Consider the following 125,441-nt stretch of genomic DNA (forward strand, 5'->3'; position numbering starts at 1 on the left):
TAGTACTATATCATAAACCCAACAGAATGTTTCTAGTACAATATCCTAAACCCAACAGAATGTTTCTAGTACAATATCCTAAACCCAACAGAATGTTTCTAGTACTATATCCTAAACCCTACCCAACAGAATGTTTTTAGTACAATATCCTAAACCCAACATTGTTTCTAGAGCTATATCCTAAACCCAACAGAATGTTTCTAGTACTATATCCTAAACCCAACAGAATGTTTCTAGTACTATATCCTAAACCCAACAGAATGTTTCCAGTACTATATCCTAAACCCAACAGAATGTTTCTAGTACTATATCCTAAACCCAACAGAATGTTTCTAGTACTATATCCTAAACCCAACAGAATGTTTCTAGGACTATATCCTAAACCCAACAGAATGTTTCTAGTACTATATCCTAAACCCAACATAATTGTTTCTAGTACTATATCCTAAACCCTACCCAATGTTTCTAGTACTATATCCTAAACCCAACAGAATGTTTCTAGTACTATATCCTAAACCCAACAGAATGTTTCTAGTACTATATCCTAAACCCAACAGAATGTTTCTAGTACTATATCCTAAACCCAACAGAATGTTTCTAGTACTATATCCTAAACCCAACAGAATGTTTCTAGTACTATATCCTAAACCCAACAGAATGTTTCTAGTACTATATCCTAAACCCAACAGAATGTTTCTAGTACTATATCCTAAACCCAACAGAATGTTTCTAGTACTATATCCTAAACCCTACCCAACAGAATGTTTCTAGTACAATATCCTAAACCCAACAGAATGTTTCTAGTACTATATCCTAAACCCAACAGAATGTTTCTAGTACTATATCCTAAACCCAACAGAATGTTTCTAGTACTATATCCTAAACCCAACAGAATGTTTCTAGTACTATATCCTAAACCCTACCCAACAGAATGTTTCTAGTACAATATCCTAAACCCAACAGAATGTTTCTAGTACTATATGCTAAACCCAACAGAATGTTTCTAGTACTATATCCTAAACCCAACAGAATGTTTCTAGTACTATATCCTAAACCCAACAGAATGTTTCTAGTACTATATCCTAAACCCAACAGAATGTTTCTAGTACTATATCCTAAACCCAACAGAATGTTTCTAGTACTATATCCTAAACCCAACAGAATGTTTTTAGTGCTATATCCTAAACCCAACATTGTTTCGAGAGCTATATCCTAAACCCAACAGAATGTTTCTAGTACTATATCCTAAACCCAACAGAATGTTTCTAGTACTATATCTTAAACCCAACAGAATGTTTCTAGTACTATATCCTAAACCCTACCCAACAGAATGTTTCTAGTACTATATCCTAAACCCAACAGAATGTTTCTAGTACTATATCCTAAACCCAAAAGAATGTTTCTAGTACTATATCCTAAACCCAACAGAATGTTTCTAGTACTATATCCTAAACCCAACAGAATGTTTCTAGTACTATATCCTAAACCCTACCCAACAGAATGTTTCTAGTACAATATCCTAAACCCAACAGAATGTTTCTAGTACTATATCCTAAACCCAACAGAATGTTTCTAGTACTATATCCTAAACCCAACAGAATGTTTCTAGTACTATATCCTAAACCCAACAGAATGTTTCTAGTACTATATCCTAAACCCAACAGAATGTTTCTAGTACTATATCCTAAACCCAACAGAATGTTTCTAGTACTATATCCTAAACCCAACAGAATGTTTTTAGTGCTATATCCTAAACCCAACATTGTTTCGAGAGCTATATCCTAAACCCAACAGAATGTTTCTAGTACTATATCCTAAACCCAACAGAATGTTTCTAGTACTATATCTTAAACCCAACAGAATGTTTCTAGTACTATATCCTAAACCCTACCCAACAGAATGTTTCTAGTACTATATCCTAAACCCAACAGAATGTTTCCAGTACTATATCCTAAACCCAAAAGAATGTTTCTAGTACTATATCCTAAACCCAACAGAATGTTTCTAGTACTATATCCTAAACCCAACAGAATGTTTCTAGTACAATATCCTAAACCCAACTGAATGTTTCTAGTACTATATCCTAAACCCTACCCAACAGAATGTTTCTAGTACAATATCCTAAACCCAACAGAATGTTTCTAGTACTATATCCTAAACTCAACAGAATGTTTTTAGAACTATATCCTAAACCCAACAGAATGTTTTTAGTGCTATATCCTAAACCCAACATTGTTTCTAGAGCTATATCCTAAACCCAACAGAATGTTTCTAGTACTATATCCTAAACCCAACAGAATGTTTCTAGTACTATATCCTAAACCCAACAGAATGTTTCTAGTACTATATCCTAAACCCAACAGAATGTTTCTAGTACTATATCCTAAACCCAACAGAATTTTTCTAGTACTATATCCTAAACCCAACAGAATGTTTCTAGTACTATATCCTAAACCCAACAGAATGTTTCTAGTACAATATCCTAAACCCAACAGAATGTTTCTAGTACTATATCCTAAACCCAACAGAATGTTTCTAGTACTATATCCTAAACCCTACCCAACAGAATGTTTCTAGTACAATATCCTAAACCCAACAGAATGTTTCTAGTACTATATCCTAAACCCAACAGAATGTTTCTAGTACTATATCCTAAACCCAACAGAATGTTTCTAGTACTATATCCTAAACCCAACAGAATGTTTCTAGTACTATATCCTAAACCCAACAGAATGTTTCTAGTACTATATCCTAAACCCAACAGAATGTTTCTAGTACTATATCCTACACCCAACATAATGTTTCTACTACTATATCCTAAACCCAACAGAATGTTTCTAGTACTATATCCTAAACCCAACAGAATGTTTCTAGTACTATATCCTAAACCCATCAGAATGTTTCTAGTACTATATCCTAAACCCAACAGAATGTTTCTAGTACTATATCCTAAACCCAACAGAATGTTTCTAGTACTATATCCTAAACCCAACAGAATGTTTCTAGTACTATATCCTAAACCCAACAGAATTTTTCTAGTACTATGTCATAAACCCAACAGAATGTTTCTAGTACAATATCCTAAACCCAACAGAATGTTTCTAGTACAATATCCTAAACCCAACAGAATGTTTCTAGTACTATATCCTAAACCCAACAGAATGTTTCTAGTACTTTATCCTAAACCCCTATCGAATAGAATGTTTCTACTACTATATCCTAGACCCAACAGAATGTGTCTAGTACTATATCCTAAACCCAACATAATGTTTCCAGTACTATATCCTAAACCCAACAGAATGTTTCTAGTACTATATCCTAAACCCAACAGAATGTTTCTAGTACTATATCCTAAACCCCTACTCAACAGAATATTTCTAGTACTATATCCTAAACCCCTACTCAACAGAATGTTTCTAGTACTATATCCTAAACCCCTACTCAACAGAATATTTCTAGTACTATATCCTAAACCCCTACTCAACAGAATATTTCTAGTACTATATCCTAAACCCCTACTCAACAGAATATTTCTAGTACTATATCCTAAACCCCTACTCAACAGAATGTTTCTAGTACTATATCCTAAACCCAACAGAATGTTTCTATACTATATCCTAAACCCAACAGAATGTTTCTAGTACTATATCCTAAACCCTTATCCAACAGAATGTTTCTATACTATATCCTAAACCTAACACAATGGTATTTCTACTAAGCTAACACAATGGTACATCTACTAAGCTAACACAATGGTACATCTACTAAGCTAACACAATGGTACATCTACTAAGCTAACACAATGGTACATCTACTTAGCTAACACAATGGTACACCTACTTAGCTAACACAATGGTACATCTACTTAGCTAACACAATGGTACACCAACTTAGCTAACACAATGGTACATCTACTTAGCTAACACAATGGTACATCTACAAAGCTTAACACGATGGTAAATCTACCTAACACAATGGTACATCTACAAAGCTTAACACAATGGTACATCTACTAAGCTAACACAATGGTACATCTACTAAGCTAACACAATGGTAAATCTACCTAACACAATGGTAAATCTACAGAGCATAACACAATGGTAGTATAGGTCCAGGGTGGAAATAGTTTAGCTATTTTCACAGCCGGAGTTATGAGCGCAAGAGCTGGCGGTGGCGCGAAAGGGCTGGGTTTTGATGAATAAGTTGTAGCTGTGTCGAGGCATGACCCCCTCACTGGCCAATCAGAACATGCTCCATTGCTAAATATATGGTTGCTTCAAGTTGGGTATTTACAGTCTTTTATATATTGCGTTGTCATCAACTTCAATTCCGATGTTAGACTTTCTCTTTTTCAGGAGTTGTGGAAAGTGACAGCAGTGCCTGTCTAACCCTCTGAGGAGCTGATCTGCTCCTAGGCCTGCTCCTAGGCCTGCTCCTAGACCTGCTCCTAGACCTGCTCCTAGACCTGCTCCTTGACCTGCACCTTGACCTGAGACATGGAGTTTTCTGATCTTAGACCTAGTGTTTTCTGAACCTCTTGTGGTCAGTGTTGAGAAGGTATTGATAAAATATATAGATTATTTATTGAACTAATAGCAGTCATTTCAATCAGGGCAGCTGGACAGCAGTGAACAAATGCACTAGGAAGTATCTCTGTAAATGAACACACTTGTTAAATAAGATGTTTTTAAGCTCAGACCAGGGGTTGTGATATAGATATTCAGTATATTCTCATTTACTTGCTGTTAGATTGAAGTGAACCGATCAAATGGGACAGCCCCATAGCCTCTGAATGTTTTGTTCCTATGTAAATGATGAGTGATCAGGTAAACACTAACCTAGGATGCATCTGAAATGGTATCCTATCCTCAATATAGTGCACTACTTTAAACCAGAGCCCTATGGACCCTGGACCAGAGCCCTATGGACCCTGGACCAGAGCCCTATGGACCCTGGACTAGAGCTCTATGGACCCTGGTCTAGAGTAGAAGTCGACCGATTAATCAGAATGGCCGATTAATTAGGGCCGATTTCAGGTTTTCATAACAATCGTTAATCTGTATTTTTGGACCTTTATTTAACTGGGCAAGTCAGTTAAGAACACATTCTTATTTTCAATGATGGCCTAGGAACGGTGGGTTAACTGCCTTGTTCAGGGGCAGAACGACAGATTTTTACCTTGTCAGCTCGGGGATTCGTTTTTGTAACCTTCCAGTTACTAGTCCAACGCTCTAACCACCTGCCTTACATTGCACTCCACGAGGAGCCTGCGTGGCAGGCTGACTACCTGTTACACGAGGGCAGCAAGAAGCCGAGGTAAGTTGCTAGCTAGCATTATACTTATCTTATAAAAAACAATCAATCTTAACATAATCACTAGTTAACTACACATGGTTGATGATATTACTAGTTTATCTAGCGTGTCCTGCGTTGCATATAATCGATGCGGTGCCTGTTAATTTCTCATTGAATCACAGCCTACTTCGACAAATGGGTGATGATTTAACAAGCGCATTTGCGAAAAAAGCACTGTCGTTGCACCAATGTACCTAACCATAAACATCAATGCCTTTCTTTAAAATCAATACACAAGTATATATTTTTAAACCTGCATATTTAGTTAATATTGCCTGCTAACATGAATTTCTTTTAACTAGGGAAATTGTGTCACTTATCTTGCGTTCCGTGCAAGCAGTCAGGGTATATGCAGCAGTTTGGGCCGCCTGGCTCATTGCGAACTGTGTGAAGTCCATTTATTCCTAACAAAGGCCGTAATTAATTTGCCAGAATTGTATATAATTATGACATAACATTGAAGGTTGTACAATGTAACATCAATATTTAGACTTAGGGATGCCATCCGTTAGATAAAATACGGAACGGTTCCGTATTTCACTGAAAGAATAAACGTTTTGTTTTCGAAATGATAATTTCCGGATTCGACCATTTTAATGACCAAAGGCTCGTATTTCTGTGTGTTATGTTATAATTAAGTCTATGATTTGATAGAGCAGTCTGACTGAGCGATGGTAGGCACCAGCAGGCTTGTAAGCATTCATTCAAACAGTACTTTTGTGCGTTTGCCAGCAGCTCTTCGCAATGCTTCAAGCTGTTTATGACTTCAAGCCTATCAACTCCCGAGATTAGGCTCGTGTAACCGATGTGAAATGTCTAGCTAGTTAGCGGGGTGCACGCTAATAGCGTTTCAAACGTCACTCGCTCTGAGACTTGGAGTAGTTGTTCCCCTTGCTCTACATGGGTAACGCTGCTTCGAGGGTGGCTGTTGTCGATGTGTTCCTGGTTCGAGCCCAGGTAGGAGCGAGGAGAGGGATGGAAGCTATACTGTTACACTGGCAAAACTAAAGAACATCCAATATTCAAAGGTATATGAAATACAAATGGTATAGAGAGAAATAGTCCTATAATAACTACAACCTAAAACTTCTTACCTGGGAATATTGAAGACTCATGTCAAAAGGAACCACCAGCTTTCATATGTTTTCATGTTCTGAGCCAGGAACTTAAACGTTAGCTTTTTTACATGGCACATATTGCACTTTTACTTTCTTCTCCAACACTTTGTTTTTGCATTATTTAAACCAAATTGAACATGTTTCATTATTTATTTGAGGCTAAATTGATTTTATTGATGTATTATATTAACTTAAAATAAGTGTTAATTCAGTATTGTTGTAATTGTCATTATTACAAATAAATGTAAAAAATCGGCCGATTAATCGGTACAGGCCTTTTTTTTGGCCCTCCAATAATCGGTACCGGTATCGGCGTTGAAAAATAATAATCGGCCGACCTCTAGTCTAGAGCCGTAGGGACCCTGGACTAGAGCCTTATGGACCCTGGTCTAGAGCCCTATGGAACCTGGACAAGAGCCCTATGGACCCTGGTCTAGAGCCCTATGGACCCTGGTCTAGAGCCCTATGGACCCTGGGCTAGAGCCCTATGGACCCTGGGCTAGAGCCCTATGGACCCTGGACCAGAGCCCTATGGACCCTGGACCAGAGCCCTATGGACCCTGGGCTAGGCCCTACGGACCCTGGACCAGAGTCCTACGGACCCTGGACCAGAGTCCTATGGGACACTACCTTAATGTCTGTTTATAACTTATAAGACATTATTAAATAGCTTGTTAACAATTTAGTATATAAACTGTTTATCAATCAGTATTTATAAGTTCATATATTTATTAAAATAACGCCATAATGTTTATAAGAGCTTTATAAGCAGACATATAGTGTTAATAATGTGTGTATATTGATACAAAACCATGGCACTGTTTCTTTCACAATTATACAGTCATCTTTTGATTAAAATTACTAAATATAATACTGATTATTGATTATTTCAACAAAAATGTCTTTATTAGAACTTGTGAACTTTGATTCATACGGTCTTAATCGCTGGGCTAGGCGGGACGAATTCGTCCCACCTACGTAACAGCCAGTTGAATCCTGTGGCGCGATTTTTAAAACCTTTGAAATGCTATTACTTCAATTTCTCAAACATATGACTATTTTACAGCTATTTAAAGACAAGACTCTCGTTAATCTAACCACACTGTCCGATTTCAAAAAGGCTTTACAACGAAAGCAAAACATTAGATTATGTCAGCAGAGTACCAAGCCAGAAATAATCAGACACCCATTTTTCAAGCTAGCATATAATGTCACAAAAACCCAGAAGACAGCTAAATGCAGCACTAACCTTTGATGATCTTCATCAGATGACAACCCTAGGACATTATGTTATACAATACATGCATGTTTTGTTCAATCAAGTTCATATTTATATCAAAAACCAGCTTTTTACATTAGCATGTGACTAGCATGTGACTAGCATTCCCACCGAACACTGCCGGTGAATTTACTAAATTACTCACGATAAACGTTCACAAAAAGCATAACAATTATTTTAAGAATTATAGATACAGAACTCCTCTATGCACTCGATATGTCCGATTTTAAAATAGCTTTTTGGTGAAAGCACATTTTGCAATATTCTAAGTACATAGCCCAGGCATCACGGGCTAGCTATTTAGACACCCGGCAAGTTTAGCACTCACCAATATCAGATTTACTATTATAAAAGATTGATTACCTTTTGTTGTCTTCATCAGAATGCACTCCCAGGACTGCTACTTCAATAACAAATGTTGGTTTGGTCCAAAATAATCCATCGTTATATCCGAATAGCGGCGTTTTGTTCGTGCGTCCCAGACACTATCTGAAATGGTAAATCAGGGTCGTGCGCATGGCGCAATTTGTGACAAAAAAAATCTAAATATTCCATTACCGTACTTCGAAGCATGTCAACCGCTGTTTAAAATCCATTTTTATGCCATTTTTCTCGTAAAAAAGCGATAATATTCCGACCGGGAATCTCCTTTTAGCTAAACAGAGGAAAGTAAACAAAGCTTTCGGTCGACGCGGGCACGAGCCTGAGTCTCACAGTACTGTAACCAGCCACTACCCAAACGCGCTACTTTTTTTCAGCCAGAGCCTGCAAAGCCACGATTCAGCTTTTTGCCGCCTTCTGAGACCCTATGGCAGCCGTAGGAAGTGTCACGGGACAGCTAAGATCCTCACTCTTCAATAAACAGAGACAAGAAGAACGACACCTTGTCAGACAGGCCACTTCCTGCATGAAACCTTGTCAGGTTTTTGCCTGCCAAATGAGTTCTGTTATACTCACAGACACCATTCAAACAGTTTTAGAAACTTTAGGGTGTTTTCTATCCATATGTAATAAGTATATGCATATTCTAGTTACTGGGTAGGAGTGGTAACCAGATTAAATCGGGTACGTTTTTTATCCAGCCGTGAAAATACTGCCCCCTAGCCATAACAGGTTAAAGGGGCAATCTGCGATTGAAACAACAACCGAGCTGTCACCCGGCCACTTTTTTATGTAAACAGCTGAGGAATGGAGCTGGAGAAATGGAACCATCTCAAATTCATAGACGGAGCTACGACTGACCATCTATGAGATCAAAATGATAGTTTTAACCATGTTTTGAGGCTATACGGTGTTTGTTTACAATTACATTCTTTACATACAGTGGAGTATAACAAGCTTATATTTTGGGTTCTGATCCCATAAGACGGTTTAATTAAGGTCATGAGTCATAAGTTTTATCCATCAATACATACAGTATGCTCCAAAAGTATTGGGACAGTGACACATTTTTTGTTGTTTTGGCTCTGTACTCCAGCACTTTGGATTTGAAATTGTACAATGACTATGGGAAAGTACAGACTGTCAGCTTTATTTTGAGGATATTTTCATCCATGTCAGGTGAACCATTTAGAAATTACAGCACTTGTTGTAAATAGTACCCCCATTTTAAGGGACCAAAAGAAAATGGGACAAATTCCCTGGTGTATTAAAAAGTGAAGTATTTGGGTCCATATTCATAGCACGCAATGACTACATCGGGCTTGTAAATCCCTAAATACGAATAGAATGTTTCTAAACACTTCTACATAAATGTGGATGTTACCATGGTTACAGATCATCCTGAATGAACCATGAATAATGAGTGAGAAAGTTGGAGACATAAAAAAGGAATGATAACTTCCCCTGTTACCATGCGTGTCCTGTACATATGACTAATCAAACTTGAAACTGAAACAAGTTGCAGGGTTTTAATTGAGCCACTAGATAGGAGGGAGTTCCAATAATATAACCCTGGTAAGACAAATACATTGGACTAGTTTTTCAGCATCCTGTTGTGAAATGAAGTGTTTGATTCTGGAAATGAACCAATGCCATTCCCCAGAGTGACCAGCAGAGGGAGCTCTGTGTTCTGTACAGAGATGAAACAGTGCCATTCCCCAGAGTGACCAGCAGAGGGAGCTATGTGTTCTGTACAGAGATGAAACAGTGCCATTCCCCAGAGTGACCAGCAGAGGGAGCTATGTGTTCTGTACAGAGATGAAACAGTGCCATTCCCCAGAGTGACCAGCAGAGGGAGCTCTGTGTTCTGTACAGAGATGAAACAGTGCCATTCCCCAGAGTGACCAGCAGAGGGAGCTCTGTGTTCTGTACAGAGATGAAACAGTGCCATTCCCCAGAGTGACCAGCAGAGGGAGCTCTGTGTTCTGTACAGAGATGAAACAGTGCCATTCCCCAGAGTGACCAGCAGAGGGAGCTCTGTGTTCTGTACAGAGATGAAACAGTGCCATTCCCCAGAGTGACCAGCAGAGGGAGCTCTGTGTTCTGTACAGAGATGAAACAGTGCCATTCCCCAGAGTGACCAGCAGAGGGAGCTATGTGTTCTGTACAGAGATGAAACAGTGCCATTCCCCAGAGTGACCAGCAAACATTACAATACATTCATTACAGAATTCACAACACACTAAGAGTGTGCCCTCAGAACCATACTCCACTACCACATATCTGCAACCCAAATGCCATGTGTACGTGTGTGTATAGTGTTACTATGTGTGTGTATGCATGTGTCTGTGCCTATGTTAGTGTTACTTCACAGTCCCCGCTGTTCCATAAGGTGTATTGCTACAGTTATTTTTCACTGTCTTTCTACTGTTGTTTTTATTTCTTTACCTATTGTTCACCTAATACCTTTTTTGCACTATTGGTTAGAGCCTGTAAGTAAGCATTTCACTGTAAGGTCTACACCTGTTGTATTTGGCGCACGTGACGAATAAACTTTGATTTGATTTGACCTACTTTTTAAATCTGATTCTACTGCGTGCATCAGTTACTTGATGAGGAATAGAGTTCCATGTAGTCATGGCTCATGGTGGCATGTCTTGTGGGGTATGCATGGCTGTCCGAGCTGTGTGCTAGGAGTTTAAACAGACAGCTCCGTACCTTCAGCTTGTCAACACCTCTTACAAAAAACAAGTAATGTGGAAGTCAATCTCTCTTCCACTTTGAGCCATGAGAGATTGACATGCATGTCATTAATGTTAGGCTGTCACTCTGTGTACCCTCCTGTGTTGCTTTCTTTCATTGTGACCGTTGGCTTTGATGAGGGTGAGTTGATGTGTTAGAGACAGTGGGTTTGTGTTATGCAGTAGGGTTATAGAGAACAGTGGGGTTGTGTTATGCAGTAGGGCTGTAGAGAACAGTGGGTTTGTGTTATGCAGTAGGGCTGTAGAGAACAGTGGGTTTGTGTTATGCAGTAGGGCTGTAGAGAACAGTGGGTTTGTGTTATGCAGTAGAGCTATAGAGAACAGTGGGTTTGTGTTATGCAGTAGAGCTATAGAGAACAGTGGGTTTGTGTTATGCAGTAGGGCTGTAGAGAACAGTGGGTTTGTGTTATGCTGTAGGTCTATAGAGAACTGTGGGTTTGTGTTATGCAGTAGGGTTATAGAGAACAGTGGGGTTGTGTTATGCAGTAGGGCTGTAGAGAACAGTGGGTTTGTGTTATGCAGTAGGGCTGTAGAGAACAGTGGGTTTGTGTTATGCAGTAGGGCTGTAGAGAACAGTGGGTTTGTGTTATACAGTAGGGCTGTAGAGAACAGTGGGGTTGTGTTATACAGTAGGGCTGTAGAGAACAGTGGGTTTGTGTTATACAGTAGGGTTATAGAGAACAGTGGGTTTGTGTTATGCAGTAGAGCTGTAGAGAACAGTGGGTTTGTGTTATGCAGTAGGGCTATAGAGAACAGTGGGTTTGTGTTATGCAGTAGGGCTGTAGAGAACAGTGGGGTTGTGTTATGCAGTAGGGCTATAGAGAACAGTGGGTTTGTGTTATACAGTAGGGCTATAGAGAACAGTGGGTTTGTGTTATACAGTAGGGCTGTAGAGAACAGTGGGTTTGTGTTATGCAGTAGGGCTGTAGAGAACAGTGGGGTTGTGTTATGCAGTAGGGCTATAGAGAACAGTGGGTTTGTGTTATGCAGTAGGGCTGTAGAGAACAGTGGGTTTGTGTTATACAGTAGGGCTATAGAGAACAGTGGGTTTGTGTTATGCAGTAGGGCTGTAGAGAACAGTGGGTTTGTTATGCAGTAGGGTTATAGAGAACAGTGGGTTTGTGTTATGCAGTAGGGTTATAGAGAACAGTGGGTTTGTGTTATGCAGTAGGGTTATAGAGAATAGTGGGTTTGTGTTATGCAGTAGGGCTGTAGAGAACAGTGGGTTTGTGTTATGCAGTAGGGCTGTGGAGAACAGTGGGTTTGTGTTATGCAGTAGGGCTGCTGTCACGTCCTGACCAGCAGATGGAGCTAGTGTTTTAGTTTTGGTCAGGACGTGGCAGGTTTGTGTTTGTTAAATGTTGGGTTGATGATTGGGACTTCCAATTGAAGGCAAGTGTGTATAGTTGCCTTTGATTGGAAGTCCTATATAGGTGTGTGTGTTTGTCTTTGGGGTTGTGGGGAATTGTTCTGTGTTGAGCCTATGCTTTGCCAGACTGTTTGTTGGTTGTTCGGTCATTCTCATGGTTTGTTATTTTGGCATTCATTTTGATAGTTAATAAAAGTCAAGATGAGCCTGCACATACCTGCTGCGTTTTGGTCCTCTTCTCTCCAGTACGACATTTTTAAGGATGAGTACAACTATTTTTATGACAGCTGCAGAGAACAGTGGGGTTGTGTTATGCAGTAGGGCTGTAGAGAACAGTGGGGTTGTGTTATGCAGTAGGGCTGTAGAGAACAGTGGAGTTGTGTTATGCATTAGGGCTGTAGAGAACAGTGGGTTTGTGTTATGCAGTAGGGCTGTAGAGAACAGTGGGTTTGTGTTGTGCAGTAGAGCTATAGAGAACAGTGGGGTTGTGTTATGCAGTATAGCTATAGAGAAGAGCGGGTTTGTGTACTGCAGTAGGGCTATAGAGAACAGTGGGTTTGTGTTATGCAGTAGGGCTGTAGAGAACAGTGGGTTTGTTATGCAGTAGGGTTATAGAGAACAGTGGGTTTGTTATGCAGTAGGGCTATAGAGAACAGTGGGGTTGTGTTATGCAGTAGGGCTGTAGAGAACAGTGGGTTTGTGTTATGCAGTAGGGCTGTAGAGAACAGTGGGGTTGTGTTATGCAGTAGGGCTATAGAGAACAGTGGGTTTGTGTTATACAGTAGGGCTATAGAGAACACTGGGTTTGTGTTATACAGTAGGGCTGTAGAGAACAGTGGGTTTGTGTTATGCAGTAGGGCTGTAGAGATCAGTGGGTTTGTGTTATACAATAGGGCTGTAGAGAACAGTGGGGTTGTGTTATGCAGTAGGGCTATAGAGAACAGTGGGTTTGTGTTATGCAGTAGGGCTATAGAGAACAGTGGGGTTGTGTTATGCCGTAGGGCTATAGAGAACAGTGGGGTTGTGTTATACAGTAGGGCTATAGAGAACAGTGGGTTTGTGTTATGCAGTAGGGCTGTAGAGAACAGTGGGTATGTGTTATGCATTGGGCTGTAGAGAACAGTGGGTGTGTTATACAGTAGGGCTGTAGAGAACAGTGGGGTTGTGTTATGCAGTAGGGCTGTAGAGAACAGTGGGGTTGTGTTATGCAGTAGGGCTATAGAGAATAGTGGGTTTGTGTTATGCAGTAGGGCTGTAGAGAACAGTGGGTTTGTGTTATGCAGTAGGGCTGTAGAGAACAGTGGGTTTGTGTTATGCAATAGAGCTATAGAGAACAGTGGGTTTGTGTTATGCAGTAGAGCTATAGAGAACAGTGGGTTTGTGTTATGCAGTAGGGCTGTAGAGAACAGTGGGTTTGTGTTATGCTGTAGGTCTATAGAGAACTGTGGGTTTGTGTTATGCAGTAGGGTTATAGAGAACAGTGGGGTTGTGTTATGCAGTAGGGCTGTAGAGAACAGTGGGTTTGTGTTATGCAGTAGGGCTGTAGAGAACAGTGGGTTTGTGTTATGCAGTAGGGCTGTAGAGAACAGTGGGTTTGTGTTATACAGTAGGGCTGTAGAGAACAGTGGGGTTGTGTTATACAGTAGGGCTGTAGAGAACAGTGGGTTTGTGTTATACAGTAGGGTTATAGAGAACAGTGGGTTTGTGTTATGCAGTAGAGCTGTAGAGAACAGTGGGTTTGTGTTATGCAGTAGGGCTATAGAGAACAGTGGGTTTGTGTTATGCAGTAGGGCTGTAGAGAACAGTGGGGTTGTGTTATGCAGTAGGGCTATAGAGAACAGTGGGTTTGTGTTATACAGTAGGGCTATAGAGAACAGTGGGTTTGTGTTATACAGTAGGGCTGTAGAGAACAGTGGGTTTGTGTTATGCAGTAGGGCTGTAGAGAACAGTGGGGTTGTGTTATGCAGTAGGGCTATAGAGAACAGTGGGTTTGTGTTATGCAGTAGGGCTGTAGAGAACAGTGGGTTTGTGTTATACAGTAGGGCTATAGAGAACAGTAGGTTTGTGTTATGCAGTAGGGCTGTAGAGAACAGTGGGTTTGTTATGCAGTAGGGTTATAGAGAACAGTGGGTTTGTGTTATGCAGTAGGGTTATAGAGAACAGTGGGTTTGTGTTATGCAGTAGGGTTATAGAGAATAGTGGGTTTGTGTTATGCAGTAGGGCTGTAGAGAACAGTGGGTTTGTGTTATGCAGTAGGGCTGTGGAGAACAGTGGGTTTGTGTTATGCAGTAGGGCTGCTGTCACGTCCTGACCAGCAGATGGAGCTAGTGTTTTAGTTTTGGTCAGGACGTGGCAGGTTTGTGTTTGTTAAATGTTGGGTTGATGATTGGGACTTCCAATTGAAGGCAAGTGTGTATAGTTGCCTTTGATTGGAAGTCCTATATAGGTGTGTGTGTTTGTCTTTGGGGTTGTGGGGAATTGTTCTGTGTTGAGCCTATGCTTTGCCAGACTGTTTGTTGGTTGTTCGGTCATTCTCATGGTTTGTTATTTTGGCATTCATTTTGATAGTGAATAAAAGTCAAGATGAGCCTGCACATACCTGCTGCGTTTTGGTCCTCTTCTCTCCAGTACGACATTTTTAAGGATGAGTACAACTATTTTTATGACAGCTGCAGAGAACAGTGGGGTTGTGTTATGCAGTAGGGCTGTAGAGAACAGTGGGGTTGTGTTATGCAGTAGGGCTGTAGAGAACAGTGGAGTTGTGTTATGCAGTAGGGCTGTAGAGAACAGTGGGTTTGTGTTATGCAGTAGGGCTGTAGAGAACAGTGGGTTTGTGTTGTGCAGTAGAGCTATAGAGAACAGTGGGGTTGTGTTATGCAGTATAGCTATAGAGAAGAGCGGGTTTGTGTACTGCAGTAGGGCTATAGAGAACAGTGGGTTTGTGTTATGCAGTAGGGCTGTAGAGAACAGTGGGTTTGTGTTATGCAGTAGGGTTATAGAGAACAGTGGGTTTGTTATGCAGTAGGGCTATAGAGAACAGTGGGGTTGTGTTATGCAGTAGGGCTGTAGAGAACAGTGGGTTTGTGTTATGCAGTAGGGCTGTAGAGAACAGTGGGGTTGTGTTATGCAGTAGGGCTATAGAGAACAGTGGGTTTGTGTTATACAGTAGGGCTATAGAGAACACTGGGTTTGTGTTATACAGTAGGGCTGTAGAGAACAGTGGGTTTGTGTTATGCAGTAGGGCTGTAGAGATCAGTGGGTTTGTGTTATACAATAGGGCTGTAGAGAACAGTGGGGTTGTGTTATGCAGTAGGGCTATAGAGAACAGTGGGTTTGTGTTATGCAGTAGGGCTATAGAGAACAGTGGGGTTGTGTTATGCCGTAGGGCTATAGAGAACAGTGGGGTTGTGTTATACAGTAGGGCTATAGAGAACAGTGGGTTTGTGTTATTCAGTAGGGCTGTAGAGAACAGTGGGTATGTGTTATGCAGTGGGCTGTAGAGAACAGTGGGTGTGTTATACAGTAGGGCTGTAGAGAACAGTGGGGTTGTGTTATGCAGTAGGGCTGTAGAGAACAGTGGGGTTGTGTTATGCAGTAGGGCTATAGAGAATAGTGGGGTTGTGTTATGCAGTAGGGTTATAGAGAACAGTGGGGTTGTGTTATACAGTAGGGATATAGAGAACAGTGGGTTTGTGTTATGCAGTAGGGCTGTAGAGAACAGTGGGTATGTGTTATGCAGTAGGGCTGTAGAGAACATTGGGTTTGTGTTATACAGTAGGGCTGTAGAGAACAGTGGGTTTGTGTTATGCAGTAGGGCTGTAGAGAACAGTGGGTTTGTGTTGTGCAGTAGAGCTATAGTGAACAGTGGGGTTGTTTTATGCAGTAGAGCTATAGAGAAGAGTGGGTTTGTGTTATGCAGTAGGGCTATAGAGAACAGTGGGGTTGTGTTATGCAGTAGGGTTGTAGAGAACAGTGGGTTTATGTTATGCAGTAGGGCTGTAGAGAACAGTGGGTTTGTGTTATGCAGTAGGGTTTTAGAGAACAGTGGGTTTGTGTTATGCAGTAGGGCTGTAGAGAACAGTGGGTTTGTGTTATGCAGTAGGGTTATAGAGAACAGTGGGTTTGTGTTATGCAGTAGGGCTGTAGAGAACAGTGGGTTTGTGTTATGCAGTAGGGTTATAGAGAACAGTGGGTTTGTGTTATGCAGGAGGGTTATAGAGAACAGTGGGTTTGTGTTATGCAGTAGGGCTATAGAGAAAAGATGGGTTGTGTTATACAGTAGGGCTATAGAGAACAGTGGGTTTGTGTTATACAGTAGGGCTGTAGAGAACAGTGGGTTTGTGTTATGCAGTAGGGCTGTAGAGAACAGTGGGTTTGTGTTATACAGTAGGGCTGTAGAGAACAGTGGGGTTGTGTTATGCAGTAGGGCTATAGAGAACAGTGGGTTTGTGTTATGCTGTAGGGCTATAGAGAACAGTGGGTTTGTGTTATGCAGTAGGGCTATAGAGAACAGTGGGGTTTTGTTATGCAGTAGGGCTGTAGAGAACAGTGGGTTTGTGTTATACAGTAGGGCTGTAGAGAACAGTGGGTTTGTGTTATGCAGTAGGGCTGTAGAGAACAGTGGGTTTGTGTTATGCAGTAGGGCTGTAGAGAACAGTGGGTTTGTGTTATGCAGTAGGGCTGTAGAGAACAGTGGGTTTGTGTTATACAGTAGGGCTGTAGAGAACAGTGGGGTTGTGTTATGCAGTAGGGCTATAGAGAACAGTGGGGTTGTGTTATGCAGTAGGGCTGTAGAGAACAGTGGGGTTGTGTTATGCAGTAGGGCTGTAGAGAACAGTGGGGTTGTGTTATGCAGTAGGGCTGTAGAGAACAGTGGGTTTGTTATGCAGTAGGGCTGTAGAGAACAGTGGGTTTGTGTTATACAGTAGGGCTGTAGAGAACAGTGGGTTTGTGTTATGCAGTAGGGCTGTAGAGAACAGTGGGTTTGTGTTATGCAGTAGGGCTGTAGAGAACAGTGGGTTGTGTTATACAGTCGGGCTGTAGAGAACAGTGGGGTTGTGTTATACAGTCGGGCTGTAGAGAACAGTGGGGTTGTGTTATGCAGTAGGGCTATAGAGAACAGTGGGGTTGTGTTATGCAGTAGGGCTGTAGAGAACAGTGGGTTTGTTATGCAGTAGGGCTGTAGAGAACAGTGCGTTTGTGTTATGCAGTAGGGCTGTAGAGAACAGTGGGTTTGTGTTATGCAGTAGGGCTGTAGAGAACAGTGGGTTTGTGTTATGCTGTAGGGTTATAGAGAACCGTGGGTTTGTGTTATGCAGTGGAGCTGTAGAGAACAGTGGGTTTGTGTTATGCAGTAGGGCTGTAGAGAACAGTGGGTTTGTGTTATGCAGTAGGGCTGTAGAGAACAGTGGGTTTGTGTTGTGCAGTAGAGCTATAGAGAACAGTGGGGTTGTGTTATGCAGTATAGCTATAGAGAAGAGCGGGTTTGTGTTATGCAGTAGGGCTATAGAGAACAGTGGGTTTGTTATGCAGTAGGGTTATAGAGAACAGTGGGTTTGTGTTATGCAGTAGGGCTGTAGAGAACAGTGGGTGTGTGTTATACAGTATGGCTGTAGAGAACAGTGGGTTTGTGTTATGCAGTAGGGTTATGGAGAACAGTGGGTTTGTGTTATGCAGTGGGGTTATAGAGAACAGTGGGTTTGTGTTATGCAGTAGGGTTATAGAGAACAGTGGGTTTGTGTTATGCAGTAGGGTTATAGAGAACGGTGGGTTTGTGTTATGCAGTGGAGCTGTAGAGAACAGTGGGTTTGTGTTATGCAGTAGGGCTATAGAGAACAGTGGGGTTGTGTTATAAAGTAGGCCTGTAGAGAGCAGTGGGTTTGTGTTATACAGTAGGGCTGTAGAGAACAGTGGGGTTGTGTTATGCAGTAGAGCTATAGAGAAGAGTGGGTTTGTGTTATGCAGTAGGGCTATAGAGAACAGTGGGGTTGTGTTATGCAGTAGGGTTGTAGAGAACAGTGGGTTTATGTTATGCAGTAGGGCTGTAGAGAACAGTGGGTTTGTGTTATGCAGTAGGGTTTTAGAGAACAGTGGGTTTGTGTTATGCAGTAGGGCTGTAGAGAACAGTGGGTTTGTGTTATGCAGTAGGGTTATAGAGAACAGTGGGTTTGTGTTATGCAGTAGGGCTGTAGAGAACAGTGGGTTTGTGTTATGCAGTAGGGTTATAGAGAACAGTGGGTTTGTGTTATGCAGTAGGGTTATAGAGAACAGTGGGTTTGTGTTATGCAGTAGGGCTATAGAGAAAAGATGGGTTGTGTTATACAGTAGGGCTAGAGAGAACAGTGGGTTTGTGTTATACAGTAGGGCTGTAGAGAACAGTGGGTTTGTGTTATGCAGTAGGGCTGTAGAGAACAGTGGGTTTGTGTTATACAGTAGGGCTGTAGAGAACAGTGGGGTTGTGTTATGCAGTAGGTCTATAGAGAACAGTGGGTTTGTGTTATGCTGTAGGGCTATAGAGAACAGTGGGTTTGTGTTATGCAGTAGGGCTATAGAGAACAGTGGGGTTTTGTTATGCAGTAGGGCTGTAGAGAACAGTGGGTTTGTGTTATACAGTAGGGCTGTAGAGAACAGTGGGTTTGTGTTATGCAGTAGGGCTGTAGTGAACAGTGGGTGTGTGTTATACAGTAGGGCTGTAGAGAACAGTGGGTTTGTGTTATGCAGTAGGGTTATGGAGAACAGTGGGTTTGTGTTATGCAGTGGGGTTATAGAGAACAGTGGGTTTGTGTTATGCAGTAGGGTTATAGAGAACAGTGGGTTTGTGTTATGCAGTAGGGTTATAGAGAATGGTGGGTTTGTGTTATGCAGTGGAGCTGTAGAGAACAGTGGGTTTGTGTTATGCAGTAGGGCTATAGAGAACAGTGGGGTTGTGTTATAAAGTAGGCCTGTAGAGAACAGTGGGTTTGTGTTATACAGTAGGGCTGTAGAGAACAGTTGGGTTGTGTTATGCAGTAGAGCTATAGAGAAGAGTGGGTTTGTGTTATGCAGTAGGGCTATAGAGAACAGTGGGGTTGTGTTATGCAGTAGGGTTGTAGAGAACAGTGGGTTTATGTTATGCAGTAGGGCTGTAGAGAACAGTGGGTTTGTGTTATGCAGTAGGGTTTTAGAGAACAGTGGGTTTGTGTTATGCAGTAGGGCTGTAGAGAGCAGTGGGTTTGTGTTATGCAGTAGGGTTATAGAGAACAGTGGGTTTGTGTTATGCAGTAGGGCTGTAGAGAACAGTGGGTTTGTGTTATGCAGTAGGGTTATAGAGAACAGTGGGTTTGTGTTATGCAGTAGGGTTATAGAGAACAGTGGGTTTGTGTTATGCAGTAGGGCTATAGAGAAAAGATGGGTTGTGTTATACAGTAGGGCTATAGAGAACAGTGTGTTTGTGTTATACAGTAGGGCTGTAGAGAACAGTGGGTTTGTGTTATGCAGTAGGGCTGTAGAGAACAGTGGGGTGTGTTATGCAGTAGGGCTATAGAGAACAGTGGGTTTGTGTTATGCTGTAGGGCTATAGAGAACAGTGGGTTTGTGTTATGCAGTAGGGCTATAGAGAACAGTGGGGTTTTGTTATGCAGTAGGGCTGTAGAGAACAGTGGGTTTGTGTTATACAGTAGGGCTGTAGAGAACAGTGGGTTTGTGTTATGCAGTAGGGCTGTAGAGAACAGTGGGTTTGTGTTATGCAGTAGGGCTGTAGAGAACAGTGGGTTTGTGTTATGCAGTAGGGCTGTAGAGAACAGTGGGTTTGTGTTATACAGTAGGGCTGTAGAGAACAGTGGGGTTGTGTTATGCAGTAGGGCTATAGAGAACAGTGGGGTTGTGTTATGCAGTAGGGCTGTAGAGAACAGTGGGGTTGTGTTATGCAGTAGGGCTGTAGAGAACAGTGGGGTTGTGTTATGCAGTAGGGCTGTAGAGAACAGTGGGTTTGTTATGCAGTAGGGCTGTAGAGAACAGTGGGTTTGTGTTATACAGTAGGGCTGTAGAGAACAGTGGGTTTGTGTTATGCAGTAGGGCTGTAGAGAACAGTGGGTTTGTGTTATGCAGTAGGGCTGTAGAGAACAGTGGGTTGTGTTATACAGTCGGGCTGTAGAGAACAGTGGGGTTGTGTTATACAGTCGGGCTGTAGAGAACAGTGGGGTTGTGTTATGCAGTAGGGCTATAGAGAACAGTGGGGTTGTGTTATGCAGTAGGGCTGTAGAGAACAGTGGGTTTGTTATGCAGTAGGGCTGTAGAGAACAGTGGGTTTGTGTTATGCAGTAGGGCTGTAGAGAACAGTGGGTTTGTGTTATGCAGTAGGGCTGTAGAGAACAGTGGGTTTGTGTTATGCTGTAGGGTTATAGAGAACCGTGGGTTTGTGTTATGCAGTGGAGCTGTAGAGAACAGTGGGTTTGTGTTATGCAGTAGGGCTGTAGAGAACAGTGGGTTTGTGTTATGCAGTAGGGCTGTAGAGAACAGTGGGTTTGTGTTGTGCAGTAGAGCTATAGAGAACAGTGGGGTTGTGTTATGCAGTATAGCTATAGAGAAGAGCGGGTTTGTGTTATGCAGTAGGGCTATAGAGAACAGTGGGTTTGTGTTATGCAGTAGGGCTGTAGAGAACAGTGGGTTTGTTATGCAGTAGGGTTATAGAGAACAGTGGGTTTGTGTTATGCAATAGGGCTGTAGAGAACAGTGGGTGTGTGTTATACAGTATGGCTGTAGAGAACAGTGGGTTTGTGTTATGCAGTAGGGTTATGGAGAACAGTGGGTTTGTGTTATGCAGTGGGGTTATAGAGAACAGTGGGTTTGTGTTATGCAGTAGGGTTATAGAGAACAGTGGGTTTGTGTTATGCAGTAGGGTTATAGAGAACGGTGGGTTTGTGTTATGCAGTGGAGCTGTAGAGAACAGTGGGTTCGTGTTATGCAGTAGGGCTATAGAGAACAGTGGGGTTGTGTTATAAAGTAGGCCTGTAGAGAACAGTGGGTTTGTGTTATACAGTAGGGCTGTAGAGAACAGTGGGGTTGTGTTATGCAGTAGAGCTATAGAGAAGAGTGGGTTTGTGTTATGCAGTAGGGCTATAGAGAACAGTGGGGTTGTGTTATGCAGTAGGGTTGTAGAGAACAGTGGGTTTATGTTATGCAGTAGGGCTGTAGAGAACAGTGGGTTTGTGTTATGCAGTAGGGTTTTAGAGAACAGTGGGTTTGTGTTATGCAGTAGGGCTGTAGAGAACAGTGGGTTTGTGTTATGCAGTAGGGTTATAGAGAACAGTGGGTTTGTGTTATGCAGTAGGGCTGTAGAGAACAGTGGGTTTGTGTTATGCAGTAGGGTTATAGAGAACAGTGGGTTTGTGTTATGCAGTAGGGTTATAGAGAACAGTGGGTTTGTGTTATGCAGTAGGGCTATAGAGAAAAGATGGGTTGTGTTATACAGTAGGGCTATAGAGAACAGTGGGTTTGTGTTATACAGTAGGGCTGTAGAGAACAGTGGGTTTGTGTTATGCAGTAGGGCTGTATAGAACAGTGGGTTTGTGTTATACAGTAGGGCTGTAGAGAACAGTGGGGTTGTGTTATGCAGTAGGGCTATAGAGAACAGTGGGTTTGTGTTATGCTGTAGGGCTATAGAGAACAGTGGGTTTGTGTTATGCAGTAGGCTATAGAGAACAGTGGGGTTTTGTTATGTAGTAGGGCTGTAGAGAACAGTGGGTTTGTGTTATACAGTAGGGCTGTAGAGAACAGTGGGTTTGTGTTATGCAGTAGGGCTGTAGAGAACAGTGGGTTTGTGTTATGCAGTAGGGCTGTAGAGAACAGTGGGTTTGTGTTATGCAGTAGGGCTGTAGAGAACAGTGGGTTTGTGTTATACAGTAGGGCTGTAGAGAACAGTGGGGTTGTGTTATGCAGTAGGGCTATAGAGAACAGTGGGGTTGTGTTATGCAGTAGGGCTGTAGAGAACAGTGGGGTTGTGTTATGCAGTAGGGCTGTAGAGAACAGTGGGGTTGTGTTATGCAGTAGGGCTGTAGAGAACAGTGGGTTTGTTATGCAGTAGGGCTGTAGAGAACAGTGGGTTTGTGTTATACAGTAGGGCTGTAGAGAACAGTGGGTTTGTGTTATGCAGTAGGGCTGTAGAGAACAGTGGGTTTGTGTTATGCAGTAGGGCTGTAGAGAACAGTGGGTTGTGTTATACAGTCGGGCTGTAGAGAACAGTGGGGTTGTGTTATACAGTCGGGCTGTAGAGAACAGTGGGGTTGTGTTATGCAGTAGGGCTATAGAGAACAGTGGGGTTGTGTTATGCAGTAGGGCTGTAGAGAACAGTGGGTTTGTTATGCAGTAGGGCTGTAGAGAACAGTGGGTTTGTGTTACGCAGTAGGGCTGTAGAGAACAGTGGGTTTGTGTTATGCAGTAGGGCTGTAGAGAACAGTGGGTTTGTGTTATGCTGTAGGGTTATAGAGAACCGTGGGTTTGTGTTATGCAGTGGAGCTGTAGAGAACAGTGGGTTTGTGTTATGCAGTAGGGTTGTAGAGAACAGTGGGTTTGTGTTATGCAGTAGGGCTGTAGAGAACAGTGGGTTTGTGTTATGCAGTAGGGTTGTAGAGAACAATGGGTTTGTGTTATGCAGTAGGGCTTTAGAGAACAGTGGGTTTGTGTTGTGCAGTAGAGCTATAGAGAACAGTGGGGTTGTGTTATGCAGTATAGCTATAGAGAAGAGCGGGTTTGTGTACTGCAGTAGGGCTATAGAGAACAGTGGGTTTGTGTTATGCAGTAGGGCTGTAGAGAACAGTGGGTTTGTGTTATGCAGTAGGGTTATAGAGAACAGTGGGTTTGTTATGCAGTAGGGCTATAGAGAACAGTGGGGTTGTGTTATGCAGTAGGGCTGTAGAGAACAGTGGGTTTGTGTTATGCAGTAGGGCTGTAGAGAACAGTGGGGTTGTGTTATGCAGTAGGGCTATAGAGAACAGTGGGTTTGTGTTATACAGTAGGGCTATAGAGAACACTGGGTTTGTGTTATACAGTAGGGCTGTAGAGAACAGTGGGTTTGTGTTATGCAGTAGGGCTGTAGAGATCAGTGGGTTTGTGTTATACAATAGGGCTGTAGAGAACAGTGGGGTTGTGTTATGCAGTAGGGCTATAGAGAACAGTGGGTTTGTGTTATGCAGTAGGGCTATAGAGAACAGTGGGGTTGTGTTATGCCGTAGGGCTATAGAGAACAGTGGGGTTGTGTTATACAGTAGGGCTATAGAGAACAGTGGGTTTGTGTTATTCAGTAGGGCTGTAGAGAACAGTGGGTATGTGTTATGCAGTGGGCTGTAGAGAACAGTGGGTGTGTTATACAGTAGGGCTGTAGAGAACAGTGGGGTTGTGTTATGCAGTAGGGCTGTAGAGAACAGTGGGGTTGTGTTATGCAGTAGGGCTATAGAGAATAGTGGGGTTGTGTTATGCAGTAGGGTTATAGAGAACAGTGGGGTTGTGTTATACAGTAGGGATATAGAGAACAGTGGGTTTGTGTTATGCAGTAGGGCTGTAGAGAACAGTGGGTATGTGTTATGCAGTAGGGCTGTAGAGAACATTGGGTTTGTGTTATACAGTAGGGCTGTAGAGAACAGTGGGTTTGTGTTATGCAGTAGGGCTGTAGAGAACAGTGGGTTTGTGTTGTGCAGTAGAGCTATAGTGAACAGTGGGGTTGTTTTATGCAGTAGAGCTATAGAGAAGAGTGGGTTTGTGTTATGCAGTAGGGCTATAGAGAACAGTGGGGTTGTGTTATGCAGTAGGGTTGTAGAGAACAGTGGGTTTATGTTATGCAGTAGGGCTGTAGAGAACAGTGGGTTTGTGTTATGCAGTAGGGTTTTAGAGAACAGTGGGTTTGTGTTATGCAGTAGGGCTGTAGAGAACAGTGGGTTTGTGTTATGCAGTAGGGTTATAGAGAACAGTGGGTTTGTGTTATGCAGTAGGGCTGTAGAGAACAGTGGGTTTGTGTTATGCAGTAGGGTTATAGAGAACAGTGGGTTTGTGTTATGCAGGAGGGTTATAGAGAACAGTGGGTTTGTGTTATGCAGTAGGGCTATAGAGAAAAGATGGGTTGTGTTATACAGTAGGGCTATAGAGAACAGTGGGTTTGTGTTATACAGTAGGGCTGTAGAGAACAGTGGGTTTGTGTTATGCAGTAGGGCTGTAGAGAACAGTGGGTTTGTGTTATACAGTAGGGCTGTAGAGAACAGTGGGGTTGTGTTATGCAGTAGGGCTATAGAGAACAGTGGGTTTGTGTTATGCTGTAGGGCTATAGAGAACAGTGGGTTTGTGTTATGCAGTAGGGCTATAGAGAACAGTGGGGTTTTGTTATGCAGTAGGGCTGTAGAGAACAGTGGGTTTGTGTTATACAGTAGGGCTGTAGAGAACAGTGGGTTTGTGTTATGCAGTAGGGCTGTAGAGAACAGTGGGTTTGTGTTATGCAGTAGGGTTATAGAGAACAGTGGGTTTGTTATGCAGTAGGGCTGTAGAGAACAGTGGGTTTGTGTTATACAGTAGGGCTGTAGAGAACAGTGGGGTTGTGTTATGCAGTAGGGCTATAGAGAACAGTGGGGTTGTGTTATGCAGTAGGGCTGTAGAGAACAGTGGGTTTGTGTTATGCAGTAGGGCTGTAGAGAACAGTGGGGTTGTGTTATGCAGTAGGGCTGTAGAGAACAGTGGGTTTGTGTTATGCAGTAGGGCTGTAGAGAACAGTGGGTTTGTGTTATACAGTAGGGCTGTAGAGAACAGTGGGTTTGTGTTATGCAGTAGGGCTGTAGAGAACAGTGGGTTTGTGTTATGCAGTAGGGCTGTAGAGAACAGTGGGTTGTGTTATACAGTCGGGCTGTAGAGAACAGTGGGGTTGTGTTATACAGTCGGGCTGTAGAGAACAGTGGGGTTGTGTTATGCAGTAGGGCTATAGAGAACAGTGGGGTTGTGTTATGCAGTAGGGCTGTAGAGAACAGTGGGTTTGTTATGCAGTAGGGCTGTAGAGAACAGTGCGTTTGTGTTATGCAGTAGGGCTGTAGAGAACAGTGGGTTTGTGTTATGCAGTGGGCTGTAGAGAACAGTGGGTGTGTTATACAGTAGGGCTGTAGAGAACAGTGGGGTTGTGTTATGCAGTAGGGCTGTAGAGAACAGTGGGGTTGTGTTATGCAGTAGGGCTATAGAGAATAGTGGGGTTGTGTTATGCAGTGGGGTTATAGAGAACAGTGGGTTTGTGTTATGCAGTAGGGTTATAGAGAACAGTGGGTTTGTGTTATGCAGTAGGGTTATAGAGAACGGTGGGTTTGTGTTATGCAGTGGAGCTGTAGAGAACAGTGGGTTTGTGTTATGCAGTAGGGCTATAGAGAACAGTGGGGTTGTGTTATAAAGTAGGCCTGTAGAGAACAGTGGGTTTGTGTTATACAGTAGGGCTGTAGAGAACAGTGGGGTTGTGTTATGCAGTAGAGCTATAGAGAAGAGTGGGTTTGTGTTATGCAGTAGGGCTATAGAGAACAGTGGGGTTGTGTTATGCAGTAGGGTTGTAGAGAACAGTGGGTTTATGTTATGCAGTAGGGCTGTAGAGAACAGTGGGTTTGTGTTATGCAGTAGGGTTTTAGAGAACAGTGGGTTTGTGTTATGCAGTAGGGCTGTAGAGAACAGTGGGTTTGTGTTATGCAGTAGGGTTATAGAGAACAGTGGGTTTGTGTTATGCAGTAGGGCTGTAGAGAACAGTGGGTTTGTGTTATGCAGTAGGGTTATAGAGAACAGTGGGTTTGTGTTATGCAGTAGGGTTATAGAGAACAGTGGGTTTGTGTTATGCAGTAGGGCTATAGAGAAAAGATGGGTTGTGTTATACAGTAGGGCTATAGAGAACAGTGGGTTTGTGTTATACAGTAGGGCTGTAGAGAACAGTGGGTTTGTGTTATGCAGTAGGGCTGTAGAGAACAGTGGGTTTGTGTTATACAGTAGGGCTGTAGAGAACAGTGGGGTTGTGTTATGCAGTAGGGCTATAGAGAACAGTGGGTTTGTGTTATGCTGTAGGGCTATAGAGAACAGTGGGTTTGTGTTATGCAGTAGGGCTATAGAGAACAGTGGGGTTTTGTTATGCAGTAGGGCTGTAGAGAACAGTGGGTTTGTGTTATACAGTAGGGCTGTAGAGAACAGTGGGTTTGTGTTATGCAGTAGGGCTGTAGAGAACAGTGGGTTTGTGTTATACAGTAGGGCTGTAGAGAACAGTGGGTTTGTGTTATGCAGTAGGGCTGTAGAGAACAGTGGGTTTGTGTTATACAGTAGGGCTGTAGAGAACAGTGGGGTTGTGTTATGCAGTAGAGCTATAGAGAAGAGTGGGTTTGTGTTATGCAGTAGGGCTATAGAGAACAGTGGGGTTGTGTTATGCAGTAGGGTTGTAGAGAACAGTGGGTTTATGTTATGCAGTAGGGCTGTAGAGAACAGTGGGTTTGTGTTATGCAGTAGGGTTTTAGAGAACAGTGGGTTTGTGTTATGCAGTAGGGCTGTAGAGAACAGTGGGTTTGTGTTATGCAGTAGGGTTATAGAGAACAGTGGGTTTGTGTTATGCAGTAGGGCTGTAGAGAACAGTGGGTTTGTGTTATGCAGTAGGGTTATAGAGAACAGTGGGTTTGTGTTATGCAGTAGGGTTATAGAGAACAGTGGGTTTGTGTTATGCAGTAGGGCTATAGAGAAAAGATGGGTTGTGTTATACAGTAGGGCTATAGAGAACAGTGTGTTTGTGTTATACAGTAGGGCTGTAGAGAACAGTGGGTTTGTGTTATGCAGTAGGGCTGTAGAGAACAGTGGGTTTGTGTTATACAGTAGGGCTGTAGAGAACAGTGGGGTTGTGTTATGCAGTAGGGCTATAGAGAACAGTGGGTTTGTGTTATGCTGTAGGGCTATAGAGAACAGTGGGTTTGTGTTATGCAGTAGGGCTATAGAGAACAGTGGGGTTTTGTTATGCAGTAGGGCTGTAGAGAACAGTGGGTTTGTGTTATACAGTAGGGCTGTAGAGAACAGTGGGTTTGTGTTATGCAGTAGGGCTGTAGAGAACAGTGGGTTTGTGTTATGCAGTAGGGCTGTAGAGAACAGTGGGTTTGTGTTATGCAGTAGGGCTGTAGAGAACAGTGGGTTTGTGTTATACAGTAGGGCTGTAGAGAACAGTGGGGTTGTGTTATGCAGTAGGGCTATAGAGAACAGTGGGGTTGTGTTATGCAGTAGGGCTGTAGAGAACAGTGGGGTTGTGTTATGCAGTAGGGCTGTAGAGAACAGTGGGGTTGTGTTATGCAGTAGGGCTGTAGAGAACAGTGGGTTTGTTATGCAGTAGGGCTGTAGAGAACAGTGGGTTTGTGTTATACAGTAGGGCTGTAGAGAACAGTGGGTTTGTGTTATGCAGTAGGGCTGTAGAGAACAGTGGGTTTGTGTTATGCAGTAGGGCTGTAGAGAACAGTGGGTTGTGTTATACAGTCGGGCTGTAGAGAACAGTGGGGTTGTGTTATACAGTCGGGCTGTAGAGAACAGTGGGGTTGTGTTATGCAGTAGGGCTATAGAGAACAGTGGGGTTGTGTTATGCAGTAGGGCTGTAGAGAACAGTGGGTTTGTTATGCAGTAGGGCTGTAGAGAACAGTGGGTTTGTGTTATGCAGTAGGGCTGTAGAGAACAGTGGGTTTGTGTTATGCAGTAGGGCTGTAGAGAACAGTGGGTTTGTGTTATGCTGTAGGGTTATAGAGAACCGTGGGTTTGTGTTATGCAGTGGAGCTGTAGAGAACAGTGGGTTTGTGTTATGCAGTAGGGCTGTAGAGAACAGTGGGTTTGTGTTATGCAGTAGGGCTGTAGAGAACAGTGGGTTTGTGTTGTGCAGTAGAGCTATAGAGAACAGTGGGGTTGTGTTATGCAGTATAGCTATAGAGAAGAGCGGGTTTGTGTTATGCAGTAGGGCTATAGAGAACAGTGGGTTTGTGTTATGCAGTAGGGCTGTAGAGAACAGTGGGTTTGTTATGCAGTAGGGTTATAGAGAACAGTGGGTTTGTGTTATGCAGTAGGGCTGTAGAGAACAGTGGGTGTGTGTTATGCAGTATGGCTGTAGAGAACAGTGGGTTTGTGTTATGCAGTAGGGCTGTAGAGAACAGTGGGTTTGTGTTATGCAGTAGGGTTTTAGAGAACAGTGGGTTTGTGTTATGCAGTAGGGCTGTAGAGAACAGTGGGTTTGTGTTATGCAGTAGGGTTATAGAGAACAGTGGGTTTGTGTTATGCAGTAGGGCTGTAGAGAACAGTGGGGTTGTGTTATGCAGTAGAGCTATAGAGAAGAGTGGGTTTGTGTTATGCAGTAGGGTTATAGAGAACAGTGGGTTTGTGTTATGCAGTAGGGTTGTAGAGAACAGTGGGTTTGTGTTATGCAGTAGGGCTATAGAGAAAAGATGGGTTGTGTTATACAGTAGGGCTATAGAGAACAGTGGGTTTGTGTTATACAGTAGGGCTGTAGAGAACAGTGGGTTTGTGTTATGCAGTAGGGCTGTAGAGAACAGTGGGTTTGTGTTATACAGTAGGGCTGTAGAGAACAGTGGGGTTGTGTTATGCAGTAGGGCTATAGAGAACAGTGGGTTTGTGTTATGCTGTAGGGCTATAGAGAACAGTGGGTTTGTGTTATGCAGTAGGGCTATAGAGAACAGTGGGGTTTTGTTATGCAGTAGGGCTGTAGAGAACAGTGGGTTTGTGTTATACAGTAGGGCTGTAGAGAACAGTGGGTTTGTGTTATGCAGTAGGGCTGTAGTGAACAGTGGGTGTGTGTTATACAGTAGGGCTGTAGAGAACAGTGGGTTTGTGTTATGCAGTAGGGTTATGGAGAACAGTGGGTTTGTGTTATGCAGTGGGGTTATAGAGAACAGTGGGTTTGTGTTATGCAGTAGGGTTATAGAGAACAGTGGGTTTGTGTTATGCAGTAGGGTTATAGAGAATGGTGGGTTTGTGTTATGCAGTGGAGCTGTAGAGAACAGTGGGTTTGTGTTATGCAGTAGGGCTATAGAGAACAGTGGGGTTGTGTTATAAAGTAGGCCTGTAGAGAACAGTGGGTTTGTGTTATACAGTAGGGCTGTAGAGAACAGTTGGGTTGTGTTATGCAGTAGAGCTATAGAGAAGAGTGGGTTTGTGTTATGCAGTAGGGCTATAGAGAACAGTGGGGTTGTGTTATGCAGTAGGGTTGTAGAGAACAGTGGGTTTATGTTATGCAGTAGGGCTGTAGAGAACAGTGGGTTTGTGTTATGCAGTAGGGTTTTAGAGAACAGTGGGTTTGTGTTATGCAGTAGGGCTGTAGAGAGCAGTGGGTTTGTGTTATGCAGTAGGGTTATAGAGAACAGTGGGTTTGTGTTATGCAGTAGGGCTGTAGAGAACAGTGGGTTTGTGTTATGCAGTAGGGTTATAGAGAACAGTGGGTTTGTGTTATGCAGTAGGGTTATAGAGAACAGTGGGTTTGTGTTATGCAGTAGGGCTATAGAGAAAAGATGGGTTGTGTTATACAGTAGGGCTATAGAGAACAGTGTGTTTGTGTTATACAGTAGGGCTGTAGAGAACAGTGGGTTTGTGTTATGCAGTAGGGCTGTAGAGAACAGTGGGTTTGTGTTATACAGTAGGGCTGTAGAGAACAGTGGGGTGTGTTATGCAGTAGGGCTATAGAGAACAGTGGGTTTGTGTTATGCTGTAGGGCTATAGAGAACAGTGGGTTTGTGTTATGCAGTAGGGCTATAGAGAACAGTGGGGTTTTGTTATGCAGTAGGGCTGTAGAGAACAGTGGGTTTGTGTTATACAGTAGGGCTGTAGAGAACAGTGGGTTTGTGTTATGCAGTAGGGCTGTAGAGAACAGTGGGTTTGTGTTATGCAGTAGGGCTGTAGAGAACAGTGGGTTTGTGTTATGCAGTAGGGCTGTAGAGAACAGTGGGTTTGTGTTATACAGTAGGGCTGTAGAGAACAGTGGGGTTGTGTTATGCAGTAGGGCTATAGAGAACAGTGGGGTTGTGTTATGCAGTAGGGCTGTAGAGAACAGTGGGGTTGTGTTATGCAGTAGGGCTGTAGAGAACAGTGGGGTTGTGTTATGCAGTAGGGCTGTAGAGAACAGTGGGTTTGTTATGCAGTAGGGCTGTAGAGAACAGTGGGTTTGTGTTATACAGTAGGGCTGTAGAGAACAGTGGGTTTGTGTTATGCAGTAGGGCTGTAGAGAACAGTGGGTTTGTGTTATGCAGTAGGGCTGTAGAGAACAGTGGGTTGTGTTATACAGTCGGGCTGTAGAGAACAGTGGGGTTGTGTTATACAGTCGGGCTGTAGAGAACAGTGGGGTTGTGTTATGCAGTAGGGCTATAGAGAACAGTGGGGTTGTGTTATGCAGTAGGGCTGTAGAGAACAGTGGGTTTGTTATGCAGTAGGGCTGTAGAGAACAGTGGGTTTGTGTTATGCAGTAGGGCTGTAGAGAACAGTGGGTTTGTGTTATGCAGTAGGGCTGTAGAGAACAGTGGGTTTGTGTTATGCTGTAGGGTTATAGAGAACCGTGGGTTTGTGTTATGCAGTGGAGCTGTAGAGAACAGTGGGTTTGTGTTATGCAGTAGGGCTGTAGAGAACAGTGGGTTTGTGTTATGCAGTAGGGCTGTAGAGAACAGTGGGTTTGTGTTGTGCAGTAGAGCTATAGAGAACAGTGGGGTTGTGTTATGCAGTATAGCTATAGAGAAGAGCGGGTTTGTGTTATGCAGTAGGGCTATAGAGAACAGTGGGTTTGTGTTATGCAGTAGGGCTGTAGAGAACAGTGGGTTGTGTTATGCAGTAGGGTTATAGAGAACAGTGGGTTTGTGTTATGCAGTAGGGCTGTAGAGAACAGTGGGTGTGTGTTATACAGTATGGCTGTAGAGAACAGTGGGTTTGTGTTATGCAGTAGGGTTATGGAGAACAGTGGGTTTGTGTTATGCAGTGGGGTTATAGAGAACAGTGGGTTTGTGTTATGCAGTAGGGTTATAGAGAACAGTGGGTTTGTGTTATGCAGTAGGGTTATAGAGAACGGTGGGTTTGTGTTATGCAGTGGAGCTGTAGAGAACAGTGGGTTTGTGTTATGCAGTAGGGCTATAGAGAACAGTGGGGTTGTGTTATAAAGTAGGCCTGTAGAGAACAGTGGGTTTGTGTTATACAGTAGGGCTGTAGAGAACAGTGGGGTTGTGTTATGCAGTAGAGCTATAGAGAAGAGTGGGTTTGTGTTATGCAGTAGGGCTATAGAGAACAGTGGGGTTGTGTTATGCAGTAGGGTTGTAGAGAACAGTGGGTTTATGTTATGCAGTAGGGCTGTAGAGAACAGTGGGTTTGTGTTATGCAGTAGGGTTTTAGAGAACAGTGGGTTTGTGTTATGCAGTAGGGCTGTAGAGAACAGTGGGTTTGTGTTATGCAGTAGGATTATAGAGAACAGTGGGTTTGTGTTATGCAGTAGGGCTGTAGAGAACAGTGGGTTTGTGTTATGCAGTAGGGTTATAGAGAACAGTGGGTTTGTGTTATGCAGTAGGGTTATAGAGAACAGTGGGTTTGTGTTATGCAGTAGGGCTATAGAGAAAAGATGGGTTGTGTTATACAGTAGGGCTATAGAGAACAGTGGGTTTGTGTTATACAGTAGGGCTGTAGAGAACAGTGGGTTTGTGTTATGCAGTAGGGCTGTATAGAACAGTGGGTTTGTGTTATACAGTAGGGCTGTAGAGAACAGTGGGGTTGTGTTATGCAGTAGGGCTATAGAGAACAGTGGGTTTGTGTTATGCTGTAGGGCTATAGAGAACAGTGGGTTTGTGTTATGCAGTAGGCTATAGAGAACAGTGGGGTTTTGTTATGTAGTAGGGCTGTAGAGAACAGTGGGTTTGTGTTATACAGTAGGGCTGTAGAGAACAGTGGGTTTGTGTTATGCAGTAGGGCTGTAGAGAACAGTGGGTTTGTGTTATGCAGTAGGGCTGTAGAGAACAGTGGGTTTGTGTTATGCAGTAGGGCTGTAGAGAACAGTGGGTTTGTGTTATACAGTAGGGCTGTAGAGAACAGTGGGGTTGTGTTATGCAGTAGGGCTATAGAGAACAGTGGGGTTGTGTTATGCAGTAGGGCTGTAGAGAACAGTGGGGTTGTGTTATGCAGTAGGGCTGTAGAGAACAGTGGGGTTGTGTTATGCAGTAGGGCTGTAGAGAACAGTGGGTTTGTTATGCAGTAGGGCTGTAGAGAACAGTGGGTTTGTGTTATACAGTAGGGCTGTAGAGAACAGTGGGTTTGTGTTATGCAGTAGGGCTGTAGAGAACAGTGGGTTTGTGTTATGCAGTAGGGCTGTAGAGAACAGTGGGTTGTGTTATACAGTCGGGCTGTAGAGAACAGTGGGGTTGTGTTATACAGTCGGGCTGTAGAGAACAGTGGGGTTGTGTTATGCTGTAGGGCTATAGAGAACAGTGGGGTTGTGTTATGCAGTAGGGCTGTAGAGAACAGTGGGATTGTTATGCAGTAGGGCTGTAGAGAACAGTGGGTTTGTGGTGGGTTTGTGTTATGCAGTAGAGCTGTAGAGAACTGTGGGGTTGTGTTATGCAGTAGTGCTATAGAGAACAGTGGGGTTGTGTTATAAAGTAGGCCTGTAGAGAACAGTGGGTTTGTGTTATACAGTAGGGCTGTAGAGAACAGGTGGGTTGTGTTATGCAGTAGAGCTATAGAGAAGAGTGGGTTTGTGTTATGCAGTAGGGCTATAGAGAACAGTGGGGTTGTGTTATGCAGTAGGGTTGTAGAGAACAGTGGGTTTATGTTATGCAGTAGGGCTGTAGAGAACAGTGGGTTTGTGTTATGCAGTAGGGTTTTAGAGAACAGTGGGTTTGTGTTATGCAGTAGGGCTGTAGAGAGCAGTGGGTTTGTGTTATGCAGTAGGGTTATAGAGAACAGTGGGTTTGTGTTATGCAGTAGGGCTGTAGAGAACAGTGGGTTTGTGTTATGCAGTAGGGTTATAGAGAACAGTGGGTTTGTGTTATGCAGTAGGGTTATAGAGAACAGTGGGTTTGTGTTATGCAGTAGGGCTATAGAGAAAAGATGGGTTGTGTTATACAGTAGGGCTATAGAGAACAGTGTGTTTGTGTTATACAGTAGGGCTGTAGAGAACAGTGGGTTTGTGTTATGCAGTAGGGCTGTAGAGAACAGTGGGTTTGTGTTATACAGTAGGGCTGTAGAGAACAGTGGGGTTGTGTTATGCAGTAGGGCTATAGAGAACAGTGGGTTTGTGTTATGCTGTAGGGCTATAGAGAACAGTGGGTTTGTGTTATGCAGTAGGGCTATAGAGAACAGTGGGGTTTTGTTATGCAGTAGGGCTGTAGAGAACAGTGGGTTTGTGTTATACAGTAGGGCTGTAGAGAACAGTGGGTTTGTGTTATGCAGTAGGGCTGTAGAGAACAGTGGGTTTGTGTTATGCAGTAGGGCTGTAGAGAACAGTGGGTTTGTGTTATGCAGTAGGGCTGTAGAGAACAGTGGGTTTGTGTTATACAGTAGGGCTGTAGAGAACAGTGGGGTTGTGTTATGCAGTAGGGCTATAGAGAACAGTGGGGTTGTGTTATGCAGTAGGGCTGTAGAGAACAGTGGGGTTGTGTTATGCAGTAGGGCTGTAGAGAACAGTGGGGTTGTGTTATGCAGTAGGGCTGTAGAGAACAGTGGGTTTGTTATGCAGTAGGGCTGTAGAGAACAGTGGGTTTGTGTTATACAGTAGGGCTGTAGAGAACAGTGGGTTTGTGTTATGCAGTAGGGCTGTAGAGAACAGTGGGTTTGTGTTATGCAGTAGGGCTGTAGAGAACAGTGGGTTGTGTTATACAGTCGGGCTGTAGAGAACAGTGGGGTTGTGTTATACAGTCGGGCTGTAGAGAACAGTGGGGTTGTGTTATGCAGTAGGGCTATAGAGAACAGTGGGGTTGTGTTATGCAGTAGGGCTGTAGAGAACAGTGGGTTTGTTATGCAGTAGGGCTGTAGAGAACAGTGGGTTTGTGTTATGCAGTAGGGCTGTAGAGAACAGTGGGTTTGTGTTATGCAGTAGGGCTGTAGAGAACAGTGGGTTTGTGTTATGCTGTAGGGTTATAGAGAACCGTGGGTTTGTGTTATGCAGTGGAGCTGTAGAGAACAGTGGGTTTGTGTTATGCAGTAGGGCTGTAGAGAACAGTGGGTTTGTGTTATGCAGTAGGGCTGTAGAGAACAGTGGGTTTGTGTTGTGCAGTAGAGCTATAGAGAACAGTGGGGTTGTGTTATGCAGTATAGCTATAGAGAAGAGCGGGTTTGTGTTATGCAGTAGGGCTATAGAGAACAGTGGGTTTGTGTTATGCAGTAGGGCTGTAGAGAACAGTGGGTTTGTTATGCAGTAGGGTTATAGAGAACAGTGGGTTTGTGTTATGCAGTAGGGCTGTAGAGAACAGTGGGTGTGTGTTATACAGTATGGCTGTAGAGAACAGTGGGTTTGTGTTATGCAGTAGGGTTATGGAGAACAGTGGGTTTGTGTTATGCAGTGGGGTTATAGAGAACAGTGGGTTTGTGTTATGCAGTAGGGTTATAGAGAACAGTGGGTTTGTGTTATGCAGTAGGGTTATAGAGAACGGTGGGTTTGTGTTATGCAGTGGAGCTGTAGAGAACAGTGGGTTTGTGTTATGCAGTAGGGCTATAGAGAACAGTGGGGTTGTGTTATAAAGTAGGCCTGTAGAGAACAGTGGGTTTGTGTTATACAGTAGGGCTGTAGAGAACAGTGGGGTTGTGTTATGCAGTAGAGCTATAGAGAAGAGTGGGTTTGTGTTATGCAGTAGGGCTATAGAGAACAGTGGGGTTGTGTTATGCAGTAGGGTTGTAGAGAACAGTGGGTTCATGTTATGCAGTAGGGCTGTAGAGAACAGTGGGTTTGTGTTATGCAGTAGGGTTTTAGAGAACAGTGGGTTTGTGTTATGCAGTAGGGCTGTAGAGAACAGTGGGTTTGTGTTATGCAGTAGGATTATAGAGAACAGTGGGTTTGTGTTATGCAGTAGGGCTGTAGAGAACAGTGGGTTTGTGTTATGCAGTAGGGTTATAGAGAACAGTGGGTTTGTGTTATGCAGTAGGGTTATAGAGAACAGTGGGTTTGTGTTATGCAGTAGGGCTATAGAGAAAAGATGGGTTGTGTTATACAGTAGGGCTATAGAGAACAGTGGGTTTGTGTTATACAGTAGGGCTGTAGAGAACAGTGGGTTTGTGTTATGCAGTAGGGCTGTATAGAACAGTGGGTTTGTGTTATACAGTAGGGCTGTAGAGAACAGTGGGGTTGTGTTATGCAGTAGGGCTATAGAGAACAGTGGGTTTGTGTTATGCTGTAGGGCTATAGAGAACAGTGGGTTTGTGTTATGCAGTAGGCTATAGAGAACAGTGGGGTTTTGTTATGTAGTAGGGCTGTAGAGAACAGTGGGTTTGTGTTATACAGTAGGGCTGTAGAGAACAGTGGGTTTGTGTTATGCAGTAGGGCTGTAGAGAACAGTGGGTTTGTGTTATGCAGTAGGGCTGTAGAGAACAGTGGGTTTGTGTTATGCAGTAGGGCTGTAGAGAACAGTGGGTTTGTGTTATACAGTAGGGCTGTAGAGAACAGTGGGGTTGTGTTATGCAGTAGGGCTATAGAGAACAGTGGGGTTGTGTTATGCAGTAGGGCTGTAGAGAACAGTGGGGTTGTGTTATGCAGTAGGGCTGTAGAGAACAGTGGGGTTGTGTTATGCAGTAGGGCTGTAGAGAACAGTGGGTTTGTTATGCAGTAGGGCTGTAGAGAACAGTGGGTTTGTGTTATACAGTAGGGCTGTAGAGAACAGTGGGTTTGTGTTATGCAGTAGGGCTGTAGAGAACAGTGGGTTTGTGTTATGCAGTAGGGCTGTAGAGAACAGTGGGTTGTGTTATACTGTCGGGCTGTAGAGAACAGTGGGGTTGTGTTATACAGTCGGGCTGTAGAGAACAGTGGGGTTGTGTTATGCTGTAGGGCTATAGAGAACAGTGGGGTTGTGTTATGCAGTAGGGCTGTAGAGAACAGTGGGTTTGTTATGCAGTAGGGCTGTAGAGAACAGTGGGTTTGTGTTACGCAGTAGGGCTGTAGAGAACAGTGGGTTTGTGTTATGCAGTAGGGCTGTAGAGAACAGTGGGTTTGTGTTATGCTGTAGGGTTATAGAGAACCGTGGGTTTGTGTTATGCAGTGGAGCTGTAGAGAACAGTGGGTTTGTGTTATGCAGTAGGGCTGTAGAGAACAGTGGGTTTGTGTTATGCAGTAGGGCTGTAGAGAACAGTGGGTTTGTGTTATGCAGTAGGGTTGTAGAGAACAATGGGTTTGTGTTATGCAGTAGGGCTTTAGAGAACAGTGGGTTTGTGTTATGCAGTAGGGCTATAGAGAACAGTGGGTTTGTGTTATACAGTAGGGCTGTAGAGAACAGTGGGTTTGTGTTATGCAGTAGGGCTGTAGAGAACAGTGGGTTTGTGTTGTGCAGTAGAGCTATAGAGAACAGTGGGGTTGTGTTATGCAGTAGGGCTGTAGAGAACAGTGGGTTTGTGTTATGCCGTAGGGTTATAGAGAACAGTGGGTTTGTGTTATGCAGTAGGGTTATAGAGAACAGTGGGTTTGTGTTATGCAGTAGGGTTATAGAGAACAGTGGGTTTGTGTTATGCTGTAGGGTTATAGAGAACCGTGGGTTTGTGTTATGCAGTGGAGCTGTAGAGAACAGTGGGTTTGTGTTATGCAGTAGGGCTGTAGAGAACAGTGGGTTTGTGTTATGCAGTAGGGCTGTAGAGAACAGTGGGTTTGTGTTATGCAGTAGGGTTGTAGAGAACAATGGGTTTGTGTTATGCAGTAGGGCTTTAGAGAACAGTGGGTTTGTGTTATGCAGTAGGGCTATAGAGAACAGTGGGTTTGTGTTATACAGTAGGGCTGTAGAGAACAGTGGGTTTGTGTTATGCAGTAGGGCTGTAGAGAACAGTGGGTTTGTGTTGTGCAGTAGAGCTATAGAGAACAGTGGGGTTGTGTTATGCAGTAGGGCTGTAGAGAACAGTGGGTTTGTGTTATGCTGTAGGGTTATAGAGAACAGTGGGTTTGTGTTATGCAGTAGGGTTATAGAGAACAGTGGGTTTGTGTTATGCAGTAGGGTTATAGAGAACAGTGGGTTTGTGTTATGCAGTAGGGCTGTAGAGAACAGTGGGTTTGTGTTATGCAGTAGGGCTGTAGAGAACAGTGGGGTTGTTTTATGCCGTAGGGCTATAGAGAACAGTGGGTTTGTGTTATGCAGTAGGGCTATAGAGAACAGTGGGGTTGTGTTATGCCGTAGGGCTATAGAGAACAGTGGGGTTGTGTTATACAGTAGGGCTGTAGAGAACAGTGGGTTTGTGTTATGCAGTAGGGCTGTAGAGAACAGTGGGTATGTGTTATGCAGTAGGGCTGTAGAGAACAGTGGGTTTGTGTTATACAGTAGGGCTGTAGAGAACAGTGGGGTTGTGTTATGCAGTAGGGCTGTAGAGAACAGTGGGTTTGTGTTGTGCAGTAGAGCTATAGAGAACAGTGGGGTTGTTTTATGCAGTAGAGCTATAGAGAAGAGTGGGTTTGTGTTATGCAGTAGGGCTATAGAGAACAGTGGGTTTGTGTTATGCAGTAGGGCTGTAGAGAACAGTGGGTTTGTGTTGTGCAGTAGAGCTATAGAGAACAGTGGGGTTGTGTTATGCAGTAGAGCTATAGAGAAGAGTGGGTTTGTGTTATACAGTAGGGCTGTAGAGAACAGTGGGTTTGTGTTATGCAGTAGGGCTGTAGAGAACAATGGGTTTGTGTTGTGCAGTAGAGCTATAGAGAACAGTGGGGTTGTTTTATGCAGTAGAGCTCTAGAGAAGAGTGGGTTTGTGTTATGCAGTAGGGCTATAGAGAACAGTGGGTTTGTGTTATGCAGTAGGGCTGTAGAGAACAGTGGGTTTGTTATGCAGTAGGGTTATAGAGAACAGTGGGTTTGTATTATGCAGTAGGGCTGTAGAGAACAGTGGGTTTGTGTTATGCAGTAGGGCTGTAGAGAACAGTGGGTTTGTGTTATGCAGTAGGGTTATAGAGAACAGTGGGTTTGTGTTATGCAGTATGGCTGTAGAGAACAGTGGGGTTGTGTTATGCAGTAAGGCTGTAGAGAACAGTGGGTTTGTGTTATGCAGTAGGGCTATAGAGAACAGTGGGTGTGTGTTATACAGTAGGGCTGTAGAGAACAGTGGGTTTGTGTTATGCAGTAGGGTTATAGAGAACAGTGGGTTTGTGTTATGCAGTAGAGCTGTAGAGAACAGTGGGTTTGTGTTATGCAGTAGGGCTATAGAGAACAGTGGGTTTGTGTTATGCAGAAGGGTTATAGAGAACAGTGGGGTTGTGTTATGCAGTAGGGCTATAGAGAACCGTGGGGTTGTGTTATACAGTAGGGCTGTAGAGAACAGTGGGTTTGTGTTATACAGTAGGGCTATAGAGAACAGTGGGTTTGTGTTATGCAGTAGGGCTGTAGAGAACAGTGGGTTTGTGTTATGCAGTAGGGCTGTAGAGAACAGTGGGTTTGTGTTATGCAGTAGAGCTATAGAGAACAGTGGGTTTGTGTTATGCAGTAGGGCTGTAGAGAACAGTGGGGTTGTGTTATGCAGTAGAGCTGTAGAGAACTGTGGGGTTGTGTTATGCAGTAGTGCAGGGGCGAAAATCTGATATCAACTTTGGAGGGGACAATTATATGAAATTTTCTCAAGAGCAATTCCTGAGGGGGACACCAAAAGTAGTGCTGTAACACATAGCCTACATTGTAGTATGGTAAATGTATATTGAGGAACCAAAGTAATAAGGTTTTTGCCGTACTCCTAACTACCGGTACCCAAAACTACACAACTAATCACAACAGCAATACCATTGCCTTTAACAAATCTTAGTTCAGTCACCAGTTTAAGTTGAGAGTGGGGGTATCCATGGCATTTTCCAATTATGTTCCTATTTTACAAGTCAAAAAAATTGAGAACCTTTCATAATGTTGCCAAACAAAGACTCAACAAACTTACCTGAGACTCCCTGTCTCTGCCAGTCTGTCCCTGCATATCTGTCCCCAACTCTGCTGTCTGTGTGCCATCTGTTGCCTGCTCTGCCTAAAGACGTCATTGTGAAACATTTCCATTAGAATTTCATTTCTTTCTTATGAACATTTTATCAACTAGTCTTTGAGATATTAGGCTACTAGGGTTCTTACTTTGCGTTTTGGTGTACTGAAAAATACTCTGATGTCCGTCTTTTATTTTTCTGCCATTTTTCTACCTTGTTGGCTGGCTGGCTGGCTGGCTACACACACACACAGTGTGTAGGTTATTTACAGTAGATGGGCTTCTATCATATCTTTTATCATTCTATTTGGGCTTCGATCTAAAAGGTAGCTAGCAAATGTGAAACGGATTAAAATGACAAGAGTTGACAGCTGTATGAGTTCACCATTTACACAACATATGCTGCAACCTTTTGTAATTTTAATAGTTTGTTTCATATTGGCTGGCTTCCAACAATAGCTGAATTTGCAAAGCTAGCGAGCACCAATTCCGTTTCAGTGGTGTTTGCTATAATCTTTGCTACCCGGGTTAAATAAAGGTGAAATAAAATAAATAAATAAAAGTTCCCTTGTGACAATTTAGCTTTTGCAACGAGACCATTAAATATATTTAAGACAATGGTAGAAGAGAGTGTAGTTCTGTTCAGTTTGGACTCCAGTTTATCGCTAACTTTATCACAGGGACTTTGAAGCACTAACTTACATCATCTGCATGCTGATCTTGGAATAAATTGACGATAGCAAAGATTCCATCTTTGACGAGGCCACATAAATGGAATAGGTACTAGCTAGCTTAATAGTTCATATTTGCGCGCTAGCTCTGCATATTCAGCTAGTGTGTGTGCGCGATTGACTGGATTAACCTCACGTCAGTTACGTTCATTGAGTGCCTTTCAGACAGTGGATACGAGCCCTCTGTTACCTAGCAAGCTTAGGAACTGGCAGTGGATCAAACCATTGTGAGGCAATGGGTGGGGGGGTTGCAATCTTTTGAAACTTAAAAATGCGCTATTAAGTGTCTATAATCAGCACAATTGCTTTCATTGCGTATTATTAATATTATTTAAATTACATAGTTATGTTTCAGTGATATATTGGGGGGGACAAATCATATTTTTCCCAGGATGGGGGGGGTCGTGTCCCCCCGTCCCCCCCGGGATTTCCGCCCCTGCAGTAGAGCTATAGAGAACAGTGGGGTTGTGTTATGCAGTAGGGCTGTAGAGAACAGTGGGTTTGTGTTATGCAGTAGGGCTGTAGAGAACAGTGGGTTTGTGTTATGCAGTAGGGTTATAGAGAACAGTGGGTTTGTGTTATGCAGTAGGGCTGTAGAGAACAGTGGGTTTGTGTTATGCAGTAGGGTTATAGAGAACAGTGGGTTTGTGTTATGCAGTAGGGCTATAGAGAACAGTTGGTTTGTGTTATGCAGTAGGGCTGTAGAGAACAGTGGGTTTGTGTTATGCAGTAGGGTTATAGAGAACAGTGGGTTTGTGTTATGCAGTAGGGTTATAGAGAACAGTGGGTTTGTTATGCAGTAGGGCTGTAGAGAACAGTATTCTGAACCCAGGGCCCATATCCACAAAGCGTCTTAGAGTAAGAGTGCTGATCTAGGATCATTTTTACCTTTTTAAATTATAATGAATAAGATGATATGGACAGATCCTAGATCATCACTTCTACTCTGAGACGGGCCCTGGTCCTATAGAGCTGAAGGAGTGGAGAGTAGGTAAATAGTGCTGCCCTCTACCATCAGAACAATGTCAGGCAGGTGTTGTCCTCTACCATCAGAACAATGTCAGGCAGGTGTTGTCCTATACCGTCAGAACAATGTCAGGCAGAGACAGACTGGTCATGATAGGGCAATTCTGGCAAATGCCCGATGGGCTTGTCCATTTTTAGCCTGCTGGGCGGTCTAAATTGGGGGTTTGCCATTATTTGATTAATAATAGGGGCCTTGAGAAACAAAATGGGCCGTTGTGTCAGAAGTGCCTGATTTCTGGTCCCTGTCCGTCTCTGGTGTCAGGTGTTGCCCTCTACAGTCAGAGCAGCCTATCAGGTGTTGTCCTCTACAGTCAGAGCAGCCTATCAGGTGTTGTCCTCTACAGTCAGAGCAGCCTATCAGGTGTTGTCCTCTACAGTCAGAGCAGCCTATCAGGTGTTGTCCTCTACAGTCAGAGCAGCCTATCAGGTGAGGACATTCTACTGCTTTTAGGTCTTAGATAACATGTCAAATGGAAATGAAATGGTTGGTTGTTGGCAGTGGTGTAAAGTACTTAAGTACAAATACTTGAAAGTACTACTTAAGTAGTTTTTGAGGGTATCTGTACTTTACTATTTATATTTTTGACAACTTTTGTTTTTATTTCACTACATTCCTAAAGATTTTTTAAAACTTTTTACTCTATCTTTTCCCTGACACCCAAAAGTACTCGTTACATGTTGAATGCTTAGCAGGACTGAAAATGGTCCAATTCACACACTTATCAAGAGAACATCCCTGGTCATCCCTACTGCCTCTGATCTGGCGGACTCACTAAACACAAATGCTTCGTGTGTAAATGATGTCTGAATGTTGGAGCATGCCCCTGGCTATCCGTAATTAAAAAACAAGAAAATGGTGCCGTCTGGTTTGCTTAATATAAGGAATTTGAAAAGATTTATACTTTTACTTTTGATACTTAACTATATTTAAACCCAAAAACTTTTTGACTTTTACTCAAATAGTATTTTACTGGGTTACTTTCACTTACTTGAGTCATTTTCTATTAAAGTATCTTTACTTAAGTATGAGAATTGGGTACTTTTTCCACCACTGGTTGTTTGAGCTTGTTGTGTGTGACCAGATATGTTGTGATTATCTGTGCATGTGTGTGTGTGTGTGTGTGTGTGTGTGTGTGTGTGGTGCATGTGTTGCTGACAATGTGCATTCATCAACAGTTAACACACAGAAATATCCAGTTTCATGTTATGTTCCGATATATCAGAATTGTATTTCTACTTATTTAACCTTTATTTAACTAGGCAAGTCAGTTAAGAACAAATTCTTATTTACAATGATGGACTACCAAAAGGCCTTCTGCAGGGACGGGGGCTGGGATTGAAAATACATTCAATTAAATATAAGACAAAACAGGCATCACGACAAGAGAGACAACACAACACTACATAAAGAGAGACCTAAGACAACAACATAGCAAGGCAGCAACACAACATGGCAACAACATGGTAGCAGGACAAAACAGGGTACAAACATTATTGGACACAGACAACAGCACAAAGGCCAAGAAGGTAGAGACAACAATACATCACACAAAGCAGCCACAACTGTCAGTAAGTGTCCATGATTGAATCTTTGAATGAAGAGATTGAGATAAAACTGTCCAATTTGAGTGTTTGTTGCAGCTCGTTCCAGTCAATAGCTGCAGCGAACAGAAAAGAGGAGCGACCCAGGGATGTGTGTGCTTTGGGGACCTTTAACAGAATGTGACTGGCAGAACGGGTGTTGTATGTGGAGCATGAGGGCTGCAGTAGATGTCGGGAGAGTGAAGGCTAGGGTGTCATCTGAAAAGCTGTCCATGGGCTACTGTAGCCAGTAACTTGTTAGGCAAATGTTGATACGCGTTATGAATGATTGACTAGGAGCAAAGGTATGTCTGGCACATAGGTCTACATTTTGTCCATGCCCATCAGCCATTTAAACTAGGTTGTTATCCGGCATGCTCTCTGAGACTCTGACATAACAAGACCTAATCTGTTTGAGTCCAATATAACATTTCCTAGTTTTATCATTGAGTGGTTAGTGTTTAGCCAGTCCGCTACCTTGACACTGTTCTGTGAAACGGATACTTCGTGAACGTAGATGTCATGATTCGCTTTGACGAATCGTCTGGAGTTCGCTGAACTGGGAAGCCACGTCGCTCATTGGCCAGCATTAGTTCCTTTTGACTACTTCGGCTTCTGCTATTGGCTGAGCCGCAGTCAGCCTGCCCGTGGACCCGCCTCCTCCCAGCAAAAAAGACAGATTCTGATTGATCATTTAAAGGCAGTCTTTCTGTTCATCCTTCCAGTACGCTTCTCCACCGTTTTGACATAGTGTTTCAGCCAGCCAGTCTTACCGCACGACCCAAGCGGACACCAAGCTCCCAGCGGTACCAGGTGAAGCCTCGGTGAGTTCCCCTATGCGCTATCATCTCTGTGTCTCTCGCTCTCTCTCTCTCTCTCTGTCACACACACACACACACACACACACACACACACACACACACACAAAAACCACCAAATAACTCTGCACACACTAGGACGCACAGACATGTGACATGTCGAACCCACCGCGCGGTACTGCCCTAGCTGTTGTGTGGCTCATAAAGCTGCTTTTCAATCGTCTTTGCAAGACACATCTGCACTTAGTTAGCAATGACTTTGGACACCTTCTGTGTTGACGTGAGCGCTTTTGCCTATATCCTAGTTAGCAATACAATACTGTAGAGTAGGTAGTCTTTCTAGCTAGTGAATAGGTCACCTGCGCTGCCAGACAGGCTACTAGTCTATAACGTCACTACACTGTAGCGCTGCTGTCCTATGCAGCCTAGAGAATAGATGGTCATTTCGTTTTGTGTCGCTTTTACTCTGCGTTCTTTTAGTCTGCTGCAGACTCAATTCTTCTTGCCTCTTCTCTGCGGAAGGGATCCAGACTGATCCAGTCGGAACCGGTTCATGAGGCACTAGGCTACAGTTGTTGTGCAACAGTGCAGTGCTCTTCTGATAGCGCCCAGTGGAAGGCAGTTTATTCTGGTTCTAACAGCGGCTAGGATTCATTTGCATAACAATAGCCGGTAACACTTTTACTTTAAGGATATCTATTATCTCTTAGTCCAGAGTTTGCAGGTATAGTCCCATTTAATTAATAACGATAACTACTTGTATAGGATCTCTGTGTAATGCATCATAATGTGGTTAGAATGCATCATAAGGATGTCAATAGGAAAAGTAGTGCTTTAGACAGGGAACCTGTCAGGTTACTGTAGGTCACAGCCTAGACCATGTGAGTGGGAATGTTGTTGTGGGATCACTGGCTCCATGAAGGCTTTAGTACACAACCACGTCAACTTCTGACAGCATGGATATGTTCCCAAATGGCACCTTGCCTATTCCCTATTTAGTGCACTACTTTAGCCTCATAGTCCCTGTTCAAAAGTAGTGCACTATATAGGGAATAGGGTGCCATTTGAGATGCACCCAGCACTCTCCAAGTCCCTACAGAGACAGATGGGGACAGACGGTGGTGGAAGGCTAGAATAGAGTAGACTGAACTTCCCAGGGTTGGGCTGGAGGAACTCAATTCAACCTGTAGTGCTGTTGATCTAGCACCTTTTACAGAGAGTCATGTAACGTCTCATTTTGATGTTACACAACGATCACAACACCGTAGACACCACTCAGAGCTCTGTCTATATGGGGGGAAAGGTATACCCAAAACAGGCTTCAGTTCAAATGAAATATCTATCAGATTGACACAGAGTGCTCCTTTTTCTTCATTTTCCAGCATAGTCACCAGTTGAAGTATCCTGGGTTAAGGAATCATAGTCACCAGTTGAAGTATCCTGGGGTAAGGGATGATAGTCACCAGTTGAAGTATCCTGGGTTAAGGGATGATAGTCACCAGTTGAAGTATCCTGGGGTAAGGGATGATAGTCACCAGTTGAAGTATCCTGGGTTAAGGGATGATAGTCACCAGTTGAAGTATCCTGGGGTAAGGGATGATAGTCACCAGTTGAAGTATCCTGGGGTAAGGGATGATAGTCACCAGTTGAAGTATCCTGGGGTAAGGGATGATAGTTACCAGTTGAAGTATCCTGGGGTAAGGGATGATAGTCACCAGTTGAAGTATCCTGGGGTAAGGGATGATAGTCACCAGTTGAAGTATCCTGGGGTAAGGGATGATAGTCACCAGTTGAAGTATCCTGGGGTAAGGGATGATAGTCACCAGTTGAAGTATCCTGGGGTAAGGGATGATAGTCACCAGTTGAAGTATCCTGGGTTAAGGGATGATAGTCACCAGTTGAAGTATCCTGGGGTAAGGGATGATAGTCACCAGTTGAAGTATCCTGGGGTAAGGGATGATAGTCACCAGTTGAAGTATCCTGGGGTAAGGGATGATAGTCACCAGTTGAAGTATCCTGGGGTAAGGGATGATAGTCACCAGTTGAAGTATCCTGGGGTAAGGGATGATAGTCACCAGTTGAAGTATCCTGGGGTAAGGGATGATAGTTACCAGTTGAAGTATCCTGGGTTAAGGAATGATAGTCACCAGTTAAGTATCCTGGGGTAAGGGATGATAGTTACCAGTTGAAGTATCCTGGGTTAAGGAATGATAGTCACCAGTTAAGTATCCTGGGGTAAGGAATGTTTTCTGGATTTTAGCTGTGTTTATCTCAGAGCTTTGATGTTTCCTCTTCCTGTCTCTGGGGCTCTATAGCTGCTTGCCGTACTGCTGCATCCTTCATAAACAAGTAGAAAATATATACACAGGTTATGAAGGTGTGTGTGTGTGTGTGTGTGTGTGTGTGTGTGTGTGTGTGTGTGTGTGTGTGTGTGTGTGTGTGTGTGTGTGGTCAAACCTCTCTGTTCAGTATCACTGGTTATGAAGACTTCTCTCTCTCTGTGTGTTCAGTATCACTGGTTATGAAGACTTCTCTTTTTCTCTGTCTCTCTCTCTCTGTGTTGTCAAACCTCTCTGTTCAGTGTCACAGGTTATGAAGACTCTCTGTGTGTTGTCAAACCTCTCTGTTCAGTGTCACAGGTTATGAAGACTCTCTCTGTGTTGTCAAACCTCTCTGTTCAGTATCACAGGTTATGAAGACTTCTCTCTCTCTCTCTCTGTGTGTTGTCAAACCTCTCTGTTCAGTATCACAGGTTATGAAGACCTCTCTCTCTCTCTGTGTGTGTTGTCAAACCTCTCTGTTCAGTATCACAGGTTATGAAGACTCTCTCTGTGTGTGTTGTCAAACCTCTCTGTTCAGTATCACAGGTTATGAAGACTCTCTCTGTGTGTGTTGTCAAACCTCTCTATTCAGTGTCACAGGTTATCAAGACCTCTCTCTCTCTCTTTCCCTCTCTCCCTCCCTGTGTTGTCAAACCTCTCTGTTCAGTATTACTATCTGCAGTGTTCAATAATAATAACCCCCACTGTAGCAGTGATTACACAACACTAGAGCTACTCTGTCAGTGGTCTCTCCCAGGACCGTTCCTATAGTTACAGTGGTCTCTCCCAGGACCGTTCCTATAGTTACAGTGGCCTCTCCTAGGACCGTTCCTATAGTTACAGTGGTCTCTCTCAGGACCGTTGCTATAGTTACAGTGGTCTCTCCCAGGACCGTTCCTATAGTTACAGTGGTCTCTCCCAGGACCGTTCCTATAGTTACAGTGGTCTCTCCCAGGACCGTTCCTATAGTTACAGTGGTCTCTCCCAGGACCGTTCCTATAGTTACAGTGGTCTCTCCCAGGACCGTTCCTATAGTTACAGTGGTCTCTCCCAGGACCGTTCCTATAGTTACAGTGGTCTCTCCCAGGACCGTTCCTATAGTTACAGTGGTCTCTCCCAGGACCGTTCCTATAGTTACAGTGGTCTCTCCCAGGACCGTTCCTATAGTTACAGTGGTCTCTCCCAGGACCGTTCCTATAGTTACAGTCGTTTCTCCCAGGACCGTTCCTATAGTTACAGTGGTCTCTCTCAGGACCGTTGCTATAGTTACAGTGATCCCTCTCAGGACCGTTCCTATAGTTACAGTGACCCCTCTCAGGACCGTTCCTATAGTTACAGTGACCCCTCTCAGGACCGTTGCTATAGTTACAGTGATGATAGTCACCAGTTGAAGTATCCTGGGGTAAGGGATGATAGTCACCAGTTGAAGTATCCTGGGGTAAGGGATGATAGTCACCAGTTGAAGTATCCTGGGGTAAGGGATGATCGTCACCAGTTGAAGTATCCTGGGGTAAGGGATGATAGTCACCAGTTGAAGTATCCTGGGGTAAGGGATGATAGTTACCAGTTGAAGTATCCTGGGTTAAGGAATGATAGTCACCAGTTAAGTATCCTGGGGTAAGGAATGTTTTCTGGATTTTAGCTGTGTTTATCTCAGAGCTTTGATGTTTCCTCTTCCTGTCTCTGGGGCTCTATAGCTGCTTGCCGTACTGCTGCATCCTTCATAAACAAGTAGAAAATATATACACAGGTTATGAAGGTGTGTGTGTGTGTGTGTGTGTGTGTGTGTGTGTGTGTGTGTGTGTGTGTGTGTGTGTGGTCAAACCTCTCTGTTCAGTATCACTGGTTATGAAGACTTCTCTCTCTCTGTGTATTCAGTATCACTGGTTATGAAGACTTCTCTTTTTCTCTGTCTCTCTCTCTCTGTGTTGTCAAACCTCTCTGTTCAGTGTCACAGGTTATGAAGACTCTCTGTGTGTTGTCAAACCTCTCTGTTCAGTGTCACAGGTTATGAAGACTCTCTCTGTGTTGTCAAACCTCTCTGTTCAGTATCACAGGTTATGAAGACTTCTCTCTCTCTCTCTCTGTGTGTTGTCAAACCTCTCTGTTCAGTATCACAGGTTATGAAGACCTCTCTCTCTCTCTGTGTGTGTTGTCAAACCTCTCTGTTCAGTATCACAGGTTATGAAGACTCTCTCTGTGTGTGTTGTCAAACCTCTCTGTTCAGTATCACAGGTTATGAAGACTCTCTCTGTGTGTGTTGTCAAACCTCTCTATTCAGTGTCACAGGTTATCAAGACCTCTCTCTCTCTCTTTCCCTCTCTCCCTCCCTGTGTTGTCAAACCTCTCTGTTCAGTATTACTATCTGCAGTGTTCAATAATAATAACCCCCACTGTAGCAGTGATTACACAACACTAGAGCTACTCTGTCAGTGGTCTCTCCCAGGACCGTTCCTATAGTTACAGTGGTCTCTCCCAGGACCGTTCCTATAGTTACAGTGGCCTCTCCTAGGACCGTTCCTATAGTTACAGTGGTCTCTCTCAGGACCGTTGCTATAGTTACAGTGGTCTCTCCCAGGACCGTTCCTATAGTTACAGTCGTTTCTCCCAGGACCGTTCCTATAGTTACAGTGGTCTCTCTCAGGACCGTTGCTATAGTTACAGTGATCCCTCTCAGGACCGTTCCTATAGTTACAGTGACCCCTCTCAGGACCGTTCCTATAGTTACAGTGACCCCTCTCAGGACCGTTGCTATAGTTACAGTGACCCCTCTCAGGACCGTTCCTATAGTTACAGTGACCCCTCTCAGGACCGTTCCTATAGTTACAGTGACCCCTCTCAGGACCGTTCCTATAGTTACAGTGGCCTCTCCCAGGACCGTTCCTATAGTTACAGTGGTCTCTCCCAGGACCGTTCCTATAGTTACAGTGACCTCTCCCAGGACCGTTCCTATAGCTACAGGTTGTTGTTGTTGTCCAGTCAATCACATTTTATTTTATAAAGCCCTTTCTTACATCCGGAGTTATCACAAAGTGCTTAACACGTGGTTGTTATGTTAATCACCGCCACATGGGATTGGGTGGAGTGGTGGCGTCTTGCGGCATGTCGTTTAGCTAGTTGAGCGAATTGGAGAGAACTACCCTTAACAGCAGCTTTTCTCATCACCGCTGGTGTTTTGCAAGGAAAAGTATCAACCCAGAAACATCTTTTGTGTGTGTGTGTGGCCTCATTTGCATCCTTTTGCATTCCAACTCTTGCACAAGCTCAGTCTGAGTTATAGCAGTAGACTTGATTGTTTTTTGGATCATTGTCTTGCTGCATCAACCAGCTGTGCTTCAGCTCAAAGACAGCTGGCCTGACATTCTCCTGTATACAGAGCAGAATTCATGGTTCCTTCTATTAGGGCAAGTTGTCCAGGTCCTGAAGCAGCAAAGCATCTCCAAACCATCACACTACCACCACCATGCTGACCGTTGGTGTGAGGTTCTTACTGTGGAATGCGGTGTTTGGGACCCATGTCGTCCAAAAAGTTTACTCAAATTTGCCAAAAAAGCACCTGGATGATCATCAAGACTCTTGGAAGAGTAATATAACTTTTTGGAGGGCACTGTAATTCATATCATAGGTCAAATTTTTTCCCTCTTCTGTTAAGAGGAAAAAAAATATATATATATGTATTTTCTTTCTCTTCTCTTAAGTCAAACAGCAGTTACCTTGCCTACATCAGTCAAATGAAGAGTAGCCAGTTTCTGCTCTGCTTGCTTTTACAACTCAGAGAAAAAGCGCAACACACACAGACAGCAGCTGCCTCCATTCATCCTGTAAACCAACCTTTCAGAAGCTTAGCCTTCACACAGCCTGTCTGCACGCTCTGTAGTATGGTCCTAAAGCAGACCGATGTCCCCAGTGAAAGTTGCACCCCTGGCCAATGGTGACTTAAAAAAAAAAACGTACAGAGCTGAATGTCTTCGATAGGAGAAAACTGAAGATGCCTCAACAACATTGTAGTTACTCCACAATACTAACCTAAATGACAGAGTGAAAAGAAGGAAGTCTGTACAGAATAAAAATATTCCAAAACATACATCCTGTTTGCAACAAGGAACTAAAGAAATACTGCAAACATGTGGATTAAGAAAATAACTTTGTCCTGAATACAAAGCATTATGTTTGGGCCAAATCCAACACAACACATCACTGAGTACCAAGCATGGTGGTTGCTGCATCATGTTATGGGTATGCTTGTCATCTGCAAGGACTTCAGAGTTTTTGTTTGAGGATACAAAATAAACGGAATAGAGCTAAGCCCAGGCAAAATCTTAGAGGAAAAACTGGTTTAGTCTGCTTTCCAACAGACACTGGGAGACAAATTTAGCTTTTCAGCAGGACAATAACCTAAAACACACAAAAAATACAATTAAATCCATTTTAATCCCACCTTGTAACACAACAATGTGGAAACAATCTAGGGTTGTGAATACTTTCTGAAGGCACTGTATAATACACAAAAAAGCAAACTAACTGCAACAACTGAGAAATTAAAACAACAAGGGCTCATGTGTATGACATGGTGGGAGTTACTGTCTATTATATTATGACTGTCACGTCCTGACCATAGTAAAATGTTATTTTCTATGGTAGAGTAGGTCAGGGCGTGACGGGGGTGTTTTTCTATATTTTGTATTTCTATGTGCATGTTCTAGTTTTGTATTTCTATGTTGGTTTTGTTTGGGATGATCTCCAATTAGAGGCAGCTGGTCCTCGTTGTCTCTAATTGGAGATCATACTTAAGTAGGTTTTTTTTCCACCTGGGTTTGTGGGAGATTATCTTTGAGTAGTGTATGTTTCACATATTATGACAGACCAGGATATAATCTGCAGCTAGATCTACTGTCTCTATTATATTATGACAGACCAGGATATAATTTGCAGCTAGATCTACTGTCTCTATTATATTATGACAGACCAGGATATAAGCTGCAGCTAGATCTACTGTCTCTATTATATTATGACAGACCAGGATATCATCTGGATCTAGATCTACTGTCTCTATTATATTATGACAGACCAGGATATAATCTGCAGCTAGATCTACTGTCTCTATTATATTATGACAGACCAGGATATAATCTGCAGCTAGATCTACTCTCTATTATATTATGACAGACCAGGATATAATCTGGAGCTAGATCTACTGTCTCTATTATATTATGACAGACCAGGATATAATCTGCAGCTAGATCTACTGTCTTTATTATATTATGACAGACCAGGATATAATCTGGAGCTAGATCTACTGTCTCTATTATATTATGACAGACCAGGATATCATCTGGATCTAGAGTCTCTATTATATTATGACAGACCAGGATATAATCTGCAGCAAGATCTACTGTCTCTATTATATTATGACAGACCAGGATATAACCTGCAGCTAGATCTACTGTCTCTATTATATTATGACAGACCAGGATATAATCTGGAGCTAGATCTACTGTCTCTATTATATTATGACAGACCAGGATATAATCTGGAGCTAGATCTACTGTCTCTATTATATTATGACAGACCAGGATATAATCTGGAGCTAGATCTACTGTCTCTATTATATTATGTTTAATAATGTTTTTCTATGGTGCCCTGACTCTATTGCCAGGTTATGGTCAGTGAGTCTGTACGCTGTTCATTTCTTCCTTTGTTTGAATTCTTTGATTTTGACGAGGTGTTGTGCTTTGATATCTCTATTTATTATCTGGTAACGTTGAAGTTTATAATTAAATGAAATTTTAGTTTTGCCAATAATTAGTGTATGAATTTTGGATAGAGATTTCTATTTGTTTTAATGTAGTTATTGATGGGTTGAATGGTTGAAATTAGCTGGTGCTTTTGGGCTAGTTGTCTAAATATTCACTCTCTGGGTTGTGGTGTTTGCATAAGAAAGCCTTGTGATGATAATATTCTGGATTATAGTGTGATGATAATATTCTGGATTATAGTGTGATGATAATATTCTGGATTACAGTGTGATGATAATATTCTGGATTACAGTGTGATGATAATATTCTGGATTACAGTGTGATGATAATATTCTGGATTATAGTGTGATGATAATATTCTGGATTACAGTGTGATGATAATATTCTGGATTACAGTGTGATGATAATATTCTGGATTACAGTGTGATGATAATATTCTGGATTACAGTGTGATGATAATATTCTGGATTACAGTGTGTTAGCTAGAGTCCAGAATCTGTACTAGGGGGAATCTCCCAAGTTCTGCCCTACAGGCTATGTTTGGGGCAATATATGTGCACACCTACAATAGTTATACTAAATTCCAGGTGTACAATTTGATGATGTATATTTTAAATTGTACATTGGAGTTATGACAGAGTAAAATAATTTAAGCCAAATTGTAATTGTTCGGTTACATTTATACAGGGTCTTTCTAATTGCAAAAAGTTCTCTGCGTGCTTTATCTGTTAGACTTTATGGCCACGGCAAACCACCCAGATGAACTTCTAGTCAGACCAAGGTCAGTATAGTTGGTGCTGTGTTTCAGGGATGTTCCTCCCAGGGTGAAATCGTCTCTCTCATCTCTCTCGTTGCCAGGGTGACTGATTTTACACCATGGTTCTGTGATGAGGTTATTAACTCTGTTTGCGTTTCAGCTGAACACTATCACTGTAGGACAGGCTGACTGTATAGGACTGAACACTGTAGGACAGGCTGACTGTATAGGACTGAACACTGTAGGACAGGCTGACTGTATAGGACTGAACACTGTAGGACAGGTTGACTGTATAGGACTGAACACTGTAGGACAGGCTGACTGTATAGGACTGAACACTGTAGGACAGGCTGACTGTATAGGACTGAACACTGTAGACTTCAGTACCAGAGACGCTCCCTGTCTGTCATGTGGACTTCAGTACCAGAGACGCTCCCTGTCTGTCATGTGGACTTCAGTACCAGAGACGCTCCCTGTCTGTCATGTGGACTTCAGTACCAGAGAGTATATACAAGTCAAATGACATGACGTAACAGGATCTACAGTAGAGGAATCCTGTCTCTGGCCTCTCAGAAATACACCCTGCACTCTCCCTTTGTCCTGTCCTGCCTCAGTAGATCTGATTTCACATCTGATGTATAGCTGCATGTTGTAGTATCTCTACAGGGGCCATGCCAAAGAGGATGTCATGGAACTATATTTAACTGTCACTTTTAGCATTAGCGCTATGCAGCCTAAAGGTCAGAGGTTAAATGATCATAACAACCATGTAGTCAGTCAGTAGAATTCTGATTAAACATTGAGGGGGGATTTTCCCAGTCACAGATGAACACTAGTTTTGGACTAAGAAGCATTTTCAATGGAGAATGTAAATTGAACTAGGCTTAATCTGTGTCCTGGAAACAGGTCCTGGGTATTCTGCTTGTCTGTACACGGGGTATGGTAGTAGTGTTTCCACCTGTAGTTAGGTCCCAGAGGGATCTCTCTGTCCTGGTTTCATGTAGAACAGTGGGCCAGACATAATGTGGGTTAGTATGTACACACACACAGTGGATGTCACTGTCTCATAGGGTCATGCTGTAGGGAGAGTGGCGAGACTGTTATGACTGGTCATGTGTGTTGTCTCATTGTTGTCAGATGAATCATGACTCTCTGGTAGCAGTCCATACATTACAACCTGTATCTGTCTGTTGTTGCTGAACGGTCCATACATTACAACCTGTATCTGTCTGTTGTTGCTGAACGGTCCATACATTACAACCTGAATCTGTCTGTCGTTACTGAACGGTCCATATATTACAACCTGTATCTGTCTGTTGTTGCATCATCACTGAACGGTCCATACATTACAACCTGTATCTGTCTGTTGTTGCTGAACGGTCCATACATTACAACCTGTATCTGTCTGTTGTTGCTGAACGGTCCATACATTACAACCTGTATCTGTCTGTTGTTGCTGAACGGTCCATACATTACAACCTGTATCTGTCTGTCGTTGCTGAACGGTCCATATATTACAACCTGTATCTGTCTGTTGTTGCATCATCACTGAACGGTCCTGTCATGACGTTGGCCTGTGGGTAAGGTTTATGACCCCCCCCCCCATAAATACCTTTCTCCCTTCCCCTCTCTGAATCTACTGAAGGACTTGAATAGCCTGTGTTAAATATAGAGAGTCTGGGAACATCAAACAAATGGGGAAAGGTACCACATATTTTGTTAATAAAACCAGTTGGAAATATGCTTGGGAACGTAATGAGTATGGATTTCATTTCAGTTGTCATCTGAGACATTATGACTGATGACAGGACGACAAACTGTATCTGAGAAAGTATACGCCCTCTAGTTATCAGAGTCACATGGAATTGTTATGCAATTGAAATGTTTGATATTGAAAATGTTTGTTAGGAGATGAAATGTAATTTTAGCTTCCGAATGAGAGATTTGGGTTTTCATAAGGAAAGTGCCCTGCTCTATCAGTGGCCCAACCCTGTGAAGAGACAGGGGTTATAAACGATGAAACACCTCCCTCCCCCTCTCCACTATATAATCCTTTGACGAAAAGATAACCAGGTTTTGTTCCAGTGCGGGAGGTCTGCAGCCTCTACGTTAGAAGGACACACATGTCAAGAACAGAACTAAGCCAACCTCGGCGTGAGCTTTGCTGGCGAATGGTATGAACTTTGAGCTTATTCACTACAGAAGTGCTACTTCCTAGCCGTTGAGTTAGCAGCGGCCGCTGCTTACGTGGGCTAGGAAAGGACGGACGAGGGATCCTGTCTAACAACCAGACGAAGATACCACCACGTATCCAATTGACCACCATTGACATTCTTCCGGCCAGGAAGATCTGTTGGCCAACCCGGCCAGCATCTACGACCAATCTACCGAAGCGCAGCTCAGAGTACATATTTATTGCATTTTCCTTTTCCAAATGGGCGGTAATTTAGAATGCATAAGATAATGTATTTACGATAGCATAGCTGCTGTTTCTCTGTTCCTAAATCTTCCCGCTCTTTCATTCAAGCCCAACCCCCTTTCCTTTGTGTAACCAGCCGTCATATCTGTTCCGTCTACCGGGACGTTTTCTGTATGACATCATTGTATTCTGTGTATTTGTAATTCTGTGTGATTAGTTAGGTATTTAGTAAATAAATAATTAAACCCAATTTTGTATTGCTGATTCAACTTGTTCGTGAAGGGTTCGTGAAGATAGCCAAGAATTTACAACTTTCATTATGAGACTGAAAATAAGACAAGGGTTAATATTGACTGCTATCGATGTAAAATATTACAAAGTATTTTAAGAGTTTATTCGGAAGATAACAGCTCTATAAACGTTCTTCCGTGGTGCCCCGACTTTCTAGTTAATTACATTTACATGATTAGCTTAATCAGGTAATATTAATTACAGAGAAATCATTTTATAAGTTAGCATGTCATATCACTTAATCCGGCATAGCCAAAGACACGACAGTCCATACATTACAACCTGTATCTGTCTGTTGTTGCTGAACGGTCCATACATTACAACCTGTATCTGTCTGTTGTTGCTGAACGGTCCATACATTACAACCTGTATCTGTCTGTTGTTGCTGAACGGTCCATACATTACAACCTGTATCTGTCTGTTGTTGCTGAACGGTCCATACATTACAACCTGTATCTGTCTGTTGTTGCTGAACGGTCCATACATTACAACCTGTATCTGTCTGTCGTTGCTGAACGGTCCATACATTACAACCTGTATCTGTCTGTCGTTGCTGAACGGTCCATACATTACAACCTGTATCTGTCTGTTGTTGCTGAACGGTCCATATATTACAACCTGTATCTGTCTGTCGTTGCTGAACGGTCCATATATTACAACCTGTATCTGTCTGTTGTTGCTGAACGGTCCATACATTACAACCTGTATCTGTCTGTTGTTGAATCGTCACTGAGCGTCTGTGGTCTATCTACACTCGCCCGGTCATTCCTAGAATTTATTTTTATACACCTGATAGGTGCAGAGAAATGTGTTGTTTTACAGGGTCAACCATAGTAGTACATTACTCCTGGAGGAAATTGGGGTGAAGTGCCTTGCTCAAGGGCACGTCGGCATATTTTTGACCTTGTCTGCTGGGGTATTGGAACCAGTGATCTTTCAGTTACTGGCCAAACACTCTAACAGCTAGGATATCTGCCACCCTAGAGAGAGTTAGAGAGGTAGGGGGGAGAAGGGAGAGGTAGGGGGGGAGAGGGAGAGAGGTAGGGGGACTACCTGCTGCCCCTAGAAGCAACACCCAGGTTACGTCCTCGTGTTATAACGCGACACCCAGGTTACGTCCTCGTGTTATAACGCGACACGCGGGTTACGTCCTCGTGTTATAACGCGACACCCAGGCTACGTCCTCGTGTTATAACACGACAGATAGAGGACACAGGTGTACAAGCCAGATTCATTCATGAATGTCTTTCTACTTTTGTGTGTCATTCATTCTCCATTCTCGCTAAACACTGGATTCTCTGACTGAGTGAGAACCGTGTGTGTGTGTGTGTGTGTGTGTGTGTGTGTGTGTGTCAGCCCTCTGCTCAGTGACAGAATGAAGTGGAGACCCCTGATGAATAATGATCAGTTCAGTTTTATAACAGAGAGAGGAAAGATCTGGAGACTGGCTTCTCTGTTAACATGGAGAGGTGAGAGAGGAAAGATCTGGAGACTGGCTTCTCTGTTAACATGGAGCGGTGAGAGAGGAAAGATCTGGAGACTGGCTTCTCTGTTAACATGGAGCGGTGAGAGAGGAAAGACCTGGAGACTGGCTTCTCTGTTAATATGGAGAGGTGAGAGAGGAAAGATCTGGAGACTGGCTTCTCTGTTAACATGGAGCGGTGAGAGAGGAAAGACCTGGAGACTGGCTTCTCTGTTAACATGGAGAGGTGAGAGAGGAAAGATCTGGAGACTGGGACTATATGATTATATGACTATACGACCGGGACTATATGACTATACCACTGTGACTATATGACTATACCACTGGGACTGTGTGACTATATGACTATACCACTGTGACTATATGACTATACCACTGGGACTGTGTGACTATATGACTATACCACTGTGACTATATGACTATACCACTGGGACTATATGACTATACCACTGGGACTATATGAATATATGACTATACCACTGGGACTATATGACTATACCACTGGGACTATACCACTGGGACTATATGACTATACCACTGGGACTATATGACTATACCACTGGGACTATATGACTGGGACTATATGACTATACCACTGGGACTATATGACTATACCACTGGGACTGTGTGACTATATGACTATACCACTGGGACTATATAACTATACCACTGGGACTATATAACTATACCACTGGGACTATATGATTATATGACTATACCACTGGGACTATATCACTGGGACTATATGACTATACCACTGGGACTGTGTGACTATACCACTGGGACTATATGACTATACCACTGGGACTGTGTGACTATATGACTATACCACTGGGACTGTGTGACTATATGACTATACCACTGGGACTGTACGACTATATGATTATCCCGGCAGCAGGTAGCCTAGTGGTTAGAGTGTTGGGCCAGTAACTGAAAGGTTGCTAGATTGAATCCCCGAGCTGACAAGGTAAAAATCTGTCGTTCTGCCCCCGGTAGGCCTTCATTGTAAATAAAACTGTCTTGCCTAGTTAAAAAATGTTTGATGGAGATGTGGGGGTCTCACTTCTCCTTGGAAGACTGGAAGATTCTGTCTGTAATTTTCCTTTTTCCTCCATCCCTCATTATAGTTGACGTAGTCTCTGTCTGCCTCTCCATCCCTCATTATAGTTGACGTAGTCTCTGTCTGCCTCTCCATCCCTCATTATAGTTGACGTAGTCTCTGTCTGCCTCTCCATCCCTCATTATAGTTGACGTAGTCTCTGTCTGCCTCTCCATCCCTCATTATAGTTGACGTAGTCTCTGTCTGCCTCTCCATCCCTCATTATAGTTGACGTAGTCTCTGTCTGCCTCTCCATCCCTCATTATAGTTGACGTAGTCTCTGTCTGCCTCTCTCCATCCCTCATTATAGTTGACGTAGTCTCTCTGTCTGCCTCTCTCATCCCTCATTATAGTTGACGTAGTCTCTCTGTCTGCCTCTCTCCATCCCTCATTATAGTTGACGTAGTCTCTGTCTGCCTCTCTCCTTCTCCATCCCTCATTATACATAAGAGTGGAAGAAAACACTCACACACACTAAGAGCCAGTCCCAGAACCACATAATCAGAGGTACATACTGACATTCCCTGTTTCCCTTTTCTTCATCTCTCCTTCTCCATCCCTCATTATAGTTGACATAGTTTCTCTGTCTGCCTCTCTCCTTCTCCATCCCTCATTATAGTTGACGTAGTTTCTCTGTCTGCCTCTCTCCTTCTCCATCCCTCATTATAGTTGACGTAGTCTCTCTGTCTGCCTCTCTCCTTTTCCATCCCTCATTATAGTTGACATAGTCTCTCTGTCTGCCTCTCTCCATCCCTCATTATAGTTGACGTAGTCTCTGTCTGCCTCTCTCATCCCTCATTATAGTTGACGTAGTCTCTGTCTGCCTCTCTCCATCCCTCATTATAGTTGACGTAGTTTCTCTGTCTGCCTCTCTCCTTCTCCATCCCTCATTATAGTTGACGTAGTCTCTCTGTCTGCCTCTCTCCGTCCCTCATTATAGTTGACGTAGTCTCTGTCTGCCTCTCTCCATCCCTCATTATAGTTGACGTAGTCTCTGTCTGCCTCTCTCCTTCTCCATCCCTCATTATAGTTGACGTAGTCTCTCTGTCTGCCTCTCTCCTTCTCCATCCCTCATTATAGTTGACGTAGTTTCTCTGTCTGCCTCTCTCCTTCTCCATCCCTCATTATATTTGACGTAGTCTCTGTCTGCCTCTCTCCATCCCTCATTATAGTTGACGTAGTCTCTCTGTCTGCCTCTCTCATCCCTTATTATAGTTGACGTAGTTTCTCTGTCTGCCTCTCTCCTTCTCCATCCCTCATTATAGTTGACGTAGTCTCTGTCTGCCTCTCTCCATCCCTCATTATAGTGTACGTAGTTTCTCTGTCTGCCTCTCTCATCCCTCATTATAGTTGACGTAGTCTCTGTCTGCCTCTTTCCTTCTCCGTCCCTCATTATAGATGACGTAGTCTCTGTCTGCCTCTCTCATCCCTCATTATAGTTGACGTAGTCTCTCTGTCTGCCTCTCTCCTTCTCCATCCCTCATTATAGTTGGCGTAGTCTCTCTGTCTGCCTCTCTCCTTCTCCATCCCTCATTATAGTTGACGTAGTCTCTCTGTCTGCCTCTCTCCATCCCTCATTATAGTTGACGTAGTCTCTGTCTGCCTCTCTCCATCCCTCATTATAGTTGACGTAGTTTCTCTGTCTGCCTCTCTCCATCCCTCATTATAGTTGACGTAGTCTCTCTGTCTGCCTTCTCCATCCCTCATTATAGTTGACGTAGTCTCTCTGTCTGCCTCTCTCATCCCTCATTATAGTTGACGTAGTCTCTGTCTGCCTCTCTCCTTCTCCATCCCTCATTATAGTTGACGTAGTTTCTCTGTCTGCCTCTCTCATCCCTCATTATAGTTGACGTAGTCTCTCTGTCTGCCTCTCTCCATCCCTCATTATAGTTGACGTAGTTTCTCTGTCTGCCTCTCTCCATCCCTCATTATAGTTGACGTAGTCTCTCTGTCTGCCTTCTCCATCCCTCATTATAGTTGACGTAGTCTCTCTGTCTGCCTCTCTCATCCCTCATTATAGTTGACGTAGTCTCTGTCTGCCTCTCTCCTTCTCCATCCCTCATTATAGTTGACGTAGTCTCTGTCTGCCTCTCTCCATCCCTCATTATAGTTGACGTAGTCTCTCTGTCTGCCTCTCTCCATCCCTCATTATAGTTGACGTAGTCTCGTCTGCCTCTCGCCTCTCTCCATCCCTCATTATAGTTGACGTAGTCTCTCTGTCTGCCTCTCTCCATCCCTCATTATAGTTGACGTATTCTCTCTGTCTGCCTCTCTCCATCCCTCATTATAGTTGACGTAGCTCTCTGTCTGCCTCTCTCCATCCCTCATTATAGTTGACGTAGTTTCTCTGTCTGCCTCTCTCCTTCTCCATCCCTCATTATAGTTGACGTAGTCTCTCTGTCTGCCTCTCTCCGTCCCTCATTATAGTTGACGTAGCTCTCTGTCTGCCTCTCTCCATCCCTCATTATAGTTGACGTAGTCTCTGTCTGCCTCTCTCCTTCTCCATCCCTCATTATAGTTGACGTAGTCTCTCTGTCTGCCCCTCCTCTCCATCCCTCATTATAGTTGACGTAGTCTCTGTCTGCCCTCTCCTCCATCCCTCATTATAGTTGACGTAGTCTCTCTGTCTGCCTCTCTCCATCCCTCATTATAGTTGACGTAGTTTCTCTGTCTGCCTCTCTCCTTCTCCATCCCTCATTATAGTTGACGTAGTCTCTGTCTGCCTCTCTCCATCCCTCATTATAGTTGACGTAGTCTCTGTCTGCCTCTCGCCTCTCTCCATCCCTCATTATAGTTGACGTAGTTTCTCTGTCTGCCTCTCTCCTTCTCCATCCCTCATTATAGTTGACGTAGTCTCTCTGTCTGCCTCTCTCCTTCTCCATCCCTCATTATAGTTGACGTAGTCTCTCTGTCTGCCTCTCTCCTTCTCCATCCCTCATTATAGTTGACGTAGTCTCTCTGTCTGCCTCTCTCCATCCCTCATTATAGTTGACGTAGTCTCTCTGTCTGCCTCTTTCCTTCTCCATCCCTCATTATAGTTGACGTAGTCTCTCTGTCTGCCTCTCTCATCCCTCATTATAGTTGACGTAGTCCTCTGTCTGCCTCTCTCCTTCTCCATCCCTCATTATAGTTGACGTAGTCTCTGTCTGCCTCTCTCCTTCTCCATCCCTCATTATAGTTGACGTAGTCTCTGTCTGCCTCTCTCCTTCTCCATCCCTCATTATAGTTGACGTAGTCTCTCTGTCTGCCTCTCTCCTTCTCCATCCCTCATTATAGTTGACGTAGTCTCTCTGTCTGCCTCTCTCCATCCCTCATTATAGTTGACGTAGTCTCTCTGTCTGCCTCTCTCCATCCCTCATTATAGTTGACGTAGTCTCTCTGTCTGCCTCTCTCCATCCCTCATTATAGTTGACGTAGTCTCTCTGTCTGCCTCTCTCATCCCTCATTATAGTTGACGTAGTCTCTCTGTCTGCCTCTCTCCTTCTCCATCCCTCATTATAGTTGACGTATTCTCTCTGTCTGCCTCTCTCCATCCCTCATTATAGTTGACGTAGTTTCTCTGTCTGCCTCTCTCCTTCTCCATCCCTCATTATAGTTGACGTATTCTCTCTGTCTGCCTCTCTCCATCCCTCATTATAGTTGACGTAGTTTCTCTGTCTGCCTCTCTCCATCCCTCATTATAGTTGACGTCGTCTCTCTGTCTGCCTCTCTCCATCCCTCATTATAGTTGACGTAGTCTCTCTGTCTGCCTCTCTCCTTCTCCATCCCTCATTATAGTTGACGTAGTCTCTCTGTCTGCCTCTCTCCTTCTCCATCCCTCATTATAGTTGACGTATTCTCTCTGTCTGCCTCTCTCCATCCCTCATTATAGTTGACGTAGTCTCTCTGTCTGCCTCTCTCCATCCCTCATTATGGTTGACGTAGTCTCTCTGTCTGCCTCTTTCATCCCTCATTATAGTTGACGTAGTCTCTCTGTCTGCCTCTCTCCTTCTCCATCCCTCATTATAGTTGACGTAGTCTCTCTGTCTGCCTCTCTCCTTCTCCATCCCTCATTATAGTTGACGTATTCTCTCTGTCTGCCTCTCTCCATCCCTCATTATAGTTGACGTAGTCTCTCTGTCTGCCTCTCTCCATCCCTCATTATAGTTGACGTAGTCTCTCTGTCTGCCTCTCTCCATCCCTCATTATAGTTGACGTAGTCTCTCTGTCTGCCTCTCTCCATCCCTCATTATAGTTGACGTACTCTCTCTGTCTGCCTCTCTCCTTCTCCATCCCTCATTATAGTTGACGTATTCTCTCTGTCTGCCTCTCTCCATCCCTCATTATAGTTGACGTAGTTTCTCTGTCTGCCTCTCTCCTTCTCCATCCCTCATTATAGTTGACGTATTCTCTCTGTCTGCCTCTCTCCATCCCTCATTATAGTTGACGTAGTCTCTCTGTCTGCCTCTCTCCATCCCTCATTATAGTTGACGTCGTCTCTCTGTCTGCCTCTCTCCATCCCTCATTATAGTTGACGTAGTCTCTCTGTCTGACTCTCTCCTTCTCCATCCCTCATTATAGTTGACGTAGTCTCTCTGTCTGCCTCTCTCCTTCTCCATCCCTCATTATAGTTGACGTAGTCTCTCTGTCTGCCTCTCTCCTTCTCCATCCCTCATTATAGTTGACGTATTCTCTCTGTCTGCCTCTCTCCATCCCTCATTATAGTTGACGTAGTCTCTCTGTCTGCCTCTCTCCATCCCTCATTATGGTTGACGTAGTCTCTCTGTCTGCCTCTCTCATCCCTCATTATAGTTGACGTAGTCTCTCTGTCTGCCTCTCTCCTTCTCCATCCCTCATTATAGTTGACGTAGTCTCTCTGTCTGCCTCTCTCCATCCCTCATTATAGTTGACGTAGTCTCTCTGTCTGCCTCTCTCATCCCTCATTATAGTTGACGTAGTCTCTCTGTCTGCCTCTCTCCATCCCTCATTATAGTTGACGTAGTGTGTGTATGTGTGGACGGGCACATAATGTTGTTGGTTGTTAGATGATGTCCCCAGACAGGCTGACCTAAGTCTCAGGGTTCTCCTGTGTGTTAGTGAGATGTTGTTTTAGTCGGGGATTCTTTGCTGTCTCTGTCCAGATGAAGGATGCAGGTGTACCAGTTAAACCAGTCAGTATATCTGGCTTCTACAAAATTCCCCAAATTCCATATATCCTGGTTTGAAGATTCACAGAATCAGCAGAAAATACATAATCCTCCAACCAGGATTTAAGGAAAACCTGGGGATGTATGTAGTTTATACAACCTGATAGGATTTATATAGTTTATACAACCTGATAGGATTTATGTAGTTTATACAACCTGATAGGATTTATATAGTTTATACAACCTGATAGGATTTATATAGTTTATACAACCTGATAGGATTTATACAACCTGATAGGATTTATACAGTTTATACAACCTGATTAGGATTTATACAGTTTATACAACCTGATTAGGATTTATATAGTTTATACAACCTGATTAGGATTTATATAGTTTATACAACCTGATAGGATTTATATAGTTTATACAACCTGATTAGGATTTATATAGTTTATACAACCTGATTAGGATTTATATAGTTTATACAACCTGATTAGGATTTATATAGTTTATACAACCTGATTAGGATTTATATAGTTTATACAACCTGATTAGGATTTATATAGTTTATACAACCTGATAGGATTTATATAGTTTATACAACCTGATTAGGATTTATACAGTTTATACAACCTGGTAGGATTCATACAGTTGATCAAAACCTGATAGGATTCATACAGTTGATCAAAACCTGATAGGATTTTGGGAAAGTTTCCAGAATGTTGCAACTATGGTATCAGTGAAGCCAGTCAGTTTCAGTCATCAGTCTACATAACAGTACTGTATGGCTGCACCAGAGTTAGTCATCAGTCTACATTACAGTACTGTATGGCTGCACCAGAGTTACAGTCATCTGTCTACATAACAGTACTGTATGGCTGCACCAGAGTTACAGTCATCTGTCTACATAACAGTACTGTATGGCTGCACCAGAGTTACAGTCATCAGTCTACATAACAGTACTGTATGGCTGCACCAGAGTTACAGTCATCTGTCTACATAACAGTACTGTATGGCTGCACCAGAGTTACAGTCATCTGTCTACATAACAGTACTGTATGGCTGCACCCGAGTTACAGTCATCAGTCTACATAACAGTACTGTATGGCTGCACCAGAGTTACAGTCATCTGTCTACATAACAGTACTGTATGGCTGCACCAGAGTTACAGTCATCTGTCTACATAACAGTACTGTATGGCTGCACCAGAGTTACAGTCATCTGTCTATAGGTGTCAGTATGGCTTCATCAGGGTCTATCTAGTGCAGATGGAATGAGACAGGTAGTGTTGTCCTCAGATGCCTTTTAGTTATCACCCCCCCCCCCCCCCCCCAATAACGCCTCCCCACACACACACACCTCTACACTGTCTGTCACTATGCTGCTAACCTCTACACTGTCTGTCTCTGTGCTGCTAACCTCTACACTGTCTGTCACTGACCTGCTAACCTCTACACTGTCTGTCACTGACCTGCTAACCTCTACACTGTCTGTCACTGACCTGCTAACCTCTACACTGTCTGTCACTGACCTGCTAACCTCTACACTGTCTGTCACTGACCTGCTAACCTCTACACTGTCTGTCACTGACCTGCTAACCTCTACACTGTCTGTCACTGTGCTGCTAACCTCTACACTGTCTGTCACTGGCCTGCTAACCTCTACACTGTCTGTCACTGGCCTGCTAACCTCTACACTGTCTGTCACTGACCTGCTAACCTCTACACTGTCTGTCACTGACCTGCTAACCTCTACACTGTCTGTCACTGACCTGCTAACCTCTACACTGTCTGTCACTGACCTGCTAACCTCTACACTGTCTGTCACTGTGCTGCTAACCTCTACACTGTCTGTCACTGGCCTGCTAACCTCTACACTGTCTGTCACTGGCCTGCTAACCTCTACACTGTCTGTCACTGACCTGCTAACCTCTACACTGTCTGTCACTGACCTGCTAACCTCTACACTGTCTGTCACTGACCTGCTAACCTCTACGCTGTCTGTCACTGTGCTGCTAACCTCTACACTGTCTGTCACTGTGCTGCTAACCTCTACATTGTCTGTCAGACTTGTGGTGGTGCTGTAGGATGGATTCTCAGTTAAAACCACTGCTCTGAGAACTGTACCTATGCCTTAGAGCTCTCTCTGTCTCTGTCTCTGTGTGTGTCCTCTGATTGTATATGACTGACATTTCTCCCTCCGTCTTCAGGTGGCGTGAAGGCAGGTGTTGAGGACTGTCTTTCTCTCTCTGCATCATTCTGTTGTTCTGAGTCATGGCGTCCTCTCTGCTCAGCAGGCAGCTGGTCCTCTCCCTCCAGCAGAACCTCAGGTTCACTGCACCAGGTACACACCGCTCACACACACAGAGCTAGTAGGAACAGTCGTGTGTAGAGGTTATGTCTGTTAGAGGTAATATCTATATGCAATCAGCTAATGCTCTATACCAGTTATATCCCGTTTGGTGTACACACACACACACACACACACACACACACACACACACACACACACACACACACACACACACACACACACTGAGAGAAACGTCACACAACTACATTCTCTTAATGAGTCAGCTTCCTCAATCATAAAACAGAGGTCAGCTACATGGTTAAGACAGACGAATGATATCACCCTACATACCCTGTGGCCAGACAGCCTAATGATTTCACCCTACATACCCTGTGGCCAGACAGCCTAATGATTTCCCCCTACATAGGCTGTCTGGCCACAGGGTAATGACATCACCCTACATACCCTGTGGCCAGACAGCCTAATGATATCACTCTACATACCCTGTGGCCAGACAGCCTAATGATATCACTCTACATACCCTGTGGCCAGACAGCCTAATGATATCACCCTACATACCCTGTGGCCAGACAGTCTAATGATATCACCCCACATACCCTGTGGCCAGACAGCCTAATGATATAACCCTACATACCCTGTGGCCAGACAGCCTAATGATTTAACCCTACATACCCTGTGGCCAGACAGCCTAATGATATAACCCTACATACCCTGTGGCCAGACAGCCTAATGATATCACCCTACATACCCTGTGGCCAGACAGACTAATGATATCACCCTACATACCCTGTGGCCAGACAGACTAATGATTTAACCCTACAGACCCTGTAGCCAGACAGACTAATGATTTAACCCTACATACCCTGTGGCCAGACAGACTAATGATATCACCCTACATACCCTGTGGCCAGACAGACTAATGATATCACCCTACATACCCTGTAGCCAGACAGCCTAATGACATCACCCAACATACCCTGTGGCCAGACAGACTAATGATATCACTCTACATACCCTGTGGCCAGACAGACTAATGATATCACCCTACAAACCCTGTGGCCAGACAGATGAATGATATCACCCTACATACCCTGTGGCCAGACAGATGAATGATATCACCCTACATACCCTGTGGCCAGACAGACTAATGATATCACCCTGTGGCCAGACAGACTAATGATATCACCCTGCTGCCAGACAGACTAATGGTATAACCCTGCATTCCCTGTAGCCAGACAGACTAATGATATAACCCTACATGCCCTGTGGCCAGACAGACTAATGATTTAACCCTACAGACCCTGTAGCCAGACAGACTAATGATTTAACCCTACATACCCTGTGGCCAGACAGACTAATGATTTAACCCTACAGACCCTGTGGCCAGACAGACTAATGATTTAACCCTACATACCCTGTGGCCAGACAGACTAATGATTTAACCCTACAGACCCTGTGGCCAGACAGACTAATGATTTAACCCTACAGACCCTGTGGCCAGACAGACCAATGATTTAACCCTACAGACCCTGTGGCCAGACAGACTAATGATTTAACCCTACATACCCTGTGGCCAGACAGACTAATGATTTAACCCTACATACCCTGTGGCCAGACAGACTAATGATTTAACCCTACATACCCTGTAGCCAGACAGACTAATGATATCACCCTACAGACCCTGTGGCCAGACAGACTAATGATTTAACCCTACATACCCTGTGGCCAGACAGACTAATGATTTAACCCTACATACCCTGTGGCCAGACAGACTAATGATTTAACCCTACAGACCCTGTGGCCAGACAGACTAATGATTTAACCCTACAGACCCTGTGGCCAGACAGACTAATGATTTAACCCTACAGACCCTGTAGCCAGACAGACTAATGATTTAACCCTACATACCCTGTGGCCAGACAGACTAATGATTTAACCCTACATACCCTGTGGCCAGACAGACTAATGATTTAACCCTACATACCCTGTAGCCAGACAGACTAATGATTTAACCCTACAGACCCTGTAGCCAGACAGACTAATGATTTAACCCTACATACCCTGTGGCCAGACAGACTAATGATTTAACCCTACATACCCTGTGGCCAGACAGACTAATGATATCACCCTACAGACCCTGTGGCCAGACAGACTAATGATTTAACCCTACAGACCCTGTGGCCAGACAGACTAATGATTTAACCCTACAGACCCTGTGGCCAGACAGATGAATGATATCACCCTACATACCCTGTGGCCAGACAGACTAATGATATCACCCTGTGGCCAGACAGACTAATGATATCACCCTGCTGCCAGACAGACTAATGGTATAACCCTGCATTCCCTGTAGCCAGACAGACTAATGATATAACCCTACATGCCCTGTGGCCAGACAGACTAATGATTTAACCCTACAGACCCTGTAGCCAGACAGACTAATGATTTAACCCTACATACCCTGTGGCCAGACAGACTAATGATTTAACCCTACAGACCCTGTGGCCAGACAGACTAATGATTTAACCCTACATACCCTGTGGCCAGACAGACTAATGATTTAACCCTACAGACCCTGTGGCCAGACAGACTAATGATTTAACCCTACAGACCCTGTGGCCAGACAGACCAATGATTTAACCCTACAGACCCTGTGGCCAGACAGACTAATGATTTAACCCTACATACCCTGTGGCCAGACAGACTAATGATTTAACCCTACATACCCTGTGGCCAGACAGACTAATGATTTAACCCTACATACCCTGTAGCCAGACAGACTAATGATATCACCCTACAGACCCTGTGGCCAGACAGACTAATGATTTAACCCTACATACCCTGTGGCCAGACAGACTAATGATTTAACCCTACATACCCTGTGGCCAGACAGACTAATGATTTAACCCTACAGACCCTGTGGCCAGACAGACTAATGATTTAACCCTACAGACCCTGTGGCCAGACAGACTAATGATTTAACCCTACAGACCCTGTAGCCAGACAGACTAATGATTTAACCCTACATACCCTGTGGCCAGACAGACTAATGATTTAACCCTACATACCCTGTGGCCAGACAGACTAATGATTTAACCCTACATACCCTGTAGCCAGACAGACTAATGATTTAACCCTACAGACCCTGTAGCCAGACAGACTAATGATTTAACCCTACATACCCTGTGGCCAGACAGACTAATGATTTAACCCTACATACCCTGTGGCCAGACAGACTAATGATATCACCCTACAGACCCTGTGGCCAGACAGACAGGAACTAAGGCTGATACAGCATCACATAATGAATGGAGGGTTTGTCCTTGTCTAAGGTTAAGTTGAAGGATCTTCTGCAGGACAAGTCAGCAACACAGCATTGCCTTAACATTCTCTCTCTCTGTGTGTGTGTGTGTGTGTGTGTGTGTGTGTGTGTTGGTGTGTGTGTGTTGTGTGTGTGTGGTGTGTGTGTGTGTGTGTGTGGACAGGCTGCAGGTATGTCAGTAAGGCAGCAGCTAAGACTCAGATGGAGTTTGAATACGATGGGCCTTCCATGAAGACCGAGGTCCCAGGACCCCGTTCCAAGGTACTGAACCACACAGTGGGTTAAATGCCGGGCCTGATTCTCTGTATGTCACTAACAGCACAATGAACCAGTAGGAATAATTGCTATCTGTTAAAAAGGCTTGTTCTGTTTGACATTGTTGATGTTTCATATGACACCGAGTTTGACAATAGCCAGTGAAAAATCAGAGCGCCATATTCAAAACCACAAATCTAATAATTTCAATTTCTCAAACATACAACTATTTTATACCATTTTATAGATACACTTCTCCTGAATCGAACCACGTTGTCCGATTTCAAAAAGGCTTTACAGCGAAAGCAAAACATTAGATTATGTTAGGAGAGTACATAGACAAAAATAACCACACAGCCATTTTCCAAGCAACTAGATGCATCACAAATACCCAAAACACAGCTAAATGAAGCATTAACCTTTGACGATCTTCATCAGATGACACTCCTAGGACATCATGTTACACAATACATGCATTTTTTGTTCGATAAAGTTCATATTTATATCCAAAAACAGCATTTTACATTGGCGCGTGACATTCAGAAAATATTTAGCCTCCAATACTCCGGTGAATCAGCACAACAATTTACAAAAATATTCATCATAAACGTTGATAAAATATTAAACTGTTATTCAAAGAATTATAGATGAACATCTCCTTTATGCAGCCGCTGTGACAGATTTTAAAAAAGCTTCACAAGGAAAGCACACCTTGCAATAATCTGAGTACGGCGCTCAGAAAAATACATCAGGCAATACAGATACCCGCCATTTTGGAGTCATCTAAAATCATAAATAGCATTAGAAATATTCACTTACCTTTGATGATCTTCATCAGAAGGCACTTCCAGGAATCCCAGGTCCACAATAAATGTTGTTTTGTTCGATAAAGTCCATAATTTATGTCCAAATAGCTCCTTGTTGTTAGCGCGTTCAGTTAGCTACTCCAAATGTAGGAAGCGTGCGGAAAATGTCACGACGAAAAGTAAAAAAAGTTATATTTACGTTCGTTCAAACATGTCAAACGTTGTAAAGCATCAATCTTTAGGGCCTTTTTAACGTCAAACTTCAATAATATTCCAACCGGACGATTCCATTGTCTTGAAAAACGTTTTGGAACACAGCTAACTCCTCACGTGAATGCGCGCCAATGAACTGATGTCCTTCCCTGAGTCAACAACTTCCCCACCTTCTTGTTCGCTCTCTGTTCTCTGCAAAAGGCTGAAACAAGGTTCTAAAGACTGTTGACATCTATTGGAAGCCTTAGGAAGTGCAAAATGAATCCTTAGTCACTGTGTGTTAGATAGGCAATGACTTGGAAAGATTCCACCCATCAGATTTCCACTTCCTGGTAGGATTTTTCTCAGGTTTTTGCCTGCTATATGAGTTCTGTTATACTCACAGACATCATTCAAACAGTTTTAGAAACGTCAGAGTGTTTTCTATCCAAATCTACTAATAATATGCATATCCTAGCTTCTGAGTTTGAGTAGGAGGCAGTTTAATATGGGCACGTATTTCATCCGAAAGTAACAATACTGCCCCCTATGCGATTGGTGTCGTAAGAGGTTAATGGTGACCTCTGTGTGACCCTGTGATGGGAACAGTGGACTGTACACACCCATCCTGAACACTCTGTTGCACACAGGCTTCGTCCCAAGCAGAACCCTATGGAGGGAATAGGCTGCCATTAGACCAGGGCCCATAGGGAGGTGCACTATGGAGGGAATAGGCTGCCATTTTGAGATACATTAACAAACTGTTGAGGAACCACCTTGACATGACATCTCTCTCTTCCTCTCCTCCCCTCCCTCTTCCCTCCTCCTCTCTCCTCCCCCTCCCTCCTTCTCCTCCCCCACCAGGAGCTGACCAAACAGTTGGGAGAGATGCAGGTACGCCAAGAGAGTGTGTGTGTGTGTGAGGCTGTTTTGATGATGGAATAAAACAATGCATTATTGGGTCACACACTTGCATGCGTGCACACATAACGCAGCACACACACACACACACACACACACACACACACACACACACACAGACACACACAGACACACAACGGAGACAGACACACAGTCTCTCTCTGTGTCTAGACTGAGTTAACTGAATGACTACCTTATCTCTTTCTCTCTCTCTCTCTCTCTCTCTCCCTTTCTCTGTACCTTTCTCTGTCCCTCTCTCTCTGTCCCTCTCTCTCTGTCCCTCTCTCTCTGTCCCTCTCTCTCTGTCCCTCTCTCTCTGTCCATCTCTCTCTGTCCATCTCTCTCTGTCCATCTCTCTCTGTCCCTCTCTCTCTGTCCCTCTCTCTCTGTCCCTCTCTCTCTGTCCCTCTCTCTCTGTCCCTCTCTCTCTGTCCCTCTCTCTCTGTCCATCTCACTCTCTCCCTCCCCCCAGAACGTGGGAGCAATCAATTTCTTCTGTAACTATGAGGAGAGCAGAGGAAACTACCTGGTGGACGTGGACGGAAACCGCATGCTGGACGTCTACACACAGATCTCCTCCATCCCTATTGGTCAGTACACACATCTCCTCCATCACTATTGGTTAGTACACACATCTCCTCCATCCCTATTGGTTAGTACACACATCTTCTCCATCACTATTGGTCAGTACACACATCTCCTCCATCCTTATTGGTCAGTACACACATCTTCTCCATCCTTATTGGTCAGTACACACATCTCCTCCATCCTTATTGGTCAGTACACACATCTCCTCCATCCTTACTGGTCAGTACACACATCTTCTCCATCCTTATTGGTCAGTACACACATCTCCTCCATCCTTACTGGTCAGTATACACATCTCCATCCTTATTGCTCAATAAAAGCATTTCGCTACACTACAAGCATTTCGCTACACTCGCAATAACATCTGCTAACCATGTGTATGTTACCAATAAAATGTTGTTTGATTTACACAGATCTCCTCCATCCTTATTGGTTAGTACCCAGATCTCCTCTATTCCTATTGGTTAGTGCACAGATCTCCTCTCTTCCTATTGGTTAGCCCACACATCTCCTCTATTCCTATTGGTTAGCACACACATCTCCTCTATTCCTATTGGTTAGCACACAAGCCTACTCCATCCTTATCGGTTGGTGTCTAGAAGATCTAGCTAGTCATGTGTTCTATAGTTTGACAGAGTAGCGTGCTGGAGGTAAGCAACTTATCTGTAGCGTAGCATTTTCCCATTTTAACACCACAGCACTTCTGCTTGGCAGGTGTTGAACTTGCGACCCTAGACTCTCAAGGTTAGCGGTTCACTGTAGCTGGGTAGAGCAGGGCGCCTGCAACACCGGGATAGTGGGGTTGATTCCCAGGACTACTCATGCCTAAAATGTATGCATGACTGTAAGTCTCTTTGGAGAAAAGAGTCTGTATTATTATTATATATTATATTAGTGTAGGTTATTTTTATTATATGATATTATTGTTATATTACTTTATTATAGGATCTTATTATTATGTTATATTACTATATTATTATTGTTATTACATGATATTATTATATTATTTTATATTACTATATTATATTATATTACTATATTATTATGTTATATTACTATATTATGATATTGTTATATTACTGTGTTATATTACTATATTATAGAATGCTGCAAACCAAAAGCTACATACCTGAGAAGACCTTGTGTTTTTTAGCCTGACATTGCAACACAGAAAGCAGCTGGAGGCGAGAGACTTAGATTACAGTGGTTTAGGTCTAGGCCACATACAGCAGTTAATGATGACCTTGTCCTTGTGTTTTAGTTATGATGAGGTCTAGGCCACATGCAGCAGTTAATGATGACCTTGTCCTTGTGTTTTAGTTATGATGAGGTCTAGGCCACATACAGCAGTTAATGATGACCTTGTCCTTGTGTTTTAGTTATGATGAGGTCTAGGCCACATGAAGCAGTTAATGATGACCTTGTCCTTGTGTTTTAGTTATGATGAGGTCTAGGCCACATACAGCAGTTAATGATGACCTTGTCCTTGTGTTTTAGTTATGATGAGGTCTAGGCCACATACAGCAGTTAATGATGACCTTGTCCTTGTGTTTTAGTTATGATGAGGTCTAGGCCACATACAGCAGTTAATGATGACCTTGTCCTTGTGTTTTAGTTATGATGAGGTCTAGGCCACATACAGCAGTTAATGATGACCTTGTCCTTGTGTTTTAGTTATGATGAGGTCTAGGACCTATAGCGCAGTTAATGATTACCTTGTCCTCATGTGTTTAGTTATGATGAGGTCTAGGACCTATAGGGCAGTTATTGATGACCTTGTCCTCATGTGTTTAGTTATGATGAGGTCTAGGACCTATAGCGCAGTTAATGATGACCTTGTCCTCATGTGTTTTAGTTATGATGAGGTCTAGGACCTATAGCGCAGTTAATGATGACCTTGTCCTCATGTGTTTAGTTATGATGAGGTCTAGGACCTATAGGGCAGTTAATGATGACCTTGTCCTCATGTGTTTAGTTATGATGAGGTCTAGGACCTATAGGGCAGTTATTGATGACCTTGTCCTCATGTGTTTAGTTATGATGAGGTCTAGGACAGGTAAGGCAGTTAATGATGACCTTGTCTTTACTTCCTCTCAGCTATGTAGAGTTAAAGTATTGATTGGGGATCATTTGTGGAGGAATGTAACAGTTTTTCAGGGTGATTTGTGATGTTTTATTTGTGCTTCCCATGACTGTGTTTTAGTATTTAAAGGTTCTATATGTTTGGGTATATTGACTGTATGTTGTGTATTCAGGGCACATGTGTAAAAAAAAAAACAAGGTCTCAATATGTTTTCCCTGTTAAAATAAAGGTTACAAAAATGGTGTGTGTGTGTATATGTGTATATCCAGTGCATTCTGAAAGTATTCAGACCCCTTCACTTTTTCCACATTTTGCTACATTACAGCCTTATTCTAAAATTGATTAAATAAATAAAAATCCTCAGCAATCTACACACACCATAATCACAAAGTGATTTGTTGGCAAATTTATAAAAATTGAAAAACAGAAATACCTTATTTACATAAGTATTCAGACCCTTTGCTATGAGACTGTAAATTGAGCTCAGGTGCATCCTGTTTCCATTGATCATCCTTGAGATGTTTCTACAACTTGATTGGACTCCACCTGTGGTACATTCAATTGATTGGATATGATTTGGAAAGGAACACACCTGTCTATATAAGGTCCTACAGTTTACAGTGCATGTCAGAGCAAAAACCAAGACATGAGGTTGAAGGAATTGTCCGTACAGCTCAGAGACAAGATTGTGTGGAGGCCCAGATCTGGGGAAGGGTACCAAAACATTTATGCAGCATTGAAGGTCCCCAAGAACACAATGGCCTCGATCATTCTTACATGGAAGAAGTTTGGAACCACCAAGCTGGCTGCCTGGGCCAAACTGAGCAATCAGGGTTCTTGGTCAGGGAGGTGACCAAGAACCCGATGGTCATTCTGACAGAGCTCTCTAGAGTTCCTCTGTGGAGATGGGAGAACCATCTCTGCAGCACTCCACTAATCAGGCCTTTATGGTGGAGTGGCCAGACAGAAGCCACTCGTCAGTAAAAGGCATATGACAGCCCGCTTGGAGTTGACAAAAGGCACCTAAAGACTCTCAGACCATGAGAAACAAGATTCTCTGGTCTGATGAAACCAAGATTGAACTTAGCCTGAATGCCAAGCATCACGTCTGGAGGAAACCTGGCACCATCCCTACTGTGAAGCATGGTGGTGGCAGCATCATGCTGTGGGGATGTTTTTCAGCTGCAGGGACTGGTAGACTAGTCAGGATCGAGGCAATGCTGAACAGAGCAAAATACAGAGAGTTCGTTGATGAAAACCTGCTCCAGAGCGCTCAGACTGGGGTGAAGGTTCACCTTCCAACAGGACAACGACCCTAAGCACCCAGCCAAGACAATGAAGGAGTGGCTTTAGAATAAGTCTCTTTATATCCTTGAGTGGCCCATCCAGAGCCCGGACCTGAACCTGATCGAACATCTCTGGAGAGACCTGAAAATAGCTGTGTAGCGACGCTCCCCATCCAACCTGACAGAGCTTGAGAGGCTCTGCAGAGAAGAATGGGAGAAACGCCCCAAAAACAGGTGTGCCAAGCTTGTAGCGTCATACCAAAGAAGACTCTAGGCTGTAATCGCTGCCAAAGGTGCTTCAACCAAGTACTGAGTAAAGGGTCTGAAAACTTATGTAAATGTGATATTTAAGTTTTTTACTTGTAATAAATTAGCAAAAAAAGTGAACCTGTTTTTGCTTTGTCGTTGTGGGGTATTGTGCGTAGATAAATGAGGGGGAAAAAACAATTTAACCAGTTTTGGAATTAGGCTGTAATGTAACAAATTGTGGAAAGGTCAAGGGGTCTGAATACTTCCGAAGTTACTGTATATACTGCTCCTACTCATTAGCCATTAGCCATGAAGCATCGTATTTCAGGCTGGGTCGTGACCTGACAGAGTAGCTAACACTTTCTGTTCTCTCAATGATAAAGCTTCTAAATACTGGACGCTGCTCTGCACTTCAATGGATTGATAGTGTTTGTGTCCTAAATGGCTCCCTTTTCCCTTTGTGCACTACTTTTGACCAGAGCACTATGTAGGGAATAGGGAGCCATTTAGGGCGTGTGGAGTGTTTCTAGGACTCTGGACATCTCTGGACTCTGGACTGAGAGAGAAGCCATCTGTTCAGGGACTGATTTATTCATGTCCTATCTGGTTTATGAGGATAAGTGTGTGTGCGTGTGCGGCATATTAGACTTTTTCCTGATGGATTTCCATGTAGTCATTAATGATGTAAATGTGTATCTACAGTATGTCTCCTATTAACTTAGAACATTCTACAGTGATGTTATGAAACCTAATGGAACTGTCAGGAAGTGGAGGAAGGACACAATGTAGCTATTCTAGTTGAGAATCTCTCTGACTAGGACTATAATAGAACAGGAGAGGTACATTCTACCCAGAGAGAAGGTGGATTAACATTTAAAGGAGATAGATAGTTAACATATAACAAACGGCAACATTGGCACAATCCAGATATCAATAGATGCTGTAGGAGTTAGCAGGTTAAGGACCAGATTACATGCAGTAGGAGTTAGCAGGTTAAGGACCAGATTATATGCAGTAGGAGTTAGCAGGTTGAGGACCAGATTACATGCAGTAGGAGTTAGCAGGTTGAGGACCAGATTACATGCTGTAGGAGTTAGCAGGTTGAGGACCAGATTACATGCTGTAGGAGTTAGCAGGTTAAGGACCAGATTATATGCAGTAGGAGTTAGCAGGTTAAGGACCAGATTATATGCAGTAGGAGTTAGCAGGTTGAGGACCAGATTACATGCTGTAGGAGTTAGCAGGTTGAGGACCAGATTACATGCAGTAGGAGTTAGCAGGTTGAGGACCAGATTACATGCTGTAGGAGTTAGCAGGTTAAGGACCAGATTACATGCTGTAGGAGTTAGCAGGTTAAGGACCAGATTATATGCAGTAGGAGTTAGCAGGTTGAGGACCAGATTACATGCAGTAGGAGTTAGCAGGTTGAGGACCAGATTACATGCAGTAGGAGTTAGCAGGTTAAAGCCAGATTACATGCTGTAGGAGTTAGCAGGTTGAGGACCAGATTACATGCAGTAGGAGTTAGCAGGTTAAGGCCAGATTACATGCAGTAGGAGTTAGCAGGTTAAGGACCAGATTACATGCAGTAGGAGTTAGCAGGTTAAGGCCAGATTACATGCAGTAGGAGTTAGCAGGTTAAGGACCAGATTATATGCAGTAGGAGTTAGCAGGTTAAGGACCAGATTACATGCAGTAGGAGTTAGCAGGTTAAAGCCAGTGATGTAGTAAACATATAGTTGGTCAACTCTGATCGCCATTCATGGTAAATCAAGTAACGCCCTGTATAATTTCAATGCATTTTTCTGCTGTAGGTGAGTAACTGCTTGCTCCAAATTAAATATTTATGAAAAACGTTTACCCTCCACTACCCCACTGGTTATGGTTAGTGATAAAGTTTTGTGGTCCAGTCAGACAGGACGGGGATCTACAGTAGGGTTAGTGATAAAGTGTTGTGGTCCAGTCAGACAGGACAGTGATCTACAGTAGGGTTAGTGATAAAGTGTTGTGGTCCAGTCAGACAGGACAGGGATCTACAGTAGGGTTAGTGATAAAGTGTTGTGGTCCAGTCAGACAGGACAGTGATCTACAGTAGGGTTAGTGATAAGGTGTTGTGGTCCAGTCAGACAGGACAGGGATCTACAGTAGGGTTAGTGATAAAGTGTTTGTGTCCAGTCAGACAGGACAGTGATCTACAGTAGGGTTAGTGATAAAGTTTTGTGGTCCAGTCAGACAGGACAGTGATCTACAGTAGGGTTAGTGATAAGGTGTTGTGGTCTGGTCAGACAGGACAGTGATCTACAGTAGGGTTAGTGATAAAGTGTTGTGGTCCAGTCAGACAGGACAGGGATCTACAGTAGGGTTAGTGATAAAGTGTTGTGGTCCAGTCAGACAGGACAGTGATCTACAGTAGGGTTAGTGATAAGGTGTTGTGGTCCAGTCAGACAGGACAGGGATCTACAGTAGGGTTAGTGATACAGTGTTGTGGTCCAGTCAGACAGGACAGGGATCTACAGTAGGGTTAGTGATAAAGTGTTGTGGTCAGACAGGACAGTGATCTACAGTAGGGTTAGTGATAAAGTGTTGTGGTCAGACAGGACAGTGATCTACAGTAGGGTTAGTGATAAAGTGTTGTGGTCCAGTCAGACAGGACAGTGATCTACAGTAGGGTTAGTGATAAAGTGTTGTGGTCCAGTCAGACAGGACAGGGATCTACAGTAGGGTTAGTGATAAAGTGTTGTGGTCCAGTCAGACAGGACGGGGATCTACAGTAGGGTTAGTGATAAAGTGTTGTGGTCCAGTCAGACAGGACAGTGATCTACAGTAGGGTTAGTGATAAAGTGTTGTGGTCCAGTCAGACAGGACAGGGATCTACAGTAGGGTTAGTGATAAAGTGTTGTGGTCCAGTCAGACAGGACAGTGATCTACAGTAGGGTTAGTGATAAAGTGTTGTGGTCCAGTCAGACAGGACAGGGATCTACAGTAGGGTTAGTGATAAAGTGTTGTGGTCCAGTCAGACAGGACAGTGATCTACAGTAGGGTTAGTGATAAAGTTTTGTGGTCCAGTCAGACAGGACAGGGATCTACAGTAGGGTTAGTGATAAAGTGTTGTGGTCCAGTCAGACAGGACAGTGATCTACAGTAGGGTTAATGATGAAGTTTTGTGGTCCAGTCAGACAGGACAGGGATCTACAGTAGGGTTAGTGATAAAGTGTTGTGGTCCAGTCAGACAGGACAGTGATCTACAGTAGGGTTAGTGATAAAGTGTTGTGGTCCAGTCAGACAGGACAGGGATCTACAGTAGGGTTAGTGATAAAGTGTCGTGGTCCAGTCAGACAGGACAGGGATCTACAGTAGGGTTAGTGGTAAAGTGATGGCGTTCTCTCTCTCTCTCTCTCTCAGGGACTAATGCTGCCATAGTAACACATAGCCCTGGTTGCTAAGGTTACCAGAAGCATGTCCTGATGTAAACTCGCTGTGACAACTCAGCGACAGCTTAATAAGAGGGGAGATGGTGCGTTTAACACACACGCACGCACACACACATACACACAGAAGATAGACCCACACACACAGCCACAGAGGCCAGGCTTACCAGGACAGGACATTGTGGTGGGGTTTGACAGTATTTATTATTAATATTATCCAATCAGTTTCTGTCTAACAGACTGCATGGAGACAGGTCAATGACTCACCCTGTCACAGGCCACTCACACACAGGTCCCTGCCCTGGACCAATGCAATTACATAACCATTTCAAATAAATCCTCTCATTCACTGTCTGAGTTTCCTCTCAAATAATCACAAGACCTGTTATAACCCCACCCCTCTGTCTCTCTCTCTCTCTCTGTCTCTCTCAATTTGTCTCTCTCTGTGTCTCTCTCTCCCTCTCAATTTCTCTGTGTCTCTCTCAATTTCTCTGTCTCTCTCTCAATTTCTCTGTCTTTCTCTCTTCCTCTCTCTCTTTCTCTCTGTCTCTCTCTGAGGCATAACAGTGGTCTGGAATACTGAGATAAAGCCATGAAGCAGAGATCACACACACTGTATTGTTCCAAACACACACAGCCCTTGGCTATACACCCGGTGCACTTTCCGTCAAAGTACACACACACACACACAAACACACACACACACACACACACAATCACAACCTTCAATGAGCAACCATGGTATTACCTGCCTTGCTGCCTCGCTCTAAACTAAGCTTGAAATCCTCATGCTAGTATCTGGGTATGAAGCCAGGCTGCATGTCATGTCTAGTTTTTCTGGCTAACACAGCTGTCATGGAGAACCACATGTTTTTCACCCAGATTATACATTCTTTGTGTTAACTGACCTGGGTTCAAATACTATTTTATATAGATTTTCTTCGTTTGATTGCGGTGGCCTGGCTTTAATGGACCAATAGAGTGGCTCAAAAATACAAAAACCCTGCCCATCTGGCGCTCCAGGCAGGCTAAAGCAAATTCTAAATGTATTCGGAAAATATCAAATAGTATTTGAACCCAGGTGTGTTGGGAAGTGGTAGGTTAGGATGATGGGGCTCTATAACTTCAGGGCCCGTATCCACAAAGTGTCTCAGAGTAAGACTGCTGATCCAGGATCATTAAGAATATATCAACCAGGGCTCTCCAACCCTGTTTCAGGAGGGTATCTGTTCCTGGAGAGGTTTCAGGAGGGTATCTGTTCCTGGAGAGGTTTCAGGAGGGTATCTGTTCCTGGAGAGGTTTCAGGAGGGTATCTGTTCCTGGAGAGGTTTCAGGAGGGTATCTGTTCCTGGAGAGGTTTCAGGAGGGTATCTGTTCCTGGAGAGGTTTCAGGAGGGTATCTGTTCCTGGAGAGGTTTCAGGAGGGCATCTGTTCCTGGAGAGGTTTCAGGAGGGTATCTGTTACCTGGAGAGGTTTCAGGAGGGTATCTGTTCCTGGAGAGGTTTCAGGAGGGTATCTGTTACCTGGAGAGGTTTCAGGAGGGTATCTGTTACCTGGAGAGGTTTCAGGAGGGTATCTGTTCCTGGAGAGGTTTCAGGAGGGTATCTGTTCCTGGAGAGGTTTCAGGAGGGTATCTGTTCCTGGAGAGGTTTCAGGAGGGTATCTGTTCCTGGAGAGGTTTCAGGAGGGTATCTGTTCCTGGAGAGGTTTCAGGAGGGTATCTGTTCCTGGAGAGGTTTCAGGAGGGTATCTCTCCAGGAACAGAGTTGGAGAACCCTGAGATAGACAGATCCTAGATCAGCACTCCTACTTTGAGACTCTTTGTGGAACGGGCCCTGGTGTCTGAGGGGTTCCCTCTTCTCGTACTGGCCCCTAGTGGTGGAAACTGGAACTGCTATGCAGATCTTTATATAAGGCTGATAGTGCAGTCAAACACTGTTGTGTTTCATATGCTACATCAGTGGGAATCAGTCTTCTACACTACAATAGTTGGTTAGGTTATAGCTTGTATTTGACTCCATTGGGTTAAAATGGTTTAGTTATAATGAAGTGGTAACACGAATTGTAATTTTTCTCTTTCAGGATACAACCATCCCTCACTCATTAAAGTGATGTCCAACCCCAACAATATGGTAGGTAGGTAGGGAGAGAGGGAGAGGGAGGGAGGGAGAGAGTAAATGCATTATGTGGGTTGAATGCTGTAACACAGAATATATTTTTTTGAAAAGTCCCATGATGCTAGTGACTGTTCATTACTGCTTATCACTTAACCATCACTTATTCACTTTACTTTAATAGAATATTTCAGTTGTTGTGTATATTACATTAGTTTAATTTGATGACTTTATTATCTCATTCCAAGTCATCATCTCATCTCTATAGAGCTGCTGTCTCTGCTGTCTGACAAAATCACTATTTTAGTGGTTCTTCATAGTAAATAAGGCTTTATGACTGCTGAATACCAACTATCAATCACTTAGATCATGTATTTTCAGGTAGAGATACCTTGGGAAGTAACTGCTCTCTATGAGCTCACAGAAAAAACCTAACGAAATGGAATCTCTCAGCACTAACTGTTATTGAAAACCAATCAGAAGACATTGGAGTTGAACATCTCTCCCCAGGTTTATCTGACAGTCCTGCTTAGTTCCCCATGTTTACCTCTTTCTCCCTTCCTCTCAGAGTGCGTTTGTGAACAGGCCAGCTCTTGGGATCATGCCACCCGAGAACTTTCCGGAAAAGCTGGCGGAAAGCCTTCTCTCAGTGAGTGCCACACACACGTTGAATACACTGGATCCTTTACTGAAAGACCAGAAACTAACTAGTGATGGATTCTAGCTGGACCCCACCGCTGTAGACTGACTTCCTCCATTTAAAAAGACCAGAAACTAACTAGTGATGGATTCTAGCTGGACCCCACCACTGTAGACTGACTTCCTCCATTTAAAAAGACTAGAAACTAACTAGTGAAGGATTCTAGCTGGACCCCACTACTGTAGACTGGTTTCCTCCATTTAAAAAGACTAGAAACTAACTAGTGATGGATTCTAGCTGGACCCCACCGCTGTAGACTGGTTTCCTCCATTTAAAAAGACTAGAAACTAACTAGTGAAGGATTCTAGCTGGACCCCACCACTGTAGACTGGTTTCCTCCATTTAAAAAGACTAGAAACTAACTAGTGATGGATTCTAGCTGGACCCCACTGCTGTAGACTGGTTTCCTCCATTTAAAAAGACTAGAAACTAACTAGTGAAGGATTCTAGCTGGACCCCACCGCTGTAGACTGGTTTCCTCCATTTAAAAAGACTAGAAACTAACTAGTGATGGATTCTAGCTGGACCCCACCGCTGTAGACTGGTTTCCTCCATTTAAAAAGACTAGAAACTAACTAGTGATGGATTCTAGCTGGACCCCACCGCTGTAGACTGGTTTCCTCCATTTAAAAAGACTAGAAACTAACTAGTGATGGATTCTAGCTGGACCCCACTACTGTAGACTGGTTTCCTCCATTTAAAAAGACTAGAAACTAACTAGTGATGGATTCTAGCTGGACCCCACTACTGTAGACTGGTTTCCTCCATTTAAAAAGACTAGAAACTAACTAGTGATGGATTCTAGCTGGACCCCACCGCTGTAGACTGGTTTCCTCCATTTAAAAAGACTAGAAACTAACTAGTGATGGATTCTAGCTGGACCCCACTACTGTAGACTGACTTCCTCCATTTAAAAAGACTAGAAACTAACTAGTGATGGATTCTAGCTGGACCCCACTACTGTAGACTGGTTTCCTCCATTTAAAAAGACTAGAAACTAACTAGTGATGGATTCTAGCTGGACCCCACCGCTGTAGACTGGTTTCCTCCATTTAAAAAGACTAGAAACTAACTAGTGATGGATTCTAGCTGGACCCCACTACTGTAGACTGGTTTCCTCCATTTAAAAAGACTAGAAACTAACTAGTGATGGATTCTAGCTGGACCCCACTACTGTAGACTGGTTTCCTCCATCTTGTGGATAGTGCAATCCTTCTGACTGGACACCATCCAAAATGCTCCTTCTCTCTCCTCCCCACTTCTCCTTTCCTCCTCTGTCCAGGTTGCTCCTAGTGGTATGAGCCGTGTTCAGACCATGGCCTGTGGATCCTGCTCCAATGAGAATGCATACAAAGCCATGTTCATCTGGTACAGAGTGAGTACATACAAAGCCATGTTCATCTGGTACAGAGTGAGTACATACACTGAGTGTACAAAACATTAAGAACACCTGCTCTTTCAATCAAATATATTTCTAAAGCTCTTTTTTACATCAGCTGATGTCACAAAGTGTGACATAGACTGACCAGGTGTTATACATGACAAACATGACATAGACTGACCAGGTGTTATACATGGCAAAGACTGACCAGGTGTTATACATGACATACATGACAGACTGACCAGGTGTTATACATGACATACATGACAGACTGACCAGGTGTTATACATGACATAGATTGACCAGGTGTTATACATGACATAGATTGACCAGGTGTTATACATGACATAGATTGACCCGGTGTTATACATGACATACCTGACATAGACTGACCAGGTGGTATACATGACATAGACTGACCAGGTGTTATGCATGACATACCTGACATAGACTGACCAGGTGGTATACATGACATAGATTGACCAGGTGTTATACATGACATAGATTGACCAGGTGTTATATATATGTCTGTCTGTCTGTCTGTCTGTCTGTCTGTCTGTCTGTCTGTCTGTCTGTCTGTCTGTCTGTCTGTCTGTCTGTCTGTCTGTCTGTCTGTCTGTCTGTCTGTCTGGTCTGTCTGTCTCAGAATAAGGAGAGAGGCCACAACATCCCCTCTGATGAAGACATGAGCTCCTGTATGATCAACCAGGTGGGTGAAATCTGTTTTATTAGTCGTGTGTACGGGATACACATGGTACACATCGTCCAATGAAATGCTTACTGGCAGGTTCCTTCTGGACAATGCAACAACAATAAGAACTTTTAAAAGATATGAATAGGAACATAAAGTAAATGTCTCAGTAGAATAAACATTTTAATATCAGTATAATACAGGAAGGAACAATTTATAGTCCAGTATTTACACATGTATTGGGGAAGGAGGGGATGAGGGGCAGTGTATAAACTGAGCAGTATAATCTGGTGTGTGTAAGGTGCGGAGAATCAGAGCAGGCCATGACCGGTGTTCATCATCACGTTCCTCTTGACTATTCTTTAGTAGCCACATTAAAATCTCTCTCTCTCGCTCTCTCTCGCTCTCTCTCGCTCTCTCTCGCTCTCAGAACCCTGGCTGTCCAGACCTCAGCATCCTGTCGTTTATGGGTGGATTTCATGGCAGGACAATGGGTCAGTAAGGTTAAATATTATTACACATCTTATTGTTGAATGAAAGTAAAATAACAGACCTGCCTCATCAGGTGGCGGCATTGCAGTTACAAGAAATCTCCATCCACCATGAGACCCACAAAGACCCAAAAGACATGTCTTCTAGTCACCTTACACTCCTAGGAGCTGTTTTATAGACCTAGACACTGAAACCCAAAATTACAGAGTTTGGTGCACATTCTGTCATGCTGGCGGGCGACTTCAATGTCCACCATGAAGACTGGCTGGGTAGCCGAACAACTGTCATGCTGGTTGCTGAGCCCGACAGCTTGCAAGCTGCTTAGGCCTACAACAGATTGTGGTTATTCCAACCAGAGGAGATCAAATCCTGGACCACATCATGACTGACCTTCCGACTGTGTCTACAACACTCGCCAACCTGGGCACCTCGGACCACAACCCTGTCCTAGTAAAGCTTGATCTGCCTGTATACAGAGACAATACTTACAAGAGGAAAGTGTGACAATACAACAAAGCCAGCTACTGGGGAATGCCAGGCTTTATCACATCCACTGACTGGCAGAAAGTCTTCTCTGAGGAAGATACGGAGAAGATGTATAACTAGATTACTGACATCACCCATGATGCCATGGAGCAATTCATCCCTAGCAGAACTGTCACCAGAAAGCCCGGGGGAAAAGTATGGTTTGATGAAAGACCAAGAGAGCAGCATGGATGAAGAAATGTCGCTTTTTTTTCCCCAACAGCTAAAAAAAGAAAATGCCGCCAACAAGCAGAAGTTTTCCCAGGCCAGACACATTCAACCAGACTGAGAAGCAAGCTAGAAGGAACCGTGATATCAAACTCACAAAGGAACTCACTGATAACACCCTAAGCAGCAAGAGATGGTGGAGGCTTGTCAACTCCCGCTCTGGAAGAGCTGCTAACTCTGATATCCCTGTCATCATACACCACGACGTAACACACATCACTGCATGGGACAGAGCAGAAGTGTTCTGTGAGGCTTTTGCACAGAAATGCCACCTACAAGATGCAAAAGACTCTTGCTCCATGTATGGAGTTTTCCTCTAGCTGCTCTATCGAGACCCATTCAAACCCCAAGGACATCAACAGGCTCCTGAAAAGCCTTAAGCCTGACAAAGACTGACAGCTCCACATAACCCAGATGTGAGCCAGTCGACATGGATTAGAATCTCACTGCCCTTTGACTTCCTACTTTCTCTTCCCCCGTTGTCCTGTCTGTTCCCCTACTGTCCTATCTGTTCAATAAAAATACAATAGAATACAAAAGGAGTGGGACTTCCCTATCCTGATCCACCATTCTGAGGACTGCTCTATCCTGATCCACCATTCTGAGGACTGCTCTATCCTGATCCACCATTCTGAGGACTGCTCTATCCTGATCCACCATTCTGAGGACAGCTCTATCCTGATCCACCATTCTGAGGAGAGCTCTATCCTGATCCACCATTCTGAGGACTGCTCTATCCTGATCACCATTCTGAGGACTGCTCTATCCTGATCACCATTCTGAGGACTGCTCTATCCTGATCCACCATTCTGAGGACAGCTCTATCCTGATCACCATTCTGAGGACTGCTCTATCCTGATCCACCATTCTGAGGACTGCTCTATCCTGATCCACCATTCTGAGGACTGCTCTATCCTGATCCACCATTCTGAGGACTGCTCTATCCTGATCCACCATTCTGAGGACTGCTCTATCCTGATCCACCATCCTGAGGACTTCCTGGTCCACCATCCTGAGGACTTCCTGGTCCACCATCCTGAGGACTTCCCTATCCTATCCACCATCCTGAGGACTTCCCTATCCTATCCACCATCCTGAGGACTTCCCTATCCTATCCACCATCCTGAGGACTTCCCTATCCTATCCACCATCCTGAGGACTTCCCTATCCTATCCACCATCCTGAGGACTTCCCTATCCTATCCACCATCCTGAGGACTTCCCTATCCTATCCACCATCCTGAGGACTTCCTGATCCACCATCCTGAGGACTGCCCTATCCTATCCACCATCCTGAGGACTGCCCTATCCTGATGTTTTTTATATTTTTTTTTATTGAACCTTTATTTAACTAGGCAAGTCAGTTAAGATCCACCATCCTGCGCTCTTGTTTAGTTTTACGGTAGCGTAACAGAATGTAACCTCGCAGGATCAGGATGCTCGAACGAGGGTAGGACTGCCCCACTCCTTAAAAACAACAACTCACCATGTCTGATCTGTTTTCAGGTTGCTTGGCAACGACGCACTCCAAGGCCATCCACAAGCTGGATGTGCCGTCATTTGATTGGCCGATCGCTCCCTTCCCTAAACTGAAGTACCCTCTGGAGGAGTTCACACGGGAGAACGCACAGGAAGAGGCCCGCTGCCTGGAGGAGGTGTGTGTGTGTGTGTGTGTGTGTGTGTGTGTGTGTGTGTGTGTGTGTGTGTGTGTGTGTGTGTGTGTGTGTGTGTGTGTGTGTGTGTGTGTGTGTGTGTGTGTGTGTGTGTGTGTGTGTGTGTGTGTTAGGATTGAGTATTTTCCTGAGAATCTACCAATTTTCCCGGTATTCCCTTTCAAACTGGAAGTGCTATTTTAAAAGCATATAATACCAGCCCAAAAATAAAACTGACATAATTATACCACTGTAAATGGAAAAATAGACACATAATTATGCCACTGTAAATGGAGAAATAGACATGATTATACCACTGTAAATGGAGAAATAGACACATAATTATACCACTGTAAATGGAAAAATAGACACATGATTATACCACTGTAAATGGAGAAAGACACATGATTATACCACTGTAAATGGAAAAATAGACACATAATTATGCCACTGTAAATGGAGAAATAGACACATGATTATACCACTGTAAATGGAGAAATAGACACATGATTATACCACTGTAAATGGAGAAAGACACATAATTATACCACTGTAAATGGAAAAATAGACACATAATTATACCACTGTAAATGGAAAAAGACACATAATTATACCACTGTAAATGGAGAAAGACACATGATTATACCACTGTAAATGGAGAAATAGACACATTGATTCAATTGAATCAGTCTCAAAGTTCTATTGAAGTCACCACACTATTTGGTTGATAGTTTTAATGTAGGTCTATGAACCACTGACTGGTATAGTCTAGTTTTAATGTACAGTGAGGGAAAATAGTATTTGATCCCCTGCTGATTTTGTACGTTTGCCCACTGACAAAGAAATTATCAGTCTATAATTTTAATGGTAGGTTTATTTGAACAGTGAGCGTGTCACGGTTGTTGTCGGTGAATGAGGACCAATACGCAGCAGGTACGTGAATGCTCATCTTGATTTTTAATTATCTTCAAAACGAACATACAAAATCACAAAACACGAACGATCAACAAAAACAGTCTGGTAAGGCACAAGGCGAAACACAGAACAATCACCCACAAATCACACATACAAACACACCCTAATATATGGAACTCTCAATCAAAGGCAGATAGACAACACCTGCCTTCAACTGAGAGTCCCAACCCCAATCAACCAAACATAGAAACACACAAACTAGACTAACCATAGAATTAACTAAACATAAACCAAAACCCGGAATTACTAAATCAAACACCCTTTACACAAACACACCACCCCGAACCACATAAAACAAATACCCCCTGCCACGCCCTGACCAAACTACAAAACAATTAACCTTATATACTGGCCAGGACGTGACAGTACCCCCCCCCTTAAAGGTGCTACCCCAGAAGCACCTTAACAAAAAATAACCCCAAGCAACACCAACAAAAAGTCCCCTTTTCTAAAGGGAGGGAAGGGAGGGTGGCTGCCGTCAACGACGGCACTGTGCTACACCCCCCCTCCCCAACCCACCTATTTCTGGAGGTGGCTCTGGTTCCGGCCGTTCCAGGCTGTCGGGCCACTCTGGCATCGCCGAGGGGCAGTCGGGCAATTCGGGACAGTCTGGGCAGTCAGGGCAGTCTGGCCACTCCGGCAGTTCAGGGCAGTCTGGCCACTCCGGCAGTTCAGGGCAGTCTGGCCACTCCGGCAGTTCAGGGCAGTCTGGCCACTCCGGCAGTTCAGGGCAGTCTGGCCACTCCGGCAGTTCAGGGCAGTCTGGCCACTCCGGCAGTTCAGCGCAGTCTGGCCACTCCGGCAGTTCAGCGCAGTCTGGCCACTCCGGCAGTTCAGCGCAGTCTGGCCACTCCGGCAGTTCAGCGCAGTCTGGCCACTCCGGCAGTTCAGCGCAGTCTGGCCACTCCGGCAGTTCAGCGCAGTCTGACCACTCCGGCAGTTCAGCGCAGTCTGACCACTCCGGCAGTTCAGCGCAGTCTGACCACTCCGGCAGTTCAGCGCAGTCTGACCTCTCTGGCGACTGTTGACTGGCGGGCAGCTCTGACGACTGTTGACTGGCGGGCAGCTCTGACGATGACTGTTGACTGGCGGGCAGCTCTGACGATGACTGTTGACTGGCGGGCAGCTCTGACGATGACTGTTGACTGGCGGGCAGCTCTGACGATGACTGTTGACTGGCGGGCAGCTCTGACGATGACTGTTGACTGGCGGGCAGCTCTGACAATGACTGTTGACTGGCGGGCGGCTCTGACGATGACTGTTGACTGGCGGGCAGATCTGATGATGACTGTTGACTGGCGGGCAGCTCTGATGAAGACTGTTGACTGGCGGGCAGCTCTGATGATGACTGTTGACTGGCGGGCAGCTCTGATGAAGACTGTTGACTGGCGGGCAGCTCTGATGAAGACTGTTGACTGGCGAGGCTGGGTTGACGCACTTGTAGCCTGGTGCGTGGTGCTGGTACTGGGCTTACCAGATTATGTACACGCACCTCCAGGCTAGTGCGGGGAGCGGGAACAGGACGAGTCGGACTGGGTTGACGCACTTCCGGGTCCGCACGAGAGACAGGAGCTGGAAACCCAGGGCTATGGAGGCGCACAGCCGGTCTAGATCTTACCTCCTGCACAACCCGCCTTGGCTGGATGGAACTAGTAGCCCTGTACGAGCGGGGTGCTCGTACAGGGCAGACTGGGCTGTGCAGGGGCCTGATGGTAGCCGTGCGTAGAGCGGGAGTTGGGTAGCCTGGTCCTCGGAGGCGTACCGGCGACCAGATGCGCTGCGCAGGCATCCTCCTACCAGGCTGGATGCCCGCTCTAGCACGGCACCTGCGAGGGGCTGGAATAACGCGCACCGGACTGTGCGTGCGTATGGGTGAGATAGTGCGCTCCTCAGCGAAACATAGCGCTCTCCACCCCATACGCTCCTCCATATAACCACGAGTAGCTGGCTTCCGGCTCTTCTTACGCCTAGCCAAACTACCCGTGTGCCCCCCCAAAAAAATTTCTTGGGGGTGCCTCTCGTGCTTCTCCTTCAGCGCGTACTTGGCCTCGTACCACCGCCTCTCTGCCTTGGCTGCCTCAATTTCCCACTGCGGGCGTCGATAATCCCCAGCCTGGTGCCAAGGTCCGGCCCCGTCCAGAACTTCCTCCCAAGTCCACTTCTCCCGCCAGTCCAACTCGAACTCCGTCTGCTCCTTCCTCTGCTGCTTGGTCCTTTGGTGGTGGGTGATTCTGTCACGGTTGTTGTCGGTGAATGAGGACCAATACGCAGCAGGTACGTGAATGCTCATCTTGATTTTTAATTATCTTCAAAACGAACATACAAAATAACAAAACACGAACGATCAACAAAAACAGTCTGGTAAGGCACAAGGCGAAACACAGAACAATCACCCACAAATCACACATACAAACACACCCTAATATATGGAACTCTCAATCAAAGGCAGATAGACAACACCTGCCTTCAACTGAGAGTCCCAACCCCAATCAACCAAACATAGAAACACACAACCTAGACTAACCATAGAATTAACTAAACATAAACCAAAACCCGGAATTACTAAATCAAACACCCTTTACACAAACACACCACCCCGAACCACATAAAACAAATACCCCCTGCCACGCCCTGACCAAACTACAAAACAATTAACCTTATATACTGGCCAGGACGTGACAGAGCGACAGAATAACAACCAAAAAATCCAGAAAAACGCATGTCAAAAATTGTATAAATTGATTTGCATTTTAATGAGGGAAATAAGTATTTGACCCCCTCTCAATCAGAAAGATTTCTGTCTCCCAGGTGTCTTTTATACAGGTAACGAGCTGAGATTAGGAGCACACTCTTAAAGGGAGTGCTCCTAATCTCAGCTTGTTACCTGTGTAAAAGACACCTGTCCACAGAAGCAATCAATCAATCAGATTCCAAACTCTCCACCATGGCCAAGACCAAAGAGCTCTCCAAGGATGTCAGGGACAAGATTGTAGACCTACACAAGGCTGGATGGGCTACAAGACCATCGCCAAGCAGCTTGGTGAGAAGGTGACAACAGTTGGTGTGATTATTCGCAAATGGAAGAAACACAAAAGAACTGTCAATCTCCCTCTGCCTGGGGCTCTATGCAAGATCTCACCTCGTGGAGTTGCAATGATCATGAGAACGGTGAGGAATCAGCCCAGAACTACACGGGAGGATCTTGTCAACGATCTCAAGGCAGCTGGGACCATAGTCACCAAGAAAACAATTGGTAACACACTACGCCGTGAAGGACTGAAATCCTGCAGCGCCCGCAAGGTCCCCCTGCTCAAGAATACATATACATGCCCATCAGAAGTTTGCCAATGAACATCTGAATGATTCAGAGGACAACTGGGTGAAAGTGAAAGTCAGATGAGACCAAAATGGAGCTCTTTGGCATCAACTTAACTCGCCGTGTTTGGAGGAGAAGGAATGCTGCCTATGACCCCAAGAACACCATCCCCACCGTCAAACATGGAGGTGGAAACATTGTGCTTTGGGGGTGTTTTTCTGCTAAGGGGACAGGACAACTTCACCGCATCAAAGGGACGATGGACGGGGCCATGTACCGTCAAATCTTGGGTGAGAACCTCCTTCCCTCAGCCAGGGCATTGAAAATGGGTCGTGGATGGGTATTCTAGCATGACAATGACCCAAAACACATGGCCAAGGCAACAAAGGAGTGGCTCAAGAAGAAGCACATTAAGGTCCTGGAGTGGCCTAGCCAGTCTCCAGACCTTAATCCCATAGAAAATCTGTGGAGGGATCTGAAGGTTCGAGTTTCCAAACGTCAGCCTCGAAACCTTAATGACTTGGAGAAGATCTGCAAAGAGGAGTGGAACAAAATCCCTCCTGAGATGTGTGCAAACCTGGTGGCCAACTACAAGAAACCTCTGACCTCTGTGATTGCCAACAAGGGTTTTGCCACCAAGTACTAAGTCATGTTTTGCAGAGGGGTCAAATACTTATTTCCCTCATTAAAATGCAAATAATTTTATAACATTTTTGACATGCCTTTTTCTGGATTTTTTTGTTATTCTGTCTCTCACTGTTCAAATAAACCTACTATTAAAATTATAGACTGATCATTTCTTTGTAAGTGGGCAATCGTACAAAATCAACAGGGGATCAAATACTTTTTTCCCTCACTGTAGGTCTATGAACCACTGAATGGTATAGACTAGTTTTAATGTAGGTCTATGAACCACTGACTGGTATAGTCTAGTTTTAATGTAGGTCTATGAACCACTGTTGTATGACTGGTTTAGTCTAGTTTTAATGTAGGTCTATGAACCACTGTTGTATGACTGGTTTAGTCTAGTTTTAATGTAGGTCTATGAACCACTGTTGTATGACTGGTATAGTCTAGTTTTAATGTAGGTCTATGAACCACTGTTGTATGACTGGTTTAGTCTAGTTTTAATGTAGGTCTATGAACCACTGTTGTATGACTGGTTTAGTCTAGTTTTAATGTAGGTCTATGAACCACTGTTGTATGACTGGTTTAGTCTAGTTTTAATGTAGGTCTATGAACCACTGTTGTATGACTGGTTTAGTCTAGTTTTAATGTAGGTCTATGAACCACTGTTGTATGACTGGTTTAGTCTAGTTTTAATGTAGGTCTATGAACCACTGTTGTATGACTGGTTTAGTCTAGTTTTAATGTAGGTCTATGAACCACTGTTGTATGACTGGTTTAGTCTAGTTTTAATGTAGGTCTATGAACCACTGTTGTATGACTGGTTTAGTCTAGTTTTAATGTAGGTCTATGAACCACTGTTGTATGACTGGTTTAGTCTAGTTTTAATGTAGGTCTATGAACCACTGTTGGCCGACTAGTAAAATATGATGAGGTTATTACAGTCTAGTGAAAATTCAATTTATTTTAGCCTACCTTTAACTGAAAGATGAAGCTTGGTCCTTTTCTCTCTCCTTACACCTGGCTATCGGGGGAATCAGGGAAGGTTGTGGCAGTTTTTTTATTTCTCTTGTTGTGGTGATTTATTCAGAGGGAACTTTTCTGATTCTTTTCTCAAACCGATCAGCTGTAGCGGAGATTCAGTACCATGGATAGCAAGGTGGTTTATCAATTGCCCGCGTATCTAAACCCACTGTGAATCATACGCCATTCTAAGTTTGGCTATGTTTCATATAAAAGATAACCTTTACTTGTTAGCATTCGTTATCAGTTGTTAGCATTCGTTATCAGTTGTTAGCATTCGTTATCAGTTGTTAGCATTCATTATCAGTGGTTAGCATTTGTTAGCCTAAAAATCTATGGTAGGCATATTTCTAGCAATAAAGTCAATGATAATCTCTCAAGACTTTGTTTTTAAAAATGTATTTAGTCACGGAATAAAATAATGAAACGTGAGCCTTCTGGCTACACAAACTTGGACTGTATAATAAGATGTTGTAAACAAGTCCAGACCCTGAGACATTACTGTTTTTCTTTATTACTCTACACCATTATCTCTTTTTCATTTTCACAAAACTTTCTTGTTCAATTTGAGTTCATTAAAAGACACTCTGTTCTCCCATTATTTTTCTACCCAATTTCGTGGTGTCCAATTGGTAGTTAGTCTTGTCCCATCGCTGCAACTCCCGTACGGACTTGGGAGAGGTGAAGGTCGAGAGCCTTGCGTCCTCCGAAACACAACCCAACCTAGCCGCACTGCTTCTTGACACAACGCACATCCAACCCGGAAGCCAGCAGCACCAATGTGTCGGAGGAAACACCGTACACCTGGCGACCGTGTCAGCGTGCACTGCGCCCGGCCCGCCACAGGAGTCGCTAGAGCGCGATGGGATAAGGATATCCCTGCCGGCCAAACCCTCCCCTAACCCGGACAACACTGGGCCAATGTAGGCACTGCCCCATGGGTCTCTGGGTCAAAAACAGACTGTCAGAAACAGAGTAAATATAGGTAGGTTACTGTGATTGTAGCTGACTGATTCTCAAGACCCAGCCAAGCATTCTACACACAACTTAGGCTATAGGCTACGTAAATCAACCTGGTGGGCCTACCCCGTAGTAAACAAACTAACAAACAAAATCATAGGCTATAGGCTGTACCTGTGGGCTCTCAAAAAGCACAGTGCACCAATGCTTCCTGGTTTCTGATCTTGGTCACAAATTGGCCACAGACTGGGGTGGCTTGGATCGTGGCGAGTGCCTCAAACCGCTGCTGCAGGTATTTTGACCTGTGTGTGTGTTTGTGTGTGTGTGTGTGTGTGTGTACCAGGTAGAGGACCTGATAGTCCAGTGGCGTCAGAAGGGCCGGCCGGTGGCTGGGATAGTGATTGAACCCATCCAGGCTGAGGGAGGAGACAACCACGCAACACCGGACTTCTTCAAGAAGCTACGGAACATCGCACGCAAGGTTGGCTGGAGAGAGAGGGAGGAGAGTGTGGAGGGGGGGAGAGTCATACACAAGGTAGTCTGGAGAGGGAGGAAGGGGATGAGAGTCATACACAAGGTTGTCTGGAGAGGGAGGAAGGGGTGAGAGTCAAATACAAGGTACAGTGCCTTGCAAAAGTATTCACCCCCTTGGCGTTTTTCCTATTTTGTTGAATTACAACCTGTAATTTCATTGGATTTTTATTTGGATTTCATGTGATGGACATACACAAAATAGTCCAAATTGGTGAAGTGAAATGAAAAAAAATACTTGTTTCAAAAAAGTCTAAAAAATAAAAAACGGAAAAGTGGTGCGTGCATGTGTATTCACCCCCTTTGCTATGAAGCCCCTAAATAAGATCTGGTGAGACCAATTACCTTCAGAAGTCAAATATTTTGTTAAATAAAGTCCACCTGTGTGCAATCTAAGTGTCACATGATCTGTCACATGATCTCAGTATATATACACACCTGTTCTGAAAGGCCCCAGAGTCTGCAACACCACTAAGCAAGGGGCACCACCAAGCAAGCGGCACCATGAAGACCAAGGAGCTCTCCAAACAGGTCAGGGACAAAGTTGTGGAGAAGTACAGATCAGGGTTGGGTTACAAAAAAAATATCAAACTTTGAACATCCCACAGAGCACCATTTAAATCCATTATTAAAAAATTGAAAGAATATGGCATCACAACAAACCTGCCAAGAGAGGGCCGCCCACCAAAACTCACGGACCAGGCAAGGAGGGCATTAATCAGAGAGGCAACAAAGAGACCAAAGATAACCCTGAAGGAGCTGCAAAGCTCCACAGCGGAGATTGGAGTATCGGTCCATAGGACCACTTTAAGCCGTACACTCCACGGAGCTGGGCTTTACGGAAGAGTGGCCAGAAAAAAAGCCATTGCTTAAAGAAAGAAATAAGCAAACACGTTTGGTGTTCGCCAAAAGGCATGTGGGAGACTCCCCAAACATATGGAAGAAGGTACTCTGGTCAGATGAGACTAAAATTGAGCTTTTTGGCCATCAAGGAAAGTGCTATTTCTGGCGCAGACCCAACACCTCTCATCACCCCGAGAATACCATCCCCACAGTGAAGCATGGTGGTGGCAGCACACTGTGGGGGTGTTTTTCATCGGCAGGGACTGGGAAACTGGTCAGAATTGAAGGAATGATGGATGGCGCTAAATACAGGGAAATTCTTGAGGAAAACCTGTTTCAGTCTTCCAGAGATTTGAGACTGGGACGGAGGTTCACCTTCCAGCAGGACAATGACCCTAAGCATACTGCTAAAGCAACACTTGAGTGGTTTAAGGAGAAACATTTAAATGTCTTGGAATGGCTGAGTCAAAGCCTTCAATCCAATTGAGAATATGTGGTATGACTTAAAGATTGCTGTACACCAGCGGAACCCATCCAACTTGAAGGAGCTGGAGCAGTTTTGCCTTGAAGAATGGGCAAAAATCCCAGTGGCTAGATGTGCTAAGCTTATGGAGACATACCCCAATACCTTGCAGCTGTAATTACTGCAAAAGGTGCCTCTACAAAGTATTGATTTTGGGGGGGTGAATAGTTATGCACGTTCAAGTTTTCAGTTTGTCTTATTTCTTGTCTGTTTCACAATGAAAAATATTTTGCATCTTCAAAGTGGTAGGCATGTTGTATAAATCAAATTATACAAACTCCCCAAAAATCTATTTTAATTCCAGGTTGTAAGGCAACAAAATAGGAAAAATGCCAAAGGGGTGAATACTTTCACAAGCCACTGTAGTCTGGAGAGGGAGGAAGGGGGTGAGAGTCATACACAAGGTAGTCTGGAGAGGGAGGAAGGGGGTGAGAGTCATACACAAGGTAGTCTGGAGAGGGAGGAAGGGGGTGAGAGTCATACACAAGGTAGTCTGGAGAGGGAGGGGATGAGAGTCATACACAAGGTAGTCTGGAGAGGGAGGGGATGAGAGTCATACACAAGGTAGTCGGGAGAGGGAGGGAGGGGATGAGAGTCATACACAAGGTAGTCTGGAGAGGGAGGGAGGGGATTAGAGTCATACAGTGGGGGGGAAAGTATTTGATCCCCTGCTGATTTTGTACATTTGCCCACTGATAAAGAAAGGATCAGTCTATAATTTTAATGGTAGGTTTATTTGAACAGTGAGAGACAGAATAACAACAAAAATATTGAGAAAAACGCATGTCAAAAATGTTATAAATTGATTTGCATTTTAATGAGGGAAATAAGTATTTGACCCCGTCTCAATCAGAAAGATTTCTGGCTCCCAGGTGTCTTTTATACAGGTAACGAGCTGAGATTAGGAGCACACTCTTAAAGGGAGTGCTCCTAACCGCAGCTTGTTACCTGTAAAAAAGACACCTGTCCACAGAAGCAATCAATCAATCAGATTCCAAACTCTCCACCATGGCCAAGACCAAAGAGCTCTCCAAGGATGTCAGGGACAAGATTGTAGACATACACAAGGCTGGAATGGGCTACAAGACCATTGCCAAGCAGCTTGGTGAGAAGGTGACAACATTTGGTGCGATTATTCGCAAATGGACGAAACACAAAAGAACTGTCAATATCCCTCGGCCTGGGACTCCAATACAAGAGCTCACCTCGTGGGGTTGCAATGATCATGAGAACGGTGAGGAATCAGCCCAGAACTACATGGGAGGATCTTGTCAATGATCTCAAGGCAGCTGGGACCATAGTCACCAAGAAAACAATTGGTAACACACTACGCCGTGAAGGACTGAAATCCTGCAGCGCCCGCAAGGTCCCCCTGCTCAAGAATACATATACATGCCCGTCTGAAGTTTGCCAATGAACATCTGAATGATTCAGAGGACAACTGGTGAAAGTGTTGTGGTCAGATGAGACCAAAATGGAGCTCTTTGGCATCAACTCAACTCGCGTGTTTGGAGGAGGAGGAATGCTGCCTATGACCCCAAGAACACCATCTCCACCGTCAAACATGGAGGTGGAAACATTATGCTTTGGGGGTGTTTTTCTGCTAAGGGAACAGGCCAACTTCACCGCATCATTTGACGGGGCCATATACCGTCAAATCTTGGGTGAGAACCTCCTTCCCCAGCCAGGGCATTGAAAATGGGTCGTGGATAGGTATTCCAGCATGACAATGACCCAAAACACACGGCCAAGGCAACAAAGGAGTGGCTCAAGAAGAAGCACATTAAGGTCCTGGAGTGGCCTAGCCAGAAAATCTGTGGAGGGAGCTGAACGTTCGAGTTGCCAAACATCAGGCTCGAAACCTTAATGACTTGGAGAAGATCTGCAAAGAGGAGTGGAACAAAATCCCTCCCGAGATGTGTGCAAACCTGGTGGCCAACTACAAGAAACGTCTGAACTCTGATTGCCAACAAGGGTTTTGCCACCAAGTACTAAGTCATGTTTTGCAGAGGGGTCAAATACTTATTTCCCTCATTAAAATGCTAATCATTTTATAACATCTTTGACATGCGTTTTTCTGGATTTTTTTGTTGTTATTCTGTCTCTCACTGTTCAAATAAACCTACCATTAAAATTATAGACTGATAATTTCTTTGTAAGTGGGCAAAGGTACAAAATCAGCAGGGGATCAAATACTTTTTTCCCTCCACTGTACACAAGGCAGTCTGAAGAGGGAGGGAGGGAGGGAGGGAGGGAGGGAGGGAGGGAGGGAGGGAGGGAGGGAGGGAGGGAGGGAGGGGATGAGAGTCATACACAAGGCAGTCTGGAGAGGGAGGGAGGGGATGAGAGTCATACACAAGGTAGTCTGGAGAGGGAGGGGATGAGAGTCATACACAAGGTAGGGTTGGGCAATATGGCCAAAATCTCATATCCCGATATAGGTAATTTCATATCCCGATAACGTTTTATATCACGATATAGCACATTTTCGGTAAATTCAATTAATAAATAGTTTATATAAAATTACCACATGTAAAGGCCTATTTCTTATTACATTTTTAATTAAACTCAACAAATAAAAGGTACTTACTCATATTTGATTATTTCTCCTTTTATTTAGAACCTTTGTTTTGAGCACTCGACTGTACTTTTTTGGGTCTCATCCATAGACTCTCTCCGTACTGTTTCACATGATTCTTGTTTAGGTGGTAAAGGAGGTTAGTGGTGTTTGAGCCTGTTGTCGGGACCGGTCTGCGACATATTTAGTAGTGGATGGTTTTCTGGTCCGTGTCAGACGTTTCATAACCAAACCACGTCCATGCAACCGAAGTAGCCCCTCTTCTAGGTACGAGCTCCGTGTCTCTGTGCTCTGTGTCACATTCACTCTCTTTCATGTTTGTTTGTGTAGCAAATTTCCTTACACAACGCAAAGCGTCGTCCAATTGACTAAAAATATTGCCATAAATAGTGTGATTTGCGACACAATGAAATAAACGATAGAGCATAATATGAAACGATAGTCGTTTTTCTATCATCACACGATATATATCGTCATATCGCCCAGCCCTAACACATGGTAGTCTGGGGTGACACTGAAATAAAGTCCATCCATCAATCATGGAAGGAACAAAACATCTTCCCCTCCTCTCCCCTCTCTCAGCATGGCTGTGCGTTCCATTTGGATGAGGTGCAGACAGGTGGAGGAGCTACCGGGAAGTTCTGGGCTCATGAACACTGGGGGATGGACGACCCTGCTGACATCGTCTCCTTCAGCAAGAAGATGCTCACTGGAGGTTTTTACCATAAAGACGAGCTGCAGGCAGACAAGGTAACACACACACACAGGACACACACACACACACACACACACACACACACACACACACACACACACACACACACACACACACACACACACACAGGCGTATAAGGTACACACAGGACACAGACATGCACACACACCCAAACACACTTTGTTTACGTGTACAATGTATAACCTTATTATAGCTGTGTGTGTTTTCTTTCCCAGGCCTACCGTATCTTTAACACGTGGATGGGTGACCCGTCTAAGAACCTGTTCCTGGCTGAGGTTCTAAACGTGATCCGCAGAGAGAACCTTCTGGAGGAGGTGACCCGCTCTGGGAAGACTCTGCTACAGGGACTCTACCAACTACAGGTACTAGAGACTCTACCAACTACAGGTACCAGAGACTCTACCAACTACAGGTACTAGAGACTCTACCAACTACAGGTACTAGAGACAGAGACTCTACCAACTACAGGTACTAGAGACTCTACCAACTACAGGTACCAGAGACTCTACCAACTACAGGTACTAGAGACAGAGACTCTACCAACTACAGGTACTAGAGACTCTACCAACTACAGGTACCAGAGACTCTACCAACTACAGGTACTAGAGACAGAGACTCTACCAACTACAGGTACTAGAGACAGAGACTCTACCAACTACAGGTACTAGAGACTCTACCAACTACAGGTACTAGAGACTCTACCAACTACAGGTACTAGAGACCGAGACTCTACCAACTACAGGTACTAGAGACAGAGAGACTACCAACTACAGGTACTAGAGACAGAGAGACTACCAACTACAGGTACTAGAGACAGAGAGACTACCAACTACAGGTACTAGAGACAGAGAGACTACCAACTACAGGTACTAGAGACAGAGAGACTACCAACTACAGGTACCAGAGACTCTATAAAACTACAGCTACCAGAGACTCTACCAACTACAGGTACCAGAGACAGAGACTCTACCAACTACAGGTACTAGAGACTCTACCAACTACAGGTACTAGAGACAGAGACTCTACCAACTACAGGTACTAGAGACAGAGACTCTACCAACTACAGGTACCAGAGACTCTATAAAACTACAGGTACCAGAGACTCTACCAACTACAGGTACCAGAGACTCTACCAACTACAGGTACCAGAGACTCTACCAACTACAGGTACCAGAGAGAGAGACTCTACCAACTACAGGTACTAGAGACAGAGACTCTACCAACTACAGGTACTAGAGACAGAGACTCTACCAACTACAGGTACCAGAGACAGAGACTCTACCAACTACAGGTACCAGAGACTCTACCAACTACAGGTACCAGAGACTCTACCAACTACAGGTACTAGAGACTCTACCAACTACAGGTACCAGAGACTCTACCAACTACAGGTACCAGAGACTCTACCAACTACAGGTACCAGAGACTCTACCAACTACAGGTACCAGAGACTCTACCAACTACAGGTACCAGAGACTCTACCAACTACAGGTACCAGAGACTCTACCAACTACAGGTACCAGAGACTCTACCAACTACAGGTACCAGAGACAGAGACTCTACCAACTACAGGTACTAGAGACAGAGACTCTACAAACTACAGGTACTAGAGACTCTACCAACTACAGGTACTAGAGACTCTACCAACTACAGGTACTAGAGACTCTACCAACTACAGGTACTAGAGACTCTACCAACTACAGGTACCAGAGACTCTACCAACTACAGGTACCAGAGACTCTACCAACTACAGGTACTAGAGACTCTACCAACTACAGGTACTAGAGACTCTACCAACTACAGGTACTAGAGACTCTACCAACTACAGGTACTAGAGACTCTACCAACTACAGGTACTAGAGACTCTACCAACTACAGGTACTAGAGACTCTACCAACTACAGGTACTAGAGACTCTACCAACTACAGGTACTAGAGACTCTACCAACTACAGGTACCAGAGACTCTACCAACTACAGGTACTAGGTACCAGAGACTCTACCAACTACAGGTACTAGAGACAAAGACTCTACCAACTACAGGTACTAGAGACAAAGACTCTACCAACTACAGGTACTAGAGACAAAGACTCTAGCAACTACAGGTACCAGAGACTCTAGCAACTACAGGTACCAGAGACTCTACCAACTACAGGTACCAGAGACTCTACCAACTACAGGTACCAGAGACTCTACCAACTACAGGTACCAGAGACTCTACCAACTACAGGTACTAGAGACTCTACCAACTACAGGTACCAGAGACTCTACCAACTACAGGTACCAGAGACTCTACCAACTACAGGTACCAGAGACTACCAACTACAGGTACCAGAGACTCTACCAACTACAGGTACCAGAGACTCTACCAACTACAGGTACCAGAGACTCTACCAACTACAGGTACCAGAGACTCTACCAACTACAGGTACCAGAGACTCTACCAACTACAGGTACCAGAGACTCTACCAACTACAGGTACCAGAGACTCTACCAACTACAGGTACCAGAGACTCTACCAACTACAAGTACCAGAGACTCTACCAACTACAGGTACCAGAGACAGAGACTCTACCAACTACAGGTACCAGAGACTCTACCAACTACAGGTACCAGAGACTCTACCAACTACAGGTACCAGAGACTCTACCAACTACAGGTACCAGAGACTCTACCAACTACAGGTACCAGAGACTCTACCAACTACAGGTACCTGAGACTCTTCCAACTACAGGTACCAGAGACTCTACCAACTACAGGTTCCAGAGACTCTACCAACTACAGGTTCCAGAGACTCTACCAACTACAGGTACCAGAGACTCTACCAACTACATGTACCAGAGACAGAGACTCTACCAACTACAGGTACCAGAGACTCTACCAACTACAGGTACCAGAGACAGAGACTCTACCAACTACAGGTACTAGAGACAGAGACTCTACCAACTACAGGTACCAGAGACAGAGACTCTACCAACTACAGGTACCAGAGACTCTACCAACTACAGGTACCAGAGACAGAGACTCTACCAACTACAGGTACCAGAGACTCTACCAACTACAGGTACCAGAGACAGAGACTCTACCAACTACAGGTACCAGAGACTCTACCAACTACAGGTACTAGAGACAGAGACTCTACCAACTACAGGTACTAGAGACAGAGACTCTACCAACTACAGGTACTAGAGACAGAGACTCTACCAACTACAGGTACCAGAGACTCTATAAAACTACAGGTACCAGAGACGTTGTGTGTGCATGCTAACGTCTGTGCCTCTCCTTCAGGACCAGTACCCTAACCTGTTGAGCAGTGCTCGGGGACAGGGGACATTCTGTGCCATCGACATCCGTGATGACGCCACACGCAACAGCATCATCCTCAAAGCCCGGGACAAGGGTAAGAGAGACTATTCACACACACACACAGATGGATGGATTGATAGGGACACACCCGTGTACAAACACACAACCCACACACACAGATATGGACAGACAGACAGAAACACCTGCGTACACACTCATATCCACACTCCACGCTGGTGATGTTCTGTGTAACCTCTATCTTCTCTGTCTGTCTCTCAGGTGTTCTGCTGGGTGGCTGTGGAGATCGGTCCATCCGGTTCCGTCCTGCTCTGGTGTTTAAAGAGTACCATGTTCACATGTTCCTGAACGTGTTCAGCGACGTCCTGGCAGAACACAACTAGAACCCTGCCCCGGTCCCTTCCACACTGGACTGGGCCAAACCAACATAAGCCAAGACCAGCTGGGGATGCGGTGTAGGGGAGAGGAAGCACAAGAGTCTTAACCTATCACAGAGGCTCACACAGTAACGCATACACTTAAAGGGATGCTACGGGATTGAAGCCCTTTTTCTCCTTCCCCAGAGTCAGATGATACTCGTGGATACCATTTATATGTATCTGTGTGCTGTTTGAAGGAAGTTGCTAACTAGCGCAATTGCTAACTAGCATTAGCGCAATGACTGGAAACGTTGGCTCGTGAAACTACCTCTAACTTCCTTTAACCTGGACACAGAGACATAAAAATGGTATCCACGAGTTCATCTGACTCTGGGGAAGTGGATAAAGGGCCTCACTGCCACAATCCTGAAGTATCCCTTTAACACATACTCAAACACACACCATACACACACACACACTTGAATTTGTCCCATTGCTCATGTGGCAGTCCTAGCATTCCGCATGTCACAAGGCACAAGCACAAAACATAGTCTTATTTTGGTCATATCACACAAACCCTCCAACTCCCTAACAGATGAAGGAACAGCAAGATATTTTAGAACAAACACACCTGACAGGAGTGGTTAGCAGCAAGCTAACCTAAACGAGGTTGTAATGATACAAAATGGCCGCTGCACGCCGACCTTTAACCCCTGACCTTGAGATGATGTCCTAGTTTGTGTTCTGTGAGTCCTCTGAGTGTCCTAGCTCTTTTTAACAGAACAATTATGTTTCCGTTTGACTTGGATTATCTCAACCCCTGACATTGGGATTTTATGAAGGAGAATATTATATTACATGATTTAGTGTGTCTGCATGTTGTTGTTCCTGAACTTCCTTTGGGTTGAAGGAATTGAGACCTGGGTTCCAGACTCGCTGTAGGGCTAACAGTCTATTTTAAACCCCCACTTATTAACACATAACCATACAAACCTACAGATATACCCATGTTTAAATTGAAGGCAGGTTTTTGCAGTCAGGACCGCTAATAAAAAGATGTATTATATTTGTTGACTTGTTTGGGACGTAGTCGTAGTAGTGCATCTTGCCATATTCATCCGGTTTCCTCATGAAACGACTGGACTCATTATTGATGTACAGCACAAGGTGTCTACGTTCTGAATGCCTGTTGTTTTTGTTTTTTTAAATGTTGTGGACAGGTTGAAATAGCAGCAGTAACACCAAGGAGTAGGCTTCAGCAGAAGCTTTATAATATGGCCATGACGATGGTGATGGCGATTACAGTGATGATGATACCTGTCTTGTTAACCAGCCCAATCAGTATTGTATAGAGAGCTGATTTCCTGGTAACCCTTAATAATCAGTATTGTATAGAGAGCTGATTTCCTGGTAACCCTTAATAATCAGTATTGTATAGAGAGCTGATTTCCTGGTAACCCTTAACAATCAGTATTGTATAGAGAGCTGATTTCCTGGTAACCCTTAACAATCAGTATTGTATAGAGAGCTGATTTCCTGGTAACCCTTAACAATCAGTATTGTATAGAGAGCTGATTTCCTGGTAACCCTTAACAATCAGTATTGTATAGAGAGCTGATTTCCTGGTAACCCTTAACAATAGTAGAAGCATTGCTATGTTTGTTTACATTGTTCTGTGAGGTTAGAGGTTATTGCAGATCTCTAATTATTGTTGTCTATGAAGAATCCTCTTTATGTATCCTAAAATAAAACCAGAATCCCATTTTAATGAATTCCTCTGGAGTTTGTGTTCCTTATCATATGGTTCTGTTCTGTTTTACCTGACACAGGGACACTGAGGATTCATACCAAACCCAAAACCCTGGATAGAAGGGCTCAGTGAATGTGTGGAGGTGGGTCAGTGTGTCAGTGGAGACTCTATAGAAGGACAGAGTGCCAGCTGGCCAGTCTGTTGGAGTGGGCTGATGGGACAGGTATATCCGTTTCCTTGTTATTGTGCCAGGCAGTGTGACTATCGTTGGAACTCCATAGACTCCAGGACTTGTTATTGGCTCCCAGCACACAGTCATTACTGTCTCCTCTCCTGCTGATTCCTTTATATGTCACTCCTATATGAGCCCTCCCACTCCACTCTACCTCCCAGTAACAGCGCCCAGTCAGACCCTCTCTACACAGCACCTGGTCCCAGTAGTTAAATCTCTCTGGGTGATCAGGATACAGCTGGTTCTCTAACCTCCATGTCACCTTCCTGTTCTCCTCAGACAGAGAGAGGAGTCTGTATGCTGTGTTTGGGTCCAGTGTGACATCACAGGCATCTGTTAGGGAAGATCAATATTAGAAATCATTTCCATCAGAATGTTCATCATCAAGGCCTTTTATGAAGACGATGATGTAATGGAATATGACATCTGACAGACAGACTGCTTGTAAATACCTTTTTCTAGTCTCTGGTATTTTGGGGTTAAGTTTGGGACTATAATTGATGTGACTATTACGGATGCCATATAGCCCGTTGTCAACCGGAAAAGTTTGTTTTTGCGATAGTTCCTCTTTAATACATCTGACAGACTGCGCATCAATATGTATTTTGGGGGGTCTTTTCATCTCAAGTCTGATGATTGTGTGACCAGGGGAGGATGGCTCATAATAACGGCTGACCCTAACCCTCCTGTGGTTTACCAGAAAGATGTCAGTTATAGAGTACAATTTACATGTAAACAAACAAACAAAATCAATTGGATACCTGGCTCTGTGCACAGAACCACGTTTAGACTCAATTCACTGAATTCTGTACAGGACTACACACTAAGAAAAGAGGGTTCCTCAAGGGTTCTTTGGGATGGGTGATGGTTCTATGTGGAACCCTTTGAGCACTTCAATGGTTCTTTGCCGTTCACAAAAGTGTTCTTTGCTCTGTAGTGATAATTAAAATGTAAGGGAGCGTGGTTTGCTCACAACCATGAGTGAGTGTCATTCCAGTTGATCTAATCTGTTGTGTTATATTGTGTTATATGTATGACTATGGCCAGTGTTTTGTGAAAGACTCACATATGGCCTTGTGTCAATAGAGAACGCTCGATTTAGTCAGTGGTTCTCAATGTTCTCCTCAGGGACCCCCAGCTGTTCCAGAGCTATCACACCTGATTAAACTGGTCAATTAACACAATAATTCATATCTATGGAATTTTAACAATAATATGGCTACCCAGAATAGAAAACCCTAGATTCTTCTTCTTTGAGATTGATAAAGGCTCTATAAAGAAGTGTTTAAAGGATATTTAACAGAATATTTTTGAATACCACACCAATGGCCAAATGCAGGCTACTGATCAACTCTCTAGGATGCAATATTCGAACTTAAGTTATTAACAAATCGTATTTATAATCATTTGTTTTATCATTATAATCTTATATCATTGTTATTATTATAGTCCTATTTATTCATCTAAACCAGTTATTTTAATAGCCTATGCAAAACGTGTTTTGTTTCATTCTGTTGAGAACGAAACAATCCTGCTCGTATTTACCCTAGAAACAATGGCTTGATTACTTTTGAAATGACCTTAATAAAGTTTCTAAAGGTTTGGTGTGGTGTGGCTGTTAGTCTGTTATAGTGCAGGTCTACGATATGAAGGCAGTGTGCACTGGCGCTCCAACTGACTCCGACAGTTCGACTTGAGGTGAGGAAGAATGTTTTAGGCCGACAGGAGTTACTCCGATAATCTAACAATATAATGCTTATCTTTACATACAACAAATGTAGGAATTAGACTCCTTCTGTGAGTCTATATCTGTTTAGCAGACACAGTAGCCATCTGACATAAAGAATGTGGGTGTTGTAGCATGTCACCAGCATCTCTCTCTCTCTCTCTGGGGCTTCTCTTCTTTTATATAGATTTTGTAATATTAATATCATACAGTGGATGCCTCAGCCTATAGGTCTATGCATGCAATGCCCTGATACATTTAAAGCTCAAATCTCCCAACATCTGAACCGTAAGGTAGAAAATTATTGTTTTAGGAAAGTAGAAACCGATAAAACAATACGCTATCAAGTTTAGAATATGCTACACATCAAAATTCAAAACACAAGGAATGGTGTTTTTGTAATTTGTTATCCCTCATTTATTAATGAGACAGGCTGCATTGGTGGGCGCCCTAATAGTTTATTCATCCAATGGGAGGGGAGCTAGTAGACAGTGGGAGGGGGAGAATAGGTTATTCATCCAATGGGAGGGGAGCTAGTAGACAGTGGGAGGGGGAGAATAGGTTATTCATCCAATGGGAGGGGAGCTAGTAGACAGTGGGAGGGGGAGAATAGGTTATTCATCCAATGGGAGGGGAGCTAGTAGACAGTGGGAGGGGAGTATAGGTTATTCATCCAATGGGAGGGGAGCTAGTAGACAGTATCCAATGGGAGGGGAGCTAGTAGACAGTGGGAGGGGGAGAATAGGTTATTCATCCAATGGGAGGGGAGCTAGTAGACAGTGGGAGGGGGAGAATAGGTTATTCATCCAATGGGAGGGGAGCTAGTAGACAGTGGGAGGGGAGTATAGGTTATTCATCCAATGGGAGGGGAGCTAGTAGACAGTGGGAGGGGGGAGAATAGGTTATTCATCCAATGGGAGGGGAGCTAGTAGACAGTGGGAGGGGGAGTATAGGTTATTCATCCAATGGGAGGGGAGCTAGTAGACAGTGGGAGGGGGAGTATAGGTTATTCATCCAATGGGAGGGGAGCTAGTAGACAGTGGGAGGGGGAGTATAGGTTATTCATCCAATGGGAGGGGAGCTAGTAGACAGTGGGAGGGGGAGTATAGGTTATTCATCCAATGGGAGGGGAGCTAGTAGACAGTGGGAGGGGAAGTATAGGTTATTCATCCAATGGGAGGGGAGCTAGTAGACAGTGGGAGGGGGAGAATAGGTTATTCATCCAATGGGAGGGGAGCTAGTAGACAGTGGGAGGGGAGTATAGGTTATTCATCCAATGGGAGGGGAGCTAGTAGACAGTGGGAGGGGGAGAATAGGTTATTCATCCAATGGGAGGGGAGCTAGTAGACAGTGGGAGGGGGAGTATAGGTTATTCATCCAATGGGAGGGGAGCTAGTAGACAGTGGGAAGGGGGAGAATAGGTTATTCATCCAATGGGAGGGGAGCTAGTAGACAGTGGGAGGGGGAGAATAGGTTATTCATCCAATGGGAGGGGAGCTAGTAGACAGTGGGAAGGGGGAGAATAGGTTATTCATCCAATGGGAGGGGAGCTAGTAGACAGTGGGAGGGGGAGAATAGGTTATTCTTCCCAGCAGCCAATACTCACATTTCTTTAGCCCTGGTATGATTCTGCACTTTTCACCATTTTCAATGCTGAAGGAGAATCAAATAGACAGTTAAACACACACACACACACACACACACACACACACACACACACACACACACACACACACACACACACACACACACACACACACACACACACACACACAAAAAGAAAAATAATTACGCATTACGGACATTCAGATTTGTCGTGACGTTGTATTAGTTAATGTGACGACTGTTGCTCATCGAATGATTAACGGTTTATAATTGCGTGATTAAATGAATTAAGCAATGAATCAAGCAATTATTAACTCATCAACCTGGGGCACCATGGGAACAGTATTTTGATTGAGTTTCTATTTCCCAAATTAACTCAAAGGATATCAGAATATCGATTTTACAACAGTCGCTAAATTAATCAATTTCCTCTACAGTCTCATTCTGAACGTCGCATAATCCGGGAATCTGCACGGACCCGGGCTTCACCAATGAGTTTACCACACCAATCTTAGTTGATTATTTATTTACTAGCAAGCTAAAATGATGATAAAAATACACATACACAAAACACAGTCTAGCTATTGATTAGGACTTAGTATAACGGGCCAACACACTATGGCGCGTGTTACCCAAAATGGGGATTTAAAAGAGAGAGAAACCAAGAAAGTACACGAGAGAAATATACATTTGGGTTCATTTGTCAGCCATGCTTATTTAAACCTAGCCTTGCCCCGAACTGCTGCTCTTATTTGTCAGAATATAATGATGTAATTACGTGTTGGAGGTCTCAGGTGGGAAGCTCCGCGTGTGTCGTTTAGGCTTCTCAATGACGCACTTCTCCGGCGCAACTCTCTGGTTGTCCTCACGATGTCAGTGTCCTTCTTGGCTAAGTGGTCTGATCCCTCGCCCTTGATCTGAAAGGGGTCTTCTGAGGACAGACAGATCTGTAGCTCAGAGCTCACAGCTTCGGACTCGAACGGTGTATATACCACGATTCAATGGAGAGTGGAGGCTGGGTGGTTCGGCTTGAATTCACCCGCTTAGACACAGCTACTCGTCCGTAGCTCGTGTAGAAAAAGATTTCTTTGTCTTCAACCTTGTGTTTCGTTTTGGGGTTCGTTGACTTTGTTAGACCTTCGCTGCAGCTTGGGGTCAATTAGTCTGATATGTTAATTCTTCACTCTCCTGTCTTATACCCCTGGGTCAGAAGTGGGCGTAACCGCCTTTAGGGCAATTCTCTGGGCGGACCAAGTTAAGGGGCAAGGCCTAGATTTGACTAAAATCCTATTTTAGACACTACCTTCACATCTCATCTTTACCAAAACATTCTCTTTGATTTGGATATTTTCCACACAACGTACAATGTATAAACATCAGGCATATACTGGGAAAACTCTTAAAGGTACAATGTTTTCATAATAACGTCATCTCTTAACCTTTAATAACAATACAAAAGTTACATACATTTTCATATTCCACCTCTCGTCATGACCACCGTTGTGGCTGACGGAAACCATTGTTCCAAAGTCCCTTTATTGCATGTTTAATGTTCTGAGGCCAGAATTCCATTGTGAGGACAAAGGAATTTCTCTGTGGCCTAAGGTTTATTATGGCGTGAGGGGTCATAAAACCCCCACATCTTCAGACCCCTAGATCTCTCCTCCTCTGTTGGGGGTTTGGGAGATAATCTGTAGGGTGGTGGTCTCCTGTACCCTGACCTGATCAGGACAGTCATGACAGATTCTATGAGAAAGAGACAAAGAAAGAGCTCCAAACACTGTCCTAATTTAACTGGATGTTTGGCCCACAAGTTATCAATTTACTCAAGTTTCTCCAGTCTCCAGTGTGGATCCTCCAGTCCAGCAGAGAGCAGTCTGACTCCTGAGTCTCCTGGGTGATTGTAGCTCAGGTCCAGCTCTCTCAGGTATGAGGGGTTTGACCTCAGAGCTGATACCAGAGAAGCACAGCCTTCCTCTGTGACCAGACAGCCTGACAGCCTGCAGAGTTAAACATTATTTAACCACACTGACTAAATACCAGACCACACCAGACAATACAACCTTATCTTCTCATTCTCAGATGCTCTTAGTAACAACACGTCACGTCCCTGACAGACCTGGATTCAAATAGTGTCTGATTTTCTTTCAAATAGGTTTAGGCACACTTTCTTTAAAACATGAGGTTCTAATGACCATCTTGTTTAATTCAGCTAAACTAAGTATTTAGATATTTGTTTCCTTACCTTGACAGCAGTCTATGTACAAGGAGGGACTGCAGTAAACAAGCTAGCCACTGACAACAAATGCTAATAATAACATTTTTCAGCCCAAAACCCGATGTAAGTCAATCTCCTCTGTTGAGCATGCACCGTAAAAATGTTCCTGTTATTTTTTCAGTCCAGTTGCCTGTAAGTTACCCTAAAAAAGTACAGTATGTTACCGTATTTTATGGTATCCAATATTGTTACTTTAATATTAGTGACAACATTAGTGAGGTCACTGATGTTGGGGGATTAGCAGTTGGCGTTCCAATTCATCCCAAAGGTGTTCGATGGGGTTGAGGTCAGGGTTCTGTGCAGGCCAGTCAATTTCTTCCACACCAATCTCGACAAACCATTTCTGTATGGAAGTCGCATTGTGCACGGGGGCATTGTCATGCTGAAACAGGAAAGGGCCTTCCCCAAACCTTTGCCACAAAGTTGGAAGCACAGAATGTAATTGTATGCTGTAGTGTTAAGATTCCCCTTCACTGGAACTAAGGGGCCTAAGGCTGAACCATGGAAAACAGCCCCAGACCATTATTCCTCCTCCACCAAACATTACAGTTGGCACTATGCATTGGGGCAGGTAGCGTTCTCCTAGCATCCGCCAAACCCAGATTTGTCCGTCGGACTGCCAGATGGTGAAGCGTGATTCATCACTCCAGAGAATGCGTTTCCACTACTCCAGAGTCCAATGGAGGCGAGCTTTACACCACTCCAGCCAACGCTTGGCCTTGCGCATGGTGATCTTAGGCTTGTGTGCAGCTGTTCGGCAGTTTGAAACTTGGTAGTGAGTGTTGCAACACGAGGACAGCCGTTTTTTACGCGCTTCAGCACTCGGAGGTCACGTTCTGTGAGCTTATGTGGCCTACCACTTCACAGCTGAGGCATTGTTGCTCCTAGACGTTTCCACTTCACAATAACAGCACTTACAGTTGACTGGGGCAGCTCTAGCAGGGCAGAAATGTGACTAATTGACTGCCAATGTTTGTCTATGGAGATTGCATGGTTGTGTGCTCGATTTGACACACCTGTCAGCAAAGGGTGTGGCTGAAATAGCCAAATCCACTAATTTGAAGGAGTGTCCACATACGTTTGTATATAGTGTATGTTAATGAGCCAGAAACAACAATATCATGCAATCTCTAGTGGTGAAAAGATTTTTGGCGCTCCAAAAATACGGTACGGTACTGTATTCTGTGGGTGAAATTACAGTAATTATTTCCCTTCCCACAACTTTTTCCCACAATGTATCATAATTTACAGTATGCTGCAGAATAATGCTTATACCTTATAATACCTTATGGAACAGGGGGGACTGTGAAGAGACACACACACAGGCACAGACACACATGATAAGACATGCACACACACGTACACATGGATTTTGTATTGTAGATATGTGGACTGAGGGAACACACTTAATGTGTTGTGAAAAGTGTTATGAAGAGCCTTAATGTTGCTGGACCCCAGGTAGAGTAACTGTTGCCTTGTCACCAGCTAATGGGGATCCTTAATAAATACAAATTCAAATATCTCTGTCCAGTGTCTGTGTTATTTTTCCCATCTTAATCTTTCATTTTTATTGGCCAGTCTGAGATATGGCTTTTTCTTTGCAACTCTGCCTAGAAGGCCAGCATCCCGGAGTCGCCTCTTCACTGTTGACGTTGAGACTGGTGTTTTGCGGGTACTATTTAATGAAGCTGCCAGTTGAAGACAAATGTACTTGTCCTCTTGCTCAGTTGTGCACCGGGGCCTCCCACTCTTCTTTCTATTCTGGTTAGAGACAGTTTGCGCCGTTCTGTGAAGGGAGTAGTACACAGCGTTGTACGAGATCTTCAGTTTCTTGGCAATTTCTCGCATGGAAATGGCCTTAATTTCTCAGAACAAGAATAGACTGACAAGTTTCAAAAGAAAGTTATTTGTTTCTGGCCATTTTGAGATACTCAACTACTCTAAGGAAAGCCAGTTTTATTGCTTCTTTAATCAGAACAATAGTTTTCAGCTGTGCTAACATAATTGCAAAAGGGTTTTCTAATGATCAATTAGCCTTTTAAAATGATAAACTTGGAATAGCTAACACAACGTGCCATTGGAACACAGGAGTGATGGTTGCTGATAATGTGCCTCTGTAGATATTCCATTAAAAATCTGCCATTTCCAGCTTCAATAGTCATTTACAACATTAACAATGTCTATCAAACGGTATTTCTGATCAATTTGATGTTATTTTAATGGACAACATTTTTTGCTCTTCTTTCAAAACAAGGACATTTCTAAATGACCCCAAACTTTTGAACAGTAGTGTATGGAACTGTTCTAAATTAGCAAAAATATCAAAACATTTCTAAAAACCTGTTTTCTTTTATTACATTTTTGAATAATGTGGAAAAAGTCAAGGGGTCTGAATAGTGAATACTTTCCAAAGGTACCAAACACATAAAGTCCATTGTAAAACATGTGGTTCTAATAAACTATCACTTGATGAACTAATACAGACTACTGACCTCAGAGTCTCCAGTTTACAGTGGGGATTCTCCAGTCCAGCAGAGAGCAGCTTCACTCCTGAATCCTTCAGGTCATTGTTACTCAGGTCCAGCTCTCTCAGGTGTGAGGGGTTTAACCTCATTGCTGAGACCAGAAAAGCCCAGCCTTCCTCTGTGAGCAGACAGCCGGACAGCCTGACAGAGAGATTACATTTGAAGGGTTCAAGGGGGCCACTTTGATGATCACACGTCTTACAAGTCTCATTCCAATTGACAGAACCTCAAGTTTAAAACCCAACCACCATGTCAACTGTATGGTCAGTCTAATCACATACTGTATATGGTCAGTCTAATCACATACTGTATACGGTCAGTCTAATCACATACTATATACGGTCAGTCTAATCACATACTGTATATGGTCAGTCTAATCACATACTGTATACGGTCAGTCTAATCACATACTGTATACGGTCAGTCTAATCACATACTGTATGGTCAGTCTAATCACATACTGTATACAGTCAGTCTAATCACATACTGTATATGGTCAGTCTAATCACATACTGTATACGGTCAGTCTAATCACATACTATATACGGTCAGTCTAATCACATACTGTATATGGTCAGTCTAATCACATACTGTATACGGTCAGTCTAATCACATACTGTATGGTCAGTCTAATCACATACTGTATATGGTCAGTCTAATCACATACTGTATGGCCAGTCTAATCACATACTGTATACAGTCAGTCTAATCACATACTGTATATGGTCAGTCTAATCACATACTGTATACAGTCAGTCTAATCACATACTGTATATGGTCAGTCTAATCACATACTGTATATGGTCAGTCTAATCACATACTGTATATGGTCAGTCTCATCACATACTGTATGGCCAGTCTAATCACATACTGTATACAGTCAGTCTCATCACATACTGTATATGGTCAGTCTAATCACATACTGTATACAGTCAGTCTAATCACATACTGTATATGGTCAGTCTAATCACATACTGTATATGGTCAGTCTAATCACATACTGTATACGGTCAGTCTAATCACATACTGTATGGCCAGTCTAATCACATACTGTATATGGTCAGTCTCATCACATACTGTATGGCCAGTCTAATCACATACTGTATACAGTCAGTCTAATCACATACTGTATACAGTCAGTCTCATCACATACTGTATATGGTCAGTCTAATCACATACTGTATATGGTCAGTCTAATCACATACTGTATACAGTCAGTCTCATCACATACTGTATATGGTCAGTCTAATCACATACTGTATATGGTCAGTCTAATCACATACTGTATACAGTCAGTCTCATCACATACTGTATATGGTCAGTCTAATCACATACTGTATACGGTCAGTCTAATCACATACTGTATACAGTCAGTCTAATCACATACTGTATATGGTCAGTCTAATCACATACTGTATACAGTCAGTCTAATCACATACTGTATATGGTCAGTCTAATCACATACTGTATATGGTCAGTCTAATCACATACTGTATATGGTCAGTCTCATCACATACTGTATGGCCAGTCTAATCACATACTGTATACAGTCAGTCTCATCACATACTGTATATGGTCAGTCTAATCACATACTGTATACAGTCAGTCTAATCACATACTGTATATGGTCAGTCTAATCACATACTGTATATGGTCAGTCTAATCACATACTGTATATGGTCAGTCTAATCACATACTGTATATGGTCAGTCTAATCACATACTGTATACGGTCAGTCTAATCACATACTGTATATGGTCAGTCTCATCACATACTGTATGGCCAGTCTAATCACATACTGTATACAGTCAGTCTAATCACATACTGTATACAGTCAGTCTCATCACATACTGTATATGGTCAGTCTAATCACATACTGTATATGGTCAGTCTAATCACATACTGTATACGGTCAGTCTAATCACATACTGTATGGCCAGTCTAATCACATACTGTATACGGTCAGTCTAATCACATACTGTATACGGTCAGTCTAATCAGTCTAATCACATACTGTATACGGTCAGTCTAATCACATACTGTATATGGTCAGTCTAATCACATACTGTATACGGTCAGTCTAATCACATACTGTATACGGTCAGTCTAATCAGTCTAATCACATACTGTATATGGTCAGTCTAATCACATACTGTATATGGTCAGTCTAATCACATACTGTATACGGTCAGTCTAATCACATACTGTATATGGTCAGTCTCATCACATACTGTATGGCCAGTCTAATCACATACTGTATACAGTCAGTCTAATCACATACTGTATACAGTCAGTCTCATCACATACTGTATATGGTCAGTCTAATCACATACTGTATATGGTCAGTCTAATCACATACTGTATACGGTCAGTCTAATCACATACTGTATGGCCAGTCTAATCACATACTGTATACGGTCAGTCTAATCACATACTGTATACGGTCAGTCTAATCAGTCTAATCACATACTGTATACGGTCAGTCTAATCACATACTGTATATGGTCAGTCTAATCACATACTGTATACGGTCAGTCTAATCACATACTGTATACGGTCAGTCTAATCAGTCTAATCACATACTGTATACGGTCAGTCTAATCACATACTGTACTGTATGGTGAGTTAGATTTTCATTTACAAACAGGGTTTTAATTGGTTAGCTTGGGAACAGTGATAGTTCAGTTTAATGGAAACTAAAGAACAGCAGGAATACGGAGTAGACATATGTGGATTTAATGACAAAACAATAAGATTCACTGACCTCAGTCTCCAGTTTACACTGTGGATTCTCCAGTCCAGCAGAGAGCAGCTTCACTCCTGAATCCTTCAGGTCATTGTCACTTAGGTCCAGCTCTCTCAGGTGTTGTGTACAGAGCTGAGGCCAAGGCTTCACAGCATTTCACAGTGAGGTTACACTCATTAAGCCTTTGAAAAGTAAAACACAATGAACATTCATTTAGACCACTGTGTGTACATGTAGCAGAGCATTTGAGAATCAACAATGAATTTGTAATATGCTAATGCATATCTGTGTATTCTGACTGATGATTATATTAAAAACCCCATATTTACAGAGCGGTTTGGGAGGCTTTGACCACTGGCAGCAGCCTCAGAAAACCTTCCTCTGATCTGGAGTATTTCTTCAGGTCAAACACATCCAGCTCCTTTTCTGAAGTCAGCAACACAAAGACCAGAGCTGACCACTGTGCAGGTGACAGTTTGGCTTCTGAGAGACTTCCTGAGCTCAGGTAGCTTTGGATCTCCTCCACTAGAGAATGGTCATTCAGTTCATTCAGACAGTGGAACAGATTGATGCACCTCTCTGGAGAGGGATTCTCCCTGATCTTCTCCTTGATGTACTTGACTGTTTCCTCATTGTCCTCTGAACTTCTTGTTCTCTCGTTCAGTAAGCCTCGTAAGAGAATCTGATTGGACTCCAGTGAGAGACCCAGAAGGAAACGAAGGAACAAGTCCAGGTGTCCATTCTTACTCTGTAAGGCCTTGTCCACTGCACGCTTGTGGAATTCATTTGTCGATATTGTCCTGAACTGCGTGAGAGGCATTTGGGGGGTTGACAGTGTCTTAGATAATAGATTTCGATTTCTGTTGTTGAATGAGAGAAAGACATATACAGGAGCCAGAAACTCCTGTATGCTGAGATGCACAAAGCAGTACACCTTCTCCTTGGAAATCCTAGTCTCCTGTCTAAAGATCTGTGTGCACACTCCTGAGTACACTGAGGCTTCAGTGACATCAATGCCACACTCTTCCAGGTCTGACTTGTAGAAGATCAGGTTGCCATTTTGAAGCTGTTGAAAAGCCAGCTTACATATTTTCATTATCATCTTTTTATCCCAGTGTGACACTGTCTTAGCTTGTCCATGATACTTCCTATTCTTCTGTTTGGACTGAAATACAAAGAATTGTGAGTACATCTCAGTCAGGTTCTTGGGTATCTCTCCTGTCTTCTTTTCAGACAACAGGTCTTCAAGAACTGTGGCAGAAATCCAACAGAAGATCGGTATGTGGCACATGATGTGGAGGCTCCTTGATGTCTTTATGTGAGTGATTATTTTGCTGGCCACGTCCTCATCACTGAATCTCTTCCTGAAGTACTCTTCCTTCTGTGGATCGTTAAACACTCGTACCTCCGTCACCTGGTCAACACACTCAGGAGGGATCTGATTGGCTGCTGCAGACCGGGAGGTTATCCAGAGGAGAGCAGAGGGAAGCAGCTTCCTGTGGATGAGGTTTGTCAACAGCACGTCCACTGAGGTTGACTTTGTCACATCACGGCAACTCTTGTTATTTTCAAAGTCTAGGGGCAGTCGGCACTCATCCCTGTAGCTCAGTTGGTAGAGCATGGTGTTTGCAACGCCAGGGTTGTGGGTTCGATTCCCACGGGGGGCCAGCACAGAAAAAAAATATATATATATATATGTATGAAAGGAAATGTATGCATTCACTACTGTAAGTCGCTCTGGATAAGAGCGTCTGCTAAATGACAATTTTTATCAAAGATAAACAGAAATTTGAAATTGTTGTTCTTGAAAATTCCTGATTCTTTCACACCTACAAAAAAATTATCTACAATGCCAACAAAGCTATGCTCTTCCTTTTTCATCAAATTCAGCTCTGGAAAAGGGAGTGGAAAAATGAAATGAATGTCTTGGTTTGCGTTTCCTCTAGCCCAGTCCAGAATGAACTTCTGCACAGATACACTTTTTCCAATGCCAGCGACTCCCTTTGTCAGCACAGTTCTGATATGTTTGCCTCGTCCAGTTAAGGGTTTAAAGATGTCATTGCATTTGATTGATGTCTCTGGTCTTGCTGGTCTCCTGATTGTTGTCTCAATATGCCTCACCTCATGTCCAGTTATGACCTCTCCACTTCCACCCTCTGTGATGTAGAGCGCTGTGTAGATCTCATTGAGATCTACTGAATTTCCTGCTTCAGGTATCCCCTCAAATACATTTGTATATGTATCTTTCAGGTAAGACTTGAGTTTCCAATGGTATGCAGAACTATATATCCAAACAACATTTAATTTAGTAAATGTTCAAAGACATGAAGAAAAGAGGGTTTCTCAAAGGTTCTCTGGGACATACCCCTTCCTCTTTCTCTTAGCAGCGGTTGGTGTTGAGAAAGAAGCTGTTGAGGAAACATCTAATTCTTCTGTTCTAGTTCAGAGTCCCTCTGCAGATCCTTCCCTCCAACAACATTGAGACTGAAGACCCTGGTGTTGTCCCTACACTTCCTGTTTAGAAGTCTATAAAATATGGTCATATTTAATCAACATTTTAATATTGATTAATGTGCTAGCCTCCCTACACTGGCTTCCTGTTAAGGCAAGGGCTGATTTCAAGGTTTACTGCTAACCTACAAAGCATTACATGGGCTTGATCCTACCTACCTTTCCGATTTGGTCCTGCCGTACATACCTACACGTACGCTACGGTCACAAGACGCAGGCCTCCTAATTGTCCCTAGAATTCGCAGACTCGGTCTCAACCTTTAAGTCTTTACTGAAGACTCATCTCTTCAGTAGGTCATATGATTGAGTGTAGTCTGGCCCAGGAGTGTGAAGGTGAACGGAAAGGCTCTGGAGCAAAAAAACACCCTTGCTGTCTCTGCCTGGCCGGTTCCCCTCTCTCCACTGGGATTCTCTGCCTCTAACCCTATTACAGGGGCTGAGTCACTGGCTTACTGGTGCTCTTCCATGCCGTCCCTAGGAGGGGTGCGTCACTTGAGTGGGTTAAGTCACTGACGTGGTCGTCCTGTCTGGGTTGGCTACCTGCCGCCCTGTCATGTGGGCGAGCAGTTTGCTGATGTTAGTTTTGAGAACAGAGTGCCCCATGGTGGCAGTGGGGTTGTGGTATGGGCTGGCATAAGCTACGGACAACAAACACAATTGCATTTAATCAATGGTAATTTGAATGCACAGAGATACCGTGACCAGATCCTGAGGCCCATTGTCATGCCATCCATCTGCACCCATCACCTCATGTTTAAGCATTATAATGCACAGCCCCATGTTGCAAGGATCTGTACATAATTCCTGGAAGCTGAAAATGTCCCAGTTCTTCCATGGCCTGTATACTCACCAGACATGTCACCCATTGAGCATGTTTGGGATGCTCTGGGTAGAAGTGTACGACAGCATGTTCCAGTTCCCACCAATATCCAGAAACTTCGCACAGCCATTGAAGAGGAGTGGGACAACATTCCACAGGCTACAGTGAACAGCCTGATCAACTCTACTTGAAGGAGATGTGTCCCGCTTCATGAGGGAAATGATGGTCACACCAGATACTGACTGGTGTTCTGATCCATGCCCCTACTTAAAAAAAAATATGTTTTTACAGTATCTGAAACCAACAGATGCAAATTCACAGCCATGAAATCCATAGATCAGGGCCTAGTGATTGTATTTCAATTGACTGATTTCCTTAAATCAGGTATTCCCAAAATTGGGTAGGCATACTCGCAGGGGTATGTGCAATGCCGTCAGGTGTACGCCAAATAAAAATGTGATTCACATTTAAAATATATAAATACACACACATATATATATACAGTTGAAGTCGGAGGTTTACATACACGTACATTTAAACTCAGTTTTTCACAATTCCTGACATTTATTCCCTATCTTAGGTCAGTTAGGATCACCACTTTATTTTAAGAATGTGAAATGTCAGAAAAATAGCAGAGAGAATTATTTATTTCAGCTTTTAATTCTTTCATCACATTCCCAGTGGGTCAGAAGTTCACATACACTCAATTAGTATTTGGTAGCATTGCCTTTAAATTGTTTAACTTGGGTCAAACGTTTCAGGTAGGCTTCCACAAGCTTCCCACAATAAGATCAGTGAATTTTGGCCCATTCCTCCTGACAGAGCTGGTGTAACTGAGTCAGGTTTGTAGGCCTCCTTGCTCGCATATGCTTTTTCAGTCCTTCCCACAAATTTTAGATGGGATTGAGGTCAGGGCTTTGTGATGGCCACTCCAATACCTTGACTTTGTTGTCCTTAAGCCATTTTGCCACAACTTTGGATGTATGCTTGGGGTCAATGTCCATTTGGAAGACCCATTTGCGACCAAGCTTTAACTTCCTGACTGATGTCTTGAGATGTTCCTTCAATATATCCACATAATTTTCCTTCCTCATAATGCAATTTTTTTGTGAAGTGCACCAGTCCCTCCTGCAGCAAAGCACCCCCACAACATGATGCTGCCACCCCCGTGCTTCACGGTTGGGATGGTGTTCTTCGGCTTGCAAGCATCCCCCTTTTTCCTCCAAACATAACAATGGTCATTATGGCCAAACAGTTCTATTTTTATTACATCAAACCAGAGGACATTTCTCCAAAAAGTACAATCTTTGTCCCCATGCGCAGTTGCAAACCGTAGTCTGGCTTTCTTATGGCGGTTTTGGAGCAGTGTATTCTTCCTTGCTGAGCGGCCTTTCAGATTATGTTGATATAGGACTCGTTTTACTATGGATATAGATACTTTTGTACCTGTTTCCAGCATCTTCACTAGGTCCTTTGCTGTTGTTCTGGGATTGATTTGCACTTTTCGCACCAAAGTAAGTTAATCTCTAGGAGACAGAATGCGTCTCCTTCCTGAGTGGTATGATGGCTGCGTGGTCCCATGGTGTTTATACTTGCGTACTATTGTTTGTACAGATGAACGTGGTACCTTCAGGCGTTTGGAAATTGCTCCCAAGGATTAACCAGACTTGTGGAGGTCTACAATTTGTTTCTGAGGTCTTGGCTGATTTCTTTTGATTTTCCCATGATGTCAAGCAAAGAGGCACTGAGTTTGAAGGTAGGCCTTGAAATACATACATAGGTACACCTCCATTGACTCAAACGATGTCAATTAGCCTATCAGAAGCTTCTAAAGCCATGACATCATTTTCTGGAATTTTCCAAGCTGTTTAAAGGCACAGTCAACTTAGTGTATGTAAACTTCTGACCCACTGGAATTGTGATACAGTGAATTATAAATAATCTGTCTGTAAACAATTGTTGGAAAAATCACGTGTCATACACAAAGTAGATGTTCTAACCGACTTGCCAAAACTAGTTTGTTAACAATACATTTGTGGAGTGGTTGAAAAACGAGTTTTAATGACTCCAACCTAAGTGTATGTAAACTTCCGACTTCAATTGGATATATTTTATATATTTCTTTTTCTTCACATTTTCAAACAATCCATTTATATTTTCCAACGGTGAGTTTGGGTGAGTTTTTTTTCCTCACCTGAGTAGCCTCGTTTCACTGCTAAAAATAAAATTAAACCATCTAGTGTTCAGCGAAATAACAACAATGTCAAATACAGGTAGCCTAGTCAAATAATTAACATCCAATCACATTTACCGTTACTCTTTCGCTGGAATTCCAGTAACGGTCCGTATGTAGCCAAACATAGCTGCTGCTCATGTTGGTATCTGTACTGATGGCATGAAAGCCATGACAGGGAGACATAGCGAAGTGGTAACGTGCGTGCAAGCAGTTGCTCCTGACGTCACTTGGGTACACTGCAGCATCCACCGAGAGGCTCTTGCTGCCAAGGGAATGCCTGACAGCTTGAAATTCGTTTTGGACACTACAATGAAAAAGGTTAACTTTGTTAAAGCAAGGCCCCTTAACTCTCGTGTATTTTCTGCACTATGCAATGATATGGGCAGCAACCATGCAACGCTTTTACAAAATACAGAAATGCGCTGGTTATCAAGGGGCAAAGTATTGACTTTTTTTTTTTAATTGAGAGATGAGCTTAAAGTTTGCTTTACTGACCATAATTTTCACTTGTCTGACCGCTTGCATGATGACGAGTTTCTCACACGACTGGCCTATCTGGGAGATGTTTTTTCTCGCCTGAATGATCTGAATTTGCTTACCTCGTTACTTCATTTGCACACACTGTATACAGATTTTGTATTGTGTTATTGACTGTACGTTTGTTTATCCCATGTGTAACTCTGTGTTGTTGTTTTCATCGCACTGCTTTGCTTTATCTTGTCCAGGTCGCCGTTGTAAATGAGAACTTATTCTCAACTGGCCTACCTGGTTAAATAAAGGTCAAATAAAAAATAAAAAAAATCTAGGATTACAGGGACTCTCCGCAACTATATTCAATGTGCGGAACATAATTGAGGCTATGATTAAGAAGTTGGAGCTCTTCTCTGTCTGCATTAACAAGGACAACACACGGGTCTTTCCATCATTGTATGATTTTTTGGTGTGCAAATGAACTCAAGCTTACGGACAATGTCAAATGTGATATAGCGAAGCACATGAGTGAGTTGGGTGCGCAATTACACAGGTACTTTCCTGAAACGGACGACACAAACAACTGGATTTGTTATCCCTTTCATACCCTGCCTCCAGTCCACTTACCGATATCTGAATGAGAGAGCCTCATCAAAATTGCAACAAGCGGTTCTGTGAATATTTAATTTAATCAGAAGCCACTGGCAGATTTCTGGATTGGGCTGCACTCAGAGTATCCTGCCTTTGCAAATCAAGCTGTTAAGACACTGATATCCTTTGCAACCATGTACCTATGTGAGAGTGGATTCTCGGCCCTCACTAGCATGAAAACTAATACAGGCACAGACTGTGTGTGGAAAATGATTTAAGACTAAGACTCTCTCCAATACAACCCAACATTGGGTTGTGTGCATCCTTTCAAGCACACACTTCTCATTAACCTGTGGTGAGTTATTCACAATTTTTGATGAACAAATAAGGTTTTATATGTAAGATGGTTAAATAAAGAGCAAAATTATTGATTATTATTATATTAATATTTGTGCCCTGGTCCTATAAGAGCTCTTTGTCATTTCCCACGAGCCAGGTTGTGACAAAAACTCACACTCATTCTTATGTTTAATAAATGTATCGTATGTGTGTGTGTGTGTGTGTGTGTGTGTGTGTGTGTGTGTGTGTGTGTGTGTGTGTGTGTGTGTGTGTGTGTGTGTGTGTGTGTGTGTGTGTGTGTGTGTGTATGTGTGTGTGTGTGTGTTGTAGGCTTACAATGACGGGAAAAACAACATTTGAGAGTGCGCTGACCCTGGTGCTAGAGGGGGTACTCAGCTGGAGGTTGAATGTTTGAAGAGGTAGGGGACTATAAAAAGTTAGGGAACCACTGCCTTAAATGAACTGTAACTCAGTAAAAACGTTGAAATTGTTGCATATTGCGTTTATATATTTTTTTCATGTGTCCAAATCTAGCACACCCCTATCGTGATGACATGCTTCAGAGTAATGAAAAGTGTATTTTTTTACTTCAAAAAACTCAAATCTATATTTAACTGATTAACTAATAACACACAACAGGCAGCCTTGTTTTACTCATCTTAAAAGCTCAATACTTTCTGAGAAGTAACCATTATTTACTATTTACATCTGGGGTTGCTGTACATAACTTTAACCCATTGTATAAGAGATTCACCAAAATCAAAGTAATCCAGGCATTTACATATCAGTTCTAGTCGTACTTTATCAAAGACCTTTTCAAAAATCTGCTATGAAGACCAGGCTTGGTATCTTTGATGTTACATAATGTTGAATTGTTTCGAGTAATTGTCGTATATTATCTCCAATGTATCGTCCATGTAAAAAACCTGTCTGATCCGGATGAAAAATATCAGGTAAAACATTTTTTATTCTATGTGCTATGCATTTCACCAGGATTTTCGCATCACAACATTGAAGTGTTAGAGGCTTCCAGTTTTTTAAATGGACTGGATCTTTATACTTACCACCTGGGTCCTGTTTTAGTAGTAATGAAATCAGACCTTCCTTTTGAGTACCTGAAAGTCTACCATTTGTATAGGAGTAATTAAAACATGCTAATATGGATCTTTGAGTACATTAAAAAAGGTCTGATACTGGTATACTGTCAAGCACTGGTGTTTTTCCAGACTGAAAGTATTTTATTGCCTCAAAGTTCCTCTTCTGTAAGTTGGCCTTCACACAGGTCTTTCTGTAAATGTGTTAATTTTAGATTATTAGTTAAGAAATCCTTACAGTTAACATCATTCAGTGGAAATGGAGGAGACTGAAAAGAAAACATATGCTTAAAATATTTTGCTTCTACTTTCAAAATATAATTGGGTGAATCATGGATGACTCCATTATTTGTAACGAGTTTCTGTAAATGATTTTTGGTAGCATTTCTATGTTGAAGATTCAAGAAATATGTTGTGCATTTTTCACAATTTTCCATCCAATTCGCTTTACTTTGGTATTATATTATACTTCCTCGTTCTTGAATAAGTACCTCCATTTTTTTTTTTTTTCCTCTAACCTATTTTGTGCCTCTATGGTACAGTTTCCATTACCATCTACCTACCTGTTACTTCATCTATTCCCTTTATTAGTTTAATCTCTTTTGAGCTAAACCGCTTTTGTTTTAATGATGTGTATTGTATTGAATGGCCTATAAAAGTACATTTAAAAGTGTCCCATACATTAAGAGGATCTGCTGTACCTATGTTGTGCAGAAATAAGTCAATTATTATTTATTTTGTCTTAGTTAAAAACAAATTGTCATCCAATAGGCTTTGATTAAATGTCCAACATCCCGTCCACGTGGAAATTCTGTAATAGTTATATGGAGGCCAATTAGATGGTGGTCTGATGCATTCAGCCTCCTATTAATACTTTTTAAACCAGTAAGATAGAGACCAGGAAGTAATCAAGACGGCTAGCCTGATTAAGCCTTTTTTAACCTTTACTTATCTAGGCAAGCCAGTATTACAATGGCGGCCAACCCCTTCCCTAACCCGGACGATGCTGGGCCAATAGTGCGCCGCCCTATGGGACTTCCGATCACGGCTGGTTGTGATACACCCCGGGAACGAACGAGGGTCTGTAGTGACACCTCTAGCACTGAGATGCAGTGCCTTAGACCGCTGCGCCACTCGGGAGCTCTCCCCCATGTATATCTCACTAGGTCAGGGTTTTTCAGCCTCCATATATCCACTAGTTCTAATGTATCCATGATCTTCGTGATATCCTTAAGTGCTTGAGGGTGATAGCTTGTAGAGTGATTTCCTTTACGATCCATAGTGGTACTTAAAACAGTATTATAATCTCCCACCTTAATAATAGATTCATTCGTTGCTTGTGAGCTCAATAGATTATTATATATATTTTAGAAGTGTGGATCATCATTATTTGCACTATATAGATGTTACGTTCCTCCTTGTAGGAGGGAGGTGCAGGAATCAGGAGCAGGAGAGCAAGGAAGTCCCAGTGACACAATCGTTTATTCACAGTGTCCCAAACAAACAACAACATGTGGGAAAACAAGCTAAAACAAAATCGCCACACACAGGGAAGAAACACGACACACGGAGGGGAAATTACTACTCCTATACGAACAAATCAAAACGGTAACATTACCGTGAGCAAAGAAAACCCCGTGGTGCATACACGCACCCCTAACAAAGTAACACTGAACAATCCCGCACAAAGACTAGCAGGCAGCGGGCTGTAACTAAACCCAAGGAAATGAACACAGGTGTGATAAAACAGACAGACACAAACGAAAAGGAAAAATTGATCGGTGGCAGCTTGTAGGCCGGCGACGACGACCGCCGAGCGCCGCCCGAACAGGGAGAGGAGCCACCTTCGGCGGAAGTCGTGACAATAGATTAATTAGCCAGATCTGTTTTTGGTCCAATAGCATATTTAAAATAATCCATCTTCCTTGAGTATCTGTTTGCACAGTTTGCACAATCGGATCAACATTTGTATTAATTAGTACAATCACCCCTTTTGAGTTTCTTTGCCCATGAAAAAAATATATTTCTCCCTCCCAGTCCTTTTTCCACCCAACCTCATCTATATTTGTAGAATGAGTTTCCTGTAAACAATATATATTATATATGTCCATTACATGCAAGACACATTTCATGTAGTCCTCATTATATCCTGTTATATTCCTATCAGCAGAAAGACATGTAGTCCTCATTATATCATGTTCAATTCCTATCAGCAGAGAGACATATTTCATGTAGTCCTCATTATATCCTGTTATATTCCTATCAGCAGAGAGACATGCAGTCCTCATTATATCCTGTTATATTCCTATCAGCAGAAAGACATGTAGTCCTTATTATATCCTGTTATATTCCTATCAGCAGAGAGACATATTTCATGTAGTCCTCATTATATCCTGTTATATTCCTATCAGCAGAAAAAAATGTAGACCTCATTATATCCTGTTATATTCCTATCAGCAGAAAAAAATGTAGACCTCATTATATCCTGTTATATTCCTATCAGCAGAGAGACATTTACATTTACATTTTACATTTTAGTCATTTAGCAGACGCTCTTATCCAGAGCGACTTACAGTAGTGAATATTTAGTCCTCATTATATCCTGTTATATTCCTATCAACAGACATGCTGTCCTCATTATGTCGTGTTATATTCCTATCAGCAGAGACATGCAGTCCTCATTATATCCTGTTATATTCCTATCAACAGAGAGACATGCAGTCCTCATTATATCCT

The 125,441-nt window shown here is 43.5% G+C and overlaps 2 protein-coding genes across 3 annotated transcripts; one reads left to right on the plus strand and one right to left on the minus strand.

Moving 5' to 3' along the window:
- The first annotated feature begins 42,943 nt into the window (after positions 1-42,943).
- On the plus strand, positions 42,944-103,553 carry LOC106592407 (4-aminobutyrate aminotransferase, mitochondrial). 2 transcript variants are annotated; one of them, XM_045719679.2, is made up of 16 exons: positions 42,944-43,513; positions 64,972-65,105; positions 68,561-68,658; positions 70,515-70,544; positions 71,044-71,161; positions 80,289-80,338; positions 80,889-80,969; positions 82,303-82,431; positions 83,048-83,110; positions 83,523-83,586; positions 85,843-85,991; positions 93,233-93,370; positions 97,947-98,114; positions 98,316-98,462; positions 101,387-101,498; positions 101,684-103,553. In XM_045719679.2, exons 2-16 carry the CDS (start codon positions 65,036-65,038, stop codon positions 101,803-101,805), a joined length of 1,539 nt encoding a protein of 512 aa, XP_045575635.1. In that variant the 5' UTR covers positions 42,944-43,513; positions 64,972-65,035; the 3' UTR covers positions 101,806-103,553. The 2 variants fall into 2 exon arrangements, with proteins under 2 accessions (XP_045575635.1, XP_045575636.1); XM_045719680.2 differs by having other exon boundaries at positions 42,950-43,513; positions 82,303-82,395.
- On the minus strand, positions 103,095-117,906 carry LOC106606234 (NLR family CARD domain-containing protein 3-like). The gene is made up of 8 exons (XM_082976113.1): positions 117,902-117,906; positions 116,413-116,924; positions 114,973-116,245; positions 114,772-114,825; positions 111,865-111,981; positions 108,921-109,094; positions 107,096-107,142; positions 103,095-104,096 (listed from the first exon to the last, which is right to left on the minus strand). The coding sequence occupies exons 1-8, from the start codon at positions 117,904-117,906 to the stop codon at positions 103,699-103,701; spliced, it is 2,580 nt and encodes an 859-aa protein (XP_082832239.1). The 3' UTR covers positions 103,095-103,698.
- Positions 117,907-125,441: the final 7,535 nt, after the last annotated feature.

This window comes from Salmo salar, chromosome 06 (assembly GCF_965601325.2).
Source record: "Salmo salar chromosome 06, fSalSal1, whole genome shotgun sequence".
NCBI lineage: Eukaryota > Metazoa > Chordata > Actinopteri > Salmoniformes > Salmonidae > Salmo > Salmo salar.

Bases quoted from the DNA above. Each gene is read 5' to 3' on its own strand.
- LOC106592407 (XM_045719679.2), top strand. From the start codon at position 65,036: ATGGCGTCCTCTCTGCTCAGCAGGCAGCTGGTCCTCTCCCTCCAGCAG. The intron at 65,106-68,560 runs GTACACACCGCT...GTGTGTGGACAG, and splicing joins CCTCAGGTTCACTGCACCAG to GCTGCAGGTATGTCAGTAAG. The intron at 93,371-97,946 runs GTTGGCTGGAGA...CCCCTCTCTCAG, and splicing joins TACGGAACATCGCACGCAAG to CATGGCTGTGCGTTCCATTT.
- LOC106606234 (XM_082976113.1), bottom strand. The intron at 116,246-116,412 runs AAAATTGTCATT...ACCAACTGAGCT, and splicing joins ATTTCTGTTTATCTTTGATA to ACAGGGATGAGTGCCGACTG. The intron at 114,826-114,972 runs GTAAATATGGGG...TACTTTTCAAAG, and splicing joins AAAGCCTCCCAAACCGCTCT to GCTTAATGAGTGTAACCTCA.